Source organism: Dromiciops gliroides, chromosome 3, assembly GCF_019393635.1.
Source record: "Dromiciops gliroides isolate mDroGli1 chromosome 3, mDroGli1.pri, whole genome shotgun sequence".
Taxonomy (NCBI): domain Eukaryota; kingdom Metazoa; phylum Chordata; class Mammalia; order Microbiotheria; family Microbiotheriidae; genus Dromiciops; species Dromiciops gliroides.
Window position 1 is genome coordinate 15,089,566 of NC_057863.1, and position 144,179 is coordinate 15,233,744.

Genomic DNA, 144,179 nt, shown 5'->3' on the forward strand with positions numbered 1-144,179 from the left:
CCCAAAGGTCTGTCCACTACAGAAGAACTTTTGAGATCTATTACTGCTCCAAACCTGTGAAACTCTCTGTGGGCCTATGACCATGACTCTGCAGGTGAAAGGATTGGCTGCTAGAGGATCAAGTTTTCTTTTGGCATCACATGGGTTCCACTTAATCAACATGTGTTACATGACATCTGTGTGCAGTGTGCTGAGCAAATAGCTGCTGTCTGGGCTTCTTCATGGAAATGGAACACAGAAAAATCACGAACTTGTCTAACAAAATGATTTTTATTAGTGACAAGAAACATAATATATAAAAGGATAATAAAGGGCCAGCTAGGTGGCACAGTGGATAGAGCACTGGCCCTGGATTCAGGAGGACCTGAGTTCAAATCCGGCCTCAGACACTTGACACTTACTAGCTGTGTGACCCTGGGCAAGTCACTTAACCCCAATTGCCCTGCAAAAAACAACAACAACAAAAAAATCAACTAAACAAAACAAAAAAAAGGATAATAAGATGTGGAGCGATTGAAAAATAAACAATAAGCTGTGTGTTTCAGTGGGCTTCCCATCACTTCCAATACTTCCTTTTAATTCTTCTGACACTAAGCATGTAAGTGTGTACTTGCAGCTTGACCACTGGATGACAAACTAGCTTTCCTTCCCCCTCTCCTATGAAGATTTTCTGGAATTCTACGTTTCTGGTACATCCTTCCAGGTGTGGTCCTGGTAGGTTTTTACTGTAGGACAAACTTTCCTTCCAGTTTGTGGTTTGGAATGTTAGAAGCAGTGTTTGTTTTCTAAAAACATTTGTAAATACTCTGATTTAAACATATATACATATATATATAAGAATATCAGCAGTTCTGGACATTTTAAATTAATTTATTTTGAATTACCATAGGGGAAGAAAATTTGTATCTTATGGATAAAAATAGCTACTGATGATGTTCTGGGTAAAATGTAAGACCAAATTAAACCTCAACACAAAGAATTTAGTCACATAACTGGATGTCGACCAATATTGAACTCATAGAGGAAACATACATTGTCCTTTGTTTGGGCTCAACTTCCCTTGTCTGCTCAAATGTACAGACTTCTGATGAGAACTTCTTTGCCTTCCATTGGAAGGTTAACTAGGCCCCTAGGCTGACCATGATTTCTGGTAGGTTACCTTGCTGACTGATTTTGTATTTTAAGAGTTGTCTTTCTTTTTTTTGAACAATTTGAAACAAGTTGAACATTATAAGCCTGTCATTTAAACTTCACATACTCTTCTGAGGCTGAACCACTGGTTTGAAGCAACCAATTGGCTTATTCACTTGGGGGTGTTGTACTCCCATGATTTTGAGCAATATAGTAATTTTTAAAATAATTTTTCAAATAAGTAGAGTGAGATTCACAGTCTTTAATTTGAATCTATATATTATGACTTACCCCAGGATTTCTTTACAAACATTATTGAAGGTATTATAATTATATTACATTCTTAGAAAGTTAGACATGGAGAATTAAAATGAGAGAGCAAGAGATAACAACTGGAACATTTACATTATTTTGGAAGGGCTTTTTAAAAGAGTGGGAAACAATGATCAAACTGTTTTGGAGCTTGTTTTCATATACTTTCATGTCATAGCTCCAAGTAACAAAAACTAGAATAAAGCTTTCTGGTAGAAAATTCACTTTGAACTTGTAAATAAACATGCATGTGTTCAAACCACATCAAATGGTCCCATTTCAATGGTTTTTAGAAAAAAGCTTCACTGGACATTAGAATGGACATTTAGCTGGACACTTAAGCAAATATTTACATAATGGTTTTAGTGAAATATTTTGAAGAAAACCTATTTAACATTATTATACATATACAAGAATAATATTACATGGTGCCAGTGATACTGAGCTGACAAATCTCTGCATGGGTGTGATCTAATGAATCTACCATCACCTGAAATGTACTGCCTATGGCCACAATTAACAAGGTGAAGGAATAGTTTCTCAGCATATGACTCATTTTTTCCAGGAAGAAAATCCTAAAGGAACCTACTTCTAACAGAACTTCATTTTCTAAGGAGTCAGTTTTTTAGATCTGCTACTTTGCAAACAATCATTTGGGTTTTGGGAAGCTAACACAGTCATTCTCCTTTCACCCATGAATATCACTCAGAAAAATGATCCTTCTGGCTATCATCAGAACATGGTCTTCAAGCAATGTGTGAGGCAGAATTTTTAATTCCTTTCTGCTAAGTATCCCACCAAATAAATACGTAAAGCCTAGTGATAGCTCAGTGCACACTTGGAACTTTTTGGCAATCTTTTTGGGGCCTCTTAAGGAAGAGATCATTGACTGCCAGAAATAACAGCTTAAACTTGAAAGGATATACCATAACAAACAATTTCTTATTTATGAAGGGGGAAAAGAAGAGGAGAAGGGGTGGGGCTCAGGAAGGGGTTTGCATTTTCTAGAGATGCCAGAACTAGATTTTCCAGGGGAAGGAAAAGTACATGCTTAAATGTTAGCTCCCCAGACCCAATATGGGTTTCCTGTTTTCCAGCAAGGATGCACACATGGAGAGAGTGTATCTTAACATGACGGAATAACTAAGGGGTTGTAGGAATGGGCTTGAATTCCATATGAATTTAGTCTGATCTCCAAATTCAACCCAGAATTTTATCATATGCTTTCTGTTTCTGGTGTAGCAATTCCCAAAAGGCATCCTCTTTGTTTTATGGAACTGTAGGGGGAGGCCACGCCCTATTTTGGAACCTTGGTCCAGAAATAATCTCAGGCCATTCCTACAGGTTTTGGGTGATCTGAGGAAATCACTTAATCCACTCAAATACAATGGGCTTTTATTAAGTGTCGATTATAAGCAAGCTACTGGGCCAGAATTTAGGGGTTATGAAGACAAAACCAAAACAGTCTCTGGCCTGGATTGGGCGACTTTCTTCAGTGGAATATGTTCTTGGCAGATATGTTATACTGGGAGTGAAAGGGGGTTAATATAACTTGTATACAGATGAATATAAACATGAACATTTGATGGAGGAGAGAGCAGTAACAACTGGGGCAGGAGGGAATTAGGGAAAGCTAATGGTGGCACATAAGTAGAGACTCAATAAATCTAAGGGAAGGCAATGAGAAGGGAGTAGGCAGTCCACAGACTCTCACAGTTGGAAGGGGCTATTTGTGGATGAACAATAATCTTGTTTGTTGAGGGGCAGTGTATCATAATGGACAGGGCACTGGACCTGGAGTCAGGAAGACCTGGGTTCAAATCCTACTTCAAATCTTTACCAGCAATGTGACCTTGGGCAAATCATTCTCCCTGTGCCTTAGTTTCCTTATCTGTTAAATGAGTGCTAGATTTGATGACCTTCAAAATGTCTTCCACCTATGATTTCTCCATAACTCATCCCCACCAGCCATAGTTCAAAACCACTAGAAAGGGTCTGGAGTCAGAGCACCTGAGATTAACACCTGGCTTTGATACTCTGATTCTGTGGGTTAATATCCTCTTCTTTAAAACAAAGGGTTTTGAGTAAATTACCTCTGACATACTTTCCAATTCAAGACCTCTGGTTCTATGGTCTCCAGAGAGATTGGTCCCACCACCCTGGAGATAGACTTTATTCTACTTTGGAAGAGTTTCAATGGTTAATGAGTTTTTCCTGACTTGTCAATCTTTAATTTATCTCTATGCAACTTTTTTTTTTGAGGGGCAATTGGGGTTAAGTGACTTGCCCAGGGTCACACAGCTAGTAAGTGTTTAAGTGTCTGAGGCCGGATTTGAACTCAGGTCCTCATGACTCCAGGGCCATTGCTCTATCCACTCCACCACCTAGCTGCCCCCTCTATGCAACTTTTGCCTGTTGCTCCTAATTGGAAGAGGAACCCCAAAAGAACTATGAGAGGGAAAGATGGTCAGCAATCATCTAGGAACAAAATCTTGTCATTATCAAAGGGCTAAAAGACTACAGATAGCCCACTGGATGCTCTTCTACTACAAAAAGTGGTTTCCATGAGATGAGTTATGCCTGAAGCTATGGATGAATTAGCTGACAAACAAATCAAAATTGACTTAGAAAAGTCATTGACTTAGAAGTCAGGTGGAGCATTTGGTTCCCTGACCCTGGACAGCTCTTAGCTTCCATTGCCTTCTTCCTCCCTTTTCCTGTAAGCTTTATTTAATAGTTGGATTTCTTCCTGATAGCCATCTCTCTCCAGATGCTGCTTCCGACTATTCTGCCTATGAGCCTCCACGGTGTCTGGAATGGATATATTGATGTCACTGTCAGGATTGTTTGTGGGGATGAAGAGGGAGTAAGAGGCTGTCTCTCCCAAATCACAGGAAACGAAGCGATTTTCTTTCCGGGAATAGCGTAAAGATGGAGACCTGACTTGGGTGGAGGACTGGCTGATGTTGCTGATGATGGATACAGTGTCCATGGCTTCCTCATTGTCACAGATTTCCAACACTTCCAAATGGATCTTGACACTGGTGTCTGGGAAAGTAGTGGGTGAATCCTCCGGGTTTGGCTCATGGCCCACGCTCTTGGATCGATAGACTTCGATTTTCTTGGCTGCTGGGCTTATTTTTTGCCCTTCTGCACTCACCTCATAGGTGGAGAGAGACAAAGTCTTCCCTGTGGGGGCATGCAGAGACACAGTCCCTTGAAATGCACACAAAGGAATAGCGAGAGCACCACCAGATCGCTGGAAAGAAACAAAAATGATAGTTATTAATAGTTAATACTTAAATAAAACTTTATGGTTTGCAACACAATTTACAAATCTTATCTCATTTGATCCTCACAACAACCCTGTGAGGTGGGTGCTATTATTACAACCATTTTACAGATGAAGGAATTGAGGCTAAGATTTATAACTTGCCCAGGATCATATAACTACTAAGTATCTAAGGTAGGATTTGAAACAAGAGCTTTCTTACTAATTAGAGGCTTATTTCTGGGGCACTCAGAATCACTGTAGAAGCACAAAGAACATGACTTTATTTTCTAACTTAGTTTCCAAGGACCATCTGATGACTATTTGGGGTAAATTCTGTTACCCCAGTTCCTGACACAATTATTCATGGTCCAAAGGCGATGCTTAGAATCAATCTTTCACTGCAAGGAAAGAGAACAGTGTTGTGTATTTCGGGACTGAAGTTGCTTACTGATGAGAGTCCACAGATATTTCCAAGATTAGTAAATTTTGGTCCTAAAAGTCAGTGCCCCTGCTAAGGTATTGGTGGAGTTTCCAATTACTACAACCATTCCAGAAAGCAGTTTGGAATTATGCAGATAAAGTGGCTCAAATGTCTATACTCTGACTTAGGGATTTAATTGCTTGATAAATACCCCCAAAGAGGTCATGGATAAAAAGAAAGTCCACATATACATCAAAATATTTATAGTAGTACTTTTTGTGTAATCAAAAACCTAGAAGCAAAATAGATGCTCATTAATTGGCAAATGAATGTAATGAAATATTACTGTGCTGTAAGAAATGATCAGATATGATAAATACAGAAAAGCATGGCAAGACTGACATGAATTGATACAAAATAGGGCCAAGAAGACTACATAATGCTTATAACAATTGTTTATATGAATGTATGGATCACCTGGATTTGATGGAGGTGCCTTATTATACAAAAGTAGTTTTTATGAAACCCTGGATTAATGGGAGCAAAGTGTCCTTCAAATGAACTCCAAACTGAACTCTGATACCTAGCTGATACAAGTCCCTACCTGGTGACTTCTTTCCTTGGGATAGTAAATCCCGATCTTTTGAGGACATCTGGGCATCCTCATCCTTGCCAAACTCCTTTTTGGAATCCTGTAATCTTATCATGATGCTTCTATATTTCCTCCATACTTGTTATAACTGAAATTGTCAAAACTGCTTTTCATTACATCCATTCTTATTAGAGTATTTGCTTTAGGGTTGATTTGCATCATGCTAATGAAACTGATAACACCCTGTAATCAGTGAACAAAAAAACCCCTTGTATGCCCTCAGAAAGAGGGAGTCACTGAGCTCCCTTTTCACAAAAGGGTCTCCACATGATCATGTTTCTTTCTTCTTGGGACAAATAAACTGGTACTATGTTTTTCCTGTCTGTCTCTGATCTGTTTACATTATGTTCTCTGATCTCTTTTCTTTCTTTTTATTTTGGTAGGACAGGTATGGAAACAAATTGTAGGAGATATTATAAAATTAATTTCTCTGATCTGTTTATTAATTTCTTGTAGGAAACAGGCAATAAAACTATATTTAATTTTTCACACAGTGTAAATAGGAAAAAATCTACCACCATACAACTGAAATAATTGAATGTAAAATTAAAATTATGAAGAACATGCTTGGCCCCTAAGAAGAGATCATCATTTTTGGAAGAAAAGTGTCCATAGGTGTGGAACATTGTATCTATTGTCAGATTTTTTTTTCAATGTGTTGACTGGTTTTACTGATATTTTTCTATTCTTATTATCCTTAAAAAAACTTTATTGTATAGATTGACTCTCTGGGTGAAGGGAGGGAGAGGCATGCAGGGGGTGGGTATTTAGGCAATGTGAAAACAAAAGATAAAAAAATTAAATTGTATCTTGAAAAAGCTGATGAGGGGTCAGAAACTGGTTTATTTATGCAAGTTGTTACTTTATTATTCTATTAAAATGCTGTACAGGTGAGGAAAATGGGATTTAAGTGTTATTGAAATTCATTTTCTCCCCCCTCTGCTTAATGTGACAGGAAGGTTTACAGTCACATAACTCTGACTCAGACAAGGCACAAAGGATTTTGAACTCTATGTTTTAGCATGAGAATCAAATGTCATTAAAGCAGCGCCTTTACCTTTCTACCAAGAAATCACTGCAATTCAATGGAACCCAAAAATAGACAACTCCCCCACAGAAGTGGGGGAAAAACTTACTTGAAAGTTTGAATTTTTTAGATGTAATTTAAATCTCAGGTGTCTAGAACTCAATTCACCCCTTAAGAGGTGGCATTTTAAAAGGCCTTTGTTTTCCATTGTGTTTATTCATTTAATTTGGATCTCAGAAGATCAGATTCTTTCCTCACTATGAGATGGAAAAATCACTTCTCTGTTCAAAAACATTCAGTGGCTACCTGTTTCCCACTAAATAGACTCCTTTTTGCTCAGTATTCATGGCCCTCTGCAAATGGGGCTACTCTCCCTTTTGAAGTTTATCTTATATTCTTCAATCAAAGAATCAATTCAACAAATATTTTTAAGGGTTTGCTATGTCCTAGGCACTGTGCTACATGTTGGGGACACAAAGACAAAAGCAGACATGTCTCTGCTTTCAAGAAACTAACATTCTATTGGGGTACACATGTACTTATTGGAAGATACAAGATAGATAAGCAGCTATGTGGTACAGCGGATAGATAGCTGGGAGTGGAATCAGGAAGAACTGAGTTCAAATCTGCCGTCAGATACCTGCTTGCTGTGTAGCCCTTATTCTGTTTGCTTCAGTTTCCTCATCTATAAAATGAGCGGGAGAAGGAAATGGCAAACCACTCCACTATCTTTGCCAAGAAAACTCAAAATGGGATCATGAAGATTTGGACACAACTGAGATGACTGAACAATAACAAGATAAAAGCAAGGTGATTTTGCTAGGAGGGCACTAGGTGTTGGGGACATCAGGAGGTGCTTTGGGGCTAATACTTAGAGAGACTATGGATTCTAAGAGGCCTAGAGTGAATTCTAGGCATGTGAGACAGACAGTGTAAAAGCAGGAAATGGAGAGCCACTCATGTACTATATAATCCAGTCCCAGAAGACTATTCACCATTCCCAAAGTATATTCTTTTTTTGGTTTGTTTTTTGTGAGGCAATGAGGGTTAAGTGACTTGCCCAGGGTCACACAGCTAGTAAGTGTCAAGTGCCTGAGGGTGGATTTGAACTCAGGTCCTCCTGAATCTAGAGCCAGTGCTTGAAGGTTGGAACTGTCTTTTTATATTTGTATTCTGGTGCTCAGCAGGCTACCTGCAAGTAGTACATGCTTAATGAATATATTTTTTGTTAATTTATTCATTGTAATTGATCCACTGAGAATCCTTTTGGTGCCCTTTTTGGACTTGATGTACAGAAGATCTGAGTTCTAATCCCACTTCTAACACTGTTATATGACTGTGGGTCAGCTACTTAATCTCCCTGTACATCAGCTTCTCGATTTCTAAAAGAAGGATACTAGTGTGTTTGCAGAGGTTTGTTGTGATATTCAAAGGCAGCTAAGTGCATAGAACATGAGACTGAACTCAGGAGACTTGGCTTCAAATCTTACTTCAGACACTTAATTGTGTGAACTTAGCCTCTGTCTGTCTCAGTTTCTCTATTTGTAAAATGAGGATAATAATAGCATCTCCCTCCTAGGGTTGTTGTGAAACAAAATATTTAAAGCATTTTGTGAATCTTAAAGGACTATGTAAATGGTAGCTATTATTAATGTATGTAAAGCCCTTTGCATGCTTTGAAATACTATAGAATGTCCTTCATTATGAATACATCATGGCAATCCCAATTCCAAAGGCGCTCCCTCCCCACTGGGATCTACTCACAGGCTGTCAGGGTAAAACTGAGAACAGAATTGGATATCTAGTTTAATGATCCTGGATGTCTACTTCATTTTCATAACAACCTGACAGCACAAATTGAACGTAATCTTTAGGTAAGTAAATTGTAGATGTAGATGCAGTTACAACAAATGAGGTAAATTCGGTCTCAAATAAAAGCACAAAATCTAAGTTCGAAAACATAACATTTGTAAATCATTCAGAGTCAAAGGACAAAATTAACAAGTGAGACTAGGCTATTTCAATGAAAACCTTCAAAGACATTGACTTAATAGTTTGAGAAGATAAGGGGGAAATTATAAAAAAAGAAACCCTGAAAAAAATAGCTACCAATATGTGCCTGATGGAAAATATAAAATCATAAACAATTCTATCAATGCCAGCAAAAATCCTAGGTGTAAATTACATCCTTTTGCAATGACCATATATGCTTTTCATCTTTAAAACACTCATAAACAATTTAGAATTAACTAAAGGCTGTATGTGCCTACATTGTAGCCATTTTAAATTTAAATTTTCACTGTCTTCATTTTTTTCTCATGGAGACAAGAGGATAAATAAAACTACCTTATTCTGTAGGTGAAGTAGCGGATAGAGCATTGGGTTTAAAATTAGGAAGACTCATCTTCCTGAGTTCAAATCTAGGCTTAGACACTTACTAGCTGTGTGGCCCTGGGCAAGTCACTTAACCCTGTTTGTCTCAGTTTCCTCATCTGAAAAATGAGCTAGAGAAAGAAATGGCAAATTACTCCAATATCTTTTCTAAGAAAACCCCAAATGGAGTCATGAAGGGTCAGAGAGGACTGAACAACAACAACAACAACAACAATATATTTTTTATTTTAATAGCTATGATATAAGATATAATGCTTATTCAAATTCAATTGGTATTTTATATTCTGGTTCAGTGGAAAATATGTTCTATTTGAAGTCAGAATATCTGGGTTCAATTCCTGGCTGACATGGGGGAAGACAACTAAGCCCTTTATTTATCGGTGTTCTCCTTTGTAAAATGATAATAACAACTATTATTATTATCATCATAATGGCAAAAGTAATCATAGCAAGCATTGATATAGCATTTTAAACTTTGTAAAACACTTTGCATATATTATTTCATTTGATCTTCACCACAAACTTGGCCGGTAGGTGCTATTATTATTATTCCTATCTTAGAAGTGAGGGAATGGAGGCAAAATTAGGGCATTGGATTAGATGATGTCCAAAGGTCTTTCTATTTTTTAAATCAGTGGTCCTATGACTTTATTCCTTCATAAGAAAAAATGTCAATTATTATAGGACTCAATCTTTCATGACCATTTTGATGTGTGATGAAAAGTTGTAGTTCCAGAGAATATTTTTTTATATTTTCATAATATTTGTTCATATTAATAATGTTGTTCATATCCTACTGTTGGTGATTAAAAATTCTCTACATTAGCAAATGCTGCCAAAAAGGATCCTAATCTATTCTTTTCACATAAAAATGGCTTAAACTCTGTTGTGTTTGAGGAGGGAAAGGAATTTGTAAACTTCACAAATGCTTAACTTATCGAAAGGAGATGCTATAGGGAACCCATTAATTCCTAGACCATAGAAAACTGGCTCAGACTCACTGACCTTGGACCTGTTGCAGATTATTTGCCCCTTAACACAAAATCCTCAGTGAACAGCAGGTAGTTAGTTATGTGGGAGATCTGCTTTGTTTCTTTGCTGATATGATGCTTTTATGCAAGGTGAAAAATTGTGTTGCCTTCAGAACTGAAGTCAGAAAAAGCATGCATATTCTCTATGGATTTTAGCATTGGAATGGACCCAAGGGATCATCTAGCAGAATTCTTTTATTTCATGGATGAGGAAAAGTAAGCACCAAGCTAAGTGACTTGGCCATGGTGACAAGACTATTGAGCAAGAGATACAGGCTCAAAATTCAAGTCTTTTGTATTCCAGTATTCTTTCCCTATGCCCTATGCTTTTTGAGAAGAGATTTGTGTTAGCCAGGATTCAAACTTGAGTCTGTGTGGGAGGCACATTGTCACTGCTGAAATACCAATGACACTAGTTACTGACAGCATGCTAGTATAAATAAGAGCAATGGTTATGAGAAGTTTATGGACCCCAGACACAGAATAGTATAGACACTCAAAAATTCAGATCAAGTGAAATTCTTGATACCTTCCTGTCATGAAGTTCAGCATTCTGTCCAATAAACCACATCACCCATGATGCTTAAGATCTTCTCTGAGGTGAAGTAAGGACAGTAGAAGGGAAAATAGATGCTTATAGGGACAATTTTGTTCAAGAAACTTATGCAAGTCCCCTCTCCCCCAAGTTGGTAGAGAGCCAGCCTTGAAACAAGGAACACCTGGGTTCAAGATTTACTTCTGCATTGTATGACCCAGGGCAAATCATTTAATCTCTTAATGCTCTAGTCAACTCTATAAGACTATAAATTGCAGAAAAGGTACTAGGCAGCATTGGTAGACAGAGTTATATGACCTCGGAGTTCACTATACCAATAAAATCAAAGGTCCAATTCCTATCCTTATCCATCAGAGAGAAAACCCAAGTCCATTAACCCAGGAATGAAGTTAACCAAGTTTTGAACTTGGGGCTGCATATGAATCATGATAAAATGAATAAAAAAGACTGGAATATGACACTGGGGGAAAATGGAAAATGATTTGTACCCAAGGATTATTTCCTCAAGAGGAAATGACTTCCAATCATTTTTTCTTGAGAAAACCAAAGTTGAGTTTTTCAAGTTTGAATTTAATAGAAAAAGTTACTTTTTAAAGGTAAACAAGTTCATACAGTATGATAATGCCAAATGATGAGATAAGTGCTTGTTATATGTTGCAAACAAGGGACAATACTATTTTCCCTAGGAGTCTCATATCGTATAACAGTCACTGAATGTATAAAGGGAGAAAAGCGATGGACATGAAAATGAAATGACATTATTCCTTGAAATAAAAGCACCACAGGGGAAGATCATTCAAATTAACAATGAGAAGGAACAGGGCCAAGTGAAAAGCATATCAACCATACTCTTATATAGGGCTAAGCAATGACAATGTAAAAAAAAATATATTATATCCGTTAAAGTAGAATCAAGGGAATTAGAGCTACATGAGGCAAGGAAGGGGAAAGAGAATGTTTTTTTTTTTTTTTTGAGAATAGGACAATAATTGGATTGTTTCTAACAAAACAAAGGGCAGATAACAAGTAATCAAGCTACTAGCAGCAGGGCCAAGGTTGGGAGAGGATAGTAGGATGTAACTATATGAGAGAAAATAGACTGGAATCACATTGTTTCAAGCTTCGGGCACATAGTGTTTCATTTATAAAAATTAAAAAAAAAAAGCTTCTTTAGCAGGGCTTTAATGAGGGGAAAATACATAACAATTAGAATCCTAGATATTAATGGGCTGAACCAGCCTATGAAAAAGAATAGAATTGCAGATTGGAAAACAGGAGAACACGATGATTTTCTAGTATAAGAAACATATGCAGACTTAAAATTAAAGGCTAGGCTCTATTTGTACCCCTAAAAGCAGAAGTGGTTAAAGCAATTGTAAAAATATATATTTGTAGTAGAAATAATACAAAAAATTCAGAAATTTAATATGCTAATTATATAGCCTTTTTAGTAATAACAATGATGGAGAAAAGGCAAGAACCTCAAATTTCCTTCCTTAGTTATGAAACTAGTTCAACAAACCATTGATGGGATGAGGGATGATGATGAATTAAGTACCAAAAAGATTTCAAACAGGACTGGAAAAGCCCCATCTAATGTTGGCAAAAGCCTTATCACAAATTTTCTACATCAGCTGGTGGGCCAGACATGAGGGCTGGAGACACAGATGGTCTTGCCATACTTTGTACTGGGTACTGTTTATCTAGATCAAATCTTGCAATATAATTTGTTCAAACTAATACACAGACAATACTGTCAATTCATGTGAATCAACATTACATTTCTAGGTCACTGCTTCAGACTGTAGCATTTAGTTTTAGGTTGAATTTAAGCAAAAAGAAAGCCATGACTGTCCATCCCCCTGTCACTCTAGGTAAGTAGAAGTTATGTTGACCCCCTAACCAGAAATCAATCCAATTTCTTCTTTTACACTAAGACACCATGAAATTATTTGAATAGGTTAGAATGATTTAGTGCAGAAATGCCAGGGTTAGGGAATTATAATTACAGTTTATAGTAAGAAAATATAGCATCATGGAGCATACTTTACTACAACCATATTAGGTAAACAATGGAAATATTGCTTCCATTATACAGGTGGGAAAAAGCAGGATTAAAGAAATTAAGTCACGTGAGTAATAAGTAGCAAGACCAGGATTGAGATAGAATCTTTAGACTCAAAAACCAGTAAATAGGATTTAGAGTTGGAGGAAATCTTTTAGGGTATCTAGCACAATCTTCTCTTTTTACAGATGAAGAGACTGAGGTCCAGAAAGGTGTCATTTGGGTAGTTGGTTACAGATCCAGGATTCAAATTCCTCTCCTCTGACTTTCAACCTCAGAGCTCTTTCCACCATTTTGTCTCATGCAATCTTCTTAGCTTAATGCTCTGCTATGATTAATTCAGCTTCTGGCCCACTGCATAGGACTGACAGTGGGAGCACAACCCTTTCAAAAAGCCAGTACTCTCTCCTAGTACTTGATCATTAAATACCAAATCCATTAATGGGGAAGAAGGTGGGATTGGAGGAAATAAACCAGGATCAGTATTAGGGAAGACTTCCATCCTCAGACAGAGAAATGCCCTGCTTCTATCTACCAGCAGAGAGCCTTACTAATACTACTTTAGCCTCAGGTGGTGTTGTCTTCTATCACTACTTATCAAGAAGAAGGTCATTACCACTGGAGCTAAGGCAGAAGTCATAAAAAAGAATCTGTTATGGGAAAAAGCAGCAGTGAGTGTTTTGTTGCACCTTATCAACCAATCATTTGGTCAGCAAGAGAGGATTTATCAAGTGCTTACTATATGACAGGCTGAAGATACAATGAAAAAGCACACACAGTCAGCCAACAGATGATTGATGGAAAGCCTCTCTGTTCCACTGGTAGACTTGCTTTGTCAAGAGAAAGTCCAGAAGGCCGTCACCAGCACACTGAGTAGACCTGTTATGGTGGACTTATGGCCAAAAATGTCGCGGGATAGATAAGTATGGATGAAGGAGGGAGAATTACCATCTTTATCATTGGAGGGATTATTCATATGATTAATCACAGATACTTTAGAGTATATGAGCAGCTGCTCTCAGTGGGTTGAGATAAGAAGACCTGAATTCAAATCCTTTCTCTCACACAAGCTGTGTGACCACAGGCAAGTCATTTAACCAAGCTGTGCTTCAATATCCTCATCTATAAAACGGGGATTATAATAGAACATAGGTAGAGTGCTTTGCAAACTTTAAAGCACTTCATAATTGTGAGCCATCATCATCTTCATTATTATTTTAATACTGTCATCCTTTTTTGTGTGATACTTCTATCTGAAATTTTTGAAAGCATCTAAAATGATTATGCTAATGCTATTTCTTGGGAATCAAGTTAACAACAACAACAACAAACATTTATATAGTGCCTTATGGTGTGCAAAGCACTTTATAAATATTTTCTTATTTGGTCCTTACAACAACCCTAGGAGGTAGGTGTCATCTATCTATCTATTTACTTGTTTATCTATTCATTCATTCATTCATTTGCAGGGCAATGAGGGTTAAGTGACTTGCCCAGGGTCACACAGCTAGTAAGTATCAAGTGTTTGAGGTCAAATTTGAACTCAGGTCCTCCTGAATCCAGGGCCGGTACTTTATCCACTGCATCAACTAACCGTTCCCGGTAGGTGTTATTTTTAAATTCCTATTTCCCAGATGATGAAACTAAGGAAGAAAGAGAGAGATTAAGCAACTTGCTCAGTGTCTGAATCAGTATTTGAATTAAGATATTCCTAACTCCAGGCCCATTGTTCTACCCTCAGTTCTACCTTGCTTCGTCTAGTTTATAATAATAATATTCTATCTGGACATTGATTTGCTTCAGCTAGATTGTAAACTCTCTCTGGACAGAAACCACAGCTCATATAATAACGATAGCTTGTATTTGCTTATTGCTTTGAGGTTTTACAAAATGCTTTGCATATCTTGCCTTATTTGACATGAGCTATGAGAAAAGAGAAAGGGAGGTTCATTTCTCTTCACCACTGAGCAATACATCATATTGTCCTCATTGTTTTCTGAATCTAGGAATGCATTCTCTATTGGCAGTATATTATTTATACCTTGAAGTGACTTGTTTCTGACACCAATATTGTCACTTGGATGCTTCTTCTTTGGCTTAACATGTTTAATAATGTCATGTTTGTGGAAGATAGGATAGAAATTTCAGGGGGGGGGTCGGTGGGGGGGTGAATATTTTCTTTCTACAACAACAAAAAAAGAACCTCCATAGCATCCCTGTTCTCTGTCTGAGTTAAATGAAAATGCAATTTTATTTTTTAAACACTTTAATCAATCCCAATGCTTTCTCCAAATGACATGAGATGATTAGATTCCTCAATTCCTACATAGGTAATGAAGGCAGAAAGCTTTTCAAGCTTGATTCTTATGTAACACAGTCTGATGAAAAATGATCAAGCCTCAGCATGAATCCTTATTATCAAACAGAGCTTTCGACCTCCAAATGAGCTTTTGAAATGAATACATCATTGAGTTGAAATGATTTTTTTCATCTTTAAGGCGACTGGTATTCCCATATTTTCTACTGACACTTTTTAGCTCAGAGATGATGGCTTATGTATTTACCCTTTCTTGGTTTAAATGTACAAACAAAAACTTCAGTGGAAATTTGGAGTCTAAATGCATGATGTTGGGTTTACTGGGCATCTTCTGACATTCTCTGATCTAGCAGAAAGCCTCATCTGTAGTCCCAGTATCACTGACAACACTGAACGTTATATGCTGACACTTAGAGGTGTGACTACATTACTGCCTTGCCCAAACAGCTCCCTACTTCCTTTGAGATAAGTTGCAGACTTCTCAGTTCACCATGTGAAGTACTTCACAGTGTGGCTTTAAATGACCTTTTCAGACCTATTGTATATTAACTTCCTCACAATTCCATGTTCCAACCAAAATGGTTGAATTGCTGTTTTCCTATCTTCTCCCACCTTCATGCCTTTACATGTGTTGTCCCCTATACTGAAAATGCACCCACTCCTCTGTTACTTAGACTTTTTTCCATTAAGGCTCTGCATCTTCTGATAAAAATACTTTCTTGAAGGTTCTCCTTCTTGGTGGTCTCTCAGAATCAAATAATCTTGGAAATACATGCTTGTTTATATGTTTTTTCCCTTCCAGATGAATGTAAACTCCTCTAGGGAAGAGAATGTTTTCTGTTTTTTTGCCTTTGTATCTTCAATGCTTAACATAGTACCTGACATAGAGTAAGTATTAACTATCCACTAGATTTAATTGATCCTCTGTATTTTAGTTGATGGCTCCATCAGCCTTCCAGGTACCCAGGGTCAAGATCTTTGATCCATCCTTGATTCTTTGCTCTCCCTCATCCACCATATCTAGTTAGATGCCAACCATTACATTCTATTTACATAACACCTATCCTATTTTTTTCCATCCACTCAAAAAGCCACCACTCTAGTTCAGGTCCTTGTTACTTCTTCTCTGGCAATAGCCTTTTACTTGTCACCTTGCTTCCAATCTCTTTGCTTCATTATACTCTCCTACTGCTGACAAGTTGACATTCCTAAATCCCAAATCCTGCCAAATCGCTCTCCTGCTCCAGATTTTCCAGTGACTCCCTATTGCCTCTGGGATAAAATACAAATGCTTCCATTTGACATTTATAGCCCTTTCCCACCTAGCTCCAGCATGCCTCCTCCTCCTCCTCCTCCTCCTCCTCCTCTTCTTCTTCTTCTCACACACACACACACACACACACACACACACACACACACACACACACATATATATATAATATATATATATAATTTTGCAATCTTCAAGGCACCATATAAATACTATTTTTTATTATTAGTTGCTCCTTTTTGTTCATGGCCTACTTCTGACACAGCATTCACTCTGTGCCTTTCCATAGGTTGAACCTCATAAGAGGCATGCCCTCCCTCTTCTCCTCTACCTCTTAGAATCCCTAGCTTCCTTCAAAACTTAGTCCAAGAACCACCCTCTACATAAGACCTTTCATGATTTCTCTAGCTGGTAGCGTCATCTCGCCAACTTCCAAAATCACTTTGGTATTTAGTTTATTTTAAACACATCTCCTCCTCCTCCTCCTCCTCCTCCTCCTCCTTCTTCTTTTTTGCAGGGCAATGAGGGTTAAGTGACTCGCCCAGAGTCACACAGCTAGTGTCAAGTGTCTGAGGCTGGATTTGAACTCAGGTTCTCCTGAATTCAGGGCCAATGCTTTATCCACTGTGCCACCTCGCTGCACCGCCCCCCCCCAACACATTTCCTTCTATGCATGTTTTCTAACCTTCCCCCATATCACCACACTCCCAGACTTCTGGAATGAAGGGACTGTTTTGTTGTTCTCTTGAGCAGCTAGTCCTAGTGCCTCAAGTATGAGAGGTGATAAATTAGCATTTGTTGAGCAAATTTCAGACAATAAACCCCTACAAAAGAATAATATCTTAAAGTGAAGTAGAGTTCATGGACTAAATGTATTTGCAAAAGGAGATGAAAATTCATTAGCAATGAACTGATCCAGAGGCTCAAAGAGTTGTGTTTTTCCCCACGAGTGATTGAAGTTCATTCATATATGTTTGGTAATATAGAAAACCATCTGACAACTAATAGATTTTCACTCACTTCCCAACCTCAGAAGGCATGCTGAATGACTCTGGTGAGTCAGGTATACTTCAAAGGGAACTTCAAAGCTCATGGTGACATGCCACTTGGAACTGTCAAAAGAAAAATGCCCTTACCATTTGTTCTAAAGACTAGTAATCGAACTTGGACATAACTCCTTCCTTGATAAAGATCTAAGTGGGCATGTTCTGCTACAAGGAATAGAAATTACATCTATCTCCTTAATGAACTTGCCAGAACCAATTATGGGTCAGAGGTGTTCCTAGCATTCATTAAACAACAGTGCCAAGTAATCATTATTGATGCCATGAGGTTGAATTTATGGTCTGTATAAATATGGAAAACCTCAGTAACCATTCCTCCTAGTACAATGAAAATGTCAGGAAGGGAAAGCACTGAAAGTTGCTGTCATGGCAAGAATGGAAATGCATTCTAAATTAATATTTCTAAATTAATTTTTAAATGACTTGGACATGACTTTTCCTTTGAGGTTGGAAACCTTTACAGAGGGATCATTAGATGTTTCTACCTTCCTAAAAGCAAATCACACTCACTATTTATCATCATCATTCTTGACAAACATTTATAGAATCATCTACAATGTGCATGGAACTCCCTAGAGCTGTTTTTAAAACTGCTTACATGTTTAAAGAGGAAACAGTACATGAAAGGTTTACACAGAGCAATTGCCAGGGAGAACAAATACAGACTATGATGGCTTGCAGTACTTGTCTTGGAACCAGGAAGGCCTGAATTTGAATCATGTCCCAGAAAATGACTATGGTATGAAAGGGCAAATTGCTTATACTCTTTAAGTCTCAATTTCCTCATCTGTAACCCGGGGATAATTATATCTAGAGTCTCTACCTCCTAAATTTGTTGTGGTGCTGAAATGTGATATTTTTCTACCTTGAAAGTACTAAAGAAATAGGAATTATCATCATTTTCATCATTATTCAATGTCTTAATGAAAAATTCTTTAGTAAAGTCTCCTATAAGTCCCTGTCATCAAAGAGGTTATACTTTACAGGAGGAAAGCAATATATAAGTGAATCCACATGATGTAAATACAAGGTGATTTTGAGGTAGAAGCACTAGTAGCTAGGGGGATGGGAATCAAGACATGCATAAGCAGAGGGAAATCAGGAGTATATTCCAAGCATGGGAGTCAGCCTGTGTGAAGGAACAGAGATGACAGATGGAATGCCATAAGATCAAAATCTAGAGCTATAAAGGACCTCAAAGGGCATTTAGTCCAACCCAGTTATTTTGTAGATGAGGAAACTGGGGCCCAGGATGATGAAGTACTTCCCCAGAGTCAAAAAGGAATTTATTGTGAGAGGTAGGATTGGAACCCAGGTCCTCTATTGCCAGCATTAAGTGCTCCTGCCCTTGCGACCTAAAAGAAGACCAGACTGATGACACAAGGCAAATAGGTAGCTCAGAGGATAGAGTGCTTGACCTGGAGTCAGGATATCTAGTTCAAATACAGTCTCAGACACATACTAGTGGCATGACCCTGGGCAAGTAATTTAACCTCTGTTTGTTTCTGTTTTATCAACAGTAAAATAAGGATAATAGCAGCATGGCCCTCCCAGAGGTGTAAGCATGAGGTGAGACAATATTTGTAAAGTGTTTTGCAAATCTTAAAGGGCAATATAAGTGCCAGATATTCCTTCTCCTTCTGCTCCTTCTTCTTCATCTCCTTCTTCTTCTTTTACCTCCTTGAACCACTGTTACGATGTTTCCCTTTCACAGCTGCCTTTGACAATAAGTTTCATCTATATTTCATCAACCATGACTTTTGAGCAAGAACAAAGAAATAAAAGATGTCACCAGGTAGAGGCATGGCCCCAGAATAAAGGCCCCTGGCTTACTGATGCCTTTGAAATCTTGGAGGAACCAGAAGAAAGCCTTGAGTGATTTGAGAAGGTTGCTTAAGTTGGACTTGTGGCAGGGCTTGGCTGGTGGTAATACTGACATTGACAAGATGACAAATTCTTGAATCCATTCAAATTTTCAAAGCTCTTTGAGTAAAAATGTTCAGAGAGAAGGCACATAATGTGAGTTTCTCTAGGCTCTACATCCCCAGAGACAAACTGCAGACTAGCACCTATCACAGGACTTTTTAAATAATAGATGCTTAATGGATGCTGGCTGAATTTGAAACAAGACTACACTTTTTATTGAGGCAGTTGGATGGGCAAGGTAGAGAGCACTGGTCTTGGAGTCAGGAATACCTGAGTTCAAATCTAGCCTTAGATATTTACTAGCTGTGTGATCCTCAACTATAAATGGGGAGAAAAATTGTATCTACCTCCCCAGGTTTTTGTGAAGATCAAATGAGTTAATGATTATAAAGGAGCTCTACTCTGTATGAACTTTACAGAATGAACAGTGTTAAAGCTAAGAGACCGAATGATCAAAGAGTAGGATTGATATCTTAAGGGTAAAAGAAGGATCAAAGAAATAGCAAATGTTCTTGACTTTCCCCCAGAAGTTAAAGGACAGAGACATAAGAGAGTAAAAATCCATGGCAAAGAGTTAGCCTGGATTCCAACGATAGTCATTTTTCTTGGAAATTCAGGAAATAAAAGCATTTTCTGGAGACAGAGACAACTGATGAAATCCAGATGTTACTGAAGCTTCTGTGAACACAGGATTATGTCTGGAAGAGAGGAATGGTCTTAGAGTCAGAAGACCTGGCTATGGGCCCAGGCTTAGCACTAGCTGTGAGATACTATGAGCAAGTTCTTGGTCTTCCTATGCCTTAGTTTCCTCATCTATAAAATACGACAAAAAACACTTTCATTATGTACCTCTGGGAAATGTGAGAAAAAAACTTTGTAGACCTAAAATGCTAGAAATGCTACTTAAAGATTTACTACTACTACTACTACTACTACTACTACCTTAAATAAAAGGTTTCTTGGTGAACTAGAAAGTAAAAGGAAGGAAGTCACAAGAATAAGAAGAGGGAATGGCTTAGCAGCTCTAGTTCCAGTACCTATCCTTCAAACCCAGTTTTCCAAGGTAGTAATATCTTTTTAAAAAGTTTTCTTTGGATACATTTTCTTTCTTTTTCTTTTTGTAACCAACAAGTCATTTCCAGATACTCTCCTCTGCCACCTCCTATTCAATGAGTTCTTCATTCTAATGAAGAAAAGCAGTTAAGCAAAGCCAAATAATCCAGAGATAACATATCTGGTAACATATGCAACTTTCTGTATCCACACAGCTTCCCTCCTCTCTCTTCTGAATGGAAGAAGTTGCATCCCATTTTCTATTTGCCAGAACTAGGATGGGTCTATTCAGAGTCCAGCTTCCTAATAATTTTCTTTTGGTTTCCATTGTGACTGTAATAAATCAAGCACAGCAAGCATTTATGAGGACTTTGCTAATGCTAGTCATTGGGTTAGAGGCTGGAGATATAAAGGTAAATACTAAGACAATTAATACTATCAAGAAACTTGTGTTCTAATGGGGGAACCTAGGACATATGAACCATAAACAGAATAAATACGAGGATATATATATATATATATGAAGTGATTAAATACAAGGTAGTTTGGAAGGATGACACTAGCAGTCATGGAAATCAAGAAAGGCTTCATAAGCTGTGGGAAAATTGGAACACTAATCTATTGTTGGTGGAGCTGTGAACTGATCCAACCATTCTGGAGAGCAATTTGGAATTATGCCCAAAGGGCGATAAAGCTGTGCATACCCTTTGACCCAGCAATACCACTTTTGGGTCTTTTTCCCAAAGAAATCATGGAAAGGGGAAAGGGACCCACATGTACAAAAATATTTATAGCTGCTCTTTATGTGGTGGCAAGGAATTGGAAGTTGAGGGGGTGCCCATCAATTGGGGAATGGCTGGACAACTTGTGGTATATGAATACAATGGAATACTATTGTTCTGTAAGAAATGATGAGCAGGAGGAGTTCAGAGAAACTTGGAGGGTCTTATGTGAGCTGATGATGAGTGAGATGAGCAGAACCAGAAGAACATTGTACACAGTATCATCAACATTGAGTGTTGATATACTGTGATGGACTATATTCTTCTCACCAATGCAATGGTACAGAAGAGTTCCAGGGAACTCATGATAGAAGAGGATCTCCAAATCCAAGAAAAAAAAAAGAACTGTGGAGTATAGATACTGAATGAACTATACTATTTCTTTTGTTTTTGATGCTGTTGTTTTTTTTTCTATTTTGAGGTTTTTCATCATTGCTCTGATTTTTTCTCTTATGACATGACTAATGCAGAAATATGTTTAATGTTATTATGTATATATATATATATATATATATATATATATATATATATATAACCTATATCAGATTACCTGCTGTCTAGGGAAGGGGGGAGGGAGGGGAGGGAGGGGAGAAAAATATGAAATTGTAAAGCTTGTATAAACAAAAGTTGAGAACTATCTTTACATGTAATGGAAAAAAATAAAATACTTTATTAATTAAAAAAAAAGAAAGGCTTCATATATGATGTGATTTTGGATGGAAGAGAGAGATTCTATGACATGGAGGACATTTCAGGCATGGAGGAGACCCAGTGAAAAGACTACATGATGGGTGTCAGAAACAGAGAGAAGGCTCAGTTACTACACTAAAGATGTCCAGAGGAAGAGTAATAATGTACAGTGAGGCAGTGAAGAGAAATTGGAACCAGGTTGTGAAGGAATTTAAATGCTAAATAAAGGAACTTATACTTGACTCTAGAGGCAATTGAGAGGCCTTGGGATTGTTTTGAATCAAGGCTTGATATAGCCAATCCTTGCTTAAGGAAAAGAATTTTGTTAGCAGTATGGAAAATGCATAAAAATGAAGAGATACTTGAGGTAGGGAAAGCAATTGTAATACCATTATGATAATTTAGGTGAGATAGTGTAGCTATGTAATTAGAGAGAAAAACTCAGAAGTGAGAGATATTGTGAGGTAGGACCTTGAAGTTGAACAATTGATGTGGGCTGAGGGAAAGGGAGGAGTGAAGGATAACCCTGAGCTTACTAGCCCAGGATATGGAAAGAATGGGGTGGTGCCCTTGACAGAAATGAGGAATTTTGGAAGAGTGCTGGATTTGGAAGAAAAGACAATGAATTATGCTTTGGACAAATTAAATTTGTAATGCTTCAGAGGCAGCCTGTGTGAAATGTCCATTAGACAGTTGTTGAAGCTTATGTTTGTAAATCACCCTGCTTAACTGTCTGTCTGCCTGCCTGCCTGTCTGTCTTCTGTTTCCTCCCTCCTTCCCTTCTGTGTGTGTGAGAGAGAGAGAGAGACAGAGACAGAGACAGATAGAGAGAGACAATGGAGAGAAAGTGGGCTTCAAAGCCAGGAAGGAACAGGGTTATATCCTGCCTGTAATATGTAATAATAGTCAAGCAATCCTAGGCAATGACATAACTACTTAGTGCTCTAGGAAATTCTAAACAAGGACAATATTGACCATCATTTGGTAGAGGGAGTTTCTTCATCTGGGAAATTCCTACACCAATTAAATCACAGGCTCAGTCTTCATTCCGTAATACATGTATGCATGCATATATGTATATATATTCTCTTATTTCTGGTTTTTTCCACTCCAGATTTATGCAAGTTTTCCCACATTTCTCTGAGTGCTTCATAGTCATTATTTCTTGAAGGAAAAATATTATTCTATTACATTCATATACTACAGTTTGCTTAAGCACTTCCCTATTCAGTGGACACCCACATAGCTTCTATTTTTTCCTACCTCAAAGTACTGTACATAAACATGTTTATGTGTCAATCCCAATGGAAGGCTTTACTGATATGCTCTAATTCTTAGTGGTCTCCCTTCTCTTGAAATGAACCTGTATGATGTGCATCTATTTATATATTGTAGTTTCCCAGCTGAATGGAAGCTCTTTGATACATAGGAATCATTTTCATTTTATTTCTTTTCTTTTCATTTTATCTCCTACATTTTATCAATGTATCTCCTGTTCATTTTCATTTTTCACTCATTTTTCAGTTGTGTCCAACTCTTCATGACCATTGCCATTTCTTGTCAAAGATACTGAACTTGTTTGCTATTTCCTTCAGCTCTTTTTGCAGATGAGAAACCAAGGCAAATAGGGTGAAGAGATTTGCTCAGGGTCACACAACTAGTAATTGTCTGAGGCCAGATTTGCATCCAGAAAGATGTCTTCCTGTCTCTAGGGCTGAAGCTCTATCCACTGTGTCACCTATCTGCCCCTAATAGACTCTTGGTAGATTGGACTTGACTTGAAGTCTGGACTGGATATCTTCCATGGTAATTGTAACCCCTCTGCAGTTTATTTTCTCTTTTATTTATGCTTTTCTTGGTATTAATAATAATACAGTTATTGAACCATGCTATCTTTGATAATAAATCTTTCAAGATATCTTGAAATATTTTGGCATATTCACAGAAGACAGCTTGTTGAAAGAGACTTAAAAGTGGTCTCATTCCTTTGAAGCTATTAGGTTTTTTTTGTTTGTAGAAAACAAACACAATCAAACCAAAGCCAGAGATCATTCAGTCTCTATAGCTTTTGTTCAGTTATGTGATTGTAAAGATAAGGGCTGTTCTAGGGTGTTACTCCCTTCAAATCTTGTCTATACCCCAATCAAGGATGCCCACATCCTATGTGTTGATTATTTTCATTAACATTCCACATAGTCAGGCAAGTAGACATATGGCTCAATGTTTATTGACATTTACTTGCTCCTTTTTCCTTTTTTTGGTAAGAATCTGTAATGTTTTATTACACATCTTGGGCATCTTCCCCTCTGTCATATGCCTTAGGGGATCGAGGAATCACTACTGAATTTAATAAATGCATTAGATTCAATTGGATTAGAAACAAAAAAGAAAGCATTAGTTTTTTCCCTAGCTCTTATATCTTATTTATTATATACTACTTACACATTTAATCCATCTATACTGAGATTTTATTAAAGAGTCAAATTCATATAGAAAAAGCAATGTTGAATACTTCAGGTGTTTTTCTCACCAGTGTTGAACTTTGAGTGACAGGATCTGAGTTTGAATCCCATTTATTCACCTTACTATCTGTGTGGCCTTGGGCAAATCTCTTAGTCTTCTGGATCCCAGTTTCCTTATCTCAACCCAATTCATCCATTTATGAAAATCTACATTGAAATTCCAAATCATAATCCCCAAACCATGTGTAATGATCACAACATTCCTGGATCTTAACTCTTAAATTCTTTTTCTTTCCTCTTTTTATATGACAAAGAGACAGGATGCTGAAAAGAATATGGTATTTTCCAAAACTGATTTAAGAGGCAGCCGCCAACATCTTCCCATCCCACACAGCAAATGCTATAGCAACCCTTAAAAGCATCATTACAAAGGCTCTTTTTCTTCTTGTAAAGTAACTAAAAACTCTATTGAGGATAGTGAATCTCAGAAAAGGAGCTTCCCAAGACAGTATTAGGCACAGAGCATTGCCCTCCTGAATTCACTAGGGAAATGAATCACTTGGCTGCCAAACAAATGAGTACTGTAAAATAGCAAATTTGTCTTATTCCTTGAGAGATATGAATGCACATTGGGAATATCAATAGATTAATATAAAAGATAGAGCCAAATGCTTAAATGAGACTTAAAAGGTAAGGGACCTGCTGGGGATCCTTTGTTAGCAGATCTGGTCTCAGGTTAGCCTCAGAGCTCTTCCGAAGATTCTTTTGAATTCAACTTTTATCTGGGTTTGGGAGGCTTAGCTGTAGAACACAGAAGGGGAAGATCATTGTGCAGGGAAAGAGTACTGAAGGCAGCATTACAGGACCTGGCTCCAAATCCTGGCTCTGACCCTTATTCCCTGAGTAACCTTGTGGAAGTCAGTTAAATCTATGATTTTATGAACCTTGATATAAGTACATCAACCAATCAACATTTATTCAAACACCTACTATGTGACAGGCACTGGACTAATTGGGGATAACATGAAGGAGGGTGGTGCCTAGGATTTTCATTTTATTGGCACATTCATAGTTAATATGCAGATGCAATATATAAATGGATATTTATGCATACATCCTTACCTTATTTCTTTATCTTACCCTATAGCCTTCTCTCTTCCCTTCTCCCTTCTCCTACCCATTCTCTTCTCTCAGTCTATCTCTGTCTTTGTCTCTGTCTCTCACCTATTATTTCATCTTTGTAAGCAGACCCTCTATCAGGGAAGTTTGGGTAACTATTCTACAATTTGGAGTCTTTTCAAGGGACCTGAAAACTGAAGCTATGTGTTTTGCCTTGGGACCCACAGATCAGAAGTTGTTGTATGTATATGGGATCTGAGTCCAGGTCCTTCTGGAGTTGTCTCTCTTTACACTATTCCATGCTGCCTCTCATTCATATATTCAAATGAAAAGATTGTATGAGGAGCAGACCTATGATTTCACTGATATAGAGGACTCTCAGATGAAGAAATTCCCTAAGTCTTGGGGATTTGTCCAGAGTCCTGAAAGGGTCAGTGACTTTTCCAGGGTCATGCAGCCATTATGTATCAGAGGTAGATGTGAGCCCAGGAAATTTTGGCCCAAACTAGGCCCAGAAGCTTTACAATGTGCATTATTAGAAGAAGCTTTTGAATCGATGGGATCTCAGTTCCTTTTGAGGATTTACATTTTCAATTAGGGGACTGACTAGAGAGGCGCAAATGCTAGAAAGAAGTTGATAGAGACTCCTCAAAGAAGCCACTCAATGACTGCATAAACATTGGAATCATCTATATCCCTTCCTATTTTAAGAGGGTGAGAAGGATGCTGTGATACCACCCTGGGATTGACATTCTTCAGACTGTTAGTTTTCCAGGGAACCAGATTCAGCTGTCTGAAGCTATCCCAGTAATCTTGTCTTTGGCCACAAAGATCTTTCTCCTTCTCAACTCCCCTGAGCATTGCATTCCCCTTTGATTCACTGAGCCTTTGCTATCTCAGGCCCTGGAGCCAGCTTTGGCTAACTGTATCCAGGAGTCTTCTGCACTTAAACCCTAATTTCCTGTGCCCCCACACTTTTGTCACTTTAAATGTCTTTGAATACCCCATTCTAGGATCCATCGCCATTGTATTTCCTTTCTTTACATCTATGACTTCTTTTCAGATACTCTAGACCATAAGACTATGTTTTCTAGGGTTTATAAATAAAGAAAAACAGAGTATTCTCAAATTCAGAAGTAATGCAATATGATAAAGTAATGAGATGTGAATGTAAAATAAATCAACCTATGCCCAAACTAATTGGCTTTAAAAAATCAGATTAAATGCAAAGATCATTTTTTTTTCTGGGATGACCATAGTTGATTAAAAGCATCCACCTCTTCTTAATAAATAGATAGGGAACTAAGATGAGGGGTGGAATCCTGTCAGATGCACTTGTTTTTGTTTCATTTTGCCTTTATTTCTTGCTTTCTAGAGGAGGACTTAATGTGAATAGTGGGATATAGGGATTTTCCTGTGGTATAAGAATCAGAAAGCATCATTTTATTTATGGGGGGAACCTGACATATTTGATGTTGTATACAAAAGTTTTCCCAGACTTGGCAGATGTTCCCCTGGCACATAGCAGGTGCTTAGTAAGTGCTAGTTGACTAAATGACTTGACCCAAAGTGTCATAGCCACTGTGTTGGCTATGCCCAAAGACAGCATCTTCCCTTTCACCTTGGGATTCTCACACATGGGTTCCTCTATTTTTTCCATACCAGGTTCACTCCTGTTTAATCAGTAATCCTTCCCATGTCAGTTTTCTTTGCATAACCACTAGATAATCCTTTCTTATTTAACAAAATATATAAATAGACATCATGCTATAGTGGAAAAGAGTAAAAGATTCAGGGTCTGAGGTCCTAGCTTCTAATGTCACCTCTGAGGTTAATTTTTTAGCTGTGTGGCTTTTGGCAAGTCACAATACTTGGGGCCTCAGTTTACCCATTCATCTTACAAATATTTTTAAACACCTATTTGTGGCACTGTTGGTACAAAGGCCAAAGCCAATATAGTCCCTATTACAAGCTTGTATTCAAAGGGAATTAAGGAATGAAATCTATACAATGATGATAAATTTGTATCCAAATTCCCTGACCTAGGTCCTTATTCCATCCTTTCCTCTCCCTGATTTTTCTTCTTTTTAGAAAATTGAAGCTCATCTCTGTACTTCTTTGTGATTAGAGAAATTGGATTTTTCTTTGTACCTCTCTGTGAGGCTGGGATTTAGAAAGAAAGAAGAGATGTAGAAAGAAAAGCATTAAAAGAAGGGAAAATGGATGGGGTTCTCTCTCATCTTCCTAATCCCAAAAGAAGGAAAACAGAAAAAAAATGCTATTCATATGACTTTTGTTTTGTTTGTAACTGTTGACCTGTCTTATTTCTCAAATTTATAAATGAGAACATGGAACACATCTTTAAATCATCCATATAATAGTCTAGTGAAGGTTTCACAAGGCTCTGTGTGCAAGAGGGAGAGAGGAAGATATTGTTAAAAAAAACTTAGACACAGGGGGATTAAATAACTAAAAGAAATGTAGCAAATCAGAAACATAAACCCCAGGGCTCCCCATACTCAGCCTGGGCTGTGTTCAGGACATACAAATGAACTTTCCATGTTTTTATCAGCAGGCAGTAGGGAGTAATAGAGATAGACCAGACTGACCTGGTTTGTGATTTGAAGGCTCACAAGACACATTTTAGCAAACTGAAAGTTTTGGGGGCAGATCATAGGGATTTCAGAAAGGCTGAACAGCAGCGTGTGTTCCCTGTTTCAGACCCTCCTCTCCATTTTTTGACACCATTTTCACGAGATGGCATTAGTGCACCCCTGAGGGAGGCAACTGAATTGGAGTTGATGTAGTTCCCTGGCATTTCCAATGATCTATCCATCTCTATTGGCAAAGCATTAGAGCAGATGGGCTTAATATTTTTCCTCTGATTTGTCTGCTTTCAAAATATTATCCAGCTCTAGCAATGAAGTAATATTGATAGTCATACTCCAACCCCTGACCTAGATTTTTACCTGCAAATAAAAAATGATGTCTTTTAGAAAATATGCAGTATGAAACATGAATCCAAGTATTTGTCCCAGAGATACTTTGTTTTCTGTCTTAGCAAGAGTGGACACCATGCTTTGCATTTGGAAATTGTTGGGGCTAGATCTTAGAGGCAGCATGATGTAGGTGCCTGAGGATTGTCATCTGAGTTAAGAAGATGGAATTTCAAGTTATCTCTATGGGATCATGGGCAAGTTATTTACCTTCACAGTGTCCTCCTCATGTTACAGTCTCTCATATTGTAGTTCCTTACATTGTTAAGGTTACAGGTCTGAACCCCCAAGTCCCCTTGAAATAAAAGGAATGAGAAATGGATGAGCTCTGGTTTTGCTCTAATGCTTCATCATTGTGTGACCCTAGGTTCTAGAAGGTTATGCCATCAGACTATAAGCGCAGATAGGTCCTACCAAGTGGTACAGACTTCAAGTATACACCTGCCAATGACTTGTAAATCAGGAGGCATTATGGCTCAGTGCTGGATTTGAAGCCAGAGGACCTTGAGTTCAAATCTTAGCTCTCCCACTTGGCACTTGTGTGACCTTGGGCAATGAACGAATGAATGAATGAAAAAGAATTTATCAAACACTTCCTGTGGTTAGTACTAGGCATACAAATAGAAAAGTAAGACAGTTTCTGTTTTCAAGGAGCTCACACTCTAATGGGGGAGACAACAAAGAGGAAGTTTCAGCTGGAAATCAGATGGAAAGGCCTAGTAGTCCTTCTGGTAGAGCAGAAAAGCATATGGTAGAATAGAATAGCATATTCTTCTTTCTAAAGGCCATTTCCATTCATTAAAAAACACACATCTTTTGGACCATTTGATGCTGCCAACAACTTTCCTTCCCAAGTCTTTAGTAGTTGTGCCTGCTGATGAGGTGAGGGCTGCAGCACCTTCATGGGCATTTATCAGGTGATATTTCCAACAAGGGTCCCTTCCCTAGGTGATAGCTATGGTTACATCATCTCTAAAATGAGGGGGTTAGACTTAAAAAACTCTAAGGTCATGAGGGAAAGAACCATGATTCCTCTGGAATCAGAGGAAATGGGGTCAAGTTCCATAACTGACTTGGCCAACTGGTTTAAACTTCCTGGGTTTCAGTTACTTAACCTATAAAAGGGGAAAGTTGCACTAAATAGTCCCGGTGGTCTCTTTTAGGGCTATGCTAATAACAGCATGACCCTCCACAGCTGGAAGATGGGCCTAGAAGTTTGGTAAGATTTCTCACCAGATCATCCACAGGGCATGCTTTCTATGGAGCAACTTTTCACTCAGGTGTGTTCCCTACATTAATGAAATCACAGGCTATTTAGGGTTAAGAACCAGACTTTTATTATAAAGAAAGGCCAGTGGAGGATTTGAGTTCATTTGTTTGTCTTCACTAGATTCATACCTAAACATTACATTCTGTAAACACTGTTTTAGAAAATTAATTTCAGTTTAAAAGGACTTTCTTTTCTTTTTAGCAAACTTTATCTGATATCATCATCATCTCACCCATAGAGCTTTTTTGTCCATATTCAGTTGAAATGAATTCCTGTCTAGAATGTCCTCCAGCCATTTTGTCTAGTTCAAACTAGGACACTATATTCACCAGAGGACTTGATGTGCCAAGACATTAATTTTTAACATGCTGAAAAGACTCCTAATGCTGAAAGTTACCATGAAATAAATCACATTATTCTCATAATTCACGTACCATCATGGCAGTCAGGCTAAACAAAGATTTAAAAAAGATTAATTATGCAGTAATTGCTTGTGCATTCAATTAAATCACTCAATGTTCCCTATTATAAAAGTAAACAATGAAATCCTGCCTTCATTATCCACACCTCAGCTTGGCAACCTTTAGTTGCTGAAAGTGACTTCTGCCACAATCCCCATCTGGTTGGTTGTAAAGATTTCCACATATCCAGCCTTCAATTCTCCTAAAGTGATTCATCATCCCTATTTTATGTTTCCACAAAGTTTCCTAGAACATAGTTGTTGTACCTTTATAGGAAAACATTAAATTATTTGGGGACTGGATATGGCCAAAGACAACAGGGTGGGACCATTGAGAGTCAACCCAGAGAGGAATAAATCTTTCCAGATATCTAGCATAGAAATCCATAAGAATGAAAAAGTATATATAAAGAAAGAAATCTTTCATAGCTTTTGCTTTCAGGATAAAACTTAAATTTCATTCAACAACATATCTGTACTCAATAAACACTTTTTTCTTAGTGCCTACTGTGTAGAAAGCACTGAGATAGGCACTGGGTTTGGGGAATAGTAAATGGAAAGAGAAGATGCAGAAATGAGTTATACACAGCCCCTGCCCTCATGGAATTTATGGTTTACAGGGTGCTGAGATGCACACAAGTGATTGTGAAGAAGGTAGAATTAGTGTTGCAAGAAAGAACCATTCCAAGTCTATGCAACGCCACTGGAAGGGAATAAACATTTACATAGAGCCTATCATGTTTCAGGAATTATGCTAAGCACTTTCTGAGAAGAACATAGAGAGGAGAATGTCTAGGGGATGTTCAATAGCCCAACTTCTCTGGATTGTGAAGAATATGGTAGACACATAGGAAACTGGCATAGAAGGGTGGGATGGTGTGCCTGTTTGCGGAGTGCCTTAAGTGAGTCCATTTAAAACTGCCCTGGGTACCATATATGAGGAAGGATCATGGTAAATTGTACATTATCCAGTGAAGGGCCTGAGGATTCGCTGAAAGTACCAAGGGAGTGTTCAGACTAGAAGAAAGAAGCCTGGAGGGTGAGAGATAGAAGGGAACTGTCCCAATAAGATCAGGGGTGAAACAGGGATGTCCATTATCACCTCTATTATTTAATATTGTACTAGAAAAGTTGGCTTTAGCAATCAGAGAAGAAAAAGGAAGTAAGGGATTTAGAATAGGCAAGGAGGAAAAAAAACTATCATTCTTTGCAGATGATATGATGGTATACTTAGAGAATCCACTAAAAAATTATTCAAAACAATTAACAACTTTAGCAAAGTTGCAGGATATAAAATAAATGAACATAAATCATCAACATTTCTATATATGACCAGCAAAGTCCAACAGCAAGCGATAGAAAGAGAAATTCCATTTAAAGTAATGGTAGACAATATAAAATACTTGGGAGTCTCCTTGCCAAGACAAACCCAGGAACTTTATGAACACAATTCCAAAACACTTTTCACACAAATCAAATCAGATCTAAGTAATTGGAAAAATATCAATTGCTCATGGATATGCCAAGCTAATATAATAAAATGACAATTCTACCTAAATTAATTTACTTATTCAGTGCCATACCAATCAGACTACCTAAAAATTATTTTATAGAGCTAGAAAAAATAATAACAAAATTCATCTGGAAAAACAAAAGGTCAAGAATATCAAGGGAAATAATGAAAAAAATTCACATGAAAGTAGGCTAGCTGTACCAAATCTGAAGCTTTACTATAAAGCGGCAGTCATCAAAACTATTTGGTACTGGCTAAGAAAGAGTGGTGTATCAATGGAATAGGTTAGGCACAGGAGATACAGTAGTATATGACCTTAGTAATGTACTGTTTGATAAACCCAGAGACTCCAGCTTCTGGGATAGGAACTCAGTATTTGACAAAAACTGCTGGGAGAAGTGGAAGATAGTATGGCAGAAACTAGGCATAGACCAACATCTTACACCATACTAAAATAGGGTCAAAATGAGTACATGATTTGGACATAAAAGGCGATACCATAGGTAAATTAGGAGAGGAAGGAATAGTTTACCTCTCAGACTTATGGCAAGGAGAAAAGTTTATGACCAAACAAGAGCTAGAGAATATTATGAAATGCAAAATGGATGACTTTGATTACATTAAATTGAAAAGTTTTTGTACAAACAGAAGCAATGCATCCAAAATTAGAAGGGAGGCAGAAAGCTGGGAAACAATTTTTATAGCCAGTATTTCTGACAAAGGCCTTATTTCTAAAATATATCAGGACCTAATTAAATTTCTAAGAATCCAAGTCATTCTTCAATTGAGAAATGGTCAAAGGATATGAACAGACAGGTTTCTGATGAAGAAATCAAAGCTCTCTATTGCCATATGAAAAAATGCTCTAAATCACTATTGATTAGAGAAATGCAAATTAAAACAACTCTGAGGTACCACCTGACACCTATCAGATTGGCTAATATGACAGAAAAGGAAAATAATAAATGTTGGAGAAGCTGTGGAAAAATTGGAACACTAATGCATTGTTGGTGGAGCTGTGAACTGATGCAACCATTCTGAAGAGCAATTTAAAACTATGCCCAAAGGGCTATAAAGCTGTGCATACCCTTTGATCCAGCAATACCACTATTAGGTATTTTCCCCAAAGAGATCATAAAAAAAGGAAAAGGACCCACATATACAAAAATATTTACAGCTTCACTTTTTGTGATGGCAAGGAATTTGAAATTGAGGGGAATGGCTAAACAAGTTGTGGTATATGAATGTAATGGAATACTATTGTGCTGTAAGAAATGATGAACAGGCAGATTTCAGAGAAACCTGGAAGGACTTACATCAACTGATGCTGAGTGAGATGAGCAGAACTGGGAGAACATTGTACACAGCATCAACAACACTGTGTGTTGATCTTTCAGCAATATGATGATTCAAGATAGTTTCAAAGGACTCGTGATGGAAAATGTTCTCCAAATCCAGAAAAAAAGAAATATGGAACCTAGATGCAGATTGAACCCTGCTATTTCTATATTTTTTTGTTTTTCTTTTTTGAGTTTTTTTTTTGCTCTGATTCTTCTTACACAGCATGACTAATGCAGAAATATGTTTAATTTCATTGTACATATATAACTTATATCTGATTTCTTGCTGTCTTGGGAAGGGAGGACGGAGGGCAGGGAGGGAGAAAAATTTGAAACTAGAAATCTTATAAACACAACCCACCTAGGGGAAAGAAACCCTGATTTTAAACCTCCACTGCCTTGCAGCTATACCCGTATATGGGAAAGGCTTCAGGAGTTAACCTCGAGGAAAAATCAGGAGTCGGAGTCCCTTAAGCAGTTGGATATTGGACATCACATCCCTCTGGCAACTCCTGCGGTGGCACTGGTGCCAAACTGTATTGGCTCTGCCTCTCCTTTGGATCCACCAATGTTGCAGAGAGGGAAAACCTGCTGCATGAACAACAGCTTGTTTTCCATATTGATCTGCCCAGGCCAGCGCCCTGGAGAGGACACTCCAGCTACTCCTCATGGGGTATATACAACACGGGATGCAGCAGTTACCAGTTATAAGTCACTCAGGAGCTGCGGCTCCCATATCGGACTGCACAGCCACACTGTGGCCTGTGGCTCTTCAAGGCACTGATCCATGGTCGTCTGCGACTGGTGGAGGCCTACTACTACTAAGTAAAGTTTGGATGGCCTTATAGAAGGAATTAGTGCAGCCAAACTAGATGATGGGACTATATGTCCTATAAAGTCTCTTACAAATCTATGATTCAGTCTACATGTTTTGACCAGTAGAATGAGATATGATCAAAATCACACTTTGACAAGATCAATCTGGGAGCAGGGTGGAGGATAGTTTGGTGGAGAAAGAGATTGGTGGTGGGGAGACAAGTTAGGAAGTCATGTCAATAGTCCATGTAACAAGGATGTTAGCAGTAGATGCAGAAAGGAAGGGATGGATGTGAGAGATGTTGTAGAGACAGAATCCAAAGGAACTTTGCAATTGATTTCGTTCAGGTAAGGAATAGGAAAGAGCATGAAAGGGACCATTCAGGAGACAAGGTTTTTAGGGAAGATAATTTTTGTCTAATACTTGTGGAATTGAAGACACTAGTGGGACGTCCATGAGGAAGGAGATATGCAGCATAAAGTTAAAAACATGAGATTAGGAAAGATCCCAGGGTTTGAGATACAGGCTTGGGAATTCGCTGGACAGAAACTCAATCTGAAACAATGTGATGAATGAGATTGCCAGATGAGTGAGTATAGAGAAAAATTCAGTCAATGAGCACTATTAAGCACCTATTATGTGTCAGAAACTGTGATAAGTGTTACTGAGACAAAGAAATGAAAAAAAAATAGTTCACATAGGAGTTCACAGTCTACTGGTGCAGACAACATGTAAATTACTAGGTACATGCAAGATATATACAGAGGAGATGGAAGGTAATCTTAGAGGGGTTAGGAACTAGTTGTGTGTGTGTGTGTGTGTGTGTGTGTGTGTGTGTGTGTGTGTGTGTGTGTGTGTGTGCATGTCTGTGGTGGGTTGGGGGAGAAAGACCAGGAAAAGCTTCATGTAGAAGGTGAGATTTCAAATAAGTCTCTCTCTCTCTCTCTCTCTCTCTCTCTCTCGTGGGGCATTGAGGGCTAGGTGACTTGCCCAGGGTCACACAGCTAGTAAATGTCAAGTGTCTGAGGCCCGATTTGTCAAATTAGTCTTAAAAGAAGCCAGAGCATCTAGGAGGGGGAGGTGAGGAGGTAGAGTAGTCAAGGAATGGAGGATAGCTAGTACAAAGGCAAAGAGACAATCATTGGGTTTTGTGACTGAGGAACATTAAATGAGCCAGTGTAGCTTGATCCTGCAGTACAAGGAAAGGAGGAAAGTGTAAGAAGACTAGAAAAGTGGGAAAAAGCCAGATTATGAAGGACTTTTAATATGAAAAAGAGGGTTTTATATTGGACTTATAATTAATAGGGAGCTCAGTAGAGCTTATTGAGCAGGGCATATCAAAGTGACACCTATGCTTTAGAAAAATCATTGTGGCAGCTAAGTGGAGGATTGATTGGAATGGGGAGAGATTTGAGGTGGGGAGAGCAGTGAGAAGACTTTTTCAATAGTCCCAGGGAGATATAATGAGAGCTTGAACTAAGGAGATGGCTACATTGGTGGGGAGAAAGGGACATATTGGAGAGATATTGTATAAGGAGAAGTGATGAAATTTGGCAATGGATTGGATATGGCCAATAAATGAGAATGAGGAGTTGAAGATGATAATGAGGTTGTGAACTTGAGTGACTGGGAGGTTGGGATTATCTTGACAGTAATAGGGAAACTTAGAAGAGGGGATGGTTCTTCAAGGAAAAAGCCATGGGGAACACCAGCAAGGGAGAAAAAGGAACAGTTAAAGAAATAGGATTAAGCAAAGGATATTGGATTTGATAATTAGTAGTGACCTTTGAAAAGGTAGTCTAATATCTATCAGATGGCCAAATACATATAATGGAAAAATCTATATGGATGTTTTTTGATCTATTTATTTGCTATTTGTTACAGAATTAATTTTTTTTGGGGGGAAGGAAGAAAGAATGTGAACCACAACAGTAATGACATAAAAGCACTAGAAAATGTCTAAAGAAATTTGTACAATCGCTCAAAATTCTTTACTACTTTAATTATGTGAGATCATTGTTTAATAAAATATATGTAGGAGCAGAAAGCATCATAGCTGATATTTGTATTCCACTTTTGTGTTTGCAACATATTTTATACATATTTTTCTCATTTGAGCACCATGAAAAGAAGAATGTAAAGTAGCTGTTGCAGCTATTATCATCCCTTTCTGACAGATGAGGGAAATGCAGTTCAGAGAAATCAGATTATTTGACCATGGCTTTATAGCTTGGGTCAAAGATGAGATGTGAACTGATATCTCATGCCAAATTCTATAATCTATTACTATAACACTTTTCCCCTCTAGAAAATTGTAAGCAGATGAGAACAGGAGGCAAAGATTTGGGTGCTGAAGATTAGAGAATACTAAAGTTGAATTTGGCAGATAGGAGAGAAATTGTGAAAACTGACTTGCTGACAAAAAATCATTTATTAAGCACTTTCCACTGTGATAACTACAAAAAGAGACAGTCCTTAGCTTCAAGAAACTCTCATGCTAAAGGGAAGGCTATACAAATTGAAATGATGACTTGGGAAAGAGTATTTTCATCTTGGAAGTCATAACCACAGGGAGTGGAATAATGGGGCACTTAATTGACACACTAAATATCTTCACCATGCTAGACACTGGGATGTTAGCTATGATGTAGCTAACAATCAATGTAGAAAGAGAATAGAAGAAAAATCCATAGAAGAAAATGCACACAGAAGGCCTATTTTGAGAAAGGAGATGGCAACAAAGCTCATGATGTATCCACAAAGGAACTAAATATAGGTAACAAGCAAAGTGAAGTAAAATTCTCAGGATCATGGATTTAAACCTGGATGGGACCTTAGTAGACAAGGAAACTGAGGCTCCTGGGGGAGGGGATATCTTGCTTGTAGTTACACAACCAATAAGTGACTGAGGCAGCATTTGATCTCAGGGTCTCCTGACCCCAAGTCCAGTGATTTATCCACATTCACACCTATGTGCTTCTCATTTCTAAGGGCAAAAAGGAAAATTTCACCCTATAGAAATAAATGACAATTGGCAGAAAATACCCAAAGAATATGACAGTTTACATATGGAAATATATAAGTAAAAAGTGTGTATGTATATACTATAATGAATAATATATGCATAATATATTTTACATTCTTACATATGCAATGTATAATAATCATGTGAAAAAAAGTTGACAAACTGGATGGGCAGAGCTTAGTGGAAACCATGTACATGGACAATGATGGAAGCAGAGATACTAATATTGCTTTGACACACATTACAGACCAGGACAGAAAAATAAATAAATTCAGGAAACTGATCAGAAGTCTGTCACCAAGGCACAGCAAGTAAGAGTGTTCAGTACTGCTATTATCTAAACACCTTTGGGTGTGCTTTATTTGTCCAAAGGATAGGAGCTAATAGATTTTTTATTCATCTTAATTGATTATTTCATCATTCAAAAATAGAGTAAAGCAGAGAGGGAATCTCATTCTTCCTTTCATTCTCACCAACAAATTGAAACTTGTCACTGTGGGCATACTGAGACCTTTTGGGGGAAATAATCTTTTGATTTGGGGAGAGGAGAAGAAAATTGGGTACAGTTTAATTTTTGGAAGAATGCATTTGAAAAAGGTTTCAAAGAAAGGATGGCTAGGATCCCATAACCTAAAAATATACAAGAAAAAGTTATCCTGGAAAGGCTGGGAAGCTCTCTACCATAAAAATTTGAAAACCCAAAGAGAAACAATTTGGATGAGAGAAAAATGGGAGTTGTCAAAAGACTGATATCGATGCAAAAAGGTATTAACCAACTCAGATGTTACACAAACATGTAAATAGGATGAAAAAGGTAAGAAATTTTGAAAACAACAATGGCTTGGAACTATAAAAATTGTGTCAGAAGCACTGCAAAGGAATTGACTAAGCCTGGAAGCAAAAGCCAAGGCTGACCAAAAAGATTAATTTTTAACTATATTGGAAGGGGATACAGTGGCACCAAACAAGGGATAGACTTCTGTTTGGGATACATTGAATAATGATAATGGCTGACATGCTAAATTCATAGTTTTGTCTGTGAGGGAGAATAATTGCAATAGAGAAATAAATTTAAAATGGACAATAATGAATTGTTACTGAAAGATAAGGAGAATATTGGCCTGCCTTTGATGAGTTGAAGTCATAAGGCCCAGATGAACAAAAAATTCTTAGATTTCCTTTTTTTTTTTTTTGGCGGGGCAATGAGGGTTAAGTCACTTGCCCAGGGTCACACAGCTAGTAAGTGTCAAGTGTCTGAGGCCAGATTTGAACTCAGGTCCTTCTGAATCCAGTGCTTTATGCACTACACCACTTAGCTTCCTCTACATCTTTGGATTTTCAAATGTAGTAGAGCATTAGAATAGAAACCTTGTCATAGAATTGGATATATGCTCTAGCCCCAGTGAGAAGTATAACCCTCTCATCTCTCTCCTCATTCTCATAACATTACTATGAAATGCAACATACAGGAAGGTCTCTGGCAAAGAATGTGATTGCTGAGTGACTGTAAATGATATTTAAAATATGTGGAGGTGTCGATTACTTGATTGTGAAGGGTAAACATGTCAGTTTTCATATAAAAAGGAAGAATATGAAGTCTGTAAACTACATGCCAGTGAGTTTGACTTTGATGCCAGGCAAACATTTGTAATATAATATTAAAGAGATGGTTAGCAAACATTTCTTATATGAAAAAAGTGGTAGACATAGAGGGCTTGTCTATAGCTTCATCAAGAACAGTACATGCCAAACTAACCTCATTTCCTTTTTTGATTAATAGAAAAAAGGGAAGTTCGCTAAAGATACATATATGGATTTTAGCAAAAGCATTGAACAAAGCCTCTTGTGAAATTCTTTTGGAGAAAAGTAAAGAGTTGTAGAGAAGATAACAGCATGATTCAACAGATTTGGAAATGGTGAAATGATCAGACCCAAAGGGGAGCCACTCATAGTTCTAGTACCCTTGGAAGGAAGTTTCTAGTGCAGTCTCCTTGGACCTGTGTTTATCTCTGCACTGTTTAAAAGATACACATTAAGTGTCATTAAGGAACCCTAAAAATCTTGATAAGTGAAAACATAGAATTGAATCTTCCAAGATGGAATATAATAGAGATAAATGTAAAGTGTTTTGCTTACGTTCAAAAAATAAAGTTCGCAAGTGCAAATGGGGGAGATGTGGTTGTAAAATAATTTTTCTAAAATAAAATAGTTTTAATGGATTTCAAGCTCAATATGTATCAACACTGTAATACAGAAGCCAGTAAAGTTCTGTAATCCTAGGGCTACATCATGGAAATTATAATTTCCAGTAGTAATGAAGTTATAGTATAATTATATGTGATTTCAAATTTAGACATCTGGGATATTGTATTCATTTCTCCACATCACATTTTAGGAAAGGTATAGATAAACCTGAGAGTGTCTAGAGGCAGATGACCAAGAATTTCACAAACTTAGAAAAATAAAGGGTTTTAGAATTTTAGAGTTGGCAGGGGTAGCTAGATGGCAAAATGCAGAAAGCATCAGATCTAGATTCAGGAGGACCTGAGTTAGAATCCTTCCTCAGACACGTGACACTTACTAGCTGTGTCACCCTGGGCAAATCACTTAACCCTCATTGCCCTGCCTCCCCCCAAAAAAGAATTTAAAGTTGGAAGGATTCTCAGGGCCATAGAGTTAGTTGAACCCATGCCAGAGACAAAGAAATCTCTACAACACATCTGACAAGTGGACATTAAATCTGTTTAAACACTTCTAATAATGAGGAACCTTCTACCTCCTGAGACTGAACATTCTACCTATAGAGAACTCTAATTGATAGAAAGCTTTCTAAAACATCGAGCTGATGTTCTTTTTCTTCTTTTTGACTTCTAGTCATTACTTCTCGTTCAGCCTCTTGGGCCAAACAGGAAACGTTTAATCCTTCTTCCATATGACAGTCTTTCAAATAATTGATGTCAGCTAACAGGTCCCCTTAGGTCTTTTCTTCTTCAGGTTAAATGTCCCAGTTCACTCATATGACATGAATTCAAGACCCTTCACTTTCCCACTCCTCAGGATTCTCTTCAGCTTATTAATGTCCTGGAAGTGATATGACCAAAGCAGAATCCACTGGGGCTAGCACTTCTTTCTTCTTCAGTGGAACCCAAAGCACAGATATTTATTTTTTTGACTGCCATGTCACATTGTTGCTTTTTGTTGAGTGTTCAGTTTCCTAAAAGCCCAGATCTTTTTTCAGACAAACTTCTTTTGTCATGTTTTCCTCACTTGGTACTCACGTAGATAAGCCTTAAAGCCTAGAGAAATACTTGGCATTTATTCAACTTGAATTTCTTCTTACTAGACTCAAAGGAATGATCCAGCCTGTCAAGATCGTTTCTGAATCCTGTTTCCATTAATGAAGGTGTTAGCTACCCACCAAGCCCAGACCTAGATGAGCACCAGCTTAAAGTGCTTAACATATTGTCTAGAGAAGAGAAAACTCAAGGGCAGACCCCTAGCTGGTTTGAAGTATTTACTTCAGGTGGTATCAGGATGAAACCTGTGCTATTAACTTTAGAGGGTAGAACTAGAAGACATGGGGAGAAATGGCAAGGAGGCAAATCTGGGCTTCATGTCAGGAAAAACTGTGACAATTACATGGCAAGTGTTTAACAACTGGGTTTTGAAAAAATGTACTGGGCAACACACTTGAAGTTTACTCTATGTTACTAGCATTTTCTTTATCACTTCCTTAAATCTGGACAATCAACAAAATAAGTCAAACTCTGATTTGTAGTGTTACTGATTTCTGTGATGAAAGTTTAACAATTTGTTCTCATGAGTTAGGATACGCCAACTCTGGCACACTTGTGACCTGTAGCCTAATGAATGGATTGACCTTAAGTATGTTAGCTTGTTCTTTATATATTTTTACTGACTGAATCATTGATGATGTTCAAAAATCCAAAGAAAGAACAAAGATTGATCCCATAAGTGATGCAGGGAGCCAAATTTCTGATGGAAAAAAATACTGTGGCGAATGACAAGAATGATACTTTTGGAAGGTCATTGCAGACTCACACTGAGCCCACTACCTGTGATCTCTTGTTCACAAATGGGTAGACTATATCCACACTGCTGGGAGTTAACAAAGAATAATTGAGAGCTATGATTTGGTGTTTTTGTCTCTTATATTTTCAGATGATGGGGGGATGGGAGTAAGCACACACATGGGGATATATAAATTGGAGATGATCAATTGAACTGGAAGGAAAGGTAGAACTGCATGTAGCTGGTAACCAGGGCAGGTACACAAGCAAACACATGGTTTCTGTCCTTTGCAATAGACCTCATAGAAATCTTTCAAGCTCTTTTGGTTTTTGGTGTATTATGCCTTTAGTTATTCTTAGGAACAATGACTGTTTTAAAACTTGTGTCACAACACACATCCTTTATTCAATTGTCTGAAAATATTTTGCACAAAATACATTGTGGGGAGAAGGAACATATTGTAGATGCTTATTGTAATATGAAGTTAACAACTCCTACAGACTAACCCCAGGTATGAAAGTAATGATTCAGGGTCCATTTGCAAAACAGTAGGGAAGATGTCTCAGTAAGTTATAGTGCTTGAAATTGGACTTGGGAGTGAATAGGATTGGAGGGAAAAATAAAACAACTACTAGAAAGGACACCTGGTCACAAAACGTGTCTGGAGAGATTTCTCTGCTTTGACAAGGCCTTCTCATACTCAAAAAAAGCTGTGCCAAAGGAGGGGGGTGGAATGCTAAATGGTTTTGCATTACAGTGGTTGACTATCTTTTAACATAATCCAAATAACAAGATTTTCACAAAATATGAAAATTCTCCTGGAATTAGCCACACACCACATTTTTCCCTCGTTCCCTTTCTCTCCTCTTCTCTCCTTTCTGTTCTCCCTCCCTTCTTCTCTTCTTCCCTCCTTCCCTCCTTCTTTCCTTCCTTCTTCCCTTCCTTCCTTGCTTCCTTCCTTCCTTTCTTCCTTCCTTCCTTGCTTCCTTCCTTCCTTTCTTCCTTCCCTCCTTTCTTCCTTCTTCCCTTTTTCCTTCCTTCCTTCCTTCCTTCCTTCCTTCCTTCCTTCCTTCCTTCCTTCCTTCCTTCCTTCCTTCCTTCCTTCCTTCCTTCCTTCCTTCCTTCCTTCCTTCCTTCCTCCTTTCCTTCCTTCCTTCTTTTCTTCCCTTCTTCCTTCCCATCCATTTCCTCATCTACAAAAGAAAAAGGTTGGACAAGGTGGCTTCTAAGATCTCTTCCAACTCTAGACCAGAAGTTCTTGGGGTTAATGAATCCCTATAGATTTAAGGGGAATGTGCTTTTTTTAATTTGGATGAGAAAAAATACATGGTATTTTAATATAATTGGCTTCCTTTGTAATTCTATGTATTTTATTTTATGCATTTAAACTATGTATTTCATTGATATCTTTTTACATTAACCTATATTTCTTACTCTATCTCTCTCTCTTCCTTATATTGAGACATACTTTATAAGAAATGATAAAAAAGAGGGAAAAATAAGATCTATGAAAAGCTAACCAACAAACACATTAAAAAAAGAAAACAGTTTAAAGCAATTCCATGTCTGAGAGCATGTGGTATGAAAGGATTATTTCTCTTTGAAGTTTCAGCACCCACTCTTGTCTTTAATGGAAAGGCCATTTTTTCTGCTTTGCCCAGATCTCCTATGGGACTTACTGGGCATTCAATAAGTAACTGCTTATGAAGTTGGTCTAGTTGCTAGGCCACAGGTAACCTGGGTTCTGTCTCATGTTCCAATGTTCTAATATATGTTCCAACATCATCCCACCCTCATCACAGATGGTGGTTACTATAGTTCCCAGGACCCAGAATAGACTGTGGAACTAAGAGTCATTGTCTTGGTCATTCAGGGTAATAGAGAAACCATTGGCTTTGGAATTGTTTGAGGTGGGTTGGAAAGCATAGCTCTGATAGCTATGTGACCTTGATCAAGTCAGCCATTCTGTGCCTAAGTTCCACATGCATAAAAGGAGGTGGTTGAATTAGGTGATTTCAAAGCTTCCTTAACAGTGTGATACCTTATTGCCCTGCAAAAAATGGGGGCAGGTCAGTGGTGCAGTGGATAAAGTACCTGCCCTGGATTCAGGAGGACCTGAGTTGAAATCCTTCTTCAGCTACTTGACACTTATTAGTTTTGTGACCCTGGGCAAGTCACTTAACCCTCATTGCCCTCCAAAAAAGTGTGGTACACTGGGAAGGGCACTGGGTTTGGAGTCAGAGGACATGGGTTCAAATCCTGACTCTGTACTTACAATCTCTTTGACTTTAGAGAGGTCACTTAACTTCTCTGACCCTTCTCCTTCCTTATATATAAAATGAAGGGGATGGATTAGATGAGCAAATGTTAAGCTATGATGGATGTGACCAAGTCTCAAACTACCACTTACCCTCTCCTTGACTGGGGTAGTCATTTTATCACCCTGAGCTTCATTTGTCTTACCTGTGCAATGGAGCATTGTATACAGATACTCCCTTCTTTCCAGGATAATTATGAGGGGAGAGCTTTGCAGCTCTGCAAGTGCTTCCTGGGCATGAGTGTGTTGTTATGCATGGTACTTCAGACATGTCTTAGAATCTCAGAACCATCAGCATGAAAAGACTATGGGCCACCTCAACCAAGCAATGTAGGATCACTGGATTCCTAACTTAGTGATAGAAGGAGGTTTGGAGGTCATTGAGTCCAAACCCTTCATCTTATAAAATGAGCAAGGTGAGAAGCAGAAAAGTTCAGTGATTTGCAAAGATGAGGAAACAGAAAGCTGAAGAGAATTTGTGATAACAAATGGTTGATATAAGTCTTGAATTCAAATTGTTAGACTCTAATTCCACTTTATTTCTCTGAACCTCAGTTACTTCACCTGCCAAAAGAGAGACTTAACTTAGAAGATTTGTAAGATTACTTTTCCCTTTAACATTCTATGGTAATTGCAGTGGATTGTAAACTTTTGAAAGGGTAGCTAGACTGGCAAATCAAGGAGATGGCATATTGTTACCTAGATGTTAGCCTAGCCTTTGACAAAGTTCCTCATGGTATTCTCACAGACAAGATGGAAAGACAGTAGTCAGATGTGGGATTCCTAAATGTCTTTATGTCATATACCCTTTGGGCCATCATCTGATGAAGTCTATGGATCCCTTCTCATAATCATGCTTTTAAATAAGTGAAAAAATGCTAAATTTCAGTTACAAAAAGTAAGTGAAAATTAAGATGTGATCTTTTTCCTATCTAAATTCAAGGACCATCTGAATGCTATACCTGGACCCTGTGAATTCCTGCTTAAGATCCTTGGTTTCAATCATATAACTTTTGGCTGAATCGAAGTACAATGACTGAACCCAAACAAGGTGTAGTCATTAATGGCTCAAGTTCAACTTGGAGGGACATCTCTAATGGTGTCCAAAGGAATCGATACTTTCTCTTCTGTTGAACAATTTTATTAATGACTTGGATGAAGGAAGAAATGGAATGCTTGTCACTTTTGCAGATGATATAAAGTGGAACCATATATCTAATATATTGTTTGGTAGGGTTAGAACCCAAAAGAATATCAGAACAATAGGATGATGGGATGGATCTAATAACATACAATTCAGTGGTGGTTATTTTAAAGTTCATACTTAGATTCAAGGAATGAAATTCCCAGATATAAAGTGGGAGAGGTATGGTTAGGAAACAGCTTATGCAGCAAAACAAAACAAAACAAAAAACCTTGGAGTTTTAGTGGACCATCACTGAGTCAATGGTGTGATGTCATTAACTTCATTAAGATGCATAGTGTCTGGAAGCAAGAAAGTACTTGCCCAACTTAGACAATAGCTGGAGTACTATACTTATTTCTGGTGCCATTGAGTCCAATATACTCATTTTATAGGCAAGGAAATGGAGCTTTGGTGAGTTAATGATTTCCCATGGTGACATAGCTAATAAGCTACTGAGGAAGGATCTGAATTCAGGACTCCATGACTAAGCACTTCATTCATTGCACCATCTTGAGATTCTATTTTCCTCCTTTGTGTGTTTGCATAGACTGTCCTCTATGCTTGGGATATGATCCCTCTTTATCTCTCCCTCTAAGAATTAATAAATTCGGTCAAAGCTTAGCTTAGTTGCCACCTTCTTTCTGAAGTATTTCCTATCTCCCTAGATATTAATTCTCATTCTCCTCTGAAATAATTGACTTTTATCCACTCCCCATTCCCATTACTTTTTAAACAAAATATATTTCCCTGGTTACAACTTCCCTATATCTGTTATCTCCCCTATAAAAATGTATGCTCCTTGAGGGCAGGGACTATCTTCTAGATGGTGCAGTAGAATGCTGAGCCTAGAATCAAGAAGCTCAGAGTTCAAACCTGACCTCAGACACTTACTAGATGTGTGACCTTGAGCAAGTCAGTTACTCTCTGTCTGCCTCTGTCTCTTCAATTATATAATGAGAATAATGATAGCACCTACCACTAAGAGTTGTTGGTTATAATGAGATAGTATCTATAAAGGGTACAACACATAGTAAGTGCTTAATAAATGCTTGTTACCTTTCCCTCTTACTTTTACTTCTCCCTCCACATTTAGTGCTTTGCATGAAGTAAGCACTTAATAAATGACTTTCCATTCATTTTCATTCACTTTTAAAAAAATTCATTCACTTTTACAAATCTATTCACATGTTGTATTCTTCTAACTAGGTATAAAAGTAGATAGAATTCTGGGCCTGGAGTCAGGAAGACCTCAATTCAAATTTGACTTCAGACACTTATTAGTCATAAGATTCTGGCCAAGTCACTTCTGTCTGCCTTAGTTTTCTCAACTGTAAAATAGGCATAATCATAGAACCTGTAGGTTCATACGGTTGTTGCGATGTTGATGAAATAATATCTGAAAAAGATGTGGCACACAGTAAGTGCTTAATAAATACTTATTCTCTCCCCCACAAGTAGATTGCAAGCTTCTAGAGGGCAAGGATGGATTTTAATTTTACCTTTTTATTCCTACTATATGCATACAGTAGGTACTCAATAAATACTTGTTGAACTTGTGTAAGATTTATAGGAATAATTCATTCCTTCTACATTTATTAAATACTGGTTACTCACAATGTCATGTGCTAGTTGCTGGAGGAGGTAGAAAGATAAACAATCTTGGGCAGACTCTATAAAAAACAGTATGGGGGCTGAACTTCTTAGTTCACCTCTAGAAAACCTGCACAGTGATAAATAACCTGCTGAGAATAACAGAGGAGTTTCCTATTTGTTTCCATTGATTCTCACAATCTGCCTTCAGGGGTTATTTTTTTTTTTAAAGAATAAAGGAACACATTTTTGCCAGTTCTCAGTAAGAGGGGAAAAGTGTTGATGTGACAAGCATACAGTTTCCAAGAAAATTTAATTTTTAAGCATTGCAGAGTTCCAGTTAATTTTGTAAACCTGTTTTACATAACTGACATCTTTAGCCCCAATTGGCCAATTCTGACAAGCCCTTTATATTTAATCTATGTGGGTGATATTCTAAAATTTTTTATCAGATAATTAGACTTTGATACTTCAAAAGATCCATGTTTTCCTCTGGTTAGGTGCTCTCTACTGAACTCAGGTTGTAACCTCTTTGTTTCACTAGCAGCTGTGCTGAAAAATTCATTGACTGGTGCTGAGTGTCTTTCCATCAATCTTATCTGATGCATAAATGGCAGACACATGGGTGATGCTGAGGCCCACACACTTAAAGCCCTTCCACCTTGGTCTGAGCATGTTATCAACTCATGTAGCCTTGAAGAATCCACAGTCATCTTCATGCCATGATGAATGATCAGAGAATAGCTTTTTTTTTTTTTTTTGCGGGACAGTGAGGGTTAAGTGACTTGCCCAGGGTCACACAGCTAGTAAGTGTCAAGTGTCTGAGGTCAGATTTGAACTCAGGTCCTCCTGAATCCAGGGCCAGTGCTTTATCCACTACGCCACCTAGCTGCCCCAGAGAATAGCTTTAATGGAGGGAGAGCATTTCAGTTCTTCGAACTATCTTTGTGTTTTGATAAAAAAGACCGTGGCCTGGAGGAATAAAAGGATGAAAAGGAATATGGAAAAATACAAATCCAGCTTTGGCCAGTGGTTCCATTTTTTTACATTGTGTAGACCATAACAGTTCCAGGACTGCTTTCCTGTATCTACAACGTGAACACTGCAAACAGCTAACAATCGCTGAACAATTCAGGCAGATTAATATGATATAGTGATAGGAGTATGAACTCTGGCTAAGAAGATCCTGTTTTTTGTTTGTTTGTTTGTTTTGTGGGGCAATGAGTGTTAAGTGACTTGCCCACTGTCACACAGCTAGTAAGTGTCAAGTGTCTGAGGCCAGATTTGAACTCAAGTCCTCCTGAATCCAGGGCCAGTGCTGTGCCATCTAGCTGCCCCTGAAGATCCAGTTTGAATACTGATCAGCACATGTAAAGGTTGGGATCTTTTCTCCATTCCTTATAGGAAGGGGAGGATACTTGCCCCCTGACAAGAGAAGCTCCCACTTGTAGAAGTCTTTTTTAATTAAATAAACAGACATTGCTATGAAGTGACTAGTCCTTATATTTTAATTTGGGATAGAGGTGGGAAATACCGTGGAGGTCAGGAAATAGAAGATGGTAGTGTGGGAAGAAGGACAAGATGAGAGAGAAAGAAGAACACAGCTTCCCGGATTCTGAAATAGCCAATCTGAGAAAGAATGGCCTAGGCTCCAGGTCATCTGGTTCAGAAGACACTTGAAAAGTAGCTTCCCTCTGAAGAGCTTCAAAATGTGAGGCTGCAATACAACCCAGTGTTGCTTAACCGGATTAAAATGTCATTGGGAAATGTTTGACAAAATAAATAAAAATACAATAAAAGATAGATAATGTTAATTTTTCATTCTCTGAGTCACCAAACAGCCTACAGGACTGGTATAAGGCTTTTATAGAGCACCTTTACTAACTTGGATCCACTATGGATCTGAGAAATACTTAACCCAAATCAAGGAATCCAAATGTAAACAAACTCGAGTTTATCTATTCCAACTTATTCCTGAATCACAACTCACCCTTCACAACATTTCTGACAAGTATTTGTTCAATTCAATTCAGTTCAAATTCAATTCAACTGAGCTGTCATTTTATAGAGTTTCTGCTTTCATTAATGTCTAGTGACTTTGAACCCTTTTTCTATCTCTGCACTATTATTTTAAAAGATGGAATTCAAAACAGTGATAAGAACTATCTCCTGGTGATTTCAGTTCGTTAGACATTGCTTCATTTATAAGAATTACTTTCCTATAGATTATATGCAAAGGCAAAAATATATTAGAATGAAGCAGTAAGTACCACTTCAAACAGGAAGGATACTCTGATGAAGGATGTATGTCTCTCTATTTCCATATATCTATATCTATATATAGATTTATATATATATATATACATATACACACATATATGATATACACACATATATATGTATGTATGCATGTATATGTATATATTGTGAGAGGGCAATGGATTTGGGGGCACCCAGAGGACCCAGCTGAAGAGGATTATATTAAGGTTGATTGGATTGATTTTGCTCATTAACTCACTTAAAGTTGACTTGATTGAAACCACACCTACCTGAGAGCCTGGCCCTCAGGCGGTGTGTTCTCTGAACTCTGACCTCAGCATGTTCTGCTCATGGAGCACCTCCAGTCCAGTAAACCTACAGACTTGAATGATACTAGTGAATTAGCTTTGAGCAGTGTGGAAGGGCTGCCTCTCCTCTGGAACCAGAGGAAGCTTCCACTCTCAGTTAGACTCTCAGACAAGTTTGTGGAGGAGGATTTGGAGGAAGAAGCAAGCCAGGCTGAGCTCTAGGCTAGATAGGCTTTCTCAACTTTTTGAGCCAAGTATTTTCTCTTTACTAATATTTGGTATGCTTTAATAAATGCTTAATGCCCCAAACTGGTGCTAAAGCTTCTAATTTATGAGTAACAAGTCGAAACCCCAGCTAATTTTCCCTAAATTTGAGACAGAAATAACATGAACACATATCATTTTAAATGCCACAATATGATGTATATACACATATGCATACATACAATATACATGTACATCTACACACATATGTAGTTGGGGGTGAACACATTTGTATACACACATTCTTCTTTGTATATACGTATATATATATATGTGTGTGTGTCTGTGTGTATGCATATGCACAGATACATACATATATATAGTCTCTGTGTATATACACACATATATATTAATATACACATGTATTCGAATATCTATGTTATATATACATATATGTCATTCAGCAATAACAATGAGTGCTTAGATACTAAGGCAGTTTGAATGATAGGTATAGCTGAATATTTAAAAAATACTTATAAAAAGCAAACACTGATTACTAATGCTAAGATTAATATTAATGCTACTAAAGCATGGGTCTCACAAGGTTCTAGAACTTCAGACTCAGTATGGGGTAATCATAATTATGTAAACATATGGTCTATTGACTTCTCTCTTAATAGATCAGGCAACAAATGATCAAATATGAAAGCCCACAATTGGAAGAGAATAGTGAAAAAAAAATCAGAGAGAAAAACAAACAAGAGTTATTCTTAGCAGCCACATGAAGAGAGATAACTTCCTATAGACACACACCAGGAGGGAAAGGAACACTTCCTAAGCCCTCACAGTGTGAGATAAGGAAGGATTGTGTTGAGAAATATTAACTTCCTCTTTCAGAAATCAGACATTCCTTGTTAGCACATTCTCCTGCAACCTCCTTAGTATCCCAGTGATCCCATTCCCTTCCACCTCCACAGCCTTTTCACTCCACAGCCATCATCCACCAAGGTTCTGACTTCAATTCTGCCATTTGTTGTTTTTCAACTGAGCTGCTAATTTCACCTGCTAGACCTGTCAGGCTGCTGTTGCTATGTCTTAGGGGAAGGAGACCTTTATGAATCTTTTGTGAAATTTCCTGGGACCAACATGCCTCAGTAGTTAACATATATTCTACTCTTTTTGTTTCAAAGGCTTTTTAGGTATTTTTTCCTTTTTTCTTTTTTTGGCAGGGCAACGAGAGTTAAGTGACTTGCCCAGGGTCACACAGCTAGTAACTGTCAAGTGTCTGAGGACTGATTTGAACTCAGGTCCTAACACCTTGGATTCAGGAGGATCTGAAGTCAAATTCAGCATCAGACACTTGATACTTATTAGCTGTGTGATCCTGGGCAAGTCACTTAACCCTCATTGCCCTGTAAAAAAAAAAAAAGAACAAAGAACTCAGGTCCTTCTGAATCCAAGGTGGATGCTTTAACCACCATGCCACCTAGCTGCCCCCTATGTCTTTTTTCACTATAACCTCCACACAAGAATTTTTCTACTAGCTTTTCTATTCATACCCATTCATCAATAGGTTCCCTAGTATTTACTTCTATAACTGAGTCAGAATGAGTAAATTCCTCTCATCTCTTTCCTGTCCTTGAAGGCAGACTGTGTGCCTATCACATGGTCAGCAACTCCTGGTGAGTTATTATGGGGCTGAGCATGAACATATGCACCAGTTCTCATTTGTCCATGAAATTTCCCTGTCATAAGTTAATACCTGGATCATGTAAACCACATTAGAGGTTCAATAAACTTTAAGTGGTACAGTGGATAGAGTGATGGACCTAAAGTCAGGAAGACTCATGTTTGTGAGTTCAAATATGGCCTCAGACACTTTCTTGCTCTGTGACCCTGGAGAAGTTACTTAATTCTGTTTGCCTCAGCTCCTCATCTCTAAAATGAGCTGGAGAAGAAAATGGCAAACCACACCAGCATCTCTGCCAAGAAAAATTCAAATAAAAAATGACTTAATGAGACGGGCTACTAAGTGTATCCAAGGTGAGGGGCTTTTGATCTGCATTTCTGCCATTATAACAAGTCTCTGTCATGCTTACCCTATGACTGACCATGTTGTATGCCAAATGTGTTTAATGATAGTTACAGATATGGGAAACTGCTTAGACAAATATTCAAACAATTATCAGTTTTATCACTTATCAGGGCATAATTTTCAAAACAACTTAAAAATCATAAATGTTACAAGATGAATAAAATATGGGTGTTTTCTAAAATGAAACTATTCTGTGAACTAAATGTAATTTAATAAAAACAAACAAATAAACAAAATTGATCTATGAGAGGACAAAGATCTAGAAAAGAACCAATTTGAAAGAAACCTTTACCCTACAGAATGCTGCCCAAAGCTTTAGAATGTTTACTCTGTAGGAAAGATGTATATTTCTTGTAATATTAAATATTTTATTATGATTCCCTTGGCTCAGGTAATGACAGTGCCTATCAAGAATGATAAATGTACCAGCATATTTGCTAGTTTGGAACATAAAATGTGGGAAAACATCAAAGTACAGCCTGTGCCCAGGAAAGTCCTTAATAAAGCATTTAATCATAGACAGATATTATGTATACTGCTGTAAGCATAGGGCTGAAGCCTACCTACCTCATTTTAGAAATCATGTCATCCATGACTACTCATATATTGTGTCTGGGTGAAAAATCACAAATATATGTATTTATCTCATTTACCATCAGAACATTACTTTTAAATGTAGGAGCTGTGTAACTACCCCATTTTACAGAAAGAAATAAGGCACACAATCAAGCAATTAATTGGCCTTGGACTTCTATTATTAGCCCAAGATTCTAGACTCCTAAGAAAACAAACCCAAGGCAACTTGACATATTTCCTTATCTTCACTGGTTTATTTAGTTTGCTTCTTAGGTCCCTCTTACACTTTTTTGTGCCATCATTTTCAGTCTAAAGAAAATTTTCTTTGACAGAGAAAATACAAGGATCTCATCTTTACATCTGTCAGCCCACCCTATCCTTCCTTTGCTCTAAAATCACCCTTTTTTATTATTCTAAACTTTGTCTACATGTCTCAGGTAATTCCAATCTTTATTCACTCCTGACTAGAATGAGGTCATACTTTTGTTTTCAGTCTCTAACTGCTTTTTTTATAACTCAGACAACTTTGGAGTTGTTGCAAAAAAGATATTCAAATTTCTGATCTCCTATGTCTTTCAGTGCAGTGTCCTAAGTCTTTGTTGTGTCTTGGATTCAAGTTGCCCACCCAAATGAACTATAAGCAAAGGAATTGATAAGGTTGTTCATTCAAACATGGACTAAAAACTCTGCCCGAAGCACATAAGCAAACATTTAATACTGTTACTTAAAACATGGTTTCAAACCAATAATACCACAAGCAAATCAAGGAAATAAGGAATAAGGAGGTGATAATACCTCTATATTCCCCCTTATTGTATTCAGTTCTGGTGGCCACAGTTAAAGAAATACATTGATAAGTTGGAGAGTATACACTGGATGACAATCAGAATGGTGACTAGCCTTGATTGAGTCCTTGTACTTTGAATAACATGAAAAGGTACTGAGAATGTTCACACTGAGAAAAGACTCAAAGTGGGATATGATCGTAGTGTTCAAGTTTCTCAACGGCTAGCACATGGAAGAAAGATTAGTCTTGTACTGTGGCTTCAGTGGTCCAAACCAGGAGCAATGGATAGAAGTTGCAAAAAGACAAACTTAGGCATAGTATAGGGGGAAAACCTTCCTGACAGATCTGTCCCAAAGGGGAAGGAGCTGTCTTGAGAACTGGTAGATTTGTCCTCCTTGGAGGTCTCTAAGAAGAGTTAGATGACACTTATCTAGTACTATAGCATGATGATTCCTTTTGGATACAGGTTGGAATACATGGTTACTAAGATCCCTCCCAACACTCCAATTCTGGGATCTGTGCATGAGATACTTATCTCCCTACTCTGGGTATTTCCACTGGCTGTCCCCCAAATCTGAAATGCTTTTACTCCTTATCTATAGCTCATGGCCACTTTAGCCTCCTTCAAGGCTCAGCTAAAATCCCACCTTCTTCAAGTAACCTTTCCTGGTCTCCCTTTAGTTGTGTCCCTCTATGATTTTCTCTGATTTATCCTGCATATATCTTGTTGGTACATAGCTATTTGCATGCCATCCTCCCCTATTGGTCTGTAAGCTCTGTGAATGGGAGCACTAATTCTTGCTTTTATCAGAATGACTAGAGTTTAGCACAGCACTTGGCAAATAGTAGGTACTTAAGAAATGCTTGGTGACTTGACTTTACTTCTCTGATCTCTATGAAATACTGGAGTGCTTTTCTTTTTGGTTTCTGCTCTGCCAATCAGCTACTTTGTGTGTGTGTGTGTGTGTGTGTGTGTGTTCATTAGTATTGTCCTCTCTTCCTCCTCCCTTTCCCCTATATTTCTCCAAGGTGCAGAGAAAGAAAAGGAGGAAGGAGGACAAATTTTAAAATATGCTATTTCAGCTCTAGTTAAATGTTTGGTAGGAGAAATTAACCAATGTAATTCATAAGAAAGCTCTTGATACTGACCATTAGAGCTCTGATATTTTAGAGAAAGAAGATCTTTTTTTTCCTCAGCTCTAGTGACTTCTGAGGCTGTTTACTTCAAAGAATCCCTGTTCCTTTAAAGATAATACCAAGAATATTTCTATGGCAGATGCTTTAGACAATATCTGGGGGCAGCTAGGTGGCACAGTGGATAGAGCACCGGCCCTGGAGTCAGGAGGACCTGAGTTCAAATCTGGCCTCAGACACTTGACACTTACTAGCTATGTGACCTTGGGCAACTCACTTAATCCCAACTGCCTCACTTAAAAAAAAACCCAAAACAAAAAACAATAATCAGCAGTAGACAATATATGGGTAAAAGAGTTGTCATTATGAAATTTGGTTGTGTTCATTTTATTACTCTTTGTCTTCTGACCCTTTACCAGAGGGTCTTAAGAAAAACTATTTTAACTACTAACCCCATTAAAGTTAGGTTTGGATTCTCAAAACATAGTAGCCTGGAATAACTTAGAACAGGAAGCTGAGGATACACTTAAAAATGAAACTATATGGAGAAGTGAAGCAAATGGGATGTAATCACTGAAATGGAAATTTGGATGGAATGATGGGTTCAACCAATTCCTACCAAATGTGTCTCTGAGATCTGAAATAATTAAAAATGGGCATGATTCATCTCAGCATCAGCAGAACTGACTCAGAGGAAGAGAGATCATGTGTTTAGGACTGCTCACCATCATTAGCATTAGATGGATTTGGCAGACTCTCATGTAAAGGCTGAGTCAAACCAAGTTTGCTTAATGTTCATTATCTTTTCAGTTCATTGAAAAACAGAAAATGGCACTTTCACCTCAATAAATACCTACTCTAGGTAGAGTACTGGGCTACCATATGGATAATAAAATAGACAATCAAGTATGCCAACGGATCTGGGATCTTATTTATTTGAGTATTCTTTTCTTTGATGTACCTTGCAATTCAATGCCACCCACTAATCCTATTTGATTCTTGTTCATATTTCCCCATAAGTTTGACACAGGGATCCACCTAATGTGCTCAGGGACTTCCTCACTTTCTCTTGACATTGAGAACATACAAGGGAATCACACAGACTTTCCATTGGTTGTCACTCACTCTTGCATGTGAACAGCTCATTATCTCTTTTGCTCATACATTTTTGATGACATCCTTTATTCTACTTCTCTCATAATCCCATTTGTTGAAGCTTATTCATATCCAACATACATTTTTCATTGCTATATTTTTAATTCTTCAGAGATTATTGTGTTCCATGACACAGAGATATATGTCACCACTAACATAATACTGATATTAAATTCATTTTTAGGAAGAAGGTTTGGGTTTTTAAAAGAACATTGAATTTGCCAAAGGCAATCCAACTGTCTTCCTCCTTCTGTTCAAGTTGTCCACTTGTAGTGTATATCCAAGAATGACAAATGTCTATTATGCACTATATAATATGCAGTTGGACAAACTGAAGAATTCATCCATAATTAACATGAGTGAACTCTATTGTTTGTCCTTTTGTATATTATGGACTATACAATAATCATTTTTCATCCACTTGACTTTTCCTATGGATGGGTGAGGCAATTTTTTTTTGGATTGGTCTCCTTTAGGAAATACAATGTTCCAGGGCTTGAAGCCAGTACATTATCTGGAGATCACAGCACCTCCTTATTTATAGGGAACTCAACTTTGATTTGGATTCCTTGCTGGATTTCCTCTGAAGTACCCTAAAAAATCTTTCTCCCTGATTTGTACAGCACTTGATATTAATGATTGAATAAGCTTCATTGAAAAATGTGATTTCTTTTGTAACTCTCAAGGTATTTTTTTTTTTGCTGAGTCAATTGGGGTTAAGTGACTTGCCTAGTGTCACACAGATAGTAAGTGTTAAATGTCTGAGGCCGAATTTGAACTCAGGTCTTCCTGGCTCCAGGGCTGGTGCTTTATCCACTGCACTACCTAGTTGCCCCACTCTCAAGCTATTTTCAAAAACTATTATGTACTTATCAAAGGGGGCATTGTTGAGGGAGAATGCTATATATGGCAACATTTTGTCCTTCAGAATCAATTTTAAAATGTAGTGAACAATGAATACAGTGGGGTCTTATGTTCTCTCTATATTTAAGTCATTTGTATGTGGGTAAGAAAAATATGTCCAGTTGTAGAATATAACTTGAATGCAAGGATTATACTCTTCAAAAATTTCATATAGATAGGAAAGAAGACATAGATTTCTAGTTGCTGATATTCTCTCATTTATTTTTTATTTTTAGTAATAAGGCCTCAGATCCCCCCCCACACACACACCACACACACACACACACACATACACACACACACACACACTCACACACACATTCCTTTGGTATATTTCCCTCCTTCAAATACCTTACACTTGTACCCCAGCTGCTTTTCACACCTTTGTTTCCTTTGGTGCCACTTCTAGCACTTCTGTAAACACACCTAGGACTTTGCTTTTGGAGTCCAAATGAAAAAATATCTCAACACTTTGTCTTGGTGAATTATAGTTTGTTAGAATGATTTTCATAGATGTTTTCAATTTTCATCTGTTTGTTGTCCTCTTTCAAGTTTCATCCTTAACCACCCTTTCAATAGCTTTGTTTATTTGGATTTCTTACTAAGCTTTCTTCCAAGTTGTATTCTTTACTGTATATCTCTGTTTCATGAAATGGGATTGTAGTATTTCTCATAATATTTTATCAACAAATTGTATGCTTAACCAGAATTCTATTTGTCTGCCATATCTTTGTGCTTGCAAAGTAAATCAACTGTTTGCTTCCTAGTGCACTTTTTAAAAGATTCCTTTTGTTTTATTATGGTAATTGGTTTACATTAGCTAAACTTCCATATGGCTTTAAGATACAAAACATCTCCAGAAAAAGTGATTATAGGAGAAGGACTTGACTTGATGTCATTTTAGGACTTCAGATTGGCAAATTCATTACTCCCACACTAGATTATAAGTTTTTTGAAGACATTAAAAATTCCCCTAGAACCTAGAATAGCACCTTGCCCATGTTAAACAATAAAGTTTCGTTGAATTGAATGAATGAATGAATGAATGAATGAATGAATGAATGATTCAAGGGCCTATTTACCTCTTCAGTAGTCATATGATGCTATGAGATGGTAGTAGATACAATGTTCTTATTCCCAACTGAATGAATACTCTTAATTACAGGATAAAGTCTGTCCCGATATTAAGATAAATACATTTTTCCTTTTTTAATTGTCTCTTGTAAAACATTGAAACATAGTACACACTGAAGAGGAAAAGCAGATAATCATATAGAATAAACTTTTAAAGAGATAAATATTTGAGTATGATTTGGTGGCCACTCTTTTTACCTCTTAATAATGATCAATTACAGCTTGAATTAACCCTTGTGATCTTCCCAGACTTTTAGCAGAGTGGAACTTTCTAATTTAACTGAAACCTATCTTTCTCTCACATCCATCCTAGGGGTGATGTGAGACTTCAAGTCGGCTTGAATCAAAGTGCTGTCAGATTGATTTTTGATGTTAGCAACTCCTTTGCCCAAGATAGAGACATGGCCACCTAGTTTAGGCTCTTAAAACTAAAGGAAGCAATTGCAGGCACTCAACATTAAAATATAATCATGGGAAATTATATTATATGTCATACAATAGCATATACAATATAGAATTCAAATTTGCTTATTTACTGCTACTGAACAGAGCAAAGCACATGACCATGCTGTTAGATTCACTAAAAATTTAAATAATCTAATCTCAACTAAGCCCTCTCTGCCCTGTTTACTTTTCTCAAATTAATTCTCTATCGTATCTCCCACAACCGTTCAAAACTATCTGTCTTCTCCTTAGCTTCCCTCACAAACCCTCCCTCTTAGAAGAGAACCTCAACTCAAACTTTACTAAGAAAATGGAGGGAATTCACCATGAGCCTCCTCTTCTTTCTTATTTTACATCTGTTCTTCTTGGTCCTTAAGTACATGCTCCTAATTCCTCTCTCCTGTCATTCTACCCCCTTCCTCTTCACTCTTTCTTTCCTTCTTTTTTTCCTATCTGGCAGAAAGGTGTATTTTCACATTGCTTTTTCAAGGCCAAGCTACCAGTGATCTCTTAATTTCAAATATGATTGCTTTTTCTCAGTTCTTATCCTTCTTATGCTTTCTGCAGCATTTGAAACTCTAAACCATATTCTCCTGGATAAGCTCTTTTACCTTTCCTCTTACCTGTCTAGCTTTTCTTTCTGTATTCTTTGCTGAATAACCATCCATATCATGCCCTCTAATTGCACCTTTGCCTCAAGGTTATGCCCTAGTCCCCTTTCTAGTCTCTATGTCCCATCTATTTCTGATTTCATTTTTTCCCACAGGTTCAGTTAGAATATCTATGCAGATGGTTTCCAGAGTTACTTTCTTCCTTTAGCTCCAGTCCCATATCATCAAATGCCTTTAAGACATTGTTCATTGGATGTCTCATAGACACTTTAAATTAAAACGCCCCAATTCTCTGTTATAGGAAAAATTTGGCCTTCTTTTCCAGATTTATTAAACATTATTTTAAAATACTCTGATCCATCAGATTGGATAGCTTGACCAACATGCTGCTCCTCACCTAAAACATTCTATATTATACATCAGTGATTCTGATGTTTAGAGATGGGCTTTTGGTTTCAGAAAAAAAAGATTAAAGTCATTAAAGGCACTGTACAATTTTGTAAATGCATTTCAATCTTGGTCTCTTCCATTTATTGAAGTCTGGGCCAGACAATGGTAGGAATGTTACCCATCCCTACTATGTAGGCTGGACTAGCTTTCCTGAAGGCTTTACCCCACCTAGGTTAGCTTAATTTTTGTATTGAAAATGTCTTGGAGAGTTAATCTGGTCAGAGGGCTAAGGCTCAAGAGCCTTGTCTTAGCTTCCTGGTGGCCTAAATATAAAACTGTGAGGAGTCAGGACCTCATTGCTTAGCCTTTACAGCAGGCTAACACAGAGGTAGAAAGGCAATGCTCAGCTGAACCAGTGCTGTGTCTCTGCTGACTTTCCTTTCCATGTTAGTTAAATGGGCAGCTTGGTGGCACAATGGATAGAACATTGTCTCTGAAGACAGGAGGACTTGAGTTCAAATCTTGCCTGAGACACTTACTGGCTATGTGACCATGGCCAAGTCACTTAACCCCAATTGCCTTCAATATCTGGGGCCATCTCCAGTTGTCCTGATATATCTTGCCACTGGACCCAGATGTCTCTGGAGGAGAAAGTGAGTTTGCTGACTCTGAACAGCCCTCTCTTACTTAAATCCAATTCACTTCAAGTTATGACATCACCCCAATGTCATGGTCTTCTTTAAGAACAAAGAACAAACAATAACAACAGTTAAGTGAACCTTTTTTGTTAACTACTAGAGGAGCTGTGGGTATCTCGCATTATTCCAATCCCAAACTTGAACCATCAGAATAGCATGATCTAACCTCCCCCCTTTAAACAAATACTAACCACCCTAGAGGGTATTCATGAGAAAAAGTGTTCCATATTCCCATATACACCAAAACACTATAGAGCTTTATAATTTTTTTGGTAAATGACTAAGCTCTATCAATTCCAAATGCTACTAATTCAGTGTTGCCTGAATTTTACCTGGGTCTCTATTCCTTGACAACATGAGTAACTATGAAGCTCACTTACATTTTATAAACTCCCTTTGAAACAAAGCTCCCAGCCACTGTTTGTATAATTCTTCCATCACCTTAAGTAGATTTCCTCATATTGTAGATAGAGCACCACACCAAGGAATTGGGATTCTCTGCCTTTGAATCCTATATTAGACAATTATTAGTCCTATATTAGACATTGTTAGTCAACAAATCTCAACTTCTCTGGCTCAGTTTGCCCACCTCCGTAAAGAATACTTATAGTATCTTCACAGGCTTCTGAGGGTTAAATGAGGCAATCTGAGTAAAGCACTCTGCAGACCTTAAAGAACTCTATAAATAGCAACCTCTCTTGATTAATATTCAATCAGCAGAAAGCTGGGAAAGACCTTAATGATCATGTAGTCCAATGCCCTAGTTGTACAGATGAGGAAATCAAGGCCAAAAGAGATCAAGTATTTCAGCAAATGTCAGTCAATAAATACTTATCAAGCTCTTTCCTCTATGCTAGGCCCTGTGCTAAATTCTGGAGATATAAAGAAAGGCAAAACCAGGGCCCCTGTCCTCAAAGAATTCACATTCTAATGGGGAATAAAAAAAAACCAAATAACTATGGTCGTACAAGACAGATACAGGGTAAATGGGAGGAGAGGTCCTAGAGGAAAGGGAAAATGGAAGAAGGTGTCTGGAAATGTGATCTGAGTCTTAAAGGAAGTCAGAAGACAGAAGAGAGGAGGGAGAGGATTCTGGGAATGGGGAATAGCCAGTTAAAAATGTTTTGCCTAATAATGTCATGTAGCTTTTTAAAAGAGGAGTCAGGAATTAAAGCAAGGATCTCTGACTTCCAAATTCAGGTCTCTTTCCACAGACTCTCAGAAGCTATTATTGGTTATGATTGAAAATATTATAGAAGTGTGTCCCAAACTTTGGTCTCTGGAGGTCTCCAGGTCTACATAATGTGGATAATGGTTCTGTGGGGAAATTGCCCTTGAAATGATTAAGTACGAGAGAAAAGATTAATCTAAGCTCCTCTTCTAGCCACATAATACATATTTTATGTATATGTCAACAATATATGTTTAGTACATTACATTGTTTTTGTATCTTCTGATACTGCCACTGTTCTGGTGTATACTGTCATTACCTCATAAGTGGATTATTTCAATTGTTCTCTCTACCTCAAGTAACTCCAGTTTACCCTCCATTCAGCTGTCAAATTGAGCTTCCCAAAGGACAGATATGACCATCTTATCCCCCTATTCAATAAGCCTCATTGACTTTATTAACTCCAAAATTGGAATATAAATATAACCAATGTAAAATATTTTTTGAAGCCCTTCATAGCCTGATCCCTTCCCACCTTCCTTGTCTTCTTACACCATGCATCCTTATTCCCCCTATGTCATGTCCTCTTCAATTCTATGATCCTCACCTCTTTGTTGTACCTCAAATGAAATAATCCATCTCTAGACTCTGGGTATTTTCATTGACTGTTCCTTATGCCTTAAATGTCTCTCCCTTCTCATTTCCATCCCTTCACTTTCCTGGATTTAATCCTGCCTTAGGTAAAGTCCAATCTTCTCCAAAAAGGCTTTTCTGATTCTCCATAATGCTAGTCTTTTCTTTCCATGGTGATCTTTGATTTATCCTGTACATGTCTGGTTTGTATATAGTTGTTTGCATGATTTCTCCCCTAGTAGATTGTGAGCTTCTTAAGGGCAGAAAATGTGTTTGCCTTTCCTTTTATCTCTAATGCTTAGCACATTGCTTGTTATGTGTGTGTGTGTGTGTGTGTGTATACACATATATGTGTGTATATATGCATATATTTTTTCTTTTCTTTTTTTTTTGTGGGGCAGTGAGGGTTAAGTGACTTGCCTAGGGTCACACAGCCAGTAAGTGTCAAGTGTGCAGCTGGATTAGAACTTAGGTTCTCCTGAATCCAGGGCTGGTGCTTTGTTCACTGTGCCACCTAGATGCTCCTTCTTGGTATATTGTAAGTTCTTAATAAAGGTTTATTGACTTGACACGACTTGCATGAGGGTATTCTCATATTGCAAAATTTTCCTTTTCTACTTTTCTTGTTAAGAGTGCCCCAAACCTAGAAAAGACTCCACAGGTTTTGCCCCTATATTTCAAGTGCTAAAGTGTTTGGTTGCCAAATTAATTGGGGAAATGCTGATTTTGGACTTCATGGATGATAATGATGCCCAAGAAAGTATATAATAAATACAGCTCTGACAGCCTATGATTATTTATCCTGTAGTTTACATTTTATTATTCAGCAGTGGGATAGAAGAAAAACTTGGAAAGCTTCAGGCTTACAAACCCCAGAACAAATGATGTCAAGTATAAAAAAAAGATGCAATCCTCTAAAATCTATCCTTAGGAAAAATAACAAACTGACATTACATTTTAAAGAAAAGAATCATGAATTAGTCTGGGATATGGGATCTCCAATCTATTTAATTATAAATTAATTCATTCAATCATTCTTTAAATAATAAATATCCTTTGCATTTATAAAGTGTTTTAAGGTTTGTAAAACATGTTTCACACATATCATCTTATTTGATCCTCACAATAGCAGTGGAAGATTGATTCTATCATTACCCCCATTTTAAGGGGAGAAAATTTAGGCAAACAGAAGTTAAGCAATTTGTCCAGTCACACAGTTGTAAATGTCTAAGACTGAATTTGAACTCAGGTCTTCCTTACTCCCATATTCAGTGTTCTATTCACTGTCTCACCTAGCTACCTTTCAGCATTTAATTAACCATCAAAAATCAATATTTAGAGCCCTCTGTTAAGTGCTGATGTACATGCAAGGCATAGGTATGCTACAGCTATCCTCATGGAGCTAAAAACCTACTGAAATAATAATAAGACACCAATTTTGATGGGTACGATATATAGCATTAAATGATAAATAGAGAGGAGACAAAAGGATAATTAAGATAGATGAGGTAGGGAATGAGAAGGGAATTGAAAAAGATGAATAAAGTAGGAGGTTTGTTGAGCAGGAAGGCTTTTGAATATGATTGCCCATGATATAGCAAACCCCAGCTACACAGTGAAACAATTTACTGAAAGGTGCAGAGAACACAAGAAGCTACCATTAATTTAATATAAAGAAAGCACTTGCTTTGGTAGAGGACAAAATGCAGCCTCAGAGGTTATCTATAAACAAGAAATTTCTCATGTACATCATGATGTCATATCAGATTCCTTGACAACTGCAGTCACAGAGATCACTATGTTCTATGACCCTTTGGTTATTAACATTGAATAAAGAATAAAACACAGATCAAAGTGCCTTGCAGAGGGATGAAATGAAAGAGGAATTTCTTATAGATGATGAAGCTGTTCTCATGATCCTATTTGAGGGTGAGTCTGAGGAGAATGTCAAGCCCCAGAACCTTAGAGAGCCTACTCCATGATAAATCAAAAGAGATCAATCTAACAATTTGTTTGGGAAAATTTAAATGGTTTAAAAAAGGCTACTGCCAACCATTATTCCAGAGGACCAAACATGACTGAACCATGGTACCCTGTGTCTTGAGAGAGAGGTGAAGGACTCAGTATAGAGAATGAGACATGTTCATTAATTGAAAAAGTAATATTGAATTTGTCTAGATTATGATATGCAAAGTTGGAGAGCCAGTTCATTGTATTGTTACAAGAGCACATGTATTTGGGACAGGAATTTCAGCTAGATGAGTTGGTCCCAGACTTCAGTAAATGGAATAGGACAAGACTGAAATGCATTTACAAAATTGTACAGTGCCTTTAGTGACTTTAAGCTTTTTCTGAAACAAAAAGCTCATCTCTAAACATCAGAATTCTTCCAGAAATGCCATATGACTGAGTGAATATAATTAGGATGTCATAACCTCTAAAAGATTAAAGTTGCCTATCACAGGGTAATGAAAAGGCACATATTCAGCTTGAATGGACTCTACCATATCACTAGAAGTAACATAATGATGACCACAGAGATTTATGAGTAGAAGATGATGGGGCCTCTTCATATATTGGGATTGAAGGATCACTGATGGAACTCCTGCATACTCTACTGACACCCACACATCATGAGGACATTTAGATATGGATGGCTTGAGGAATGAAGTCATTGGATCACAGATTTCGAGACATAAGGGCTTGTAGAGGTCATTGAATCCAGTCCCGTAATTTTGTAAGTGAGGAATCTAAATCCTAGAGAAGTTAAATGGCTTGCCCAAAGTCACACAGCTAGTAAGTTTCTGAGGTTCAGCCCTTTGTCCACTCCTCCAAGCCAGACAAGAGTCCCACAGCATGAGAAAAGTTGTTGTAAGTTATCATTGACATCACTTGGCAGAGAAACAACCTGGATTACACAGACCTATCTAATTATTCAAATATAAATATTATCTTAAATGTAAAATCAACGAACAAATTATGGATTTCTTAGAAGCTGCTCCAACCACATCAACCAAACAAAGTGACTATTTTAAAGGAAGTAGAGTCATTTTGTTTCTTCTTTACCAGGGGATGATTAGAAAAACAAGGACCTTAAGAGGAGAACATTACATTCTTCATTGAGATGAAGTTACAGAGTCATAATATAAATGGTTGTTCAGGTCGTAGTCAGATTAAAAAAAAACTCAACAACTTCACCTCTTAATTGAAGAAAAGTCAAAGAAAAATAATCAAAAGTTGTAAAAAAACTGTTGTCTTATGGCTCCACCCTTAAGTATCATGACTGCCTAGGTCAAAGATCCTCTCCCCAGCTACCACTTTCTATATGTGTTATTTCCCCCAGTAGAATTTTAAGCTTTTCAAGGGCAAGGACTGTTCCACTTTTGTATTTGTATCACCAGTATCTAGAACACAGTTGGTGATTAATAAATATGCATTTGGTTGACTAATTACTGGAACATAGTAGATGAGTATTACTAATTGCTTGCTTAAAATAAGTCCATAGCTTTTAGAGTTAATTTATTTATACATTATTGTTCTCATCTGCTTTCTCCTCTTAGGTCAAAGAAAAACCACCACACACTGTGTTACCAAGAATGGTTTGCAGATCATAGGCTTCCCTTGTAAAGAGTGATCCAGAATGATCCTTTTCTAATATCAGGGTGAGAAGAAGAATTCAATTGATGGTGGTCGCAGGGGGCCAGACATCTCCATGCAGATCAAAGCAGCAGAAAATAATCATCTTGAATAAGGCAAAACTTTTCACTTTCTCTCAGTGGAGGCACTGCTGGTAATTATTGTTATAATTATCACTTCTTACAAAGCTATTTTATATTCACTAATTTTTAAAAAGTTGCATGGATGAGCAATTAAAGAGGTTTTTTTAGATATAAAGATGCTTTTGTTTACATTAATTCCTTCAGTTCAGACTGAAGATGCAAGCTTTCCAAAAAGGCTTTCTTAACCAATTCAGCCCTATAGGGTTTACTCCTTTATCTCTTCCCTTAGCTCTTGTTATATGCTTGGGATTGATGCCATTGTATTTAACAGTTGCTTATGGTTTATATATCTTTGTTCTCTAGTGATTTCATATTTATGTATTCAACTTAACAACTTTAAGTGATGTAAAAGATGGTTTTCAGGTCTCAGTATCCAGTTCCAGTCTTTCCCCTAGGCTACAGTTCTTTTTTTTTCAAGGTATGTATGGTCTCTCTTAATTCTCTCTGATATTCATCTTCTTATAAAATCAGCACATGTAGATAGACATTTCAGAAAGCCCCCTTCCCTGCTGAGGTGCAGGAGGGTGGAGACTGTACTGAGTATGTGTTAAGGACCAGAGGAATAGAAGCATCCCAGCCTGAGAAGGATGGGACCCCTCCACTTATGCCATCCAGCTCTCTCCTAGGGAGCCAGAGTGGCTAGTCAATCCAGGGGTAAGAGCATGCAGAGGAGAGGTAAAGGATCCATCCCCACCCCATTCACTCCTCAGTCTGGGGACTTTCTGGGTTCTTGCCTTCCTTGTGACATCATTGTGACATTAATCTGTCACCCCCTGAGGACAGTCAGGCACAGAAGGTAATTGATGTCCCCAGGGCCCAAATCAAAGCCTGGCTCAGCAGGAGAGATGGGTGAAAGGGAGGGAGGAAGAGAGGGTGCTGAAGGGAGGGTCTGAACGAAAGGGGAGCTGAAGGCAGTGGGGCGAGGGGAGCCTGGTGCTGGCAGCTTTCGGGGGGGGCGCCTATTTCTTAGGGCATCATGGCCACAGAATTCTAATAGATCTCCCTGACTCCCTTTATTCCCCTTTGTCTTATACATTGCTACCAAAATAAATGTCCTTAAGCAAAGACATTCTGTAGGATTTCTCTACCCAAACAAATGTAGTGGCTTCCTGTTGTTTCTAAGGCAAAATGCAAACTGTTCTCATTTTAAAAACCCTTCACAACCTAACCCCAATCCATATTTCCAACGTCATGGATATTACATACCCTCCCACAATTATCTATTCAGCCATGTGATAAAATAATAGGATTTGGCAGACATCCAGGGGCCCCCACCTGAAGATTGATTTAGAATCGATTGAATTGGGTGAGACAGAGACTGACTGAGAACCTACTTAAGGATGATTAAATGAGACCACACCTGACTGGCCCTGAGTGGGATGTTGTTCTCAGAGGCTGTGGACTATGACATCAACAGGATACCACCCTCAAGGGAGACAGGAAGTAGGAAGGTTAGGGTGGATCACTGGATTGGCCTCTTTTTCATTCAGGACTTCAGCTTGGTGGCAGACAGAGAAGCTGCTGAGGATCAGTCTCTTTTTGTCCTGGACTGAGGATTGGTGGTAGAACTTCACACGGGCTACTAGGAAAGGAAGATTTTCTCTCTGGCCAGACCAAATAGATCTAAGCTAGGGTTTTCCATTCTATAAGGGATCTGTTCTCAATCTCTCTCTCTTCACTAACTTCTAATACACTTTAATCAATACTTAAAAGCCTAAACTCTTGCTGAATTTATCAGTAAAATTAGCCAATTTCCTCCCAAAATGGGGGCAGGGCAGGTAAAGACCCACGTTAGATTTTTTTTTGTTTTAATTGTTTTTTTATTTTAGTGAGGCAATTGGGGTTAAGTGACTTGCCCAGGGTCACACAGCTAGTAAGTGTTAAGTGTCTGAGGCCGGATTTGAACTCAGGTCCTCCTGACTCCAGGGCCAGTGCTCTATCCACTGCGCCACCTAGCTGCCCCCTCACGTTAGATTTTAAATATCACAGTTTGGCTGACCACAAAGAGGAAAGCTGAATCTCTATCTTCTGATCTTCTGGTTGGGTAAGAAATTTTCCCCTAGCCCGTTCCTTTAAATTCCAAAGAACTGCTAAGTATGAGCTGTTTTTCCTTTAGACTTTCAAATAGATTTTTAAAAACTTCCTAAGTACCCCTTTTATAACTTTAGCTTGGCTAATCAGACAAGCAGGGGAAAAGGTCTTGTTGACGCTTGGTCAGTTTGAATTTAATAAAGATTTTTTTTATTCCAATTCTTAGTTTTGCTGGGCTTTGTTATATGGTATGGAAAGTTCTGAATGTCATGGAGTAGATTAGAATGAGTATTTTTCCTTAGGATTCCCCATTAAGAAAGCTACTCATGGATTGGGATAAAGGAAAACTTATAGCAAAAACAACCATGACCAGGGGAAAGCTTATCAAACTGTGTTTTATGTGGCATAAAGCATTGCAAGAAGAATGGCCCAAACATTGGTCATTTAATCCGCAAACATTGAGGCATTTGCAAAGAATCCTATGCCAATGTCCCCCTGAACATTCATTTTTTGGAAAATCTGCTTCAGAGTGAGCAGGGATTATGATACTGGGGATATACGACAAGAAGGATCCAGGCCCCAGCTTAAATCTGAGCCTGTTTCTCAGACTGAAATGCCAAATAATCCAACTCAAGCAAAGCCTGATATTGAATGCAAGGCCTCTCATACTGAAATGTCAAATGATCCCACTCCTATTCCCTCTCCCTCTACATCCTCCATGTCAACCACACAAATAAATAAGAAAATAAATGGTTCACCTGTAGAGGAGACAGAGAAGATCACAATTTTTCCCCTTCAAGAGGTCCTCACCCATGGTCAAAAAGGTGCTATGCAAAAGCTCAGACAACACACACCTTTGGGGCCCCAAAACTTGATTACATGAAAACAAAATATTCCTAAATTTGATGAGGATCCCACAGCAGTTATCAGCCAGTTTAGGGCAATTTTTAGAGGATATCTGCCCACTTGGAGTTATGTTACTGTCCTCATAGAAATAAACATCACAGCCAAACTGACATTCTCTCTGTACCTCACTTAGTAAATTCTGTCTCCCATCTCTGTGCCTTTGCAATAACTTCTCACATGTCTGAAAAGCACCCCCTTTTACCTCTGCTTCATATAGAGTTTTTCTCTTCCTTTCATGTGCAGTTCAGGCAGCATCTTTTGCATGATGCCACTCATGATTCTTCCTCCCCCAACTGCTAGTTACCTCCCTCCAAAACTAGTTTAGTAACTTTATATTTATGCAGTACTTTATTTATGTATATTTGTTGTCTTCCCCACTGGAATGTTATCTTTTTGTAAATTGAAATTGTACCTAGGCAGTGCTGGTACATAGTAGATGATTGATAAATACTTGTCATTGATGATTACTGCATCTTGATTGGTTGATATTTTTGACACTAAAAAAGCATAAAACCATGGATTTAGACCTGGAAGAGAACTTTGAAGTTATCTAGTCCACTTAACCTCTTAATTATTATAAGGAAACTGAGACACTAAGAGGCTAAGTGACTTGCCCAAGGTCATATCACTAGTAATTCCTTTGACTCTTCTTTCACTTAGAAATGCCAATGTCTAGAATGTTTGCTTCAATCCATCCCTTTCTGTGCTCCAAGGAGTCAGTCAAAATACTATGAAAAGTCATAGCCTACCTGTTAAAGGCCATTTCCAGACTAAATGATAATTTCTGAGTAGAGAATATTTTTTTAGAAAAAAAATTCTTGGAGCAAATTCTGTGACTAAAAAGAAATGGAAATGCCATTACAGACCTCTTCTTTGACATCCAGGAATAGTACACACCCAAACTTATCCCCCCCCTCAACACACACATACTCACAATTATCCCATCTCCCACACATTACATCTTAGCATACTCCATAGCTGGTAAGGTAATTTATATTTCTTCCTCTTTTAATTAATGTATATCAGCAATGCTGGATCACCTATTTCCTACCCAAAATACATTTAGATAAATAAATTAAAAATAATGGTCTAGGTGACCTAGATAACTTGGTCTTTTAGAGATGCCTTTCCTGATCCTCCCTTCTTTAGACAATTAAGAAAAAGTACCAAGGAGCTTCCTCAATATCAAAACTAAATGCGGAGGGCAGCTAGGTGGCACAGTGGATAGAGCACCTGGAGTCAGGAGTACCTGAGTTCAAATCCGGCCTCAGACTCTTAACACTTACTAGTTGTGTGACCCTGGGCAAGTCACTTAACCCCAATTGCCTCACTAAAAAAACAAACAAACAAAAAAACAAAAACAAAAACAAAACAAACAAACAAACAAACAAAAAAACAAAAAAACAAAAAAAAGCTAAATGCCAAGCCACAGGCAATGCTGTTTGAAAGGTGCTAGAAAGTAGTTATGGGGTTTATAGAACTGGAGAAGAACAAAGATTCTGATTTTCAAAAATGGGAAAGAAATAGTTTGCAAACTGGAGATTAGTGAGCTTGACATTATTCTCAGGGGAAATTCTAGAATATATTACTATTGAGAGGACAAGTGAATATCTTGAAAAAGAAATGATGTTAAAGACAGCATGGTTTCATAAAGAATATGTCATGCTACACTAACCCTATTTCCTTTCTTTTTGACAGGTAACAAGATCTATAGGGCAGAGGAATGGTACAGATAAAATTTACTGAAATTTTAGCCAATCTTTTGATGAAATCTCTTATGCTATAATCACAGACAAGACAGAGAGATATGGGGATCCACAATTAAATATATTTGGATTGGGGAAGCTAGGTGGCACAGTGGATAGAACACCGGCCCTGGATTCAGGAGGACCTGAGTTCAAATCCGGCCTCAGACACTTAACACTTACTAGCTGTGTGACCCTGGGCAAGTCACTTCACCCCAATTGTCTCACCAAAAAAACAAACAAACAAACACAAAAAATGTATATATTTTGATTTGTTTGAATGGATGGAGTAAAAGAATATCCATTATTGTTTTATTATCAACTTGGAAAAAAAAAGATTTCTAGGCCCCTAATTGATACAGTAAATGAAACACTTGTCCTGGATTAAAGGAAACCTGGGTTCTAATCTAGTTTCAGACACTTGCAAGGTGTGTGACCTTGGACAAGTCACTACTTCTGACTTCCCCAGTTCCTTCAACTGTAAAATGGGAATACTAAGAGCACCTACCTTCCAGGTTGTTGTAAGGATCAAAAGAGATAGTATCTTTAAAGAACTTAACACAGTACCTGGAAGTGCTTAGTGTTTCCTTCCTTTCTGGTGCAGTCTGGGATCTATCTTTTGTCCTGTCTTCTTGAACATTTTTATCATTGATTTGGATAAAGGACTATATGGCATTGCTATTGGATTTGCAGGTATATCTGAAATGCTGAATCACAGAATTAGCATCCAAAAAATGTTTAGAAACCCAAGCACTTGCCGAATTGATCATTAAATTTAATAGGGATAAATGTAAAGTTTTGCATTTGGGTTAAAAAATGAACCTTAAAATTACAAGATGGGGGAAGATAGAAATAAATAGTAGTTTGTACAAAAATGGCTTGAGAGTGTTTAGTGGATTGCAAGCTTAATAGAAGGCTTTGTGTTAGGGTAGCAACCCCCATCATTCATAGTTGATGTGATCTCAAGCTATATTAGAAGTAAATCGTTCCAGACTGTGAACGTGTTAGTCATGCTAGATTTTTGGCATCATGTTTTAGGCAGATCATTGGTTTGAGAGCATACAGAAGAGGAAATTCAAGATGGTTAAAGACTTCTAGATTATGCCACATGAGAACTGGTTGAGACAAATGGGGTTGTTTAGCCTAGAAAAACACACATACAGGACATGATAACTTTATTTAAATCAGGAGGTTGTCTGTTAGGAAGAAAAGAAATTCGATCTATTTTTCTTGGACGCAGAAGGAAAACCTCAGAGAAATAGGTGAAAGTCACAAAGAGTCAAATTTAGGGCTTGATGTAAAGGAAAAATTAAGCTTCTTAAAATCAGAGGTATCTCAAACTGGAATGGACTGCCTTAGGAGCTCATTAGACTTGTTTAAGGATAACTAGATGATGAATTGTTATATGAAATGTAAAAAGAATTCTTGTTTATAGATGGTCTGAACTTAATGACTTTTGCAATTCAGGATTTCAAAGAGAGGTAGAATTTATCTAAGGTATATAGGGACATAATGTAGAAGCACCACCAATACCCAGTGAGATACATGCCAACCAGTGATCACTAATAGACATTACTTTTCTTTAATGCGATTTTTGCTTAATAAATCTATTGAATGTAAAATAGTAAGAGCTTAATGGATTCAGATACTAGGTTTAGAGCTGGAAATAACTTGGAGGTCATTAATTGTAACTCTCTTATTTTACAGATGATGAAATGAGGCACAGAGGAGTTAGGGAATTTGTCTGGTTTCACACAACTACTAAGTTTTTGAGGCAGTATTTTAACTTGAATTTTCCTAATTCCAGTCCAGCACTTTATGCACTAAATGACTCCTTCAATCTCAAAAGTCCTTTTTTTTAATTGTAAGAAGACACAAGCATTTTTTTATAATATTGATGCTCACATGGCAATAATCCGTAGTGAACAAAATGAATCAGGCTGTTAACACAAGGCTTCAAATTCAAGCTATTCCTTGGTGTTTTTAGAAAGTGAGCAATTAGACAAGTGGATTGTGCTTCATTACAGTAAGTAATGCAAGGGCTACCCAGAAATATTGAGTTACATTCTAATTAGTTGAGGAAGAAGTCCCTAGAGTATTAAGTTTCTATGGCTTTAATTACTTTAAGGATAAACATGGATCTTACAGGTTGAGTATGCAATATAATTCCACTCTATCTATCTAAACTGGGAATGAAAGTTAGGTGCTAAAGTTCAGACTTTGAATCACTTGAAAGATCCTTCAAATAATGCAATAATCTCCTCTCTGGGCAGTATCTAGAGAAGCAGCCTTCCCAAATGCATTGTTGTAGCAAATACCAATGAAGTAGACAGCTCATTATTGGCAATATTTAGCAATCATTATTTATAGTAAGACACTGAGTGGCATAGTGGAAAGACACTGGTTCTGGAGCCAGAGGATGTAGGTTAAAATCCAGTATCTGATACTATTCTTTAAAAGTCACTGCACTTCTCTCAATTCACTCATCTTTAAAATGACTGACTGGAGCAGCTAGGTGGCATGGTGGCTAAATTACCAGCCCTGGATTCAGGAGGAACTGAGTTCAAATCCAACCCCAGACACTTGACACTTACTAGCTGTGTGACCCTGGGCAAGTCACTTAACCCTCATTGCCCTGCAAAAATAAATAAATAAATAATTGAATAAACAAACAAACAAATAGTTATTTGGCTTCTGAGATTCCTTCCAGAGCTAGAGCTATGATCTTCCACATGACTGTTAAACTGATATTACTGCACCACAATTCTGACTTTATTCAGCAGTGATTTGCTGTCTTCAGGGTAAAATGAAAATGACTCTGACAGCTAAAGGTCTTCACAATATGGTTCCAAATGATCTTTCCCAACTTACCTCATATTTTCCTTCTCTCTCATACTCTATATTCCAGCAAAACTGGCCTATATGCTGTTATCCATATGTGACATTCCACCTCTTATCCTTTTTCCTTTATACAGGATGCCTCTCATTCCTGGTCTCCCTTGTTACCTTTGCTCTTTGAAATCCCTAGCTCAACTCCAGTGTCACCTCCTAAAAGAATTTTCTGACTCCCTCCACCCAATTGTTGATGTACATGTTGTATTTACTTATTTCTATCTATATCATATCCTCTCAATAGACCGTAAGTACCTTGAGAGCAAAGAGCAGTCCTTTTTTCCCCTTAATATCTCATTGTATAGCACATCGTATACCATGGCATAGGTGCTCAATCAATGCTTATTGAATTGAATTGAATTGAATTGAGGATAACAATGTAAAGTAATAAATGTACTTTTTCATTCTGGCCACTTTTATTTGGTCTCTTGCTTAGAAACCAAATTAAAGCAGTTGTCAATATTCCAATTCAAGAAACAGCAGCATCTTTGGTCTAAATTACTTTTACTATAGTATATGTATATGCATATGCATATGTATATGTATGTGTATATGTGCATATGTATATACACATATACATATATATTTACTGAAGGGGATTAGACTTTTTTTGCATGAGAAGAATATGTTCCTGTATTGTTCATACCTTTGCCCTATAATTCACTTGACACAGTTTTAGATAGATTCAACCAAAAAGAACTAATTTCACCATACTCTTTAAAATAATTTACATCCCCTACAGGGTCTGATTTGCCAGAGTCTAGTTCTTATCTTCACATCTCCTTATGAGAATTTTTTAGAGAAGAGGAACCAAAATTAGATGAAAATGCCATTACTGAAAACCATTAGCAAATAATTTTTGTAAGCCTTTGGCCTGAGAAATACTCTGTAGGCAGCTTATTAAAATATTACAAAATAATAAAAATGCCACTTACCTGAGCCCCAGCTGGTACAACTTGCAGAGGACCTGAAATTTTAGTTAAAGGTCACTTTAAAATTAGTTCCTGCTGAATGCCCCCACCCCTCATATTATTGAGTTTATGAGGCAAAATCCAAGTACAATCCTTTCTTTTGGTTTGGTCACATTCTCTAGGGAGGCTGTTGCCATCAACTGCCCATCTTTATGCCCAAAGTATAGCAAGGTAGATACTCAGATCTAAGATTTGGGATTCTTTAGGAAGATGGGTGTCTTTCTGAGTGGATCCAAGTGACATAGCTATAACATTTCCCCCCCCCCCAGATGACACCATTTGTACTTCAGAAAGAAAATCAGATTAATGAGCTAATTGGGCATAGGGGAGCTCCATAGTAGAAAACTATAGGAGAAAGTACCAGTGTCTTTTCATCTGGAGTATTGTGTTCAGCTCTGGATACTATATTTTGGGTAGGATACTGATAGGATGAATATCATGAAAAGGAGGGCAACCAGGGTAATGCAGGGACTTAAGATCTTTCTATAAGAGGAATGGTTTAGGAGACAAGAAGGCTTTGAGGGAATTTGGATAACTATGTTCACGTATTTGAAGGGCTGTTATATAGAACTGAAACAAGGATGGCACTGCTTGGTGCTGGAGAGTAGATCTATATATTTATATTGCATTGGATATTTATATAGAATCATAGGATTATATTTGAAAAAGACCTCAGTGATTAGCCAGTTTATGACCATTTTACAAAGGAGCAAAATTTGGCCCAAGGAACTTAAATGCTCAGTGTCACTGAGCTAATATTGATGAACCATTTGAACCCTGGTGTTCGACCCCAAATCCAGAGTTCCGTGTAGAGTGCCAATGGATAGAAGTCACAAAGGAAAATTTAGCTTTGATTAAAAGAAAAGTTTCTTTCCAAATGGAGGTTGAAGGGGCTGCCTGCAAACATAGTGGCTTCTGACCTTCCTTAAAGGTCTTGTGGCCAAGGGGCTGAATGACTAACTATTGGTTGATGTTGTAGATGACTTCCTTTTAGGTATGTGCTGGTCTAGATGGTCTCTACCATCTCTTCAGTAGCTGAGATTCTCCGTGGTCAGTTTGTAATAATGCTCCCATTCACTAAATTACTTCATATATCCAGTTTCCTTTCCTCACCAGCAGCAGTACTAAGGACTTTTGGGAACTCAGCACTACAAATGAGAAAGCAATACACACTGTAACAACTCACCCTTTATCTTGGTGATTAAAGAGCTTTGGAGCCCTGGCAATAGCATGCTGAGTTGCACTTTGGAAACTTGGCAAAGGACCATTTCAGACCTAAACCACTGCTGACTGGAGAGTAAATCTATTGAAATGACAACACACCAGAGGGAGCTCAATGAATAGCCAGTGGCTTTTCAGAGAGGCAATGCTAATGTCAAAACCCAGTGTTGTAAACATCTTCTACTACCATTTTCATTGTCTCCTTCCAATCTTAATGAGGCCATTCTACCTTAATTTACTTTACTTGATATAATTCCCCACCCACACCGAGCCATATCAGTAGAATAGAACAGAAATCAATCAACATACAATCTCATGAAATCTTACCTACAAACCTTTTGAAAGGACAATTGCAGAGGAAGGGGAAATAGAGTTGTTTTTGAAGAAAGAGCTAGAAAATCAGTACAGTTATTTCAGAGGCTGCCATATTAAAAAGAGTCCTACAGATATTACTGATGAGCTTTCCAATTACTTTGCTGGGATATTTTGGGGAGCTGTAGAAAGAGGGACTGGAGTAAAGAAAATACTCCCTTGAAAGATATAAAGATAAAAATCCTACTTAAGCCATTATTTCATTTGTGTATAAAAAGAGTCAACCTTTTATCCTTCAACCCATTATTTCAGTAAAATGTATCCTTTTAAATTTAAATTATAATGAAGAAAGCTAAAATATCTCTTTGGTCAGACAAAACTTTCTAATTAGATTGCAATACTAATAATATTTGGGGGGGGTAATTCATAATGCTAATCTTAAGAGAGCAAAAGATCTTAAAAATAAGGGAAGGTCATGTCAAACAATCAATATGCCATTGAAATTTCTTTAAAATGAACATATTTTAAAATCTAGCAAATCTCTAGCAATATGTGACTTCCCCATACCTGAAAATTAACAACCTCTTTTCTCTGACTTCCTATTCATTTCCTTTAAAGCTATACTTCCTGGCAAAAAAGTCACTTTCAGAAAACTCTGCCTATCACAGGGCAAACAAGTAGGATAATACATTGACTAGGGAAACTTTGGAGCAGACATGGATGTCCTTTAAGGACATCTTAAGGCATTTCAGGATTTTTAAGAGTTTACTCTGTAAGACATCTGCTCAGTTTAAACATTTTTTATATTTAAAGAGATTTGTGTATGCACGTTCCTCTATGCTCATCAGTTTCATACAGCAAAATTTTGATTTGAAAATATGCCTTAATTACATTGCAGTTCTCTGGGGCCACTAATTTATTATCATGACTCAAAAAAGAAAAAAAAAAAGAGAGGCATGAGCCATGCTACTTATGGATAATTTATTTCCTAAATGTTTTATCTAAATAAACAAAAAATAGAACTAATAATTTAATTTTACACAGAATATTCTGTTTATCAAATAATACACATTTTTATGGACATTTGTCATCTTTTAAAGTTGCTTCATTCTAAACATTGTTATTAAATAATAATTTTTAGATGGAAAGAATTAAAAAACAGGGGCAGCTAGGTGGCACAGTGGATAAAGTACCAGCCCTGGATTCAGGAGGACCTGAGTTCAAATCCAGCCTCAGACACTTAACACTAGCTGTGTGACCCTGGGCAAGTCACTTAACCCCCATTGCCCCCTAAAAAAAGAATTCAAAAACTTCTGGAAAATTGTTGGAGTTGAAAGATTCCTGGAGGGGCAGCTAGAAGACCTGAGTTCTCATTCTGCTTTTGCCATTCATTCCCTATGTGGCTTTGGACTTGTTACTTCACTCCTTTGGAGTGTATTGCCTCATGCTGCTCTAGATGATAAGGTTTAATGCACCTTGATAATCACATGCTTCTGCAATTCTAAATGACAGGGAAATAATGATGAACTTATATGAGTTTTTTATCTTTTATTTGAGGCACTGCATCTTTTTTTGTGAAAACTTGTTTTTTTTGCGTCTTTTAATTTTTCATTATGAAAATATACTTTTCAGTTATTCAGTGTAAATATTGATAGATTTTTGGAAAGCTTCTAGGGTTGTATATCTGGAGTCTTTAATGACCACAATATGAAATGTGTATCTTGCAGTATATTTTCTTTTTTATCTGGGTTTATTATTTAGATTATTTTCTTAAAAAGTAAAACCATTATGACTACAGATCAAGATTTAGGAAGGACTTAAGAGACCATCTCAACCAGTTTACTTATATTACAGATAAGAAAAATGAGAACCATTTAGATGAGTCAAATAACTTGCCCAAGGTCACATGGATAGTAAGTATCTGGAGAATTTCAACACAGGTTATCCAACTCCAGAAGCCATGTTCTTTTTACAGTACTGTGCTTATCACTGTCTTCACCCTTGTTCGAATGCACTTGTATATTTGTATTTACATGATGTTATTACCTGCTAAAATGCATGTTTTTTAAGGACAAGGGACTATATGTAGTGTGATACACTGGCTCTTCATTTCTCATCAGGCTACTCTTCAGGCTACCATGTCCCAGAAACTTTATCAAGGAAAAGCACTCTAGCCTACAGACATTCAGATTCTCCCACTGATTGGATTATTCTCCTAAGAGCCTCTATTTAAAGAGGCAACCTAGGCTAATGTCTTCTTTTCTCAACAAGCTTCACTCTAGACTTCTCTGCCATTTTCCTTTGCTGGGTACTTCCATTTCTTCCCTCCTTTTAGCTCCTTTTTATTTGTTGTCTTCCCCCATTAGAATGTAAGCTCCTTGGAGGCAGGAGCTTTTTGGTGCTGTTGTTGTTGCTTATATTCAAAGCATTCCAGGTACATGTCTGGTACATAATAAGCACATGATAGATCTTTGTTGACTGAATGATTCACATCCTGCCTTTGATGCACACTAACAATGTGACTGTGGGTAAGTCACTTAACTTAACCTGCTTGGCTGTCAGAGGTCCTTATCTACAAAACAAAGGGGTTGAAATATAAGATGCTTTTCAGCTCTGACTCTATGATACAAAGAAAATTTTGTTTTCATCTTTATATCTCCATAACTTGCTTAAGTATCCTACATGCAATACATGATCAATCAATGATTATTAAGTTGAATAGCACTTTCCCTCATTAACTTTTAGATAATCAGAGCATAATATCACAAATACTCATGACTAAGTGAGAATATAATTTGTTATTTAAAAATTGTTAATTATAGAATATGACTAAAATTACAGTGTAGGAAAAGACTAATTCTGATTAGCAAAGCAGCAATGTAAAAAATAAAGGCCAACTTAGATTATAATCATCTAATAGCTTGAAGGAAAATACATTCTCATATCATCTCACAAATAATGAATCCTTTACTGAAACAATTAGACTTTAAGGACCGTCACACTGTAATTTAAGTTAAAGAAAAAAGACCGGGGCGGCTAGGTGGTGCAGTAGACAGAGCACCTGTCCTGGAGTCAGGAGGACCTGAGTTCAAATCTGCCCTCAGATACTTGACACTTACTCACTGTGTGACCCTGGGCAAATCACTTAACCCCAATTGCCTCACCAAAAGAAAAAAAAAAGAAAGAAAGAAGGAAAGAAAGAAAGAAGGGAAGAAAGAAAGAAGGAAAGGAAGGAAGAAGACCCCTGAAGTAAATAAACTGATTAAAGATAAATAGACATGCATTGCTAGATTTTGATAAAATTCAAATAATTCTCCTAGAATTAAAAAAAAAAACTACACGGAAAAGCAATAGTGTACGGGAAGGGAAAACCCAGGTTTGAACAAATGAATGAATGAATGAGATTATCAGGTACAACATTAACATGAAAATTTAGTGCTATTGGAGATTTTATATGATGGCTTCCATTTTTAATTTCATGGGAAACATTTTACTTTACCTGACGAGGAGTCCTTTCAGATTTGCTTCTGCACCACTCCCAGTCTGAAAGCTCTGGTTTGTGACTCTCCTCATGGGAAAGCCTTCTTTCTGGCCCTTCCAAAAAGGTAGATTTTTCAAAGTTTCTGGCATCTTCTGTTACAAATACTTCTGTCTTGTCATTTAACACCTGCTCAATGGTCTTGTCTCTGTCAGAATCCTGCTTTGTCTCAATGCTAACTGTATTTGTGCTTTTGTTGTTATCTGGCAGCTTGGAGCTGTCCGGAGAAGATATGGTGCTGAATTCTACTTTTATGGCATGAAGAAAGTTGCTGGTATCCTTCTGTGTGTCTCTTAGGGTTTCGTTCTCATAGTCCATCAAGTTGCGATATGCTATGGAGTTTTCATCATCATCTTCATCATAATGATTGTCATGGGCAATCTTATAAATGCCATAACTGTGTTGGAATGATAAGTTGAATTCAAAGCCTTTACTTTTAGCTAAAGAAAAATAGAAAAAAAATGAATATGATATAGACAATGGTTTATTAGTTATGTAGTTACATGTATCTTACTTTGCATTATTTGCAGTTATAAGTATATAAAATATGTTAATTAGTACCAGCCCAACTGAAATTGATGAAATTAATGTGACCACTTCACATGACTCATTATTTGCACTGAGACATAAGTTATTACAAATTAAAGTGCATTATTACCTTACCTTCCAGTCAATTACTATCATGCAAAAATAGAAAAGAAATTAAGCTATGAACATGTAAAGTAATTAAAATGTAAATGCAAGTTTTCCTGTTGTTCAGTCATGCCTTATGCTTTTTGACCTCACTTGGAGCTTTCTTGGCAAAGATAATGGAGTAGTTTGCCATTTCCTTCTCCAGATCATTTTACAGATGAGAAAAATAAAGCAAATAGAGTTAACTGACTTTTTCAGGGCCACACAGCTAGTAAGTGTCTGAGGCCAAATTTGAACTCAGTTCTGCCTGATTTCAGATCCAGCACTCTATCCACTGTGCCACCTAGCTGCCCAAGAAGTTTTAGTACCAATATAAAAGGTGTTCTAAAAGCCTTAAGCTACTAAAACTTAAAAAAATTCACAAAGACTTTGAAATATTGTATTTTTTGAGATACTGTATTTTTTGAAATACTGTATTTCAAGTTACCAACCACCATATATATCTTTTAAATTTTGTTGTTTTGCACCCAGATTTCATTTGGTATGGTAATTACCAATAATGAAGTAACTCTTCCAAAACATATGAATGACAATTTTGCAATTTGTCATTACAGAATTACTTCAGACACTGAGAGATTAAGTGAATTATTTATGGCCATACAACTAGGATGTGTCAGTATTTGAACCCTGGACATTTTCCTTCCAAGGCCACCCTACTCACCACATTGCCTCCACTGTGCATCTCTGACACTGCTAAATCTGGGAAGGAATGGGAAAATTTAATAGGAAGCCAACACCTAATATATCCATTTCTGAAAGCCTGAGGATTACTTTTAATCTTTAATACTTACTTTTAATACTTTTAATATTTGACAAGACTAATTTCATTACTGTATAAACATATTTTTGGCACATCTTAAGTCTTTCAGGATTTAAATTGGATGAAGTGTGGATATGGTGAAAAGAAGCTGGGAAATATACTTCCAATGATGGAGGTGAGGATGGGGTGGAATTGAAAGAAATTAACTGCCTTTTGTTCCACTCAAATTTCACAACATAATACTTAGGATTCATCCCTCACCCCCCCCCATCCTTTCCTTATATTTCCTTTCCTTTTATTTCCTTTCATTTTATCTCAGTAACAACTGTTAAATACCTACTGTGTGCACTTCACAGTCCTAATTATTCAGGAAAATGTGAAGCTCGATGAGACAGAATGATACAGAGGAAAGAGCACTAGATTGGAATGAGGAGAGACCTAGGTTCAAAACACTTATTAGTTATGTGACCTTGGAAAATGCTTAGTTTCTTCATCTCTAAAATAAGCATAATTATAGCTGTGATATAATTATATCTATAACACTTCATGAGGTTTTGGAATGTGGGATGTCTAGGTTTGAACTTTGCTTCAGATACTTAGTTGTGTGATCCTGGGCAAGTAACTTTAACTCTTTAAGTCTCAGTTTTCCCAGCTGCAAAATAATTGTATATATGTTTCTGGGTGGTTATGTGAATCCAATTATATAATGTTTATAAAAGTGCTTTGTAAGCTTTAAAGTGTTATGTAAATATCAGCCTGCCATTATTTGAGGAGGAAAGTCTCACATGAGATAGTTTATATAAAGTACTTTGCAACCTATCAAGTGCTATGTAAAGGTCAGTTATTATTCTTTTTTTAATTTTTTAGTCATCTTTTTCTTTATTCTAATTTTCACTTTATTTTATTATTTAATTTATCTATCTATTTATCTATTTATTTATTTTTGGTAAGGCAATTGGGGTTAAGTGATTTGCTCAGGGTCACACAGCTAGTAAGTGTCAAGTGTCTGAGGCTGGATTTGAACTCAGGTCCTCTGGATTCCAGGGCGGGGGCTCCTATACACTGTGCCATCTCACTGCCCTGGTCAGTTATTATTCTTATGAGATATCATCTGTGCTATGGAGGAATTTACACCCCAGCAGTACAAAGTCATACCACTGTGGTCCAGTTAAATGTAACCCAAGTAAATTTCTCCATTTTCTTCTTTGCAAACATGGTATTTCCCCACAGATTTCTACTCTGCCGGCTACATGTTGTATGCTTAGACATTTAGCAATTTCTTGATGTAAGGAATTTGTGAAATTTTTTTAAGTTTATATGACAATGGGAGAGCTAAAATGTGACTCATTTTCCCGTATACCACTGTGCCTTCCATAAACTTGATTCTATGACAGAAATGTTCCCCAAAGTCAAGATTTATAAGGTACTGCTCCCATCTGGCAAAATGGAATTTATGAGCATCATTCATTATGGTTTGGTGCCAGAACATAAATAAAAACATATTTTTATTCAGAGGGAAATAGAAAAAGGGGACAAGGGTATTAACATTTATGAAAATAAATAAATTAAAAAACAACAAAAATTATTTTAAAAAATATCTTGGGATATTTCAATTATTTGTTTTCAACTGATGCAGTGATGATTATTGAATAATTATACTATATAGCTTGTTAGTTAAAAGGGTCATAGTTTAAAGTATACTATCTTAGTCCAGAATTTAGTTACTCATTCTTGGAATCTAGGAAGATACTGAGTAGGTCAGACAAAACTCCATTTTGATGACTATGAGATTGATCCGTATTTCAACTAGACTTTGTTTTGTGTATCATGTTGTGCTTTCAATTACATGTATAAGATCCTTTAAGGGATGTGTCCATTGAGAATACACCTTCATTCTTGTGATATACAGGACACAATCTTATAGGGATCATGATAAAAGGCAAAAATTATAGACTACCGAGGGGTAAAGCTGTAGTCATTTTCACTAGGTTTATAACAGTTCAAGTAGACAAAAACTCTGACCCAAATATATTAATTTAAATGTAATGCTCTTTAAAAGTATATACCACTGTCATATGCTTAAACTTATCATGTCCAAAATCAACCTATTATCTTTCCTCTTAAAATTACTCATCCTGATGACCACTATTTTTCTATGCCACCGCCATTCATCCACCCTTATTTTTGAATCTCCTTCAGTTATTAAACTCCATGATTTAACTTTTGGAATATTTTTCTTATTCCCTCCTCATATCTTTTCATGTCACCAAACAATTAAAAGCACCCATTAAAACCCTAATGGACTATTCAAGTAACTTAAAAGATTTTTTTTTCTACCTCTACTCTGTCTACTTTTTAAATCATGCCTCATATCACCGTTAAAATAATTATCATGTATCAGCAAATAATCATGCTGCCTCTATGCTATCAAGGTCTCAATGGCTTTCTATTGCCTACTTAATGATATTCAAGCTCCTCTACATTCCATCTAAAGCCACCACCATATCTCTCCAACTTTATCTGATAATATTCCTGTCGAAATTGACCTATTTTGGTCCTGTACTATTATATCTCTATATCTCTACTCATACTGTTGCTATGTCTAGAATATACTCCTTCACCCTATTCTCCATTTGAATTCTTACCCATCCTCTCAAGCTCAACTCAATTACCAGTTCCTTCAAGAAGCCCACACTGATATCCCCAGATAACAATGATGTACTCCTTTGGACCTTGATTCAAACTTCTCTATGTAGCTTTTATAATACTACATATTATGACTACCTGGCTTGTCAATATTCACATTCCAAATTGTAAATTTCATGGGGACAGATCATGTTCTGTTGAATCTGTATTTTCCCCAGTCTCACAAAGAGAATGCTGCACAAATTAGGTGTGTAAGGAATGCTAGCTAAATGTTGAAGGGAATTTCAGCAATAGTGTATTAAGTAAATCTTTTTAATGAAAATGTTTTAAAATGATAATTATTATTGTCAACATTTATAGAGTTAACACTAAGTGGATGTTTCAACTAACAATGTTCATAAGGAGAATACTTTGGAAAGGAATCTGTAAGGAGAATCATGACGACATTGGCCATTTTTGAAAACTTTGGGCTGAAGATTAAATTATCCTCCTAATATTCTTTTACTTTATCAAAGTACTAATCAGTAGGCATTTATACTACAGCATATACTACATGCTAGTCATTAGGCTGTGGACACAAAGATAAATATCAGATAATAATACAAATATCATTAGATGGGATCTATCCCAGACCTATTTTATACAAAATTTTTTCCAAATAGAAGCAATATGGTATAGTGCATCAGTCTTGGCATCAGGAAAGACTTAGAGATGAATCTTACTTTAACTTCTTGTGAGGCTCTGATTCCTTGTATGTAAAAAGGGGATTAATAGCTGTATTACTTCCCTCATAGGATTGTGGAGAGGAAAATATCTTGTAAAACCCTGTAAATGTGAGTTATTGTTCTTAATATTTCATATTGTTTCTGTTGGTTTTGCTTGAAAGAATAAACAAGAAACTCATTTATTGCCTTCAGAAAATCCATCACTATGAAGAGCCAAAATAAGTTAATCCACTGGACGTTATTAGACATACTTCACTATGTGTCTACCATTGTATGAATGTAGAAAGCACATGTTTTCCTAGAGAAAAGATATAACTTGAATGAAATGTTTCCTTGAAAAAATTTACTCAGTTGGAAAAAATATTAAAAGGTCATGGACAAGTAAAAGGAACCCAAAAAAGCATAATCAACTGGGAGAAAGTAGCTAATTTAAAGATAGACTGTAAAAAATTAACCAACAGGGGAATTAAAAAATGCATTGCCACCAGTACAGGAAATGGCAAAGATTATTTTAAAAAAACTGCAATCTATGGAGTGATAAAATAATTATCACAACAGAAATTGTATAAACTTTAAAAATAAATACAATAATTTAATTTCCTAATAATCTGATCTTAATCTCTGCTTTTATTTTTATTTATTTATTTATGGCAGGGCAATTGGGGTTAAGTGACTTGCCCAGGGTCACACAGCCAGTAAGTGTCATGTGTCTGAGGCCGGATTTGAACTCAGGAACTCCTGAATCCAGGGCTGGTGCTTTATCCACTGAGCCACCTAGCCGCCCCACTCTCTGCTTTTATTATGTATAATACTTTCGAATTCATCAATGAAGGGAGTGCATGGGCAGAAACCACTCCTTCCAAATATGATAAACACCTTCTCTGAAATTTATAGCATTAGAAAGTTGTCTAAGGGAAATAAGAGATTAATTGACTTTCCCAAGGTCACACAGTATCAGTTGAATGTATGTAAACCCATATCTTCTTGATTCTGATGCTAGGTTTCTATCCATTAAGAAAAGAATCTCTCAACATAACCTAATATCTGAATTATATATATATATATATATATATATATATATATATAGTTTGCTTCTTAAAACAACTTCTTGTCATTTCTCTGGGTATTTCAATTTTTAAATTCTTGCAATAATTTACATATAACATGAATTTATATAATGTGTATATATGGTTCACATGTAATTTTTGTAAATTTATATAGTATGAATTTATGTATAACATGTATAGTCAGATAAGGCTAAAAGTGTAGGACTTAAGCTTCTCTCTCTGTTTCATTCCTGCTCTTAGGAGAGTGAACTCATCTCAGAAAACCCAGCACTCACTCCATTTTTGATGTTACTAGAACTTGGAGCTCTAAGTTAAGATTTTTAATGTTTTTTCCAAGCTCCTTTCAAAATATTTGAAGTTTCTTGCAAAGTTTCAAAATCAAATCCAAGCATCTACAAAATAATAAAAATTATATTCTCATAGTAAGCTTTTTAGGGACAGTTTGTTAAATATGATTTGGGTATTTGAAATAATTTTTGGTTAAAGTCAATCTTTCTCCTCTGAAACATTAATAAATATAGCTCATGATTAGAAGCAGCATAAAGGGATGATCTCTGCTAATTATTTTCTAGTTGTCTGAAATTCATTTTCCAATTCCAGTTCCAACATTTAGCATTCAATGAAAACTGAGATGCAAAGTTATGTTTATATCTTCACAGTCATTTAATGGGTTCAACTCTGCTAGGAAGGAAAAAAAATACCCACTGTTTTGCTTATGTAATGGACTAGTGCAAGATAAATGCACAGGGAATGATGCTTTACTTTGTTAAAGTAGAAAGGTTTTGGAAGTAGAACTGCTGATCCCTCCTTCCAAAGGATGACAATACAAAAAGGAATCTGCCATCTGGCCCATTGGAGCCAGCTGTTATGATACGCAGACATGGTAAGGGGCCAGGTTTAAAAATTCTGGTTTTCTGTCACCCAAGCAACAGGCATATTTATGGTAGTCCTTCCACCAACATAAATATTGCACACTTTGGCCAGAATCTCAGGATTTTTTTCTGGCACTATGGAGAATCATGAAAGGATCACTACATTGTTGACCTAGTATAAATCAATCCACTCTAGCTTCTTCCAATCACTAGTGGCCTGTATCCTCCTGAATGTCTTATATGGCAAAGCTGGGGGGCAGTATTTCAAGTCAGAATAAGTTCATCCTTTCAGCGGCAGTGTATAGCTTTTATAAAAGTGTCAGATCCTTGAAGTTACAAAGATAGTAAGAGTGAGAATTTTTTCCCCATATGGGTGGTAAGTAAATATTTTCTTCTATTCTTCAAAGCCTATATGTTTTCCTTGGGGTTCCCTCCACTGTTGCTGACTGGACCCTTACCCCTGCTTTAATTGATGCTCCTCAAGAGTGTCTCCTCTTGAGAACTGCTCTGATAACAACAACAACAATAACAACAACATCCAGTGAACCAAACAAACAATTAACAAATGACTTGTGGCCAGCCTTCTGGTGATAAGCCAAGCCAAGATAAGATCCTGATTCTTGGATAAAAATGCTCCCAGTCAGGCACAGGTATCAGATTCAATTGTTATTTTTTTCCCTGGCCTGAACCTCTAATGTTACTGGCACAGGTACTTTTAAATGAGAACATGCCATCTCCTAATGTAGATTGGAACCTGCCCTTCTCTTTAGAATTTTAAAAGAGCCCTGGAGGTTAATTTACAGTCTTAGATTATAAAGGCCCTGGAGGCTGTGACTTGGCTGGGGTCCCACAGTAAGGATCAGAGGTAACACATGGAGCCAGTTCTTCCAAATTGTGAGGCCAGACCTCTAGCCACTATGGCATGAAGTCAAATGACATGTGCCCCAGTTCATTTCCAATCAATGTTTGTAAGGATGATTTGAGGCTAGTTTGCATCTAATTAGCTACCATGCAGTATGGTATAAGGACTAACTGATGTACTTGGAGTCAGAAAACTTCAGGTTCAAAGCCTGTCTCATCTGTTTAATAGCTGTATGATCTCCAAATAATCCACTTTACTCCTGTGAGCATGTTTCTTCCTCTGTAAAAGACTATTCCAACCTTCCCAAGTTGTTGTGAGGATGAAATGAGATAATGCATATGGAGCACTCTGAAAAAACAAAGGGTTGTATATATGGCTTAATATTATAATTTGGATCAGAGCAATGTCCTTCTTTGATCTTCTGGGACCCTTCCCCATCCTTTTTGCTCCCCAAATCAAGTCTGATTTGACTGATTCAAATTTCAAGACTTCTTTTCCATCCATCCTCTTTTTCTGATCACATGGCTACCACCCTTGTTCCTTATACCCTGTTGCAACAATCTGATATCCTACCTTCTAGTCCATCCAATCCTCCATCTGTTTTGCAAACCCCATTAGAAATTACTCCTCAAAACACATATCTATCTAGATCACTCATCCTACTGTTGAAAATTTCAATGGTTCTCTTACTTCAGGATTTCCTCAAGTAAAGCACAAACTTCACAACCTGATGCATCAAGTCCTTTAGTGTCTTGTTGCTGCTAGCCCTCCCAAGTTTATTTTATATAACTGCCTTTCACATGGTCTACATTCCATTCAAATTAGGCTACTTGCTCTCCCTGTGCCTGTTATTCCATCTCCCATCTTCCGACCTTGATAAAAATGTTCTACCATACCCAGAATGCGTTTCTTCCTCACCTATGCCTCAACATCCTTAGTTCCTTCAGGACTCAGCTCAGGTGCTATGCGCTCTTGAGATCCCCTCAGCTAGGAAGTGCTCTTTCTGTCACTGTTCACACATTATTTTTGTCTTTGTGGCTTCTATGTGGGGGGAATTCAGTGTATGTTAAATGGGCCAGTTGTTGTTGGTGGTGGTAAGATGGTTCTGCTGTGTGATTTCATTTTTGAGGATGAAAATTCCTTCAGCTGATGTAATTCAGCAACTCATCTCTGAGAATCTGAGAATTTCCCAAGAAACTGAGAATTTTTCTGACTTGTCCACAATTACACAGCTACTCTATATCAGTAGCAGGCCTTCCTGAGTCCAAAACTTCTATCCACTATACTAAAAAGCCTCTCTATCTACCACTATCTATGCAGAGGGATCATAGGATCATAGACCTAGATGTAGATAGGCCCTCAAAGGCTAGCTAGTGGCATTCACTCATTTTATAGATAAGGAAACTGAGGCTCAGGGAGATTAAGTGATTTGCCCAAGGTCACTCAGTATTAGAGAATAACACATATAGTAAATGTAATAGTAAAAATAAAGTATAGTAATAATACAGTATATAATACTTAGTAGTAATAAGAATACTAGTAATTTAATAATAATTTCAAACAACAGTAGTTTATGATAATAGTAATAATCAAGAATTGGGGATGTCTACATTAGAGGTTATGTCTACATTAGAATATAAAAATGATTTGAAAAATGAAAAATTCAAGGTTTTTTCTATATAATTCCAAATAATTAATTTGAAAGTCATAAAATCCATTTTGTGTCAAATCAGCCACAGTGGAACCTGACTATATGTAGGGGAAATTGTTCTTTTTGGCATCATCAAAACAAGTTAATTTTTCATCAGTTTTAACAGCTTCTTAAAAAAGGAGGGGTGCAATAACCTATCTGTTTTATAACTGAATGCAGAATAACTCAGTTCCCTACAAAATACAACGATGGTGGCCAAACAGGAAGGTTTTTCTTCCAAATGCAACTTTCCAGCATTATATTCCCCTTTTCTTTCTTTGGATCTTGGCCATTTCTGTCCTGCTGTTCTCAAAACCTTTCCAAAAAAGATGCCTGGGCTTGTCTTTTCCTTTTAAATTAGCCTTTCCTTTTTCACTCTAAAGTCTACTTCCCAACCCAGGGAGACAACATAAAGACTTTGAATCCTTTGTTTTAATTGACTGTTCCTTTAGACGACCAAGGGCAATAACTTGTGACTAGAATTTTCTCTCTCCTCACGTCTGCTTCTACATAAGAATTTTAGTTGCAAACTCGGTAGCTTGATCTCCCCTCCAACCCCCTCTCCCAATCTAGGACAGGCTCCTTAAGTAGTTCAAGTAAAGAAGTCAAGGCCTCTGGGCCCTGTGAATTGGTTGCTGAATTGAATGTGAATGAATCTCTGGCTGTTTGTGTCTCACCTCCAAAGCTTCTTAAGTAAGAAAATTCTTCTGGGACTAGCTTAAAAGCTGTCAAACTCTCAAGTGCTCTGGTAGCTTTGGATAAAAAGCACCCCCCCCTCCATTTCTTCTCATTCTATATCTAATCTTCAATATGGGTTCTCCTTCTTGGTTCTCATGACCTCTTCACATAATGTGAGAGGAAGGTTCAGCCAGGGGTCAAGGAAGTTACCTGGAGAAGAAGTAAGGGCTAGGAGGCTCTGTGCGTTCTGACAGGCTTGGACAAAAATAAAAGAAAGTCCCTGTCATTTCAACATGGAACTCTCTTTCTGATCTTTCCATAACCAGAGTATAGTACAGTCCGGGGTCAAAGTAAGGAGGTCTAGGATGGGGATTCGTTAACAGCCTCTCTCCCTTCCTCTGGTTCTGCGTCATTTATTCCTTCATCCCTTCCCCGGCCTCTGCCCCACCAGCCCCTGCCCCGCTGCCCCCTATTCCTTCGGGCAGGCGGCCTTACTTTTGGTCTCCTCAGAAGCCACAGCGTAAGCGTTCCTCGGGCAGTTAATGATGCAGCCACAGGGCAGGTGGGTCCAGCGTTCGGACAAGACGAACACTGGGGTCACGGTGGCCGCCAGGGTGGTCAGCAGAAAGCAGAAAAGTTCGAAAGGGAGGCTCTGGAACTCCGGGGTGTGCCGAGACACCATGTGGATCTGAAAGGACAACGGGCTTCAGAGTGTAAGGGCTCATAGTCCTGTGCCCTCCATCCCTCCAGGGATGCCTCACCTGCCTCCCTTCCTGGCCTGCTAGCCTGGCTGCCCTCCCAGCCACCCTGCCTCCTGCCCTCCCTTGCCTAACTGACACTGCTTTCCTGCCGCCCCGCGGTGCACGTCTCTTCTGCCGCCCGCCTGCCCAGCGGTGACTCTGCCTTTCTGTTCGCCCGCCATGCTCCCGGGCGCCCTGGCACCAGGGCAGGCTAGGGACTGAGAAGGACCGTAGCTCTACAGGAAGAACCGTGGCAACTCAGCCCCTATGGAGGAGCAAAGGAAAGGAGAGGCCGACAGGAAACGGTGCTTCGCCCATCCATGCAGTGCAGCCCTGCCTGTCATGGCTTATTCCCTCCCTGCCAGCCAAGTCTGGCCAGACCCTGAACTCCTCTAGCCCCGTGCCGGGGAGGGACTGTGTAGCTTAGTGGGTCCCGCCGCCGCCAGGCCCAAGCAGGGTTAGCGGCTCCTCTGAAGCAGCTTGGGCCGGCCAAGGGCTGGGCTGCTCTTGGTCTCCAGTCCCTCCCCAGGCTCCACCTTCCTTATCACAAGAGAACATCACTGCACAGGACAGCCGCCTTGTCCTCCTGGTTATCGGCAAGAGACAAACGCAAGCATCCCTTGGTTCCTGTCGTCCCTTCTGCCTGTACTCTCTGCTCCCACCTGTAGGTTTCCTTTCTCTCCACTAGCCCCAGGGCGTTGTTCCCATCGGGCAGGGGTGAGGCAAAGAGGGAATGGGGATTGGGGATGAGTATAGGACAGCGCTGGGGGACAGAATTGGGATGGAAACTGAGGCGGGCATGGGAAGGAGGCTGAGATGGGGTAGGGATGAGGAATGGGATGGGGATGGGACCCAGAATGAGGAAGGGGCTAGGGTTGGGGACCGAGATGGAGATGGGCACTGTGTTGATTTTAGGTCTGGTCCTGGGACCTCGAATCAAGGCAGGTCTGCGGATGGAAATTGGGGTGGGGTCGGTCAGGGATTGAGATGTTGGGAGGAGGGGCAAGAGCTGGCTGAAAGTACATTTTTCCCTAACTACCGCCCTTGCACAATCGCCAGAACTACCTCGGAAGGGGGGTGAAGAGCATCTCTGACTCTTGGGTGGAAACCCTGATGAGTTTGTTTGGAAAATGTTAAAAACACACGTACAGACACACCAACCCCCTACTAAACTGGAACATTCCCACAGAGGCTTCCGGGGCAGTGCCCACTGCTCAGGGAGCTACTCTGAGAGTTCGAGGGGTCTCTTGTGGATACACTGGTGGCACTAGAGTAAGCCCCTAGTGACCTGTTCACGGGCACGCACGCACACATGTATCCATCCATACACCCACCCACCCACCCATCCATCCATCCATCCATCCATCCATCCATCCATCCATCCATCCATCCATCCATCCATCCATCGTTACTTGATACATGCTTTTCTGCCTTTTCTTTTTTCTTTCTTTTTTCTTTTTCTTTTTTGGTTACCATCATTGGAAGCCAAAGGACGACCTTGGTCAGCGCCAGAATCAAGGAGAATCGCTTCTGGGCCATGCTCACAGTGAAGCTCCGGTTGCTGCGCTGCACGCCCCGGGTCTCCAGTCCAGGCCCCCTGAAATCTCTGGCCCCTGCCTCGGCCCCTGCCTCGGCCCCTGTCCTGGGTCCCCGCCCTGCCGGCGGAGGCAGTCCGAAGGCAGCCTCCGAGCTCAGGGTGCTCCCTGGTCCCCTGTAGAACTGCCCTGTTGGGGTCCGGGGATCCTCGGGGGTTGCGGGGAGGGCACTGCCCCCGGACGGAGGGGTGCACGGCGTGAAGCCTCCTCCTCTAGAGATTTCCTGGTAATTGACTTGAAATCCAGGCAGCTGGTCGGAGCACAACAGCTGGTAAGTGAGAGGGACGGAGAATCCAGCCAGAACACAAAAGCTGAGCGAATAGACTACCAAGATCAATAGGGAGCTGTTCCGGTCCGCCAGGCACCCCCAAGGCGTGCGGTCGAAGGCACCCCAGCCCCAGAGGGGGTGAGTGCAGATGAGCAGGCTAGCCACCCAGATGGTGAGCAGGGCGACGAGCAGAGCGCGGGGCTGGCTGCCCGTCCCGGGGCTCGCCGCACTTCTGTGCAGCGTGTAAAAGTTGTAGCAAACTATAACGGACGCCTTGAGATTGCTGGAGATACCCTGGAACAGGTAGAGGAAGGCCGACGTGGCGCACAGCGCTTGGGAGTCCCCGGGACTGTCTTTTGGCCACTGCAGGAACAGAAAGATGGTCATGGGCAGGACACTGATCAGGTCATCCACTGACCAAGAAGCTACCATCATCGATAGCACGGTTTTGTTGGGCATTTTAAGCAGGCAAACTAAGGAATAAATGCTTCCCACTAGCGCTGTGATGGTCATCATAAACGTTAAGCAGAGGAAGAAGACAGTTAAAGTTCTTGGTCGGCTGGGAGTCGGGTCCTTCATAGGACTTTCCATCCCTGGATTTGTCCCATTTATGGAAAAGTTACTGGGGATTAGAGACATCGTCCCCGGGAGGCACTTAGTTGTTCTTATCAATGACTCTGCAAGTTTTCTCCAGACAAAGCATGGCTAGGAATGACCAAGCGGAGTTTTTCTGGGCTCTCCCAAGTTTCTTTTCGGGCTTTTTAGAGGGTCTCTTTCCTCAGTCCTTCAGGATACGTCAGGCACGTGTCCTGTGGGTTTGCCAACTCACATTGAAAAAATCGGGGTCCGCTTAAGTGAATAGTAAGAGAAAACTCCTCCACTTTCCATTAACAACAAACCAATATGAAAACAAAATCAAACTCCAACTCCAAGATCCCCCACCCACAAGTTTTCAGGAAAGAAAACAATTCCTCTCGGATCCTTTATTATTCCTTTGCGCGCCGCCGGACATTTTCATTGGTTTCTCAGAATACTCAAACTCCCTTCACTTCTGAGAGTAGTTAAGGGAGAACCTCGCTGGAGAGCTGGGTCGGAAAGGAAGGCCGATCCTCAGGTACGTTTCTACCCTGCTAGCTCAGAGAGAGAAAGCACAGAATGAGAGGCTCTTGTCTTTGAACCGAGCTGCTGCTGCTGCCGCCGCCGCCGCCGCCGCCGCTGCTGCTGCAGAAGGGAGGAGTCAGCTCGGAGCAGGATAGAGGCAGGAAAGCAAAGGAGGGGGAAGGGGAGAGAATGCATGGGCTCAGGAATCGACCTGTTTCTCAGCCGGATCCCAAGCAAGAAACTGTCCTCGTTAAGCCACACCCTTCAGCTCCGGAGACTTAAACCACCGGCAAACACTTGCTCTAGCTGGGTGTCATCCTTCCGAGCTCAGAACTCCTCCACCAGCTGAGATTTTGCTCTCAGTATGATCTCCAGTTCTGTTTCAGAATGGAGAGTAGCGTAGAGCTTACAGATTCCTCTTGTAAAAAGGTTTTAAAAAATTCGATCTCCTTGTTAGGGTGAAAAAACAGTGGTTATTTCCATTTGTGGCACACACAAAGATATTTCCTAGAAGTAAAGAGATCGTGTGGCATAGTGAATTAAAGGCAGCCTCAGAATAAGGAAGACTTGGTCTCAAACCTTCTCTGGCACACTCTGACTTTTATCCTGGAAAAGTCATAGAACTCCTCCGTTCCTCCAGGCAACTCCCTGGACCAGAAATTGCAGAATGGTTACTCACCCATCACCATTGGTAGAGGGAGTTTCCTCACCGGTAGTTTAGTTCCCCATAGCTCCCACATAGATCATGGTTGTCGAGATCCACTGTATTCCAACTCCCCACCCCCCGCTCCCCAACTTCCCAATACTCAAAACAAGTAAATGTATCTACACATATCAATAAAATCACAGGTCTAGTCCCCCAATCTAAACAAGTTATTGGCATATTCACCACGATTAACTTCACAAGGAACAATACAGAAGCTATGCACAGGAGCAGGATTCATTCGTGGGTTGTATTTTTTGTTTTCTATAAACAGTGCCACTTAAACATTTGCTACCTCGAGCAATTTCATCATTACTTGAAAACAAATACAGGTGGGGCTTTGTGTCTCAAGCCTCTAATCCCAGTTCGTGGGGAGGCTAAGGCTGATGGGTTACTTGAGCTCCGGAATTCTGAGCTGCAGTGGGTTATGGAAACTGGGCGACTCCACTGTCAGGCATCGATAGAATGAAGCCCTGAAATGGGCGGGCACCAAATTGCTTAAGGAGGGGAAAACTGACCCAGATTAGAAATGGAGAAGGTCAGAAGTCCTGTGTGGAATAGAGTAGTACTAGGACTGTGGCTAGTCCCTGAACTTCCAGCCTGGATGAAATAGGCAGGCCAATCTTAAGAAAAAGCAAGAAAAGAAAAGAGTAACGGAGGAGAAAGCATGCTTTAATGGAAGGCATGATAAAGCAGGTAAGAAGCCTTGGTTTTGGTTCTAGTCTGGATATTAACTCATTTGGAGGAGTCACTTTTCAGGGCTTCAGTTTCCCTCCTATGTGAAATAAGAGGATTAGACTAGCTGGCTTCAAAGGTCCTTTGACTTTTAGTTGAGTAGTTTTTTGTTTTTGCTTTTTCTGAGTTCAATACAGTTTAAATTATGGCCAGTCATGAATTTTTTGTTTGTTTGTTTTTGCAGGGCAATGAGGGTTAAGTGACTTGCCCAGGGTCACTCAGCTAGTAAGTATCAAGTGTCTGAGGCCCGATTTGAACTCAGGTCCTCCTGAATCCAGGGCCCGTGCTTTATCCACTGCGCCACCTAGCTGCCCTCCTTTGATTTTCTATGATTCTGTGACACACTGGAGGACTAGAGCCAGGACAACTTTTTTTGTGCCCCTGGGAAGGTTTGAAAATGTTGGTGGTCTTTCCTTGAGAGGGAGGAGGATGACTGTGTACTGGTAATCTTAGTCTTCACTGTTAATGTGTGCAACTTTTCATATCAAATCTATGTGCTATGGTGAGGGGAATTTTTGGCAAGAGAACTATGTGCATTTTATAGAAATAATAGAAAGTAGCCTTCACTGAAAGGTCTGTGTCTTATACTCAGGGTGGCTTCTTACTTTCCCTAATCCTAGTTCTTGTCGTGGATGGGTCCTACCATGTGGTACACATTACCCCTATGACATTTCCATTGGTCATAAGGAATCAAGGAATGCAGGCAGCTGGGTGGTGCAGTGAATAGAGTATAAGGCCTTGGAGTCAGGACCAAACTGAGTTCAAATTCTGTGTCATACACTTAATAGCTTTAGGACACTGGACAAGTCTTGTAACTTCTATGTCTTCTCATCTCTAAATGAGGGTAATTATTAGTACCTACCTCACTGTTGGACTTAGGAGCATCAGATGAGATAAGATATGAAAATCGTATTTCAAGCCTTAAGACACTAAGATATTACCTAAAAGCTAGCTATTATATTAGTAGACTCAAAGGATTTAGAGCTGAAGGGCAGCTTCGAGTATATCTATCCTGGTCATCTCATTTTGGCGATAAGGACAATGTGAAGCAGAGACTTTTTTTTTTTTTGCGGGGCAATGGGGGTTAAGTGACTTGCCCAGGGTCACACAGCTAGTTAAGTACCAAGTATCTGAGGCCAGATTTGAACTCAGGTACTTCTGAATCCAGGGCTGGCGCTTTATCCACTGCGCCACCTAGCTGACCCCAGAAGCAGAGACTTTTAAACCACACAGCTAATAAATGAGACTGCTGACTCTCTTAGCCAGTGGTATGCCTCAGTACAATGTTTACTATAATGATGCTATTTCTGGGTGAACAAATCTGAACACAATCTGCAGAAGCCCCTTTTAGAATCAGACCATTGAGTCTGCTTTTGGCCTTGCTCTCATAGCCATCATCCAGGGAAACAATTCATGTGGAGAAGGGACCAGTTATCCTTACTGACTTGCACTCGCAGGGCAGGCAAGTCATACTACTTGAAGCAGCAGGTCACATTGAGAAGGAGATTTGAGGCATCCTGTGCCAGGAAAGTTGAACCATCTCTATTATTATACTTTGTCATCTCTCCTTGGACCCTGATGGAGGCAGCCAAAGCCCCTGAACTGGAGACCCCTGGGACTAGTCATGTCCCACAAACCAACAGACTTATTCCATACCTATGTCCTACAGTGAGGGGAGAGCTTATTGTAGAGAAGAGGGTCTATCTTCCTCATAGTCACCAGTGACAACTGTTGACCAACTTCCTCTAACAGGTAGCTAGGCACAAGAGATCTAGGAGTGACAGCATGTGTCACTGGTGTGGCTTCCAACCCAGCTCTCATAGCCATCAGCTGGGGAAATGACTCCTATGGAGAAGGGACTAGCCATCCCCACCAACTGTCAAATAACTTACTCACAGAACAGGTAAGTCAGCCTAGCTGAAGCATCAAGGAACCCCAAGCAAGAGACAGGAGGTAACATGTCCCAGGTAAGTTATGCTACCATCACTACTGTTTTCAACATTTCCCCTCAGACCCAGATGGAGACAGCCCAGGACAATGAACCAAAGAATTTTGGAAATAGCAACACCTCCAGCCCAATACCCTCAACTGTCATGCTGGGGAAAAATTTTTGGTGGAAGCTGCAACTTGACAACTACTCCTCTAAGTACTATCGCCACAACTACTAAAGACTCAGGAAATAAAGTTCCTATCACCATGTTGTCAAACGATTAAACATAGTATAGCTATATTATTTTATTAGTGAAAATGACAATAAAGAAGAGATCTTGGGGCAGCTAGGTGGCACAGTGGATAAAGCACTGGCCCTGGATTCAGGAGGACCTGAGTTCTAATCTGGCCTCAGACACTTGACATGTACTAGCTGTGTGACCCTGGGTAAGTCACTTAACCCCAATTGCCTCACCAAAAAAAAGAGATCTTGCCATCTGCTTTTCTGCTATGCCTTCCCAACCATTGAGGATTTTCAAATGACTTGCACCTGAAACCTTCTCCATATTTTGTTTCCCCAAATACAATGTGAATTCCTTGAGAGAAGGGACTGTTTTGCTTTTCTGTTTTGTACCCATAACACTTACGTGCTTTACATATGGTAAGTGCTTAATGAATACTTCATTCCTGCAGTCCTCCATTCTTTCCCTGTCTTCCCTAAAAAGGTGCTTAGTGTGTAAATAATTGGAAGTAGGCATTCAAACCAGATGTCAGTCTATCCTTTCATAGTTTGAGCTTTCTTTCTGTCTCAGACCCATGCACAGTGATCCAGCCATTCAAATGTTAGAGGTCTGTGCTGAATCCTATTAAGCTAGGCAAACAGAAGGAAGCTTACAGTGGATAAAATGAGTAGGGTTAGTAATATAATTTAGGTGTCATATGGACTTAATTAAGTGACTGAAATTGCATCTTCAAGCCAAGCCAAGAAACATTAATCACTTACTATGTGCCAGGTACTGTGCTATGCTGGGGTTATGAAGAAAAGCAAAAACGCAGTGCCTGCTCTCAAAGAGCTCACTTTCTAATGGAGGAGATGATGTGGAAACAACTAGGTAGATACTAGATATAGACAGAGAATGTTAGGCACTGTGAGAAGGTGAAGAATTAGTAGCAAGGGGACCGATAAAGGATTGGGATTTGAGCTGAGTCTTGAAGAAAGTCAGGGAAATGAGGGCTTAGAGGGGAGGGTGTGGAACATTCCAGCCAGGAGAAAACAGACAGTGCAGGGACATTGAAATAGGAGATGGAGTGTTGGGCTAGGGGAATTGCAACAAGGCCAGTATTGCTGGGACCCAGATCTGCAGAAGGAGGAAGGGAAATTCAGACCCTTGCTAGCATTCATGTCCTATGCCCACAGACAGCATATGCCATCTGTTTCTCTTGTCATCTTGCTCTATGGACATCCAATCTCTCTCTAGAATGGCTTTGAAAGCAGGCCCATCATGAGCTGCATTTAAACTCTGGCTCTCCAGACTGAGAGCAAATTATCCAATGGCATTGTGTCCATACAAAGAGGGTAAGGAGAATTTCTGCTACCTAACCAGTCAATTTCAGTACATTTTCAAATTATCCTGCTTCACAATCTCTAATGTGATAGTAATTTTGGTCATCATCAAAAAAATTGCATGATTTCATTTGGCCTCTCACTTTTTTATTTTCTCCAGCTTCCAAACTAGGTCTGTGCTATAACCCAATTCAATAGGGACAACTTGACTTATGGCCTTCGATCTTTTGATTAGCCAGCCACATCTGTCACACAGTTATGATTCAATGACTATTCACTGTTACTAATAATGAATGACATTATATTATCTCAATTGAGGCCCACAACAACATTGTAAGGTAGGTACTATTATTACTATACCTCCCTCCCCCTTTTTTTATAAAAGAGAAAGCTTCTTAATAGAAAGGTTAAATAAATTGCACAGATGTAGGCAGACAGGAAGGATTTATTAAGTAATCAATCAGTCATTAAATATTTATTAAGCATCTACTATATGCCAGGCACTGTGTTGAGCAATGGGTATAGAAAAAAGAGGCAAAAAAGAGTCCCTATCCTCAAGGAACTTAGAATATAAGGAGGAACACAACACACAAAGAAATATAAACCAAACAAGATATCTGCAGGATAAATAGGAAATGACGAACAGAGGAAAGGCACTTGAATGAAGAGGGGTTGGGGAAGACTTCCAATAAAGATGGGATTTTAGTTTCAACTTAAAGGAAGTCATGGAGATCAGTAGGAAGAGAAGAGGAGGGAGAGAATTCTAGGCATGCATGGGGGACACCATGGAGTGTATTGTTGGAATAGCCAGGAGGCCAGTGTCGCTGGATCAAAGAACACATATTGGGGAGTAAGCTCTAAAAATACTGGAAAGGTAGGAGACGGTTATGTTATGAGAGGCTTTAAATGTCAAATAGAGGATTTTGTATTTGATCTTGGAGGTGATAGGGAGCCACTGCAGTTTAATGAGTAGGGGGCTGATATCTGACCAGTGCTTTAGGAAAATCACTTGAGTGTCTTAATGGAGGATGAATTGGAGTGGGGAGAGACATGAAGGAGGAAGATCCTCAGTAGGCTATAGTCCAGGGGTGAGGAGATGAAGTCATGCACTGAGTGGGGTGCCAGTGTCAGAGAAGAGAAGGGGGACATATTTAAGAGTTATTGCAAAGTTGAAATCAACAGGCCTTGGGTATGGAGGGTGAAAGAGAATGAGGGTCCAGAATGACTCCTAGGTTGGGAGTTGGAGGGACTAGGAGAATGGACTCTCTCTCTACTGTAATAGTGAAGGTTGAAGGAAGCAGGGTTGGGGAAAATTAATGAGTTCTATGTTGGACATATTGAGTTCAAAATGTCTACTGGACATCCAGTTAGAGATGCCTGAAAAGCAGCTGAAAGTCAACAGAAAGATTTGAGACTCATAAGCATAGAGATGGGAAGGCAGTATCAATGATGTCATTTTTATTTTTATTTCTTTTTTTTTTTTGACAGGTCAATGAGGGTTAAGTGACTTGCCCAGGGTTACACAGCTAGTAAGTGTCAAGTTCTGAGGCTGGATTTGAACTCAGGTCTTCCTGAATCCAGGATCAGTGCTTTATACACTGCACCACCTAGCTCCCCCCTATAATGTCGTTTTTACTGATAAAATAATACTGATATCTGTGCCAAGGACTTTGGAGGCAAGAACTTTCTTTTCTGGAATTTCAGTAGCTGTGGCTCCTGTGGAGGCAGGGTTGCAGCCCCCAGGGGCCAGCTTGCATCTTCACAAGGGATGCAAACTAGCAACAGCATTTACATCTCACCACTGCAAACCTGGAGCACATATCACATTCTCACTGATTTTTTCCATCCATTTATTCTGGTTTTTCATTTGGATGGGAAGTTGAAGTATTTAAAGGCAGTGCTTCCTTAGTCACCAGGGTGTTGCAAAGTATAAATACTCTTCCAAATACATGAGAATGGAGTTACTAACATTAGTTCTTTCAATGATTGATTTTTATTTAAAGTTAAATGTTATTCCTCAACCCACTCACCCCATAGCACCAGACCAAATTTTGTCCAGTTTTAACTGCTGAGAAATATCTTGAGGGATGATCATGATGTCAACAATGACAACAAGGATGATAAAATATGGGAATCATGTCAAATTTTCAAATAATTCTAGGAAGGATAGCTAATATGGCATTGTATTAGAATACTATCATAGATTTAAAGTGAAAAACAACCTTAGAGAACATATTATTTAATCCTCTTACTTCTTAAACAAGGTAACTAAGGCCAAAAGAAGTTAATTTTTATAAAATCACATAGACCGTGACAGGCATAGGATTTGAACCTGTATCCTTTCATCCAAATCTCATGGGTTTTTTCCCTCTGTATCAAATTTATCTCTAATTGAGATACACAAAGAACTCAATAGCAATTAGAGCAGTCATTTGGAGCCAATTAGATATGATTAAAATATATTGATTTAAGGTCATCAGCTTAGGCTAAAAATCAATTTCCCTCATATGGAATGAGGAAGATGAGGCAGATTTCAACTCAGTATAAGAAAAGCTTTGGTTCTCCAAAAATGCATTGGGCTACTCCTCATTAAGTAGTACATTGTCCATCACTTGTGGGTCTTCAAGTAGAATTGGGCTGCACAATTGCTTCTCTGGGATACTGAAAATGAAATTCTTTCTCTTGTATTGTCACTGGATTAGATGCCTCTGAGGCTACTTCCAAGTCTGCAACAATATGATTCTATCTCAGTTTCGTGCTGTTATTGCCTTTATGCCTGAATTTAACACTTTTCTTTCACCATCTAGTATATTGCTGACACTGAAGATGCCAACATTATCCACTGTATATGAATCATCACCAGTTGTCTTGATTTTTGTCTTACCACTGGACTTTGATGATCCTGGAAGAGAGAGTGAGGCTGCTTTACTTGTATCCAATTCACACAGGAGTCAAGATATTAACCTATCATGTCAATGCCTCTGTTTGAAAATGAGGGAAAAATAACAACAACACAATATTGTTGCATTTTGGGGGTAAACTCATCTTCTACTTTCTTTTCTTTCTAGGTAAAATTATGAAAATATTTTTGAAATCCATTGTCCCACCAGTCAAAAAAACTATAGGATTAGTTCTAAAGGACATCATTAAAATTTACTCTGACCTGAGATTCTTGATAAGTCATGCATTGTGTGTTGGAGATACATACTTTATTTTGATTGTTAGCCATTAGGGCAAGCTTGGGGGTATGGACTTTGGATGTGCTATTTATCTATCCAAAGTAGCACAGTGTAGCAACTAGCTGGTTAGCCTTGGAGTCAGGAAGACTTGAATTCAAGGTATAACTCTAAGAATCTTTCTGTGTGACCATGGATCGGTCAGTTAATCTAATGATGCTTTAGGTAAATTATAGGCAAATTTACATTCTTAATTGGTGAAGGAAGTTTCTGCACCAGAAGTTCTATACACCAATGGCACCTGAGGTAAGTATATGTGTTTATGTTTGCGTATGTATATATGTGTTTAAGCACACATATGCATTTATACACGTTCAAGTATATGTGCGTGTTTCCCTGTGGTGTAATATGACCTATGGCCTTAGCAATAGATCATACCTGCCAGACAATATCTATCACATGCTAAGACTCAATGATTTTTCACTAATAACAATAATATCTGAACTTTAAATATTTCATTTAAAATTCTATAGAGATGTCATGTGTTTATATGTATATATTTATATATGCATATGTTTATATGGAGGGGAAAATGAGAGAGCTGTCATCTAAGATACTTCTGTAAATAATCATCATGCAACTGCATTGTAATTATTCATACTTTTACTTTGAAATTAGAAGACTAACATGGAATTTTGAATTTACAAAAGATTCCTTTAGTAGTGATCATTCACTTTATATAAGGACTCTTTTATGTAAGGATTCTTTATAAGATAACTTTAAATGGCAAGATCTCCTTGTGCATTTAAATTATGATCCAATTTATAAAAATTCAATTTACAAACTTCTCGGAAACATTACTTTTTTGTTAAGATAACTACAGCTACTCTCTGGTGTCCTGAAGAGGTCTAGTGACTTGAAATAGTAAATAGCTCATATTTCTTACAATATCCCTCTGAACAACAACAAAAGCATCCTGAATAGAACTCTGAAATAATCAGGGTAACATTTAGTGATCTGAAAGAAAGATTTCTAGGAAGTACCTTCACAATTTCAAAGGGATCATTCAGCTCTTTGGAATGGTCATCTCACAGTGGCTCTTATTTACCCTACTCAACTTGTATAAGACTTGGTGCCATTTATTATTTTAACTATGGATACTATTATCCAGTGATCAGAGAAGACAAAATTGGTGTTAATGTCCATAAGAATTCTGTTTGTACAAGACACACATAAATCTAGATTGATATATCTTGGGCTATTGACACTTTTAAGTTACCTTGACAGTTGAGAGCATAAATCCCTTCTTATTGATAGTACCCCAAAGTCTTATAATAAGCAATGAGTATGTGACAATATTTTTTCTTTCATTCTAAGTGAAGTCATTCTTGGCATAGTTATTTCTTAAAATCACTGGAGAAAATTCATTTTTCCAAACCTCTATATCATGTCTAAAAATTATCAAAGACAAATGAAGTATTTTCCATAGTAAAGCTAGATTTTGACCCTGTAAGGCAAACACATGATCAAATGAAAAGTGTTTTGCCTTGACTAACTTTAATATTTCAAATCTCAGTGATTCACTGATGTATCAATGACTCACTGGTGACAATGCCTCTTTTACTAACAACAATTTCATTTTCACCATGCTCTAGTAAACAGTCTTCATGAATTGTTGGGGCCAAAAATAATGTATTACCTAATGGATAGATCTCTAGACAGGAACCTTATTTTACTTAATTTGGCTCATCTTCAAGTGAGAGATATAAAGTCCTTTGTTGGAACTGAACATTTAAATGCTTTATTGATAAACTTTCTCTTTTCACAAACATCGCAGTAACTTTCTGATGATTCCTTCTTTTCAGTGAAATACCTACTTATCTCTTCCATTAGAATGTATACTCTTGAAAGTAGGGACTATTGAGTGTACAGTACCTTAAGGTAACAACTATTTTTGCCTTTTTTATCTTAGCCCTTTGCATAGGGTTTAGCACCCGGAAAACATTATAAAAGTCCTTATGGTTTGGCTAACTGATTGATAGATAACAGTAGTCAAACAGAACAATTCAACACATTGCTCAAGTCTGAAAAGTATGCTTCATTCCACACTTTATGCATTGTAGTTCCTTACCAAGAGATGGGACACAGTCTATACTGACTGTAGTTCTGAATACTTGTAGTGGTGTTTTCTTTCCATTATTTTGGTCACCATGTAAATTGTAATCCTAGATTTGTTTGATTCATCCTGCATCAGTTCATGAAAATCTCCTCAAATTTCTCTGAATTCTTCTTATTCATTGCTCTTTTTGGGTTAGTTTGACTATACACTTTCCTCATTTGTAAAAGGGGAGATAATAATAGCCCTTACCTCATAGGGTTGTTGTGAGGATTATATGAGATAAGGTAGGCAACTCACTTTGTAAATCTGAAGGTTCCATATAAAGGAGAGCTACTGTACCTTGAAGCTTTGCCATTTTGTTAGAGATGATGGATTGGATGGAGCTTCTACTCCATTACATAACCTTTTGTTTTTCTAATCATAATGGGTCAGTAGAGTGAGACCTTAACATTCTAAGTATGTGCCTTGTGTACAGCAGTTAGCTCAAGCACTGAAAGACAAATGTTCATTTTTTTCAGTGACCATTTCTACCACAGAAATTGGCAAATGATACAAATCAGGTCTGGGTTTACTATTTTGTAAATTGTCTAAACTTTAAAAGTGATGTAGAAAATGTTAGTAAGGCAGACTGAACTTCAAAGTTTATCTTGCATCCATTTTGGGGGAGAACCAATTAAATATTTAGTAGCATACCCCTGCTTGTATCACACCACACACACACACACACACACACACACACACACACACACCACACACACAGATACAGATACATAGAAGCAAAAAATGGGTCATGAGGCTTGTCTTCATTCATGGATGGTTGATGGTTTCTTTCCAATGTTTCCAGCTGTTTCTTGTAGTGCAGACAGACTATATCGCTGATTGACATATTAAGATCATGCCCATATGGCACCAAAACAATTATTTAATAAAAGACTACCTGGTGCCAATTGAAGAACACTGGTTTTGGAATTAGGAAACCTGGACTTGAATTCCAGCACTACTACTTGATATATGTGTGACCTTGGGCAAATGATTTAGTATCTCTGGATCTCAGTTTGTTTATATGTATATTCACAAAAAGAAGGGGTTGTATTAGATGAACTTCAAGGTTCCTTCTAACTCTAAAACTTATTTGTTTACACTCAGTCAACGATTCATTCAAATGTTTCATACAGAGGCATCAAACTATTGTTCCCACTGATTTTTTCCATAAAATTCACTCGCATATCCCCCCATAGAACTATGTCATTTCGGCACTTTAGTGATACAGTCTGTTTAGCTTGGATCATTTTCCTCAAGAAGGAGGAAGGGGCCACATAGAGAGAAACAGCTAGAATAACTGATGAGACCATAAGTGCTGTCCCTGAAGCCAAAAAATTCTACTAAGTTTTGTGTTTATTCTTCTCTGGTCTGCTCATGACTACAGCCATTCAAAGGTTTCTGGGGGTCTGTTTACTCTGGATTCATCCATCTTTAAAAGACTGAAGCTCTCTTTGAACTCATGAGGATAAAACAGTATATACACTAACTCAGGCCTCTTGAATATACCCTTTATAATTTTCCATTCTGGGGAAGATTAGTTACTCCCTGGCATGTGCTGTCATCCTTGCTAGGGCTGGAGCCAACAAATGTGACCCAGATTCATGGGGGATAAAAAGTGATCAAAGCAGATAATGTACGTAACACGCTTTAGAAACTTTGAAGTTCTATACAGATCTCTTCCTCCTCCTCTTCCTTTGTTATTATAATTGGACATATTTGTCTTCATTATTTTGTACTTTCCAGATTGATTTGTATTCCATCACCAAATTCCATACTTAGGTTAGCTGAGTGTAGGATCTAACCTATTCCCATGAAATCAGACAAGAATAGCAAATGGAGAATTATAGTCCTCTTCATTCCTTTCCCTCCTTTTTTTCATGGTCTTTGAAGAAAGCATTAATTTTGAGGATTATACCTGATGGACTGAGAAATTCTGGTGTCTACAAAATTTGTTTTGAGTTTGTTAAAAACCTTTGTACATTGGGGATATCCTACTTTATGAAAATTTGCTTTAAATGCCAAAGGATATTATGGTAGAAACAACATGCAGTAAATCAATAATATTTATTAAGCACATACTATGTGCCAAGCCCTCTGCTAAGCACTGGGGATAAAATAACAGAAAATCTGCTAAAGTTTTCTTCTAGGGAAATTCCTTCCATAATGTGCTATACTGATGATAAAAGGGTAGAGGGTAAGAACTGCACCTGGGATTTTTGGGACTCTGGGCTGAGGTAATACCCCCTCTCCATATGAGTCAGCACTTGTTCTGAAATTTATAGTCTCCAAGAGCTGCTTAGAGCACAGAGAGATTAAACAACTTGCTCAGAGTATCACAGTAAGTATTTGGCAGAGGCCAGACTCTGAGCTCAGGTTGTACTGGCTCTAAGCTAAACTTTCTATCCATTGTACCAAGATTCCTCTTTTGTGATACTCTATTGATAATTTAAAAGGAACATAATGCTTGCTGATGAGGAACTTTTTCAATAGAGTTCCTTTTCTGCCTCATTTTCCTCTAGCTAGTCTTGTTCAATTATTTAGATGTTGAGGTGATGGGCTAATTAAAGTAATTTTGGTGGAATGTCTGGATACATAGATGGATATGTATGCGTGTATATGTTTTTTGTTTGGTGAGGCAATTTGGGTTAAGTGACTTTCCCAGGGTCACACACCTAGTTAAGTGTCAAGTGTCTAAGGTCAGATTTGAACTCAGGTCCTCCTGAATCCAGGGCCAGTGCTTGCCACCTCTTTTTAATCTCTTCTATGTTATATTTTTCATGTCCATTTTACATGATATTTTCCCTTGATAATCTTTAATTTTCTTGAATAAATCACTTGGCTTTCCAATTCTCTTTTTTCTTCTATTTCTTTGCATTGCTCATTTAAGAAAACCTTCTTCTCTGCCCTTGCTATTTTCTGGAATTCTGCATTTAGTTAGGCATTTATTTTCTTTTTCCTTTCCCTTTTGCACTCCCCTTTTCTTCAGATATTTGTAGAGTCTCATCAGATAGCCATTTTGCTTTCTTGCTCTTCTTTTTCTTTGGAATGTTTTTGTTGCTTCCTCTGGGATAATATTGAGAACCTCTCTCCATAGTTTTTCAGGGCACTCTACTAAATCTAATCTCTTAAATCTATTCGCCACCTTTACTTCTTATGCATAGGGGATATTATTTAGGGCATACACATATGGTCTGATGGTCTGAATTTTGCATTAAGATGCTAATGATATGAGCCACAGTCAGCTCCAGGTAATTAGCTTTGGTTGCAAAGCATATAATCAGCATGATTTGTATATTGACAATCTGGCGATGTCCAATGTAGATTTGCCTTTTGGGTTATTGAAAAAGAGTATTATGATCAGCAAGTTATCTTGACAAAACTCTATTAGTTTCTGCCCTGCTTCATTTTGCACTCCAAAGTTAAACTTGCCTGTTATTCCAATTATCTTTTAATTCCCTACATTTGCATTCTAATCCTCTATGATGAATGTGACATCTTTTTTTGTTGTTATTTCTAGATGTTGTAGGTCTTCATAGAACTGATAAACTTTGCCCTCTTTGGCACCAGTGGTTGAAGCATAGGTTTATATTACTGTGATGTTGAATGGTTTTCCATTAATTCAAATAGATATCATTTAGTTCTTTTTGTGATTATATTTCCATAATGCTTTTCTCACTCTCTTATTGATTATGAAAGCTACTTCATTTTTTCTATGGGATTCTTGCCGAAAGTAGTATATGTAGTGATCACAAGTTAAACCCACTCATTCCTGTCCATTTAACTTCACTGACACCCTAGAGGTTGATTTTTAATCTTTCCATCTCCTGCTTGACTACATCTAGCATACCTTCATTCATAGATCTTACATTGCAGGTTCCTATGCAATACTGAGCTTTACAACATCAGAATTTCAATTCATTACCAGATGCATCTATAGCTGAGCTTCCTTTCTGCTTTTGCCCAGATGCTTCGTTAGTACCAGAGCTACTTGTAATTGTCCTGTGTTCTTCCTCAGCTGTGTATTGGACTACTTCTGACCTAAGAGACTCATCATCTGATGGCATCTCTTTCATCATTTAATATTGTCCCTGGGGTTTTCTTGGTAAAGATACTGGAGTGGTTTGTCATTTCCTTCTCCAGTGGGTGCTCTTTTTCTACAATTCTCTTCTATGATCTGTCTGTCTTAGGTAATCCTGTATGGCATAGCCCATGGCATAGCCCCTCTGTCATGACAAGTCTGTAATTTAGGAGGTGGTTGCTGATGTATATTAGTGGAAGACACTTCTGTAACAAGAGTTCTCTCCACACATGAAATCACAGATCCACATCAATGAAAGGAAAAAAAAAACAACTGTCTTCTAACAAGTCTTCTAGTGCAACTCCTAGTGGCCATCCAGATGGCTTTGCCCAGTGGTCACTGCTAGTAGCTGTTTAGGCTTAATTATTCTCTTAGTTTTCACACAATAGTTAATTTGTTGTTTTTTTTAACCTCAACCAAATTACACTACAGTACTGAATGAGTTGGAAGCAGCTATGTGGCTCAGTGGATAGAACATTGGGTCTGGTGTCAGAAAGACTGACTTTCAAAGCTGGCCTCAAATACTCATTAGTTGTATAACCCTGGGGAAATCACATAATCTCTGTTTGCCTTAATCTACTAGAGAAGGAAATGTCAACCTTCTCTTGGGATCAAGAAGTGTCAGACACAACTGAACCACTGAACAATAACAATGAATGAGAAGCATCCTGGGGTCAGCACTCTTGGGGAAAAGGGTTACTTGTTATATGGCCAGATCCTAAAAAAGCCATCTTAAAGCAATCATAGCAATCATCTAGCTGGGTCGAGTCAAGATTCTTACATGTGACAGACACATGACAAATAAAAAAATTGGAAAGTTCAGTTAGTCAAAGAGCATTTATTAAGTACTTACTATGTGGCAAGCACTGTGCTAAGGGCTGGGAATACAAATAAAACAACAAGAAAGACACTTTCTTCCCTCAAGGAGCTTACATTCTAATGGGGAAAAGCAGATAAAAGGAATCTGAAAGTGATGGTGAGGTATTGAGGGAGTGAGAGTACCAAGCATAACATAGATAAGTTGGAGAGTATTCAGAAAGGATGATTAAAATTGTGGCAATACTTGGGTTTATGCCATAGGAGGATTAGTTGAAAGAAGTGGGGATGGTGGGGAAGCTAGGTAGCAGAGTGGATAAAGCACCATCCCTGGATTCAGGAGGACCTGAGTTCAAATCCAGCCTCAAAAACTTGACACTTACCATCTGTGTGACCCTGGGCAAGGCACTTAACCTTCATGGCTCTGCAACAAACCAAAAATACCCAACAAAAAATCAAACAAACAAAAAAGTAAGTGAGGATGGCATGGTAGATAGTGTGTTAGACTTTGGAGGCAGCAAAATTGGGGTTCAGACACTTACTAGCCACATGCCCCCAGGACACATTATCTAACCTCTTTGAAACTCAAATTCCTTATCAGAAAAAGTGGGGATAATAATGACATATCCCTCACAGGGATGTACAGACTAAATGAGGTCATTTTGCACAGTACTTTGTGAACTTTAAAGTTCTCTATAAAAGCAAGTTATGATTATTATAATATTTATCCTTGAGAGGTAAAAACTGAGGAAGTCTAGATAGCTGGCTTCAATTATTTGAAGGACTCTCATGTAGATCACAGATTATACTCTTACTGTTTGATCCCGGTAGGCAGAACTAGATGCAAAGGGGGAAAGATACAAAGAGGCACTACTCCTTAACAATGAAAATTGTCTCCAAAAAGAGTAGGCTGCTTTTGGCAATAGGGGAATCCCTCCCTTGGAAATCTTTAAGCAATGGCTAAATGATCCCTAGTCAGGTACTTAGAAGAGGGGAGTCTTGTTCAGGTATGGATGGGGCCAGATGGACATTGAGATCCCTTGCACTTTTGAAGATCAGTGATTCTGGGTGTTCTGGAAAATCAATGAGTCAAATTGACTTCTTGGTTATAAAGGAAAGTTTATCCATTCAGGAACATGCTTGTACTTGGCATTCAACTTTCCACATTAGATTATAAGCCCCATGGGAGCTGAGGTCACATCAGATATTGTTTAGATTAGCTACCATATAGGCCATTATAAGCTTGGAGTGGCAATGAAAGAAGAATTAGCTAGGAAAAGAGAGTGGATTAATTTAGATGGGCAGAACTTTACCCAATACAAAGCAAGGTTTGCTCCTTATAGAAAAGTAGAAGATAGAATTGGCAATCTATACAGTTTTCTCTTTTGCAGGATAAAAGTAGGGGAGCTAAGAATCTAATTTAATTAAAGTATATTTTTCATGTTGTTCAAAGTGCAGGAAGAAAATCATATTAAATATCTCTAATGTCTATGCCTGGAGTGCATTTCTTCCACATCAGCTCTTCCACTTGGAATCTCTAGCTTCATTCAAGACTTGGCCCAAGTACCAGCTCCAATATGAGGCCCTTCCTGATCCCCCTAGATAGTGTTTTCTCTCATTCCTTTGAGAGGAAAACTTGGAAGCAACAAGGTGTTGCATCGGCTAGAGCACTGGGTCTGGAGTCAGGAGGTCCTGAATCCAAATCTGGATTCAGATATTAACTAGCTGTGTGACCCTGGACAAGTCACTCTATCTGCCTCAGTTTCTCCAACTGTAAAATATGAATAATAAGGTTACCTTACTTCACAGGGTTGTTATGAGGAACAAATGAAATAATATTTGTGCAAACACTTAGCTATATTTTTCTGACACATATTAGGAACTATATAAATGCTTATTTCCTTCCTGAAGTTATTTTGAAATCACTCCATGTATATGTTGCATTTTCTTAACTTTGAACATTTATGTCCCTTTAGTAGAATGTAAGCTCTCAATGGTAGGGGTTGTTTTTGAAATCTTTGTATTCCTTACAGAATGACTGAGACCTTGAAAATCACAAATTCCTTGAAGCATCCCATGCTCTAGAGAGCACTGGAGTTCCATCAGACCTAATACACTCAGTAGGTACTTCACAAATACTTGATGAGTTGAACTGAACTTCATAGGAGATGCAGTTATGGGTTGGATAGGTCAGCCTTCAGATTCCTTATAACTTGGAGATCCTGTGAGTCTATGAGTGGTGGCTGATTAGCTGGACAGCATAAGGACAGGTTCAGAAAAAAGCATTACCTCTCTGTCCTTATGATATCTCAGCTTCCTTACTGTCCCTAGATTCAATTGGGATTTTTTAGACTTTAACCAAGAACGTACTCATCTCTTTAATATGACTCCTTAGGTATCCATATCCCACAGCAGAAGTGTGCTTGTAAATGTTTAACAACTAGCTCTCAGGAAAAATGTATCCATGATTCACACTTTCAGTTTAGTTTGCATTTTTAATCTGTTTCTCCACCACTTTCTTCAGTCTAGAAATCCACAAAATAATAAATCAAGCCCTGGATTGTATCATTTTCTGATTTCTAATGTGTAAATGTTTCTACTGAAAATGTAATGATTGGTGCTCCTGAGCTCATCAGGTTGATTCCAGTGTACTCCTAGCCCACAATGACTTGGGTATCTGATCTCAGTCTTGCCCTCAGTTTATGTCTACTCTTTTCCTGGTGAGTAGGTGAGAATTTTCCTATGTCTGCCTAGAGATTTCCATAATGACTGGTGTGTGTTTCCTTTGCCTGAAACTCCAAAAACAGATGATTCCAACTTCAAGGCTGGTATTCCTGCCATAAGTAATTTTCTACATTGGGGGTTCCGGAGACTGCTGAGCTACAAGAGCAGGTGGCTCAGGCTTCTAATTAGCTAACCTACACAGTGTATGAGACATTGAAAATTACAAATTCCTGGAAGCATTCCAATGCCCTCTTTGGAGTATATGTCTATTAAGTAGTGGAACCTTTGGTGCAAAGAGTATGGGCTTTTTAGTGACTTTATTTGCATCATTCCAAATTGCTTTCCAAAATGGTTATATTGAATCAAAATTCCATCAACAGTCTACTAGTGTGCCCATATTTCTATAACCCCTCCACCAACATAACTATGTCTATCTTTTGTTATCTTTACCAATTTTATGGGTGTGAGGTGAAATCTCAGGGTTGTTTTAACTTGCATTTCTTTTATTATTAAAGATTGGAGCATTCTTTCATATGGTTGTAATAGTTTGACATTCTATTGAAAATTGTTTGTTCATTCTACTTGGACATGTCTATTGGGAAATACACATATATGCCGTCTCTAGATCTTGGATACAAAACTTTAATCTGAGAAATTTAATAGAAAGTTTCCCTTTTATCCTAAACCTGCAGAAGCTTTTCAATTTCATATAAACAAAATTATTTAGTTTATATTTTGTAATTGATTCTATCCCTGATTTGGTTAGAATTTTTCTCCTACCCATAAATGTAAAAGTTATAGCATCTTCTCTTCTAATTTTTATATGATCTTCTCTTTAATTTTTTATGTCATAGATTTATTATGAATTTATTGTTGAAAATAGTGCAAGATGTTGCTCTAAGCCTAATTTCTGTTGGACTACTTTACAGTTTGACTAGTAGGATTGACTAGTAGCATGGAGTTCTTTTCATCAATTCAATTAATGTTTATTAAGTGCCTACTATTTGCAAGGCACTGTACTTAGCCCTGGGCATACAAATTAGAAAAAGAGACAGTTCTTGTCCTCAAAAAGTTTACAATCTAATGAGGGAAGACAGTACACAAAAGGAAGCTTCAAAGTGGGAGGGAATAGGAGATAGAGACCATCAGGACATACCTGGCATTTGACATTCAATGGAGTAAAACCCAAAAAGAGCCTAAGATGGAAAATAAAGAGTTACATTGAAGGTTTTTTTTTTCTGTTATATTCAAATGAGAGAGAGAGAGAGACAGTGGGAGAGACAGAGACAGAGACAGACAGATAAAGACAGACAGAGAGGGGAAGGTTTCATGATATAATTGTGTTACTATGTCTTATTATTCAATTAAGTTTTCATATATTAATTTAGATGATAGGGCATTTGGAACACGTAGATTTAAAATTGATAATGGTTTGTTCTTTCGGATGCCTTTCTGCATAACGTAATTTCCTTGTTAATTTCAATATTGTGATGTTTATTTTTTGCTTTTTCTGATAGCATGACTGCAACTCTTCCTTTTTTTATTCATCTATTGCATATTAATTTTCCCCCTCCTCTCATTTTCATTAAGTGTATGTCTGATTTTAAAATGTGTTTCTTTAAAACAAAAGATTGTGGGCACAATTTTGTGTATTTTTTTTGAAGCAAAAGATGTGTTTTATATTCAATAGGTTTCTTTCTTTTTATCAGATTTTTTAGCCCATTCACATTTGAAGTTAGGAATTAGGTTTATGTTTCCTCAATTTGGTTCTACAAGTGCCTTTTCTAAATTAGGATTCTTTTTTGTTCCTTCTCTTTTTTTAAGATGATATTTTTTTCTTAATATTTTTTAAGGCAATCCTGTCCTGACAGGCTCTCTTCCCCTCACAAGCATACCTTCACCTCCACTTTCTCACCTTTTTCTTTACTTTTCGACTTTTACTTATCTCATTGAGTCCCTTTGCTCCTTCCCTTTTTTTGACTATCTAATTTTCCCTTCTGTTTCCTTTTCAGTCAAGTAGTTAATTAAAGTTCTTTTCCCTCTCCTCCCTTTTATTTGTTACCTTTTCCCATTTTTTTTGCTTTTTTTCTAAAAAGGATTTATTTACATTCTTCTCTTCATTAATTTTCTTCCCTTTCTCACTATTCTAAATGTTTATTCTTTGATTCATGTTCTTCATAATTATTTGTTCCTTTTAAAATTTCTCTGTTTCTCATGGAACTAAAGTTTCTGAACTACTTATTTTTAATTCCTTCTTATAAACAATTGCTATTTTATTACCTTTGAGTTCTTGCCTCTTCTCCCACTTTTCCTGTTGGTTTTGCTTTTTTGAAGTACCAATTGTTTCAGATAATAGACACCATCAACATTGCCCCATGGTAGAAATCTTCCTGTGTCCCCAACTGTGTGGTCCAGATCTACCTCCTTCCCTCCTCATGGTCATTTTGTTTCCCAATCATCATGAAATGTTCTCTTAGGGTCCATGATCTCTCATCCTTTTGAATGTCAGAAGTAGTGGTCTCTCTGAACATAAAATCCCTATAGATTATTCCCATTGTAGTCTCTGGAGATGGGATAATGAATTCCATTATTTTTTCTTATTTTGGTAGTTATAATTATTTTTTAAAATTTCCTTAGGTTTGTCATATTCTTATGAGTATTTAAACTCTCAAATATAACTACATCTTATGTATTTCTTTTTATATTTTTGATCACCTTTCTTTTATGAGTTTAACTGAAAAAATTTATATCTACAAATTAAAAATAGTTAAATATTCATTATGAATTGTTCATCTCCCCATTATATAACCCCTTTATCTGTCCCTTTTGATATTTTCTGAGTTGAATTAAACTTCATCTGATCTTAGTTCTGCCACTTTTGCTATTTAAAACTATTCATAGTTGAATGAGATATTTTAGGCCAATCTCTATCTAAGTGTCAGGTTATCTATGGATTTTTAAAATTAATTGCATTTGATTGATATTTTTCATTAACTTTACTTCCCACATCCATTCTGTAACTCTTTTCTTTCAATAAGAGAATTGAGATAATTCATATTTAACATAAGAAGATATTAATTTTGATTTACCTTATGGCATTTCATCCCATTTTTCTTCGTGTTGTCTAGAGGGAAAGAGAACAATTTTATTCTTCTATAAATTTTTATTTCTAAAACTATTTAATGAACCAAACTAAATTTGCCTCATGTTCTTCTAACTCCTAATGATCGACCCTACTTTTGTTAAACACAAGAGTTTTCTTCTGAGATTTAATTCTATTCGACAATACATATGTATACATATACATATATATGTGTATATATAAGATGTGTGTAAATACGTATATGTGTATATGTAAATATATGTGTAAGATGGATAGCTATAGATAGATGATAGTTTTATATATATAAAACTATATACACATATAACTACATATATAAAACGATTACACATATAATAGAATGAAAAAATTATATGTATATATATAACTATTATCTATCTATAGCTATCCATCCTCCATCTATCTATCCTCTCTTTATCTCTTTCTGTCTGTCTTTCTGTGAGTCTCTGTGTGTGTCTCTCTGACCCTGCCTCTGCCTCTCCCTCTGTCTGTCTCTGTCTGTCTTTCACACACAGACACACACACAGACACACACATAGAGCAAGACTTTAAGATTTGAGATACTGCAGTTTTCATCAGATTTAAGCCTTTCTATTTACTCTGCAATAGTTGGGATATATTTGTCAAGCTAACACATCTGATGTTTCTTTTTTTCAGGCACTACTTAATAAAACCAATAAAACATGCCTGTCCCACTTAATCATATCCTCAGCAAAAGATTATTACTCTGCTGACAACATAGCTATTCACCATGCAGCAACTCCTACACAATTTACTGAAAAGGTAGCATACTTCAGCCATTTGATGGTAGGGTATTGGAATTGGGGCTTTTGTCTACAGGCCTAGTTCTTCATATTTATACATATTCAGTATATAAAGCATTTATGTCCTAGTAGCAAATTTCCTTTGTCATGTGACATCAATAGCTTGTGTGTAGATTTTCCTTTAAGAAAATCACAAAAGACACATTAACATGTATTCCCTTGCCCCCAGTACAATGTGAAGTCCCTGAGGGAAGTAGTTGCTTTCTTTTTTTTTCTCGGTAGCCCAGTGCCTGCCACACAGTAGGGTTTGTGAAAAGCTTGCTTACTTATAGCAGGATTGAATAGGTAGCATGATTTTTTGGTTCTACTGAAATAATTGAGAAAAGTTCTCCTTACTGGTAGTAGCCAAACCGCCTGAGATTGTCTTTTCTTGTGGAAGACACTAAAGATCTATTACTGGGAGAAATATAATAGGATGTAAGGGAGGTGCCTTGGAGAGAGAAACTTTCAAGGATACATAGACATTCTGTAACTTCTTGTAGTTGCTGCCACATGGTGAATCGGGTGCTTCTTTACTTGGTGGTGGAGTTGTTAAAAAACAAAACTATCCACTTCAGCCTCCTGGTCTTTGCATCGGCACTCTTGGTAAACAGGAAAGGGAATGGAGCCTGATTTGTATGAGTCTAAGTGTCTCCTCGCATCCTCTCATTTCAGAGTTCAGGTTTGCAGCCAACAAAGCACTGATGCCCTGAAATATGAAAAACCTCCCTTGGCACTTCATTATCCTTCAGTTCAGGTTTCAAAGTGAGGGAGGCGTGATGTCTTGAGGAGCAAGTGGTAAATTTGGGGAATGACCTTTAGGAAACCAGTCTAGAAGTAGTTGAGACGCAGGATGATCCTGCTGTCTTGCCACATCTGGACATGAACTATGTAGGAACTGAGTTAAATTTTGAGACCAATCTCCATCACTTTCCCTCCCCTATGGAGCACTAAAGTGGCATAGTGTGATTATGTTCCTCAGGTGCCGGGGAAAATGCTTACAATTTGTTCTTGCTATATTGCTGAAAGGGGCAGTTAGGTGACACAGCAGATAGAACAATGTAATGGAAGGATACAGTCCATAAAGGGGAGTGCCAGTTAGGGAAGTTTTCTTCTGAGGAGTCAGAGGATTGTGAGGAGAGTCAAAAGGTAGTCAGCTGTCATGCCTTTTGGTTAAATCAAAATGGCAATAAAGTTGATTTCATTATCAAATACTCGGCCAGACTGAGGTGTCTCCACTCTAAAGGTTCGCTGTTACACTCTACCTCTTGTCTCAATGGAGGATTTATTTAGTAGCCGTCAGGAACACATCCCTTCCTCTTCCAATGGGTCCTCATGATCAGGTTAGACCATACTGGAATTCACAATCTGATGTTTCCTTTACTACTGAGGTGGTGTTTTCCACATGAGATTAAAAGCTTGAAAAAATGCCTCCCATTTTACTCCATTTGTAGTTTATCCCACTGCAACCAAATGGGAAGGATCATTTAAATTACTCTAGATTACTTCCTTTATTAACTTAGTCAGAGAATGGCCTGGAAAAGCTAACCATTCTCTAGCAATGCCACTTTCCCGCAGAAGAAAAATGTCTAGTAGTACCATAAATACCTGTTGAATTAACATAACTATAGAGTGAATGGATGACTACTTTCTCAGCCTTGATAGGGTAACTTCCAGATTGGTCTCTTGGGATCCTTTGGCTTTTGGGCTTTAGAGTATTGGTTTGATAGTCCAAGGGAAGAAACTCATTCTAAAGGAATGAGCCAATTTTCTGACACCAGAGGACATATGTGTTTCCTGAGCTATTCTGCTAGTCTGACCTTGGAACTGAGATTTCATTTGAGGACAGTCATAGAGATAGAAGAGCCAGGGTTTAGTGGGATTCATGGCAAAGGGCTCAAACCACTGATGTCTTTTTGCAATTAGTTAAATTGATTACTGTAAAGGACTGCACATCAGTGAATTAAGAAAATTAGATAAGCCCATTTCTACCCTGAAATGAGAAAGTTTGACGTAAATCTCAAGATGTGATGTGTGCAATGTGCATCTAAACGCTTGTGTGAGTCATCATCCTTACCTTCCCACTTGAAAGTTGCAAATTTATTAGCTGGTTTGTGGTACAGAGTTATCACAAGTCAAATGACGAGCTGACTTCATAACCTTTTCCATTATTAATAACAAGTGTCTCAGGACTGAGCTGTCCCTGCTTTATGCTTACAGGTTGACTTTTGCAAAGATACTTTCTATTAGTGTCTTGATAATACTTTAGTTATTTCACTGTGATTGTGGGTGTCTTTCTATTTAAAAAAAATCACAAAATGAATCTTGCTTTAACATAGGAAGTTGCTGTCTGTATTTATCCTGAAGGGAACTGGAGCTCTCAGTCTCTGTCATCATGAATAAAAGATGGAAACGTGATAACTTTTTAAAAGTGAACAGCATTATCAACATAACTTTGCCACTGTTTTGGTAACAATGCTACTAAACCAGATGTGCCCTTCAAAAATAATGACAAGGACTTAGAAAACAATGAGATGAACACAAGACTCACTTTTTCTTTTTGGAATAACAAATTGATTGCTAACCTTCAGCTTTTTTTTTTTGTCTGAGCAGAGCTGGGATATACTTTAAATTAAGCCAAATGCTCAGAGTACTGGTTCTGGAGTTAGGAATAACATGGGTTCAAGTCTTGCCAGCAGCTGTGGAACCAGGAAAAATACCTTTGTCCTCTTAGTGTTTCAGAAAAATGGGGACAACGATGTTTTTTTTTAGACATACTTTACAGGGCCCTTGTTTATTTCTCACCAGGCTGAATTGTGAAATTCTCTCCCATCTCCCAGAAGCCTCTTCCTCATAGATACTCACTCCAGCACTGGAATTCAGACCTCAGAAGTACCTTGCATCTCTGCTGCTTTCTCTCTGATTGGAGCACTCCTCCCAGAAGCTCCATTTAAGGAATGCTGTGTCTTTATTTCTCACCAGGCTGATCTCCAGACTTCCCTATCATTTCTCCTCACCTGATTCCTTTATCCCCCCACCTCTTTTTTCAACTTCCTTTTATTTGCTCTCCTTTTGAATTAAGTTATAAGCTCCTTGAGGGCAGGGACTGGTTTTGTCTTGTTTTGTTTTGTTTTTATTTCTATTCCCAGTGCTTCACACAACACCCAGCACACAGGAATTGACTGATTGACTAAGTCATGAGCTTCCTGAGAGATAAGACCCACAAAATGCTTCTCCTGTCAGTTATTATTAAATTGGGCATCACTCTCTTTGGATAATGCCACAGAGTCTGTTCTGCTACTTTGTGCTGACCCAGTGCCTTCTTCAGAACCATTGTTCAAGTATGTGCCTTTTACCTTTTTAGTAACCATTTATAGGCAGTGAGACTTGAGGAAGAAGGATATTCATACTGATCCATGTTTACATGGAAATTTCATATTTGCAAAGCACTTCCCATACACCAGTTCATTTAAGCCTATCAACAATATTATGAGCTTGGTATTAGAAGCATTGCTTTCCTCATTTTGTGGTTGAGGAAATGAAGGCTCACCAAAGAAAAATGACTCGTAAGCAGTCCCAATGCTTTGGAACAGCTCTTAAATGTCCAAGGCAGTGTTTGAAGCAAGGTTTTCTTGATTCCATGTTCAGCACTCTATTGAGCAGCAGAAAGAATGCTGAATGTGGAGTCAGAGGACGTGGGTTCAAATTCCAACTTTGTCACTTACTGCCTGTGTGATCTTGGGCAAATCATTGGCCCTGGGTTTCAGTTCCTCCTTTTCAAAATGAGGAGGTTGGGTTGGATGGTCTTATAGGTCTTTTTCTGCTCTAAATCTATGCTGAGGTTCTGAAATGATTAACTGAGTATAAGACCTCATCCCTATCCTCAGGCACCCTTTCCTACCATTGAATTGTCACAAATCACTTAATGCTTTATATTGCTGCTTTTTTTTCTCTACTCTAATGAGGCAACATTGTCAAGTCGAGTGCTCTTTCCTCTGTACCTTGTTGACTCTTTCAGGGTCTGGGTTAGGATACTGTATTTAGCAGTAGGAGGCACCAACAGTAGGAACTTAAAGAGGTAATGATGTAAAGGTTGCCCCCTTTGCCCCTTTGGGTGCTTCCTTCTTTTGACATTTCCTGTAATCCCTATTCTGACTTTCAACGAATGGTCAAACCAGGCTCCACATTACAGGATCATTGGTTAGGGACTGGGAAAGATTTACACTGAAGGCTTACCTTGTAGAAGAAGAACCTAAGACTGAGAGAGGTTAAGTTCAAGTTCAGTCACTAAAGCAGTCTTGGGTCTAGCTCAGCTTCCAAACTCAGTGTTCTTTCTGCCACACCAGTATAGCAAACTTGCCCTAGCCAAATTATATCTTTCTTGGTTTTTCCTTTTCTCCCAAACAATCCATTCATTATCTTGCCCTTTTGGAGGCTTTCCTTGCACCTGCCAGGTACACTTTGTTTCTTTAATCTTATACTATGTGAGACCTGGAGAAGGTTCCCATATTTCTCTACGATCCTTCCTCATGCACTTTTGAAGCTGAGCACTACATTTTCTGATCTTTTGTGCCCATTTCATTCCTATCACTGATTCAATGCTCACTAGAAGGTGGGGCTCCATAGATTTCTTGTGATTGAATAATCATGTGTCTAATGATTCTGACATTGTGAAAGGGATAGCAAAACCGGACAGAAAAAGAACTAGGTTAAAAATATTAAGAGAGTTTATGCTTAACAAAAATTAAGGCTTTTTATTTTGGCTATGAGGACCATCACTAATTCCTTTTCTTAAGTAATTCTAATCTGCCCCTCCATCCTATTGACATAGAAGCTAAACTAAAGCTCAAATCAGTTTTCTTTTTATCTTAATGTAGGGAGACTATAAATTGTTTCCTCCATACACTGATGGGGTGATGGGGAAGTGTTTTCCTTCCCTTCATTTCTTTAGCTATTTTTGAGAAGTTCCTATGGATGATTTGATTAGTGGTATCCAGTTGCCCTCTTTGAACAGGGAATGGAGAAATGAGTGAGGAGAAAGCAAGACTGTCTATTGAGCTTCTAGATTCATGTGCTGATAAAGATGAGAAATACATTTACTACATAGGCATTGGAGAAGAGAAGATATTAGCTGGGATATCATGAAGAGCCAATGTAGAACTGGGAAAAAATGTACAGTGAGGTGTTGTTGCACTGGATAGAACAGTGGGCCTGGAGTCAGGAAGATTTGAGTACAAATCCAGCCTCAGACACTTACTAGCTGTGTGACCCTGGGCAAGTCACTTAGCCCTGTCTGCCTCAGTGTCCTCATCTATAAAATGAACTACAGAAGGAAATGGCAAGCCATTCCAGTATATTTGACAAGAAAACCACAAGTGGAGCTATGAGGAGTCAAATATGACTGAAATGATACGACAATCTTGAGTACTCTTCAAACTATCTTGTGCATGAAGTCAGAGACCCCATGAAGCACTGTATAGAAGGAAGTATGAATAACAAAAGTAGAGTTAAAGCTGATGCAGGCTGCAAGTAGTTCTGGGCTACAATGTGTTTAAGGCTATGAGGATAACTCATACCTGAGGTAAAGACATATACCTGGAAGAAGAACACTTAGGATCACTCATTTTTCTTCTAGTAAACTGAATGAAAACTCAATAAGGATCACAATTCTGAATTTTCATCATTGTAATATTTGGTAATTTATTTTATATGTATAAACATACATATATTCATATATATTCTCTCTCTAGATATGCATATACACACATATGTATATATATATGTATAATTTCAAGTACTGTCTTCAAGAGGCTTTTTATTTGTTCTTAAATTATTTAATCACAATAAGACTACACTGGACCATAACAGTACCCTGTTCAGTATCTTTTAGCCCAAATAATCAGGCTTTAAAATGTTAGGATTAACTGAAAGAGTTTAACATGTATTTTCATTGAGTTATCCTTTTGGAAAATCAAAAATGGAACTCTTTTAAAAATAGGTTCAGTAACATTAATGAATACTACCTTGGAAGAACCTATGAATAATGAATGGACAATTTAAAAATCAAAATAAAGATCTGGGTATAATTTGGTACTGCTCTTAGTAACCATAATTGTTAATCACAACTTCTTAACCATGGTTCAGTTCTAATCTGAATATAGAACATGTCTATATGAACTTTTCAACTCACATCTAGAAGTTCTACCAGCACAATTTTCATAGTTCTGGTGCCTCTCCAACTTCACATGATATCAAAGACACTGTTGACTTTGTTTCTGTGAATCCAACAGGTTTAACTTCTCATCAAGAGGAATTTACTCATTTCTTTACTCAGCCAATGTTAATCGTCCTCTTTCTACCTAGATTTTGAATCCATTCCTATCTCACCTAACACAAGGAACTCAGTGAAGAAAGACAAGGATTATTGCTCAGCCTCTATGACTGAATGAAAACAGAATTAATTATGGCTGTCTCATCTCTTGCTTATGGTTTTCTGGCCATTTTGTCTATAGTAAAGAAATAGAAAGACTTTATTATTTACTTACCAACTAATCATAACTATTAATCACTATATTGTAGCTCTGGCTTTACTCAAGTTTCAGCTGAGTATTTGTAACTCAACCTGAATCACTCAAGTATGAAATAAAATCCCTCTGTGGGGCATATTCAAAGTCAGGTGGATTTTTCATATTTTATAATTTCAAGTAATAAAATGGTTGCTTTATTAATAATAGCTAGCATTTATATTATGTTCTGAAGTTTGCAAACAACCTCAGGAGATTCATGTGTCAAGGCAATTGACCATTATCTTGCTTGCCATGGGATATAACTCAAGGGCCTCCTCCATGACCTCAGCTTTTTAATATAGATCCTGACCTTGGTTTTCTTGCTTTATCTAGCTTTGTCCTCTTGGTAATGTGTCTGTCTCTGGAGCTTGATTGTCGATTGATTGATCTATGCCTTTTTTTTTTTTTGGTGAGGCAATTGGGGTTAAGTGACTTGCCCAGGGTCACACAGCTAGTAAGTGTTAAGTGTCTGAGGTCGGATTTGAACTCAGGTCCTTCTGAATCCAGGGCCAGTGCTCTATCCACTGTGCCACCTAGCTGCCCTGATCTATGCCTTTTTGATAAAACTCAAGAATGACCCTAAACCAATTTGATCCACTTCCTTTTTCACTTTTTCTACTTCTTTACAGCACACTACTATCCTCAGTATTTCCCACAGTATTTTGACCATATTCTTGTAATACACCTGTGTAGTATTCCATGGTTTATAAAACTTTGAGTTAGACCTGAAACTCTTTCCTTGCTGGGGGCAGGGTCATCACTGGGGTCTAGCTGATTCTTTGCTTATCGTTTACACACAAGTTATGTAACTGTCACTTACAACTGACTCTCAGGTTTCTCTAGTAGCTGCCTACAGAACCACCCTATCCAGTAGTTCTTCCAAGGGGAGGCTAGAACTGAGTACATTTATGATTAAATTGACAAAAAAGGATCATGATGCTTCAAAGATACATGTTCTTTTTGGTGGGGTCACTCTCTACAGCAATGAAGATAGCAATCAACCCACACTTCCTCTTTCAATGGGATCATTTTTCATGTCTTTCCATATATCTTCTGCAGAGGATAAACACAATGCTCTGGAAGCCTGGAGAATTCTTTAATTATCTTTAAAGAAAACAAAGACTCACTCATTCTACCTGATTTGCTTTCCCTCCCTCTTCTAATACAAGTAATCCACTTCTTTATTTGGTAAAAAAAATGTCCTGGAAATTTTTTGAATGCTTCTTCTTTTATGAAGTACTATATCCTACTAAAAGTAACAATAAGTATTTTAATTCCCATTGGGCTCATGGAAGGATTATTTTCAGTTTGTGGTGATTAATGATGTTTAGTCATATAGCATCACCTGGATAATGTTGGAATTTAAAAGATGGATTTTTGCAATATCATGGAAAATACTGTATTTTCCAAGCATGAGCCAGCATAATATCCTATTCCTATTTACTTCTGGGTTTGGGTAATTGTCCAGCTACAATACCTACTGAAGACATGGATGTTGAGAGATTAATTCAATGAGTTGCCTGTACAAGTACATTTTATAATTTAGGTACTATGTATTTCCTATCCACTTTGTTTTTCCTATGTAGATTGTCAGGCTGATTTCTTCTGAGTGAACTGTGGGTTTCTTAATGACATCCTAAAGTGCTCAAGTATTGAAATAGATGTTAATAGGAACATCTTGAGAATAGTGTAAGAGGCAAGGAATCCTCTCTGAACACTACGCAATCCATTCTCTATGTCAATTGCAAGCATCTTCATTCAACTAAACATATGGTAAAATAATTTTGGCTTATTATTCAGAATACAGTTCCATAATTCTTGAGCTGAAGTATTACTTGGGTCATATATCTTGTGAAAAACTCATATATTTCAGATTGGCATGTTTTGAAGGGAAGAAGTGATCTATAGTCTTAAAAATCATAAATTGAAACCCTAAATAAATCCTGGAAGGTTTTGCTAAATCATGAATTGTTTTACTGTGTTCCATAAATCTTTGCACTGAAATTTAATTATTGTTTAGAGAAGTTAAATGTATTTTTTTCCTTGTTGATAGTTACACTTCCCTCACTGTTAGGTTATATTTACATTATTTCAAACCTCTGGATGAAATTCAAGTTTCCAGGTTTCATCCAGATGTTATAACAAGCTAGCTTCAACTGACCATTCTAAGATCAAAGAGTATGAAAGAAAAACATGTTATGAAACATCCTCACAGGATGTCAGCACATCAACTGACTCCAAATAGTCAGAGAGTGTGGTATAGTAGAAAGAGCATTGAACAAGATATGATCAGAAATCTGAGTTTGAATTCCATGTCTGATACTTACAACATAATCTAGGCAAATCTTTCTGAGCCTTATTTCCTCAACAACAAATTGGGGATAATAATGATACTTACAATAGCTACCCCACAAGGCCATTGTGAGGAAAGCATTTTGAAAACCTTGGAAAGTCACAGTTTGTTGTTCAGATATTTTAGTCATGTCCAATTCTTTATGACCTTATTTAGGGTTTTCTTGGCTGAGATACTGGAGTGGTTTTCTATTTCCTTCTCTAGCTTGTTTTATAGATAAAGAAACTGAGACAAACAGGGCTAAGTGACTTGCTCAGAGTCACACAGCTATTAAGTATCTGAGGCCAGATCTGAATTCAGGAAGATGAGTTTTTCTGACTCTAGGCCTGGTACATTATCCCTATACCACCTAGCTGCCCCATCTCTCTCTCGCTCCATCTCCAGCTATAGAAATATATCTAAATATCTCTTAGGTATCTAGAGTTATCTAATTTTATTTGTATCTACATATCTAGAAATATATTACTATACAAATAGATATGTAGATAGCATTTCTATTTTTATATATAACATGTCTATATCTAAATTTTATATATTATATATTTCTATATATTGTATATAACATTTCTTCATATATATAAAACACCTCTCTCTATTATATATATATATATATATATATGATTATATAATATACTTGTCCTTCACATGTAAGTATGACAGGCAAGTAACTATATGTCTTATGTAGGTAACTTCATTCCTGGGAAGTTTGTTATATGTGAAACTTACATGTGAAGGACAAGAATTTTGATGAAAAGAATTCAGGTGCAGGGTGATGCCTCCCAGCTCACCTTCCCTAGCCTTTGATTCTTCTTTCCCCTCTCTTATTCAGTTATATGGCAGGGTCCATGGGACCCTAGTGGAGCTAAGGAAGCCATGTTGCCAAGGAGAGCTCAACAGTCCTTTAAAGTTTGGTGGAAATCAGACCCTGAAATAATGTGAGGGGCCACAATTTAGCAATCAGGAATCAATGAACTTGAGCCATAGATGATAGCAGGAGGATTTGAGATAAAAGGAAAGAAAATCTTCTTGGGAAATTTTCCTGTTTGTTAATCCTTGGATTCACTGTGGTGGCACACAGTTATGACTAATGAGCTGAGGCTGCTCTTGTCAAGGGGAGGCTTTAAAAAAAAATTCAACTGCCTATTCTGTGTTGGGCCTGAGTCAGACCAGTCCCCTGGCAGTTTAGGTTCAATATGGGAACAAAATGAGACACTTGTGTATCATTCAACATTTATAAAAAGGGTATTTACTTACCCATAAAGATACTAATAAGGATAGAAATTGAGAACCCCTTGAGTTGATTCAGCTTAGTGAAGATCCCATCATGATTCCCCAGCCCGACATTTTAGAGCATCTTTAAATCCTTATGGTTGCTTTGGACTTAGACAATAAGGAAATGACATCAACTTTCTAAATCCTCAGACCTCTAAGCCAACCAAGGCTCCATAAACATTTCAATTCCTTTTAAGGAAAACCTAGCCTAATTTCAAGTGGTCAAAATATTGCTCATATCATAGCACCCTGGCTGAGATGTCCAGCAGGTTCTATGAATGAACGAATGAATGAATGAACAAATGGAAATGCAGTCATCAAGCACTTACAATGTACCAGGTCCTGGTCTAAGCACTAAGTATACAAATATATAATCAGGAGTGACAACATATAAAGTAATTTAACCACAGAACAAATAAAAAGGCCCAGAATTCCTAAGAGCTCAGTGGCAGGACAATAGCAAGACAGAAGAGTTCTTACTAGGGTACATTAAAAGGTCAGATGACAATGAGGGAAATCCTAGATGGTGTCCAAACAGGGCCAAGTGGTCCTTCACCTCACTGGAGGGATTAGAATAAGTGATTTGCATCTCATTCAGAAGAGTGAGTAAGCATGTAACTCTTGCCATTATTACCAGTCCTAATGTATTCTGGGATGGCCAGGAGCTTCAGAGAAGAGGAGAAATGAAAGAAATGGAAGACATCATACCAGTAGGCCCCTTGGGATCTGGGTAGTAGGGGGAATGCGAGAAGGACATGAAGGCAAGGCAAAAAGAGGGAGAGACCCTAATGGTGGGTAATACTGCCCAGCAACCCTAATGGGGTCTAGGCAATGTTAAGAGATAAACCCTGGAATTTGGTAATAGAGAAAATGTTGGAAGTTACATACTCAGTAAAGAAGCAAATCATTGGTTATAAAAGCAGGAGAGCAGCAGCTCGGGGGGAGTGGACCTTTGGAGAGTTACATGTTAGAGGTCAGATAGATGGTACAGTGGATAAAGCACCACCCCTGGATTCAGGAGGACCTGAGTTCAAATGCAGCCTCAGATACTTGACACTTAGACACTTACTAGCTATGTGAGCCTGGGCAAGTCACTTAACCCTTATTGCTCTGCAGAGAGAAAGAGAGAGAGAGAGAGAGAGAGAGAGAGAGAGAGAGAGAGAGAGAGAGAGAGAGAGAGAGAGAGAGAAAGAGAGAGTTACATGTTGGTGCCAGGGGATATAGATGACATCATATCTTTAGGAGCATGAGTTAGCCCTTCATGAATGTATGTACCCTGGACACACACATTTCTTATTTCTTCTCTGTGAGTGTCCTGGCCACACAGGGACCTAGCATATGGCTCTTCTTGCAGATTCCTAGTCATATGTGTCTTCCAAACTCCTACTCTACTCTCATGGGTTCTTTATGTATACAGCTCCCTCTGTCAATGAGAGATTCATATGCATTTCCATTCTTTTCACTGGTGCTATTTAAGGGAGAGTCTGTCCTTGCTTTATGGTCATGGTGGGTTATTTTCCATTGTTAGTTTTCTGAGTATACTGTTGTAATCATAGTCGTAGATTTAGACTGGAAAAGAGCCTTAGAATTCATTCTGTCCAGCACTCACATTTTATAGATAAGGAAACTTAGGCCCTAAAAGGTGAAGCGATTTGCTCAAAGTCACACAGATAGTATTAAAAAAGGTAAGATTTGAACTGAAATCTTCTAACTCCAAATTCAGTGTTTTTTTCCACTGTCATTGCCATTCATTAAATGACTTTGCTTTCACACTTCCCTCTTAGCTCCACTCCTGACTATGGTGTCTTTTCTTTCATTTTTAACAGTTTATTTAATTTTTAATTTATGGAATAAAACATTTTGCTAACATTATAATAAAAAAGATGATTGCACACAGAACTGAAAATCTATTATGTACAAAGTGCTATTTCTTTTAAAACATAAAATAAAATTATTAGGTACATTTATTTTCTTTTTTCCTTCTTCCCTTCCCCTTTTCCCCACCCTAGAGATGGCAACCAATAGACACAAATAAGTGCATATGTAAAATTATTCTATACATACTTCTTTTTATCAGTTCTTGCATTTTAAAAATGAGGAATTTGAGATTCTATGAGGGCAAATGAATTGCCCAGAATACAAAACCAATTATTGTCAGGGCATGCCTGGAACTTCTATCTCTGGTCTTCCAATTGACCCGTATTTCTTTGTTTGCACTTCAATACACTATTACCTATCTTTTGGCTACTTCATTATTATGACTCTAGATATCTTCTGATGTCTTATTGACTATCTGTTGCATTGTCCCTTGCCACTAATCAGACTTCTTTTGTCCTAGCTGTTTTCCCTGACTAGGAAACTTTATTTCATCTTACTTTGTCACTAATAATAGTCCATATGAAATTTCAAACACAGAGTACTCATGCAGGGGTAAATTAAATGTGTATATGTGTGTGTTTTGTGGTAGTGGGGTGGTGATGGTGTGGAGAGAGCAGAAATTCTTTTATATATATCTTTATATTTTTTATTTAGTATTTTATGTTTCCCCAATTACTTGTAAAGACAATTTTAACATCCATTTAAAAACTTTGAGTTACAAATTCACTTCTTTCCTTCTTCCCTCCCCCATCCCCTTTGAGAAATCAAGCAATTCAATATACGTTATACATGTGTAGTCATGAAAAACATTTCCATGTTAGTCATGTTGTGAAAGGAAACAGAAACAAAACTCAAGAAAAATAAAAAAGGGGTCATCTAGGTGGCACAGTGGATAAAGCACTGGCCCTGGATTCAGGAGGACCTGAGTTCAAATTCAGCCTCAGACACTTAACCCTTACTAGCTGTGTGACCCTGGGCAAGTCACTTAACCCTCATTGCCCTCCAAAATAAATAAACAAATAACAAACAAATAAACAAATAAAGTTAAAAAATTATGCTTCAATCTGTATTCAGACGCTGTCAGTTCTTTCTCTGGGCATCAGCATTTTTCCTCATAAGTCTTTCAGAGTTATCTTGGATGATTGTGTTTTTGAAAATAGCTGAGTCATTCACAACTAATTAACTTACAATATTGCTGTTACTTTGTACATATTATATTATCATTTTGCATCAGCTTATGTAAGTCTTCCCAGGTTTTTCTGAGAGCATCCTGTTCATGATTTCTTATAACTCAATAGTATTACATCATAATCATATACGACAGTTTGTTTAGCCATTCCCCCCAAAATGAGATTTCCCTCAATTTCCAATTCTTTGCCACTAGAAAAGAGCTGCTATAAATATTTTTGTATCTAGAGGTGCTTTTCCTTTTTGTTTTTATCTCTTTTTTGCTACAGATCCAGTAAGGCTATTGCTAGGTCAAAGAGTATGGATCATTTTATAGCCTTTTGGCCACAGTTCTAAATTGCTTTATAGAATGGCTGAATCAGTTTCCAACTCCACCAACAGTGCACTAATGTCTCATTTTCCCCACATCCCCTCTAATATTTTTCATTTTCCTCCTCTGTCCTATTAGCCAACATAATAGGTACAAGATAATCCTCAGAATTTTTTTGATTTGTCTCTTTCCAATCAATAGTGAGTTAGAGAATCAGTTTCATATGTCTATAGACATATGTCCTACCAGCTTTGGTTATGTCATCTGAAAACTTATTATATCTTTTGATCATTTATCAACTGGGAAATAGCTCTTATCTCTGTAAATTTGACTCAGTTCTCTATATGTTTGAAAAATGAGGCTATTGTCAGAGAAACTTGCTTCAAAATTTTTTCAGTTAAGAAACTGTATTTCCCTCCATCCTATTCCCCCACCCCCCACTTATTTTATCTTCTCTTCTTTCACCCCATCCCTACTCAAAAGCATTTTGCTTCTGAGTCCTCCCTTCCCCAATTTTTCTTCCCTTCTATCACCTTCCTTTGCTTATCCCCTTCCCCTTCTATGTTCCGGTATGGTAAGATAGATTTCTATACCCAATTGATTATGTGTTATTCCTTCTTTGAGGCAAATTTGATGAGAGTAAGGTTTACTCACCCTCCCTCACCTCCCCCACATCCCCCTCCTGTAAAGCCATAAATGCTTTCTCTTGTTTCTTTTATGTGAAACAATTTATTCCATTCCATTTCTCCTTTTCCCTTTCTTCCAATGCATTTCTTTTTCAACCTTAATTTTAGTTTTTTAGGTCTATAGATACTCCTTCTAATTGCTCTAATAATGAGAAAATTCTTTTGAGTTACAAGTATCATCTTCCCATGTAGGAATGTAAACAGTTTAACCTTATTAGTCCCTTATGACTTACTTTTCCTATTTACCTTTTTACACTTCTCTATTTAGATGTCATCTTTTTATCAAGAAAGGCTGAAAGGTCTCTCTTTCATTGAATGTCCATTTTTCTACCTGAAGGATTATACTCAGTTTTGCTTGGTACTTGATTCTTAGTTGTAATTCCGGTTCCTTTACCCTCCAGAAAATCATATTCCAAGCCCTATGATCCTTTAATGTAGATGCTACTAAATCTTGTGTTATTTTGACTGTGACTCCATGGTACTGGAATTATTTCTTTCTGGATACTTATGATATTTTCTCCTTGATCTGGGAGCTCTGGAATTCGGCTATAATATCCTTGGCAGTGTTCATTTTGGGATCTCTTTCAGGAGGGAATGGATGGAATCTTTCAATTTCTATTTTACTCTCTGTTTCTAGAATATAAGGGCAGTTTTCCTTGATATTTTTTTTTTATAATTTCTTGAAGAAGATATCTAGGCTCTTTTTTTTTGTTTGTTTTTTTGTTTTTTGTATCATGGATTTCAGGTAATCCAATCATTTTAAAATTATCTCTCCTGGATCTATTTTCCAGGTCAGTTGTTTTTTCCAATGAGATATGTCACATTGTCTTCTGTTTTTTCTTTCTTTTGTTTTTTGTTATTGTTTTTAAAATTCCTCATAAAGTCATTAGCTTCTATTTGCTCAATTCTAATTTATAAGAAATTATTTTCTTCAGTGTTTTTTTTTTGTTTTGTTTTCTCCCATTTGGCCAATTCTGCTTTTTAAGCCATTCTTCTCCTCATTGACTTTTTTTTTTAACCTTTTTTAAAACCATTTGACCTGGTCTGCTTTTAAGGTGTTATTTTCTTCAGCATTTTTAAATGTTTCTTTTGCCAAACTTTTGACTTTTTAAAAAAATATTTTTTTTGCATCACTCTCATTTCTCTTCCCAATCTTTCCTCTACCTCTCTTACTTGATTTTCAAAGTCCTTTTTGAGCCCTTTTATGGTTTAAGATCAATTCATATTTTTCTTAGAGGCTCTGAATGTAGGAGTTTTGACTTTGTTATCTTCTCCTGAGGGTGTGTTTTGATCTTGTCACCATAGTAACTTTCTATGGTCAGAATCTTTTTTTCTGTTGTTGTCTCATTTCCCCAGCCTATTTCTTTACTTTTACCTCTGTTGAAGTAGGATTCTCCAGGATAGAGAGTGCACTGTCCCAAGATTCAGGGGTTTTGTGCAGCTGTTTTTAGAGATACTTGTAGGGACCTGTAAGTTTCAGTTCTTCCAAGGTGGTATGATCTAAGGAGAGGTCTGTTTACTACTCTTGTGACCTGTGTTCTGGTCTACGAGGAAACATAAGCCCTCTTTTCTGTCCTGAAACTGTGAGGAGGTTTCCTGCTCCACTGTGGCCATAAGCTTTGGTGTGCTAGTGCTCCTCCCTGCCTTGGAACTACCACCCAGGACTGCAACCTGGATCAGAGTATGGGTAAAGCAAGAGAGTCCTTTCTCAGTGCTAGCAAAGAGTGCCTTATAATCTCCTTCTGACCAGTGTTCAACCCCCTTGATATCTGTGGGCTAAGAACTTCAGAAGCAGTCACTGCCTCTACAGATTCAGTGTTCCAAGGCTTGCTCTGGGTTTGCTGGTGCAGCCTGCACTGGAGTGTTCTCCACTCTCACCCTGGTATAATAGACCTTTCCTGCTGACCTTCTAAGTTGTCTTTGACTGGAAAATTATTTCATCTCATTCTTTTTTGTGGGTTCTGATGCTCCTGGAATTATTTTATGGAATTATTTAAAGGTATTTGTAAGGGTTTTGGGGAGAACTTGGGAGAGTCACTACCTTTCCTCTGCCATCTTGGCTCCCTGTGGTGACTTTTATATCTTTTTATCAGTAGCTTCCTCACTCTGGAGATACTCATACCTTTGTGGTCTTCTCCCTCATCTTTGGTGAATATCTAACCAAGGCCACCCCCCACTCCAATTAAGCCCTTCCTTGTAACAAAAAAAAATAATAATGTTGGCTTACAATGGAGTAGACCACATTCCATACCCATAATATCTACATCTCTATGGAGGGGAGGCAGGTGTGTTTCATTAGAAGTAACCCTTGACCAAGAGAATTCATTATATTTTGTCAGAGTATGACATCCTTTTAGTGTTTTTTTTTAAAAGATTAAATTATTGTCATCATTTTGTATTTGTTCTCCTGTTTCTCCTTATATCTGTCTGTACCACTTCATATCAATTTTTTGTATTTCTCTGAATTCTTAATATTTGTCATTTCTTATATGACTGAAAAGTTTTAGGTCATTATTTTGCCACATCAAAGCCCTTTTTATACTTATGAAGATATTTCTAATAAGTAGCCCTTCACGAGCCAGGCAATCCATGGATTTTATATCTGAAAGAGATCTATAAAGATAATCTAGATTCCTTAGCCTTTCAGAATTCTGAGGGTCATTCTGAACTTGTTTCTCAGATACTGCTTCCTACAGGAAACCTTTCCTGATTCTCAGTTCTTAGTGCTTCCTGTCTTTTCAAATGATACTGCATTAATTTATCTGTGTAAATGTAATATGCTTTAGAAGAATGTAAGCTTGTTGAGGTGTGTGTGTGTGTGTGTGTGTTTGAACGATGCCTTGCATATATAAAGTATATAATAAATGCTACTTAAATGTACTTCAACCCCCTTATTTGACAGATGGGGAAACTGGAAAAGGGATGGAAGCAAAACTAGGTTTGAATCCATGGTTCAATCCCATTTTTGTCACTCATTTTAAGAGTTATCTGCATGAATTACTTCATGACTTTGGGAACCAGTTTTCTCATCTTTAAAATAAAGAATTTGAGCTACATGACCTCTAAGGTCTCTTCTAGATCTAAATATATGATCCTTAGGTAATCAGAGAAGATTACTAAAAGTTACATGATAGATTAGAACCTGGAAGAACCTGGACCTCTCTACTCTTAGATCATTGATCTCTCGATCATATCCTGCTAACTCTTTTCTGAGCTGATTTTCCTCTAATGTGATGGATTTGTGGGATTCTTTTGTCTCTCACTCAGTTCCCCTGGAGACCAGGTGCTCACATAATGAACCTGAGCATCCAGGATTAGGGTTTTGTTGCCATGGAGCAGCTTTTTCTTTCTGAAAAGCTACTTGGTCAAAAAAGAGATCAGACGCAGCATTTCGTCTTTGGAAAGATAATGCTCTGATAAGATATTGGACATGAAATTGTGGATGATCAGATTGGAATATTAAGTAACATCTATACCATGTGGTGGGCAACAGAACTGAGATAAAAAAATCACAGACATCTTAGATCAAAAGGACCTTGGAAACCATCTAGTCCATCTCTCAAACTAAGGCACCAAAAGATCAAGGGACTTTTCTAGGGTCACACGAATAGTGACTTAAACAGGTTTAGAACCCAACTTTCCTAACTCCCAATTCATCTAGACTTCTTTACAGTCTCCTCCTACCTTCTATGTCAGCTTGACTGATTAAAAAGTTTTACTAAAAACTTAGCAGTAAGAACAACTATAGTCTACTAAACTTGTTTAGTAACTTGTCCTTTGGACTTAACCTGAGATTACAACACTATAGGAAGCCTTCCAGTGAAGATACTCTTTTTATCAACACAGAGCAAACCCTACTCTGCAACTCAAAATCTTAGAAAATTGTTTAGTGGCACTTGGATGGCAGGGGACATGTCCAAGGTCACACAGGAAACCTGAGTCAGAAATAGGATTGGATGCCTTTTCTTCTGATTCACTGCTTAACTCTCTGTGTAGTAAATAAGAGGTGCCAAACTCATGGGCCAAGGGCTTCTCCCAAATCCCAGATATAATTGGGAACTGCTTAAGAAGAAATAAGAAGAAACACTTGATAAATGCTCATTCATTCATGGAATTGAATAGTGAGACTCTTTGCTGTAAATCTGAATGGGGAAGGGTGGGTAAAATAAGAATTTCTTATGTTTCTCAAGAAAAACCAGGACACAGTTTTTTCTCTGGTGAATTGGGGGTAGTGTTGACTCCTAGCAAGATGGAGTACATCACACTTCATTAACAGTGATGGGGGTTAAGGGGTGTTCAGGGACAATGAACACCTTTGGTGTGAGAACTTGTTGAGCCCTCCTCAGGGATGTTTTACCCAACTCTCACCTGTGGCTACAGGAAATTGTAATATGCACAGGAGCCACACCCTGGTAAAAGAAGCCTCAGAAGAAGGGCTAAATCATTCTAAGGGTAACCAATAAGGCTTAAACCTTTTGGTGAGTTAGGAGATGTTTATCTCAAGCACGTGAATACTTCCTCTGTCAGAATGGGCCAATGAGAACAATTGGTTCCAAAAGTCATGAAGGCTAATGTCCTTAGAGCTTACTCAGACACTGAAGACACACTGAAACCTGTGTCATTAACCAGCATTCTCTACTTTTGTCTTTCCACTGGACTTTCATGACCCTGGAAGAGAGAATGAGGATGATGACTTTGCACAACTGTCCCACTTAAATACAATTCATTCTTGTCATAACTCTGGGATATCATTGGTCTTCAGAAAATGAAACATGAACAACAACCAGCTACTGGTAGTCCCATGGAGCCATTCCAGTTAGTGAAAAGCACCTGGGCTAGTATGTGGATGAAGCAGATGTTCAGGGAGTAGTTGTTCCCACTCATTTATAGAGAGAGAGATACTTTTGTCAGATTCCACATTCAAAGCAAGGATTTAACTAAATTCATTCAATTCAACAAACATTTTCAAGAGCTACTACACTGTTCTCTCTGATATAATACAATTTCTTTGAGGGAAGGGCTTGTTTTATTTTTTATTTGCAGCTTCATCACCCCTCAAAATATTTACTCCATCATAAGCACATAATAAATGCTTGCTGATTGTCAATTTTTGGAGACTTTTTCTCCTTATCACACCCAGCCTGGAAGTGTAAGGATTATTTGATCCCACTACTGTTTGTTATAGAAGCTTTGGCCTGCTCTATTTCAAGCCAGGGTAATTTCATCTCTCCTTAAACAATTTAGTGGCCCTCTGCTCTGGGGGGCTCACCATATTTGTGCAGGAAAGTAGATCACCTATAGCCTATTGCAACTCAGAACTCCTCAGCTCAAGTGACCAGTAGTCTCAGTTTCCTGAAGAGTAGGGATTACAAGTGTGTGCTTTCATGTCCCACAAATTGCCTCCTATGTGCCAGATATCATGCCAGGTACTAGGAGAACATTAATGAAAGCAAAATTATGCTCCCCACCCCAGTCTCTGCCCTTCAGAATTTGCATTCTACTTGGGGATACAATGGTGAAAAAAAGATGAGCATTTTTTTGAGAAAGGAGAGAGTCCTAACAGCCAGCATTCTTCCTGTAGAAGATGGCATCTGAGTGGGCCCTTAAGAAGTTAGAAGCTCTTAGAGACATAGGGGAGCATGGAGGGCATTCCAAGGACAAAAACCTCAAAACTGAATGTGGGATGCCAAGTTTGGGAAACATTGTTGCATTCAACTGAAAAGGACAAAGTAAAGAGGGAAAAGATCCTCGGAGACTCTTTGTAGTAATGGACCTTGCTCTGAAGCCACCCTTCTCTTCACTGGGAAACCACTGTACGGCAGTGGAAACTGTGTTTACCTGGGGGAACTTATGTTTAAAAGGTTTCCTTTGCCCCACCTTTGTAAATGAATGGGGAAAGTCCTATACCAGCATTTCCTCCATTTGTTTCTTAAACCAGGAAATGGGACTAAAGAGAGAACATGTGGTATACCCCAGAGATGCATCTAGGGCTTTCTACTTGTTCTCCATTCAAAAAGTCTGCTTATTTCCATATGTTATGAAGTTGGGGGAAGGAGGAAACACAGGTGCAAGGAGGAGAAGTGTAGGTTGAGGAGGAAAAGCTAGAGAAGCAAAGGAGGAGAAAGCTTTTGTTTTGGTACTTGTCAGAGGGATAGCTAATTGATATCATCAAAGATATAAATGGCTTTCAATTATGCACTTCGTGCATGTTGCAATTCCCAAATCAGCTTCTGCTTAATGAGAATGTTTGCCACGCAAATATCATCATTTTTATTAATACAGCACAGATACATTGCACCTACAGTCCTAACTATCTCAATCCTTCTCCTCTCTCAGCACAATGGCTGCTCAGAGAGAACTGGGAACAGGTGCTTTGGCCCACTGAGGGTAGAGTGACAAGCAGAAGCATGCTTGAACAATCAGTCTGTTCACCTTGAACCCACATTGAAAGATAGAGACATCTACAGGGTAGGCTTATGAGAACAGTGTCATCCCTGGCATAACAAACCATTCTTGAGTGATATGGAAACAGACTCCTGTTTGAGCCACCCTCAGCATGTTTTGCCTTCTGAACCCTATTTGCCAATAGGAAAAACACTGAAATCAAGGAGCTCTTTCCAGGAGAGTAATGACCCAGTAGCTTCTGAGTACTGTACCTGTGTGAGATAAAAGGGATGTTGAATCACAGGGTTGTGCACCTGTCCTCTGTGACTGCTCTGTGAATAATTGATGTTGAAGGAAATGATGGTCACATTGTGACATATAGCCCAAGCAGCTCACAGAAATATGGAACTCTGCCAAATCTCCGCAAAGGGAGGAGTTGAAGAGAGTTGGAGACCTGACTATTTCTACTGCAGCTTTGATTAAGAGGGAACAAAGGATTTCTTTAGAAATATGAGCAATGCCTCAGTAATCTGCTAACATACTTTATGTCATTGTTAATGTAGAAGTGGGCACTGGAAACGAAGTAGAAATATGGACTTTACTCTTCCTTTTGTGGAGTCAGATGGATGAAACATTTGTAACCTTAAAGCCTTGGTATGGTAATGGTTTGCCAACATGGGAAACACCAACGATGCACATACATTGTTAAACATGTTACTTTGTGGTCCTTGCCTTTAACAAAAGAGACAAGTTTTCTAGCTTACAATCACTCCAGAGAAATCTCATTGCTCTTCAGTTATGTCAAGGTAAGAGCCTTGGGCCTATGAAATTACTTTATGGTCAGCAATACTTCAGTCAGTAAGTTGAATAAATACCAAAATGATCATCCTAAAGCAGGTCTGACCCCATCATCTCCCATTCAATAAATGTCACTAGCTCCCATATTACTTCCATGATCATATATAAAATTATCTGTTTAGCTTTTAAAGCACTTTGTAACCTGGGCCTTTCCTACCTTTGCAATAGAAAAAGCCCACTTGTGAAATTCAGTGCCTCACTGGCTTCCTTACTGTTTCTGAAAATATACTGTCTCCCAAATTCATACATCTTCATGTCCTGTTCCCCATATCTGGCCTTCTCCCCATCTTCCTCTCAGCCTCCTGGCCTCCCTGGCTACCTTCCCAGGGACATACCAAAGAGATGATTGATCCCTTTTGCATTGCAGATAAAGAAGAAAAGAATAGAAGACCATTCCAACTTGCTGACATACTTTGAAAAGTACATTTTTGGGGCAGCTAGATGGCACAGTGGTTAAAGCACCGGCCCTGGATTCAGGAGTACCTGAGTTCAAATCCGGCCTCAGACACTTGACACTTACTAGCTGTGTGACTCTGGGCAAGTCACTTAACCCCCATTGCCTAAAAAAAAAAAAAAAAAAAAAAAAAAAAAAAAAAAAAAAAAAAAAAAAAAAAAAAGAAAAGTACATTTTTGTCCTCTTTTGGTGAGTCTAGGTGTTACTAAGAACTAGCATTTATATAGTACATTAATATTTTCAAAGTGTTTTACAAACACTTCATTTTATCCTCACAACAACTCCGACAGATAGATGCTATTATTATTATACTCATTTCACAGATTAGAAAATTGAGGCACAAGGAGGTTAAGTGAATTTCCCAGGGTCACACAACTAGCAAGAAGATTAGGAGGATCTGAGCTCAGGTCTGCCTGATTCTGTGTCCTGCATTCTACCTACTGCACAACTTAGCTGCCTCATAAATATATGACAATCAGAAGTGTTGATACTCACCAGGGACATTGATTGTTTTCACCTGTGTTCTTTCTTTTTTTTTTCTCTTCTAGCCAATGGTGAGATACTAATGTGACATGGCTAACCTTCTAAATTAATCATTTATTTTATATATGGCATAATATGTGTGATGAAGCTATCATTCAAAACCAACATCAATTTTCAAAATGCCTCAACCATAGTTGAAGTATCATTTATAATCTTAATAATGCATACTCACATTTATCGTCTAAATATTTTGAGGGAAGAGATAAAGATGCTCCTTTCAATACAAATCAGCAAGCAATAAAAGAGTGCATAATAATGTTGAGTGAATCATGGTCTTTAAAGACAAGCTCTATCCTGATGTCACAAATGGGAGAGGAGATGAGGTTTTCTCTAAATTTACAACAACAACAAAATCAAAAGTCACAAGTTTGAAGCAATGAGGCTTAGAGACATGCACTGACACTTGATAAGAAATAGTATCTGGCTGAGTGGTGAGGAGGTAGGGAAGCATAATGGAAAGAGCACTGAATATAAAGTCAAAAGTCCTGTAATCCTGTGTGACCCTAGGAAGGGTCTTATTAACACTGTTATTATGGTACTTGTCACTGCCATGAATATAGGAAAACAAATTGAGCATTCTGAACTTCTTTCAAATACTAACAATGGCAAGAAAAACAAATCTTTATCTGTGGTCCAAAAGTCTAGATTTCCTAGATTTTCTATGCAAATACTATGTAGATTGGGATCCTTCAGATGATGGTTCACGAAATCAATGCCAAAGGTATGGGCACGCTTTGGGCCAGCATTTCTTTAAAATCACTTTGTCTGAGGCCCCCTATGAGTTCTTTTTAAAAATAAATCAAAGCAAATGATAAATTAGCTAAAAATACTTAATGACAAGAATAAGATAACTAGAAACCACTTCTACTCCTCTTCTAATAGGGTGCATTCTCTGAGATTAAAAAAATGTTTTATTGATGTGCTTTGTTTTTACCACAAACATTTAGGGAGTACATTTGATTTGGGAGGTCTATCGGAACAAGGTAAAACACTTAAGAAAAACTAACGATATGGTGATTTTAATCTAAAAGTGTAAACAATATTTGACATCTGTAGTACTCCCTCTCACTTCTCTATCTAAAAAGGTAGAAATTTAATTTCTTTTCCCCTCAACTCCGACCTGTTGATAAAACATTCTTATAACAAATATGCATAGTTAAGCAAAATAAATTCCCTCAATGTTATATACTAAATGTATTTATATCTCATTTTGTACCCTACATCCATTACCCCTCTGAAATGGAAAGCAAGTTTTATCCTCTGTTCTCTAGAATCATGGATGATCACAGTTCTTAAAGCTTTTAAAGTACTTTATTTTTAGCATTGTTGTTATTGGACAAATCATTCCCATTCTGATAATTTCATTATTCAATAGTTTATAGACATCCTCAGATGGTTGATTTTTTAAAATATTGACATTATAACACACATTGTTCATCTGATTCTGCTTAGTTCACTCTGGAACATTTTACAGAAGTCTCTCAATGTCTTTTTTTTTTCCAGGGCAATGAGGGCTAAGTGACTTGCCCAGGGTCACAAAGCTAATAAATGTCGAGTGTCTAAGGCCAGATTTGAACTCAGCTCATCCTGAATCCAGGGCTGGCGCTTTATCCACTGTGCCACCTAACTGTCCCCTCTCAATGACTTTTTGAAATCCCTTATTTCCCGATGCTTTACAGCACAATAGTAGTCCATCATTTTTATATACCACAACTTATTCAGCCATTCCTCAATTGATGGACATCCTCTTAGTTTCTAGTTATTTGCCACCATAAAAAAGAAAACAATAACAACAACAAAAAACCTGCTATAATTTTTTTCTTTGGTCTCTTTTGGGGGTAGGCCTTGCTATGGTACAGCTATAGCAAAGGCCGTGAATTGTTTGGCAGATTTGGTTTTGCATATAATTCTAAATTTTCATTTCAGAATAATTGTACCAATTCCAATTCATAGGACAACCAGTAGTATACTGATGTTTTCTTTTAATTAATATTTCTGTTTTCCTGTAACCCCTCCAAAATTATCATTTTTGGTCATTTTTCCACTTTGGTATGAGATAGAATCTCAAAACTGCTTCATTGTGCATTTCTATAATTAGCAGTCTCTACAATGGAAATCACCAGATGGCCAATATAGTAATCAGATTGATTATATACTTTGTAGCCAATGGGAGAGAAGCTCTATACATTCAGTTAAAATAAGATCTGGAGCTCACTGTGCTTTGATCATGAGCTACTTATTACAAGATTTAGACTTAAATTGAAGAAAGTAGGGAAAGCTATATAGTTATGACCTGAATGACATACATTATGAATATGAGTGTAAGGGAGAAATAGATTTAAGGGATTAGATCTGGTAGGTAGAGTGCCTAAATAACTATGGAAAGCATTTGTGATATTGTATAAGAGGCAGAAACAAAAACAAAAAAACACACACCCCAAAACCAACCATCCCAAAGGGGAAAAAAAGCACAAGAAAGCAAAATGGCTGTCTGGTGAGGCTTTACAAATAGCTGAGGAAAGAAGGAGAGCAAAAATGAAAGGAGAAAGGGAAAGACATCCAATTGAAGGCAGAATTCCAGAGAATAGCAAATAGAGATGAAATTTTTTTAAGTAAACAATGCAAAGAAGTAGAAGAAAACAATAGATTGGGCAAGACAAGAGATTCATTCAAGAAGATTAGAGATATGAAGGGAATATTTCATCAATCATTTCTCTCATTGTTTTATTTTCCCAAATTATATGTATATACAAATTTTGCCATCATTTTTTTAAACTTTGTGTTCCAAATTCTCTTCCTCCCTACCCCCCCCCCAAGAACTTAAGCAATTCAATATAAGATATACATGAACAGTTATGCAAAACATTTCCACATTAGCCAGGTTGTGAAAGAAAACAGACAAAAACAAAACTTCAGATAAAGGAACTAACAAAAATACTTATGCTTCAATATGAATTCAGTCATTAGTTCTCTCTCTGTAGATGGACTGCATTTTTCATAAGACTTTCAGAGTTGCATTGCTGAAAATAAGCAAGTCATTCACAGCAGATCATCTTACAGTCTTGCTGTTATTTTGTATACAGTAACTTTCAGTTTGCATCAGCTCATGTAGGTTTTTCTGGGTTTTTATGAGGGCATCCTTCTCATCATCAAGGGACTATTTCATGTAAAAATGGGTATAATAGGAGATGAAAAATGCAGGGACTTGATAGACATAGGAGAGTGTAAGAAGAGGTGACAAGAATACCTAGAAGAACTATACAAGATAGATCTTAACATCACCAATAGCCACGATGGTGTGGTTACTTATCTAGAGCCAGACATCCTGGAGAATGAAGACAAGTGGGCCTTAGGAAGCATTGCTAGCAATAAGGCTAATGGAGGTGATGGAATTCCAGTTGAGCTATTTGAAATCCTAAAATATGATACTGTTAAAGTGCTGCACTTAATATGCCAGCAATTTTGGAAAATGTAACAGTGTCCACTGAATTAGAAAAGATCAGGTTGTATCCCAGTCCTAAAGAAGAACAATGCTAGAGAATGTTCAAATGACCAAATGATCACTTTCATTTTACACACCAGCAAAATTATCCTTAAGATTCTGCAAGCTGGGAGCAGCTAGGTGGCACAGTGGAGGGAGCACTGGCCCTGGAGTCAGGAGGACCTGAGTTCAAATCTGGGCTCAGACACTTAACACTTACTAGCTGTGTGACCCTGGGCAAGTCATTTAACCCCAATTGCCTCACCAAAAAAAAATGATTCTGCAAGCTAGGCTTCAGCAATTTGTGAGCTGAGAATCAACAGAAGAACGAGCTGATTTTTGAAGAGGCAGAGGAACTAGAGACCAAATTGACAAATTTCTGGATGATGGAGAAAGCAAGAGAGTTCCAGAAAACAAAACAATACATCTACTTCTGCTCCATTGACTACACTAAAACCTTTGACTGTATGGATCACAACAAAATGTATCAAGTCCTCAGAGAATGGAGTATCAAATTATCTTACTTGTTTCTTGAGGGAATTGTTTGTAGGCCAAAAAGCAATAATTTGAACCAAACATGGGACAACTGATTGGGTTAAGATTGTAAAAGGAGTGTGACAAGGCTGTATATTGTCACCTTATTTATTTAACTTACATGAAGAGTACATCATGCACAATGCCAGGCTGGATGAATCAAAAACCAGAATTAAGAGAGTTGGGAGAAATGGCACCAATCTTAGATATGCAGATGCTACCACTCTGATTGAAGAAGGTGAAGAAGAATTAAGAAGTCTCTTGATTAGGGTGAAAGAGAAGAGCACAAAAAGCTACCTTGAAGATTAACACACATACACACACCTGCACACACACATACAACTGAGATTCGGGCAACTGGGCCCATCCCTTCCTGGCAATTAGAGGGAGAAGAAATGGAAGCAGTGTGAGATTTTAATATTATGTAACAATTGGAATGATGCCACCTGCTAGAGACTTACTGTAGAAAAACTCCCCATGAAGTGAAGGTCTTTGAGGGCAAGACCATGCATCTTTTCTTTGGCGTGAGGAAGTAATGTTTGATGGTGGGAGGGAAGAAGGGGGATCCTGGTGCTCTGACTCTAGCTCTTTCCTGTGGACTCTGGTGGAGAGAAGAGCTAGAAATGCGCTCTCTCTTTAAAAGATAGGAATGTAGGCCTTTCTCTCTCTCTTTACCAAATTCTTATTCTCCTTAATAAATGCTTAAAAGTCTAACTCTTGCTAAAGCTTATAATTTATTGGCGACCACTCATTAGATATTTTAGACAGACTAGCTAGAATTTTACCCTTAACAATTATTTTACTCAAAGATCACTGCCAATGCCGACTGTAATCATGAAATTAAAAAACTCTTGCTCCCTGGAAGGAAAGTTACAGCAAATCTGAACAATATACTAAAAAGCAGAGGCATCACCTTACCAAAAAAACTTCATATAGGCAAAGCTATGATTTTTCCAGTAGCAATGTATGGCAGTGAGAGTTGGACTATAAGAAAAGCTGAGAACCACAGAATCAACACTTTTTAATTGTGGTGCTGGAGGAGACCCTTGGACAGCAAGGAGATTAAATAAATCAATATTTAAAGAATACTTAAATAAATCAATACCTAAAGAAATTAATTCGGGTTGTTCAGTGGAAGGTTGAATACTGAAGCTTAAGCTCAAACACTTTGGCTACATAATGAGAAGATGGGACTCATTGGAAAAGGCCTTGATGCTGGGAAAGATTAAAGGCAAAAAGGAAAAGGGGATGGCAGAGGATAAGCTAGATAGATAGCATCATGGAAGTAATGAGCATGAATTTGTACAGAATTGAGGAGGTAGTGGGGGAAAGCCCTGGTGTTCTATACTCCATGAGGTCATGAAAAGTTAGACATGACTAAAAGACTGCACAACAACAAGAACAACAAACTAGTAGTAATGTAGAGCATTTTAAAAAATGTGGCTATAGATAATGTGGATCTCTTCCATTAATAATCGTCTTTTCATAACCTTACGATATTTATCAGTTGGGGAATGACTGACCTTTTACAAATCTCAAACAGTTACTTATGAACCTTAGAAATGAGATTTTTATTAAAGAAAATTGCTGACAAGATTTCCCCCAGTTAATCTTTCCCCATTTAATTATAGCTTCATTAGATTTGTTCATGCAAAACCTTTAAAATTTTATTCAATCAAAATTATTCATTTTATATTCGATGATTTTCTCTATTTGTTTGCTAACAAAATTTTGGCTAATCCATATATTTGATAGCTAATTTTTTCCATGTTTTTTTAATTGTATTTATGGATTAGTTTTCTATATGTAGGTCATAGATCTATTTGGAGTTTATCGCCATATTAAGTATGAGGTGCTGGTTTCAATATAATTTATTCCACACTGCTGTCCAATTTTGCCAGAAATCTTGTCAAATAGTGAGTCTCCATCCCAGCAGTTGAAATATTTGTTTTCAAATGCTATGATACTTGATATATTTGCTTCTGCATATTGTTAACCAAATCTCTTCCACTAATCAATTTATCTATTTCTTTAACACAGATCAAATTCTTTTTAACAATTGCTGTTTTGTAATATAGACTGAGATCTGGCACTGCTAAACCCCTTCATGCCCATTTATTTTCATCATTTCTCTTGAGATCTATGACTGAATTTCCTCCTTATACAATTTGTAAATCTTGTATTCCTGGTAAAAGTCCAACTTTATCATAATATATAATCTTTGCAATGTGTTGTTTTTGTCTTTTCTAATATTTTGTTTAATTTTTTGCATCTATGTTCATTAGGGATGTTGGTTTATAGTTTTCTTTTTCTGTTTTTATTCTTCTTTAGTCATTTATCAAGGCCATATCTGTGTCATGGAAGGATTTTTAATGATCCTTTTGCTATTTTTGAAAATAATTCATGTAATTGGGAAATTAATTATTCTTTGAATGTTTGATAGAATTCACTTGTGAATCCATGGGGGTCCTGTGTTTTCCCCTCTTTGGAAGTTCATTCTCATGAGAATAAATCCATGTAGTTCAATTTATGCTCCTAGGTTTTAGTCTAAGTAAAGTTTCACTTTTCCCCTCAAAGATGCCTCTTGTTGCTTCCCCAAAGAGCTGTCAATGCCATCTTCCAGGTGGATTTTAACTTTTGAAGTGTTAAATATTGTTGCCATCTACTAGGCTGCTTTTTCTGCTGTGTTACCACCTACAGGTTATCCAATGATCAGTTTCTAACATGAACTGGTTCCCCATTGAATTGAATTGATTAGGTAGGGGAATGGTGGCATCTCTTTGGAAAAATAGCTCATAGTTTGAAGGATAATTCAGCTCAGCTATTTTGTGAGTCAGACCCACAGCCACACCCATCCAACCCTAGGATAAAATCTGTCTTGTAAATATCCCTTTGTTTCCTCCTTTCCCCTCCATTATACCTACCTGGCAATTTCCTCATGTCATACTGGTATTTGGTTTGTAGCAAATAAATTCTATTTAACTCAAATAATACTCCTAGCAGTTATCCTATAGGTCCATGAATATTACCCTGGATGAGATAGGATAGACGGGCAACTTTTGCCTTGGATGTCTATACAAATCACTCCTCTCTCTACTCATAGTTAGATGTCAACTTTAAGCAGAAATAAAGAGATGATTTTCTTCCGAGTAACATATGCTATATTTGGATAACTCTCTACTACTTAAACTATATAGACTGAGGCTAGATGATGCCAAAACTGCAATACTGCTAGAGAACTTTTGCTAAATACTATGAAAACATACAGCAGCAGAAACAATCAGATATATAAATGCATTATTAAGAATACAAATAAGGAAAACAAAAAAGTCTGCTTTGGGGGAATTCATAATAATAATTTTCATACAGTAAGTTTCCTGATTAGGGTGGTGTACTATGAAATATTAATGTGCAGAAATTAGAAATTAAGCATGAAGTGCTAGAAACTTCTGAAGTATTGCACGTGATTCCCATAATAACCTTTCTTCCACAACAATAGTCAATGTAATATCATTTTGAAACATGATTAATAATGATTCATTTGATGCAATTAAATTGTCCCCCAAAATCCATCTATCTAAAATGATGAAAAACAATTACTATGACTTCCTGCTCAAATTTCAGTCTGTGAGTCTTCATTTTTTCTGGAATATAGGAGAACTGAGACATCAGCCCAAAGACTGACAATGCCAAGCTCATTCTTGTTTCCAGATAAATTAAATTTTCATTTAAATCATCATTCATGTAAAAAAATAAATGAGAAAAAAGAGTCTTTACTAGTATCAAAATGTATATAAATATGAAACTGAGATTGGGTAATTTTTTTTTATTGTGTCCCAATACATGGTGCATTGGCTGGCACATAATATAGTGCTTAATAAATGTATGTTGTTTGAAATTGATGTTATGGAAAGAAAAATGAGCATGGGTCTAGGAAGCCTGTGTTTAGGTACCAACTCAACTACTCACTATATAACCTCTAGGCATGCATTTCTAATTTCCTCTTGGACATCCCAAACTGTTTGTCTCAAAGACATCTTAAACTCAACACACCCAAAACTGAACTTAACTTTCTCTCAAAGTACTTTGATTTAAACACATCCTTTAGACTCCGAATTCTAGGTTCATGTGATAGACTCATTCAGCTTTAGCTAACCACACCAACTAATCTTTTAT

General features: G+C 37.8%; 1 protein-coding gene across 2 annotated transcripts; it reads right to left on the reverse strand.

The window, feature by feature from the left end:
• Positions 1-414: 414 nt before the first annotated feature.
• Positions 415-91,771, reverse strand: GPR149 (G protein-coupled receptor 149). Of its 2 annotated transcripts, XM_043998946.1 has the most exons (5): positions 90,196-91,771; positions 88,478-88,670; positions 77,951-78,429; positions 72,883-72,914; positions 4,460-4,702 (listed from the first exon to the last, which is right to left on the reverse strand). In XM_043998946.1, exons 1-5 carry the CDS (start codon positions 91,222-91,224, stop codon positions 4,600-4,602), a joined length of 1,836 nt encoding a protein of 611 aa, XP_043854881.1. In that variant the 5' UTR covers positions 91,225-91,771; the 3' UTR covers positions 4,460-4,599. The 2 variants fall into 2 exon arrangements, with proteins under 2 accessions (XP_043854880.1, XP_043854881.1); XM_043998945.1 differs by lacking the exon at positions 72,883-72,914 and having other exon boundaries at positions 415-4,702.
• Positions 91,772-144,179: the final 52,408 nt, after the last annotated feature.

What these genes read in the sequence shown, in the direction of transcription:
- GPR149 (XM_043998945.1), bottom strand. Translation starts at nt 91,224, where the DNA reads ATGTCTCTAATCCCCAGTAACTTTTCCATAAATGGGACAAATCCAGGG. An exon ending in GGCTTCTGAGGAGACCAAAA is followed by an intron (nt 78,430 to 88,477) that starts GTAAGGCCGCCT and finishes ATTTTTCTTTAG; the next exon opens with CTAAAAGTAAAGGCTTTGAA. An exon ending in CTGAAAGGACTCCTCGTCAG is followed by an intron (nt 4,703 to 77,950) that starts GTAAAGTAAAAT and finishes GTTTCTTTCCAG; the next exon opens with CGATCTGGTGGTGCTCTCGC.